This window comes from Sinohyriopsis cumingii, chromosome 3, assembly GCF_028554795.1.
Source record: "Sinohyriopsis cumingii isolate HCF-2022 chromosome 3, ASM2855479v2, whole genome shotgun sequence".
In the NCBI taxonomy this organism is placed as follows: Eukaryota; Metazoa; Mollusca; class Bivalvia; order Unionida; family Unionidae; genus Sinohyriopsis; species Sinohyriopsis cumingii.
In genome coordinates, this window is record NC_142963.1 from 134,787,536 (window position 1) to 134,931,714 (window position 144,179).

The window sequence follows — 144,179 nt, forward strand, 5'->3', positions numbered from 1 at the left end:
CGAGGATCTGGACTACAAGGTGGTCTATGATGGCCACAGCTGCTACAGGTTGATCTTGAAGGAATTTCTTGGTGCAGTATCATTGCTGATGAAGCAACATAACATCAAAATATGACGAGGACATACCGCAATTCATTGTGATCGAGCAATTGTTGAATGATTTAATCGAACACTTGCTGAGCGGTTAATTTTATATCAATATACAAAGGAAATAATTCAGAAAGTTATGAGATCTCGCGAATGGGTTGCAAGATTACCAAGTGTGATATCTGCATTAAATAATGAAATTACTCGAACAATCGTTTTAAAACCTGTTGATGCAATCACAAAACAACACATGCCAAGACAATGACGTAATTTTTCAAAGCAACCAGTGCTGGGTGATGTAACTGTAATTTATATGAACCCAGTGAACTTGAAGGCGGTCAAAAAAGAGCAACAGATCCTACTTGGAGTATCATAATGCATACAATTTCTAGTGTGGTTACATCCATAGGTAGACAAGTAGTCTATAGATTAGATTTAACTGCTTCTCAACGTGGATTTACACATAAACAATTGCAAGTTATTCCAAGGATACACAATTCCTGCCGTGATCACTTTTGTAATGTGCTATCACCCCTATGTTGATTACACTCCAGACGGATCAGCATTGTATTCTATCATGTATGACCAAGACTACTGTCAATTCTATCCATGGTAAATTGTCTTGGATTATTAAGAATATTGCTCCACAACATTACTGTGTTACAGCTTGCGCAGTTATTATTCTGTCATTGTCGCAATGTCATGATAAATTCAGCATCAAGATCAAAGTAGCGTTTATTCTTTTTGTCGAGTTTTTTTTATAACTGATCATTTTCTTTTGTCTACTGTGTCATCGTCAATAACTTTATTGTTGATTTCATCCTTGTCATTGTTTATGATTCGTTTTAACTGAGATATTCTTCTGACTTGGGGAAACTGCGAGATAAAATAAATTTGACCACTTGATAAAATTATCAACTATACCAACTCGAGTATCAGAAATAGTCAGTCCCTGGGATGAGTGTATTGTCCTCGTCTATCAACTGCTACTGAAGGTCTTCTTTCATCAGTAGGACAAACTGCCATGCAAACTGAAAAAATTAATGGGGAAATCGCTGACATAAAAGAAACAATTAAACCTAAACATAAACTAAGAAAAGAAAATGTTGAATTGAGTGCAAAATGAAATGAGGGGGTTGTTGAGGATATTAAAAACTTAAAGAGATAAAATAGCCTAAAAAATATATGATAGTTTAGATAATAAAAGAAATAGTAATAAACTTATTGGACGATGTATCATGTATATATGGCAATAAAAATCAAGCTAGAGATATTGTTCTAGAATTTAGAAGTATTCTTAATGAAGTACAAGAACTTGATAATGCAGCAGCGGCACAAATTCTTCTACCACCACCGCCTCCTTATTCACCACCACAGCCACCACCACAGTCATCACTGTCACTAAAACCATCAAAACCGCCTGAGCGAGTAATAGATGAAAAACGAGAGCAACTGAAAAAAAAAATGAGGAGCTGGAGAGAACAAAGAGAACCTACGGAATGGGAAAAATAAATAAATATAAATAAAGAATTGGAAAATGGAAGAAATGAAGCGAAGAGAAGAAGAAATGGAAAAAGAACGGAGAAAAAGGAGAGAAGAAAAGTTGCATTGATGAGATCCTCCTGGTGCTACTGGAAGTGGTTTGTCTGTAGCACCATGTCCTAACAATGTTCTTGCGAACATTACGCGACTAGAAGTCGCGTAATGTCCGCAAGTAGTTGGAGGAAAATGTGCTGGAAATAATTCTCCAGAGATCATTAATGAAGCCGCTGATATTTGTCGAAGATTGTTTACAGGTGGTTTTACGGAAATCGGTGTTTATCGAAGGCTCATCGATGAGATCGTCAATGGGTACTATAGTGATTAGATAAATTAAAAGTAATTAAGATGATCGTACATGGTGCTCAGCATGGACCGATCACGGTCAGGGTGGTAAATTCACGATTACCTCTTTATAAAGCGCATTATGGAGATGGACTTGGTGATGATGTTCAATGATTATTTAGAAGGTTAGCACCGAAGGCAGCACAGAATGCAAAACAATTATCAATGAAAGCTATTGACGTCGTTCACGATAAAGGTATTAGTGCGATCGGCGATGTTGCCGATAAAGCATTTTCGGCAATCAAAGAAAGACGAGCACGATTGATATGCAAACCATAACCAGTTGTCCCAGTAAAATTACCCAGCACTGAAGTTATGCCTGCAGATGTCAGTAAAATAATAAATCAAGTCGCAAATCAGAAATTAGCAGAGTTTACCGCAGTGTCTACACCAACACCACTGGAAGCAGAAAAAATATAGCCGCAAGTATGATAGCAAGAAATGGAATCTCCCGAAGTGGTCATCGTGTTAGACAAACGCGGTTATAATAAAAATGTTTAAGCGTATATCCGATCCAGCGTTCGATATGGCTGCCCCAGTCCTTAAAAATGAATCTGTACACAATTATCAATTTTATTCTTATGACGCATGGTTACCAAATCAGCGTAATAGAACTGAACTGCAGGTTCAGGATACAAGTAGATATTTCCTGCCCGCAGAAGTTTTTATTGAAGTAGAAGGTGAAATTATAAAAACAGACAATACTGCATTCGCGGATGATGTTAAAATTGGGTTTGTCAATAACGGTATAATGGCGTTGTTTGACAGCGTCACATACATGATTGATGGAAAAATCATTGAATCAATTAAGAAAGACGTCAATGTTGCCACAACAGTAATATGCTTAACAAGATACTCTGATGATTATGCAAGATCAGCTGGTCCCACAATGACGTTTGCGAAGGACGCTAACGACCATCCTGATGACAACCAGTATGATATAAAACGACCAAAAGAAGTCGCCGACGCTGATGTGAATCATGTGGTTCATGGTGCTAATAAAAAAATACAATTTAGGATTTTTGACGTGTCGGGCAGTGTTGGGACTAGGTTGTAGAAATTTTTCATGCATGATTCCACTGTCCTACATCTTTGGATTTTGTAGAAATGTCAGAAAAGTCATCCTTGGAGCTAAACATACAGTTGCATTAGTAAGAAAGGCTACTGACAACGATGCAATTTGGCGAGATGATGGTGATGCTGGTAAATTTACGCTGACAAAACTTCGTTGTGGATGCCGGTATTGACTCCAACGATCGCCGAAGATCAACGATTGCTGTCTTTTATGGACCAAGGCGGTAAATCATTGCTGAGTTGACTAACGGTAACCATGGACAGTATTCAGAGAGCTGTTAATGGGTTATTTTCATGGCATATAGCATCACAGTAAGGTGTTTCTTCACCACGACATATATTTGTTGCGTTTCAAAATGTGAATCTACTAAACTCACAGATTAGCAGCCATATAATATTTGACCAATTTGAAGTTAACAGTGTTTCGCTACGGATAAAAGGACAACAAGAACCAATTGAAGACATACGACTGAATTTTGAACAGAATCATATAGCGCGTGTGTCTCATCAGTTAATGACATTTATGGGCGCGATCAAAACGTAGACTTTGGTTTGAAAATATCACAACTGGATTTTTGCAAAGTTATATCCAATCTATTACTTTTCACTAGAGTATCTTGATTTAACCAGACAATCTGTTGTTGTATTCATTTTCGAGCCAGCATGGATACAGGTGGTAGCGTTGATTACAGAGCAATTGTGATCATACTCAGCGACAGATCAATGTTACTTGAAGGCACTGGTGGAAGAATGAGAGTTATTGAGGCACCAGTGGAAAATATGTAAAATTAATTGAATCACCGTTGTTATTTATAATGTCGTATCATCATGGTGATGTCAATCTAACTCCCGGCCTGATTAAAAAGCTACAATCTGCGTTGGTGAAAAAATCTGGGGCCACAATAACGCTAAAACATAACCAGATCACGCGTGGTCAAAATGAATTATCGTTGACTAAACGTCAACTCAAGCACTTCAATGACGCCAAAAAAATCAAAAACCGGTGTTTTCATAGGTGCTATTAAAGACTCAGTCAAAACAGGTGCGATATTTCCACTTCTCGCGGCAGTACCAGCATTGATAGCTGCTGAAGCCTCAGCTGTTGCAAAGGCAGCTGCATTAGCATTAGGTGCTGTTGGAACCACTGCGGGAATGGCATTAAAGAAAGCAACTGGACAAGGAATTTTTGCATGCAGAACGCCTTAAAAAAATGATCACGCCAACAAAACCCACGAAGACGTCCAAAAAAGTCAAGTATGCCTCAGCCGGGTCGACTAGGATTGCCGGCCTCATGGTATGGACAAGGGCTCAGACTTCCCAGGACAATACCTCGCTAGACACAAAAAATATTCTTCCAGTGTCAAACTTTGATTTACTTACCGGTAACACAGCTGAAAATCTAAATATTAAAAATTTCAGAGGTGTTTTTATGCGTTATCAGTGACCGGCGCGGTTGAAACAGGTTTTATTAATCTTGATAACGCCACAGGTGCGAAGACTCATTGGACTGCTTACGCGATTGACCCAAATGGTATTATCTATTTTGACTCGTACGGGTTAGCGCCGCCGCAGGAATTTATTTAATACGTAGATCGTTTACAATCTAGCACACCAGTCTGGTATTCAACACTACCGACGCAGACGCTGACAGATCCACGAATATGTGGTACTCGATGCGATACCAACATCAACATTACCGCCTCATAAAGCCATACACGAGTACACAAGTGCTCGCGCAATTTAAATAAATGTTATTATTAACATGGTTTATATTTACGGGCGATCCTTATCAGTCAAAAAGAAGACCACTAACGTAGATTTATCAATATACGCTACCAAGGTCGAGCTTGCTGATATCATGAATTTATCCGGTGTTGACGTCAACAAAGTTGTTTTTTTTTCAGGATAAATTTAGAGTGATAAAAACGGGTAATATTAAAACGAGGACATAGACGAGTTCTTGGTGCAGTTGCGGATAATATTCCAGTGTTTACTAACGACACTAAAATCAAAGATTCAAGTGTATCAATCGCTCGTATTAGAAATGAGATTACAAAACGTGTCACGGGTCGTTTGCGAAACACCGGTTGTACAATGACGGGTGAACTCAGTATGAATGGTAACAACATAGTTGGTTTGAGATATCCATCGTCAGTTGAAGACGCCACAACAAAGCGATACGTAGATGCAGAATTTACTAGCATCGATGGTAGATTATCCACGTTGCGGACCGAGTATGATGTACATGTTGGTTTGTTTAATAATAGTCGCCGTAATTTTCAACGGCTTAATAAGGCCGCCGATGATTTCTTTGATACACCATTTACCGTGCCTGTAAAACTCAGCGGGATCATCAACGACGTTGACACAAACAAGAAAAATATCAGCAACATCATAAGTGAAATTCCCACTATTGCCGAGCGACTTCACAAAATTAAGATACCTCTCAAACAGAATATTAATACTGTATACTCGGTACAATGTTTCTTTTAAAAATAATTATTATCTGGACGCCTCAAAGTAACACCATCAGATAAACTGCAACGGTTAAAGGTATATACAGATTGACACTGATTTCAACTGTGAGATTTAATGTATCTTCAAGTATATCTACTGGCGTTGATGGCGTCAGTATACTAATAGAGAACGGTGCTAGCGTAGTATTTACAATAACACCACAGGGCGAACGTTTGACAGCAGCGATACTTACATGGTATGTAGAATTTGTAGTTGATTTAACTTCACCGAATAAATAATAATGGATGTGCAGACGTTTAGATGCAATCAAGTGCGTGAATGGCAGACAGTGCTAAAAAAAATATCGTTGACGAGTACACAATTAAGGTAAAAAATATCGAAGACGCGCAGTTGTTATCGACGTTGGGGTTTATTTAGCATTTGCGTTTTATCGCGCCACAGGGGTATCTTCGTTAGCAGCAACAATAGTGGCGCCACTTGTGCTCACGATATGTGCTGGCGCATCTACGACTATTGCAGTTATTCTTAACATCATTGCAAACAAGATATCTGCATCCACAAATACAAAATTATGTAAATATGTGGTAAAATTACAGCATAGCTGGCATATTCTAAATTATCGACGCTGATATCATCAAGCCTCAACGATGGCGCAATATCATATTCTGAATTTGACGCGATGGTTAAAATCTACAACGAAGGAATTGATTTAGATAATCATGATTCAAATAATGACAGAAATGTTACAGCAGATCGCCACGAAAACAACACCGATAAAAACCACGATGATAACAGTAAGTTCAACCGGTCCAGAATTTAATGCTGTTTTTCCAATAGCAATTCCAGTGAAAGAGAACGCGTCGGCATGATTACACTTGTGTTATAGTTGACCTAATACCATGGCTGGATCGTTTCTTCAAATAATTATCTGGTGTGTGCTAATAAAAATAAAGCTGATGAAACTTTTGACTGGGAGGTTGTAGGCATTCCAACGGGTTATGATCAAATCGAACAGATCAACGACGAATTTCAGCGCAGAATAAATTCGATAATGGAACGGGAATCCAAAATAGCTATAACGATTCATGAACCAACTCTGAAGTAACTCCACCTGTGGCTGCACCGATACCTGAACCGACGCGGGTTGATTTTACATCGACGAATCGTTCGTACCACGGAATTGATCCAGGATATAAAAATGTTAGGGTGATGTTTGAATTTACATGTCTTTTCGATCACACATGGTATGATAATATCACAAACATCAAATATATTTTTTAACTCATTAATCGCGAACATGAACAACAGCGAAAAATACCATGTCAGAGTTTTACAGAGTATCTTTTTGACACCACTGGTGTCCGCAGTGAAATTATCAAGCAGGTAGAAATATTAAACCAAATTGTATTTGATCTTGAATCTTATCATCGGAATTTTATATGGATGGTAAATGATTTGGATGATGTAAAAAAGGGAATCCTCAAAGTGTCTTCAATAACAGAAGCAGATCTTCCGGCTTTTAATTTTCCTGGATATAACGTTTCCGAGTTTTAAAAAAGTTAACCAACGATATGATTGATGAGTATTTCCCCAAAATTGTGTCGGCATGGAGAAAACTAAATCCGCAACAAGACAATATTCTCCGATACAACAATAATTAGCACGGTGAGGATAGTCATATTTCACCGGGAATAGTAAATATAACTTCAATGATCACAGTCAATCTTTTATGTGATGCAATCGATGGTAGTTATCAGGCAAATCTGACAGAGTCAAATCATGCTCAGCAGGATATATTCTTTATATTTTTGCACCACAAGCACCACCTGGATATTTAATAGTACAAGAACCAATCAATCCGGTTTATCTACGATGTAAAAATCCGCTGTTATCAAGAACAAATTTCAGACTTGTTGACCAGCATTGTAACTTACTTGATTTGGGAGGTGAACTCTAAGTATAAATTTGTATGTGAACTATTAACGATTTTAAGATTATAGTATACCAGATCATGATATCGAATCGGTTTAAAATAGGATATTTTGAAGTGTAGCGGAGAGTGGGACAGATCAGGTTGTGGTACCCTGTAGCGTGCACGCGTGTGTGTTTGCGCGACACCTCAGATGCGAGGTGGCGAACCAAAAATTGTTTGTTTGTTTTTTTTGCTATTTTTTAGGCATTTTTGGGGGTTTGGAATGATTATTTAAACGAAAAAGGTTCTAAAAAGTAGTCTTTTCGCGCCCCGCCCCCACCCCCCTCCGTCCGATGCACAACAAGAGGTAGAGAGGGATATATACAGAGAGAGCGAACATGGTTAAATCATTTCTGAACCAGCAGTCGAGATGAAACAATCGTACGATTTTAGTGAGAGAGAGGAAAAAGGTAAGAGTCAGCGACGTGACATATCGCCTCACACACGAAAAGAGGTGTTCGCTCAAATCGAAGACATGAGCGAACCTGAACCAACACCTTCCACGCCTTCGACCGGACTGAGAAAGCCTATTCCAAACCAAAGTCAACCACCACTAAACCTGAAAAGTACTACCACATTCGAGAGACGGAAAAGCGCTCCTATAAAAAAAAATTAGAACCACGGCCTACACGTACACGATGAAGTTTAACGATTTCAAGTCCGACGTACCTGTGGAGAAAGCAGTGGACTTCATCACCGATGTGTGGGATTCTTTGTTAACCACACTGAAACAGCAATGTGAAGCCAAAGAAGACGATCGCTTGAGACTTTCCATTCATCACGACAGTTTGAAGTTTGGATCGAGTTTAACAGCCCAGCAGAATTGACACCTTCCAAAGTCATTGACAAGATTCAAAACGTGCAGCAATCCAACAAGTTTCACATCACCGATGGAAAAGCGACACTGTTCATGACCCACGTTCTATTACCCAAGGGACAGGACGCAAAAAAAGTGTCATTGGTGGGCGAACTTAGCAGCATCAAAAGGAGCCTCGTTCAAATTAACAACACTCAAGATTAGATGTGTTTAGCCCGTGCCTACGTGGTCGGACGAACGTGTATGCCGACACGAACGACACGGCATAATGGAAAAGAGCCTGGGAGAACATTCGACAATCGGACCGAGCCAAACAACGAAGTGAAGCAGAACTCCTGTTACAGCAAGCAGGGTTATCCAAAGACATACCCTGCTGCATTCGTGAAATGCAAAAATTGCAAGACCTCTTGATTCCATGCTACACCTTGAAAGTGCGCTCTCAAGAAGTGTGCGGACCTCTGTTGCTTCTAGGCAAACATTTCAAAGACGGAGAATACATTCACCTCTATCGTCACTATGAACATTTCAATGCCATTACCAGCATCACTGCATTTCTAGGATACGGCTATTATTACGAGAAATGTGAATGGCTATAACAATCGAGAACAACACAATCATTGTGGACAAGGAAGACAAATGGATCCAACACGTCCGCATCGGAGGAGGCGAAAAGACCATCGGAACATATTCGGTGGATGGATGGGACTAAGAAAACCCCAAGATCGTGTACGAGTTTAACGAAAGTTTATTTCACGGATGTTCCGTCTGCTACCCTCAACGTGACACTAAAAATCAGTTTTTACAACGGACCATGGAAAGACTTGTACGAGGCCACTTGTCAACGGCGCTTGAAGTTAGAACAGCAAGGATACCAAATGCTGAAAATGAGGGAACACGAGTACGATCACCGTTTGAAAACCGATCCCGAGTTTAAATGCATCGTGGGAAGTTACAAGCTGGTAGACCCACTGAACTCACGGGATAGTTTTTACGGAGGACGGATGCAAGCCACCTGTTTGCTGTACCAAGCAGACGAAGAGAAAGGAGAATAAATCAAGTACTTCAACGTGTGTTCGCTTTATCCTTACGTGTGCAAATATTGTCACTTTTTCGCAGGGCACCCGTAATTACTGATGGAGCACATCGACCTGGACAACATTCGACAATACGAAGGATTGATCAAGTGCAAAGTCTTGTCTCCCCTCGGACTTGTACCATCCCGTTTTACCTCACCATTGCCAAGGAAAATCGATGCTTCCCTCCCTTGTGCCGTACTTGTGCCGAAACGTGTAACCAAGACCATCCCTGTCAGCACACCCAGGAAGAACGCGCCTTGACAGGAAAGTGGGTCAGCGTGGAATTGTTCAAAGCTCTGGATCTGGGATACCAACTGTATGAAGTGTACGAAATTTACCATTTTCGCAAGACAGAAAAATACCACAAGGGCGACGAGACTCAGAAAGTCATTTTCGCAGACTACGTGGATGCCTTTTTGAAACTGAAACAATAAGCCAGTGGCTATCCTTCCTGGTGCCACACTCCCGAATACCAAAATAAATTCAAAATTTGACAGAACCTTTCCGCTACTTCCAGATGAGTCACGACAAAACCAAATACATGAAACAAGTGGACCTCATTCGTGAGGACTTGATCTTAGTCAATTACGAAGAAGAACTGGACTTTGTAGACGTCGACGAATTTGAAAATGTCATCATTGCGGCTTACGTGACAGCCCATGTCCGCTTAAAATTGTACGAAGCTTTAGAACTGTTAGGAGATCGCGTCCTGTACTTTGACACGGACACTTGCATCTGCATCGATCGCCTGGGTCAACGTCACCTTGACATCGAAGGAGACCGTTTAGGAGCCTGGACGGATGAGCATCCCGACGACAAAATTCTAAGGTTTACTATTGGAGGTCCTAAACATTACGGCTAGGAATACCGGGACCAACAAGGAAAAGTATACACGGAGTGTAAAGACAAAAAGTGAAAGGACTGACTCTCAATTATCCCAACAGTCGACTGGTGGACTTTGGCGTATTGAAAGTAGCCTAGTAGTCTGGATAGGATGAAAACTTTAAAGTGACCACCCGTGAACAGAACAAGATTGCACGTTTATGCACACACTAAGTCGTCTGTCAACCCTTGGAAAAAGTCTATGAAATCGTGTACCAGAAGAGAGTTCGTCTTCCCAACCACTTCACTTTGCCGTAGGGTCTCGTCGATATTGGTCAGCATATAAAAAGAGACAACGTCCAAGATCGATAGTTCATTGCAACTATCAACGTCAATCGAGAAAGATGAGTATCGAACGTAAGACTCAAGTCTAACGAGAAACTCCGGTGTGATGCTATGCCTCACGATCACATCACCAATGCAGTACCACATCTTACTTGTTTATGTACTAACGCCATGACAAACTTTTCTGCGTGTTTAAGTCTATTTTGTTTGAATGTGTATTTGTTTGTTTCTGTATGTCTATGTTTGTCCCTATCAAACTTTGTCCCTATAAATTCATTTAACCTTTAAATAGTGTTCACCCTATAAACACCATGACATCACACATATTCAGTTCCCCAGGTGCCATTCCCATGTTAAATTTCCACTGTCCCAATACATGCCCACCCACGTTAATTCCCATAGACCCCATAGTCCTGGGACACATTTTTGACTGTGACTTCCATTGACCCTATACAACTCCAAGGTTTTAACCCATGTTAAATTTCCCATAGACCCTAAACAGCTTCACGATATGTTTGACTGGGATTTCCATAGACACTAAATAGTCCCAATCCCTTGTCGCTATGTTAAATTCCCCTTGTCCCTATACAGTCCCAATACATTGTCGCTATACATTCCCCATGTTAAATTCCTGTTGATCCTAGAGTATTCCACCAATATTAAAATCCCATAGACCCCAGGGTACAACCCCCCTGCATTTAACATAGAAGTCCATAGACCCCAGGGTATCCCCATATACTACTAATTTTACTTAACGTTACCAAGTGACAGTTCCATGGAGGTGTTTCCCAATAACACTTTGTGTTGTTACACGGCCAAATTACAAACAAATTACAGGCCATTCAATTGGATCACGAAGCCCATTGGGATGTGGCTATGGTAGAAATCATTCATCCTACCAAATCCAAAACATCACTAAAAAGCAAAACACTTTTGAAGTCGAAATCATGAACGAACGATTGAAACAAGTCATGAACAAAATCGGGTTTTCAGGTATCATAAATCCAGCAAGCAATCCATCATTCACGATCTACATGTTGAAAATTCCGACAGGCTATTATTTTAGCGGTAAACATTTAGTGGACACGATTGCTTCCAGGTGCCAGGACGCGTTTGGCAAAACCCTGTTCAGAGCCAAAAAAGTGTCACCCTTGAGTACCATGAAGTGGCTCGGCGTCTACTGATGAAATTTTCGGATACCCAAACGTTGTCCATCAGTTTTAATCGTGACTTATTTGAAATGTAGGTGGAGACACAAAAATGGCTCCGAATTTCAAGCCGAAAATGAACAGCACTACGGAATTTTACAAGTTTTTTCCTTTCCCTGTAGAACTGAACCAAGGACTCAGTTTGATCTTTGTGTACTCCGATGTGGTGGATGTTATGATGAAGATGGGGTATGTTGTTTACACCATCCACACGACTAAGATGGAGACTAACACTGTAAAGAAGAAGAAAGAAAAACTGAGAGAGCTGATGAAAAAAGTAAAGGAGGACAAGGAGGATGAAGAAGACTAAAAACAAATGAAAGCCTGGAATGAGAACATTTAGGAAGAAAACGAAAAAAAAAGAAATAAAAGGAGGAGAAACAAGAAAAGGAGAAAGAGGAGAAGAAAAAGAAGAAGAATAAAGAACACACATCATGGTTAAGTGCTGTCTTTATAATGAAGAGAGTTCATTGTACATATTCATCAGAATTAAATTAGGCTTTTAGCTTACAAAACCCATCTGACGCATTGTTTTAAAACAGACGTTAAACTATAATGTTTGTCTGTTGGTAAGAATATTTCAAATCGCCGGCAGAAGACGGAGCTCAAGTTGTGTTTTAGCTGCATGGTTTTGCAGGCTATTGCATGACCAAAGTCCACTTCCTTTTCTAATTGTGCAGTATATTAAAATATGCAAGCTTTTTCAGAATGAACTCAAACTCTGTACTTTAAGGTATTGAATGTTTGGACACGTCTTAGGAAAATTGTGCCTTCTATGTTACAGGAGATAACTGATTTAAGATACTGAATTCTTGAACACGTCTAAAAAAATTTTTGCCGTTCAAGTTGCAGGAGATACTGAAATAAAATGCTGAATGTTTTGACACGTCTAAGGAAAATTGTACCGTTCATGTTACAGGAGATAGCGAATGCTTGGAACACACCTAAAGAAATTTTACGCTACAAGAAGTATTGATACTCCGAAATATTGTATAGGACAAAAAATAGAACTGTCAAGGTTAGGTTTTTAGGTCACTTCCCCATAAACTCTATACATGGCCTGTTTTAATGACAAAAGATCTCACTGGGCGTAAACAAGTATATACAAAAGTCATTGATGTAAATGTAGAAGTTATTAACGATCATCTGCATTCCAATGAGGTTTCTGAGTCATGTAAAACTTTCATTTATAGAATTAGTTCTAAGTGCCAATGGTTAGTAAAATTTGTGTTAATTTTTTAATGAGTTAGCAATCTAGGCATGACGGGAACAAAACCCTGGTACCTGATAAAATTATTTCTGCTAGACTGCGAATTCTAGATTTGCATTGTATGTATATAGATTTTCGGACGCGTATGAAACTTTGGTACAATAAGTACATATTAGAGATGTAAATACGATAATGAAATAAAATGGGGAACCTTATTTATATTGCCATGAATTAATTCCAGATTTAAATTATTTGGAAAAATGACAATAAATATGTTTCCATAAAACTGCTATGCACAGTAATTGCACTTTTGTTTAAACATTATAAATCAGCTTATTTTGTTGCTCAATGCCATTCCAAACCACCGAATCTGACCATTTGATGCCTGATGAGCATGCCAAGCAAATTATTTATCAAACAATAACTATATAAAAAAGAAAGGACAACCCTTGTGGGGAAAAATAAGCATCATGCTTGGACAGGCTTCATGCTTTTATTTTCGATTGTTCACTTGGGTACAATAACATCTGATCAGCCGTGCATAACCTAACAGACATAATTAAAGATAATGATTACTCTTAAACATTTCATCAGATTAGGATCGGTTGCGTCTGAACGTTACTTACCCTTAACCTTATACATGCTTATTGGAGTGTACACGGTATATAGTTGGTCATGGCATCGTAAATTTTTATAAATATATATTTTTTAAAAAATAGTCAAATTCTAATATTAAGTAACTGGAATAAAGGTTGCTAGCAACGAAGCTCTTCGTGAAATACACCCAGGAAAGGGATGTCATGCGAACGACCGCTTTCCTAAGATACAGTTCTGAAATTGGATCCTGTTTATTATAATCGCTAGCTGTTTGAGAAATGTATATGATGATTATTTAGGTTGAATATCCATCCAAGTTTATATTACAGGTAAATGCTAATCTCGTTTCTTGTTACCCATACAATGACTAGCTTGTTTATTTCTTCTAGTCGTTTCCCCTGGCAACCTGATACGCACCAACATTTACTAGGGTACACGAGCTGGCTAAAACTGTCATATCATCTAAGCTCCAGAACTTTGCAAAAGTGTACTTTATAAGCGTATAATTAACACAAAGCTCGTTTCATTGTATGACTTAGGTAGAAATTTGTCTCTTTGTATCAAAGGGAATGTAAAAAGTGTACGGTATATAAACAATTTTAATGAAATAAATTCAGTATTACAATTTCAAGTATCTATTAGAACTTAAAAATAAATAAATAAATAAATAAATAAATAAATAAATAAATAAACGAATAAAGTGATTAATGAATATTATTATCCACGGTACGAAGGCGCCAAGACCGCTCCGGTGGCGTAAGTGGTTAGAGCGTCCGCCTCGGATGCGGGGGTGGAGGGTTCGATCCCAGGCCGAGTCATACCAAAGACTTATACAAAATGGTACAAAGAGCTGCCTCGCTTGGCGCTCAGCATTAAGAGGTTATTGTTAGGACTGGCCGGCCTGGTGTCAGGATAATGTGAATGAGCGAGACATCATGCTGCATGTCTGCGGCGTGATGCCCCCCGTGCTAGACATCACTATAAACTGCCACACTGCAGACATCATAGTGATATGACTGAAAAATTGTTATAGCAACAATCCAAATCACACACAAACGAGAGCGCCAGGGTTAATAAGAATTATAATATTATTATCAGGGCCAGATTAAGGTGGTTGATGCCTTGGGGTAATTTCAGAAACCGACCCCTCCCCCACTAGCTCATTTGATTATTAAATATTTATTATTATTATTATTATTATTATTATTATTAGCTGTTGTTGTTGTAGCAAAATCACATTTACAAATTTTCTTTATATCAATATCAACATCATTACCACCGATACAAAAATCCTATACCATCACCACCAATAACAACAGCACGTTCAACACTTAATATATCTATAATCACACTCCTCCTAAAATATAGATACATGGTGTGCAAAAATTCAATTTCGTTATCTAGCACAAACAACCTCATGTGAATTGTCTTTCCTAGATTTTACTGGTTAAAAAGAATGTAAATTTTACAAAACCTTTGGCACTTAAAACTAATCCTTTGTATGAAATTGTAATATATCAACAAAAAAAAATTAAAAAAAACAAAACAATATATATATATATATATATATATATATATATATATATATATATATATATATATATATATATATATATATATATATATATATATATATATATATATATATATATTCATAGGAATGCAGATAAATGTAATAAATTTACATCCGTCACATGTAAGATATATACGCTCGTTTACGTCGAGTGAGACACGGTCGCTCGCAGGCTTATTTTATTTGGGGTGGGTGGGTGCGAACAAACATGTAGTGGTCAGTTATTACGTTTTACGGATGTAGGACAAAAAACATGTTTAGAGGTGAAATCAAGTGTGGGACAAGTGCCCCCACCCTTTCTTTTTGTGCTGAGCGAGATGCTTTGTTATTAAAACGGGTCCTTTCCTGTCTCGAATTATTTTGCTGCGTGCAAGCAATGACCTGGATAAATGGCCATGACCTTTCTCTTTTTTAAGGTATCAAATATTAGCAGTTCATCAGTACCTTGCGTATATGAGATGGTATTTGTTAGATATTGAGTTTCTATCTTGGAATGAAAAATGCGGTTAACAAAAACTGAGCAACTCATATCAACACCACTTCTTATTTGTAGAATAAGGGCTTTGATAGTCCTGATCTATTTATTTCAAGTAAACAAGTCGTTCTAGCAAAGAAGCAGGTTAGCATCCAACCAACCAGAAAAAAATAATGTCTTTCTAATCAATCAGACAGCGAACCAACAAACAAAAGTATTTCGGAGTGACAAATACATGTATCGGGAAGCAAGTACTTGGTAATAACTAAATTTTTTATATTATTATTACTAAAAGATGAAACTAACATGAAAAACTTATGAAAATTACCATGGTTATTTCTATACTTAATGCAAGAAAGTTACACTTTACTATAAACCAAGATATTGTTAGTTGGGTTATCTTTAAATGGTTACATATATGGAAACTCAGTAGAGATAAAAGTATTTATATGGGGAAAATATGATCATCCTTTGCGTGACTAAAACTTGCATCTTTTGCAACTTAAAATGTTCATTAATGTAATGGATTTGCGTACATTCTTGTAGGGAAACGTTTAATATTATGGCATCGATTTATCAGAACTGGACTTGACACTGTGTTTATTACAAAACCTTTAAGAGCAAACCCCCCCCCCCAAAAAAAAAAAAAATGTCTGACCACAATACAGAACATTGGCCAAATTTATCAAGGAAGTAAGACCATCAGACATAGCAAACTTGATACGTTTTACTGTGTATTTAGAAACCTGCAAATATAGCAAAAAAGATAAATTATTGCCACCATCGAGGATTTAATCTGGTACGTATGTCTGATCATCAAGGGTACATACCATTAGGCTAACTGGCCCGCATCAAATAGGATGGTTAGAATATTTGTATAAAATCTTATACCCTCGATCACTAAATATACGTGCAGACAGACATAAAAAATCGGGGTATTGACAGACAGAAAAAATATATAAAATAGGTATTGACAGACAGGCAGTCAGGCAAATTGATGGTACTGACAGACAGGCAGACACAAATTCGGGTACTGACAGACAGGCAGACGTAAAATTAGGTTATTGACATATATACATTGACATATATACATAGAAGCTAGGGTACTGACAGACAAACAGACACACAATTAGGGTAATGACAGACAGGCAGACATACAAATAAGGGTAATGACAGACAGGCAGACATACAAATTAGGGTACTGACATACGGACAGACATACAAATTAGGGTAGTGACAGACAGACAGACATGCAAATTAGGAAACTTACCGACAAACAGGTAAACAGTAGAGTTATAAACATAATATTCGTGAATTCTATATAAAATATGAACCCGGAATTTTAATCTATTGATAATAGAAAATTACGTTTAATTTTCGGGGGAGGGTAGGATTTTCTTTTGAGCTTGTATATTTTTCTTATTTTTAACTTAAGAATTTCTTAAACTAATACAACGGATATAAAATGTTCTTTTTATACTTCTATATACAAGAGGAAGAACCTTTGCTATTGGAACGCAAACTACATGTATCAGCTGCAACACCAATCTTACGAAATATTAATGCTATGTTGATTACAAAAACAGCAGAAGACAGTATGTTTCTTCCTGCCTCTCTGCAGTTTTAGGCCTGGTCTTACGTGTTTGGGCTCTTACAAAACGTAACAAGAAAAAAGTGAAGACACCAAGGTTTGTAAAATTTAAGAAATTATTGATTTCCCTAGAAAAACAAGGTAAAAATGAGAAAAAGAACTTACGGTCCTACGAATCAAATAAAAAATAATCCAAGAATTAAAAAAATAGAAGTCCTAGTAATAAGAAGTTCTGATGAAACTGAGTTCGAATCCCGATGAAATCCAAAATGGAAGACGATGACATATGATGTGGTCAGCGTCGTACTGATGTGTCAACAGTTCTTTGTTGAATCACAAACAATAATATCCCAGTTTTTTAATTCTATGTAAATTTCGATAAATGTCTTTGTTCAAGAATTAATTTAGAGCACTAGTATTTCCAGGGAAAAGAATCACTCTTCTTAAAAATAATCTGAAGAAATTTAAAATAATTAGCCCAAAACTGGTCACAACATAAAACACCTGGACTTCTCCAGTGTTAAGGCAAGAATAATTTTTACTTCTCAAAACATCAACAATAAATCTAGCTACAACGCAAAACAGATGCCCGGATGTGGGCCAGTCCTCTGGAAAAACCTAATTAATACATGTTATTTGTCACGTACTCCAAGTATGACCTCGATTCCACTTTACGTATCTTACTCTGAGAAAGAATTTTAAAAAAAGTTGTTTACTACAACTCTTACTGGTTCTGAATCAAGGCCATGAACTAGGTCAGCATTAGATACAATGTCTCTATAAAGTTGTTTACGTCAAAAATAAAAATCAGAATTCAACTCTATCAAATCCAGTAAATAAGTTTACATTACAATAGCATTCAATGGATTAACAAAAATTAAAACAAACAAACAAACAAACAATTAAATTAAATCAAATATAAATTAAATCAAATATGCATAACACTGGAATGTGAAATGTAATTGGTTGCCAGCGGGAAGGGGATACATGGGTCGGTAATAGCGCATGCACCAAATTGAAATTTATGCATGAGAGCACCCCCACCCCCTTCTTACCCCGGCCAAAGAAAAGGAGTTGTTTAACAATTTTGAAACTGTTGCGCACTTTTGCAGATAAGTCATATTCCAAGATTTAAAGTTACATTAATCTGGCAAAGTTATGAGAAGACTGTTTTTGTTTGCACCAAGGATCTCAAGGTCTGGAAATTTCGATCAGAATTCTGTAAGAACGGAATTGAAAGATCAAATTGCAGCTGACCTTTTGCAAGATTTATTCTGTTAAGCCCGTCCAGTGAATGAACTCTGCATTTTGAACCTCAATGTTAAGCCCGTCCAGTGAATGAACTCTGTCCAGTGAATGAACTCCGTCCAGTGAATGAACTCTGTCCAATGAATGAACTCCGTCCAGTGAATGAACTCTGCATTTTGAACCTCAATTATTTATATTTCTCCATGTGTCTCAGGTTTAGAAGAGTCTTAACATGGGACTTTTAACAAAATAGAAAGTATCTCAGGAGCAGAATACGCTTTATGGCATTCGCTAGCAAGATAATCTTAAGATCACTCTATTATGTGATTATATGGCAATGAATTTCCCTGGCATATCTGTGAACAAAAAGGAAGTTCTAATAACATTTTTCGAATTTGAAGGTATGGAAACTGTCCGATGCAACTGAACGCTGTTCTGTGTTACTGCTGTTGGATGGATTACACACTTGTTCATCGTGAAATAGCATTTTAAATTTTAACAAAAGTTTTAATTACTGAAAGTAAACGTGAAACCTATATGCTATTTTTGGCTGTCTCTGATATACATTTAACTGATAACTGCTAATAAGATATTCCGCTTCCTGACTCTGCAATACATAATGTCAAGTTTAACTGACTTTTTTACGAATATTTCATATTAGACTGTGCAATATATCTGATCACTGTATCATAAACTGAGTAACCTGAAAAGGAGACAATTTGATGTGTTAAACAGAGTAACCAGACTAAAAATCAATTTAATACGTTAAATTCAGTTGGTGAACAAAGGTAAGATGTACTGCTCGATACTTTTTATAATCTTAAGTCCATTATTTGCTTACCTCATGTTTTAATTTTTGTTTTCTTAATGTTATAAATTTTAAGGAACAAAATAATGGGTGTTAGGAATTCACAGTTAAATACATCAGTATTGTTATAGCTTATGGTTTAACAGCATAATTGAAAAGTCCACTTTGTGGGGTTGAAAGTGCTTAATAATTTACAATTTGTAAAAAATAAGTTATCACCCCAGAGCTGGTGACAAATAATGTTACTTATTTTTTCTGGTTTATGGATTAAAACCTAAGGAATATTTGAGTTAAGTAGCGACGAACAGTTTGTATTTTTCACAGCGAAGCAGTAAGTCTTAAGAATTTATGTAGCAAAGTTTATAATCATTGTTATAATTGCTTTTTCAAATTTATTTATTTATCTATTTATCAAAGGTCAAAGTTGGGATATTTATTGAGGTCTTACGAGTCATAAAGGTATCGAAGATGCAGAGGCGTGGCTATGATATTTTGCGCCCGGGGACAAACTATAAAATTGGCGCCCCAGCCCCCTCCCCGTTTAATCACATTTTTGAATATTACCCTTGTTTACTTATTATAATGTAACGTTGTAAGCCTCATTTTGGCGCCCCTGTACCTTGGCGCCCGGGGACATATGTACCCCCCTGCCCCCACCCCAGCTACGCCTCTGCGAAGATGAACCACAATGGCTTGTGAGTCTGATTAAAAATCGAAAAAGTATTAAAAAGGAGGGTGTGAAATAAAACGGAAAGGTTTGACCAAAAATGATTTTGGTAGAAACGCTCGCATAAGCATTTTGTTCTTTTTCTTGTTTAATTCTTATTGTGTCTTTCAATATACTTTGCGACAACTATTTAAGGAAAACTCTTATATTTTGTAAGGACAATTCATGTTAAAATGCTGAAATGAAACGTGCGCTTTCTTCCAATGGACCCCTTCCCAGCAAAACAAGTCCACCAGTGCTTAGAAGTCAGAGTTTAAATGGTGCAAGCTAGCAGCAAAGGTTCTGAGTCTGCATTTGTATTTCATGCAAAAATGTTTTTAGGATGGTATAAGGGGAAATAAATGATATCACTAGATATACGCAGACGCCATGACATAGAGAACATCTGGACCAAAAGACTATTAGCAGCCTGTTAAGTGTGCAAATTAATAATCATAATGAATAACATCAGTGGACACTAGAAAGGAAACTTGTAAAGAATACAAAAAAATGCTTGTGAATTTTATTTTTGTTAAAAATCTTTGCAGTGAACAATATGATATACAACTGTTCTCTTTTGATTTAACTGAACATTTCCTGACTCGTATCAATTATTTATTAACATTGCCATCAGAATCTGACGGATGTTCAAAACTTGTCTTATTAGTAGAGAATACTTATTCAGGCTTAAATGCACTTGATTTATTTTCATTCGCTTTTAACGTTTAAAAATTAGGTACAGATTAAGATATATTGTTAAATGATGTATCTGTCTGGCTAAGCTTGTTGATTGTATATGTCTTGGCTTATCTTGTTGGTCCTTTGTATCTGACTTGGCTTAACTTATTAGTATTTGTATCTGTCTTGGCTTAACTTGTTAAACCTTTGTATCTGACCTGGCTTAACTTGTTAAACCTTTGTAAAAAAATGTATAATGTAACTTGTGCAGAACTGTATTCACAAGTACTTTGGCAAGTCTTATTATGAGAGTTATATCTGCACAGTAATGAATGTTATTGAGCTTTGAGTTACAAATGAGGATGAAATTGAATTGTATTAAAACCTAGTCATCTTATGTCAGTAAGATGGGTGAGTGATATAAGATCCATATGGGAATCTAATTACGCGGCCGCTCCGGTGGCCTAAGCAGTTAGAGCGTCCGCCTAGGATACGGGAGGTCGCGGGTTCAATCCCCGGCAGGGTCATACCAAAGACTTATATAAAAGGTACCTACAGCTGCCTCACTTGGAGCTCAACATTAAGAGGTTAGTGTTAGGACTGGTCTGTCTGGTGTCAGGATAATATTACTGTGTTTTGTTTTGGTAGAAGTGCAAACAGTGTCTTAAAGGAACTAGTGATATTCCATATGATGCAGAGTCGAAAGGAATTTATGATGGTCCCAATGATGCAGAGCCGAAAAGGACTGATGATGGTCCCAAATATGCAGAGCTAAAATGGACTTGCGATGTTCCAAGTGATGCAGAACTGAAGGGGACTTATGATGTTCCAAATGATGCAGAGCTGAAAGGGACATATGATGTTCACAATGATGTAGAGCTTGAAGGGACTTCTGATGTTTCCACTGATGTAGAGCTTAAAAGGACCGATAATACTCCCAACGATGTAGAGCTGAAAGGGACTTATGATGTTCCCAGTGATGTAGAGCTGAAATAGACTTGCGTTGTTCCAGATGATGCAGAGCTGAAAGGGACTTATGATGCACCAAATGATACTGAGTACACCGTTGGAAAAAAAAAACTTATGTCAATCAGATTTTCCTCTAAAGGTTTACATTTAACAAGCAATATAAGTTAATGAAATATGTAGGTCCTTCACGATGTAAATGAAAAATTTAGGTCTTCTGTGATGCATGAAAGTCTACGAAAAATTTAGGTCCTCTGTGATGTATGAAAGTCTATGAATATTTTAGGTCCTCTGTGATGTATGGCAATCTCTGCAGGCTTAGGCCCTCTGTGATACATGACAGTCTAAGCAGGCTTAGGCCCTCTGTGATGTATGGCAATCTCTGCAGGTTTAGTTCGTCTGTGATCTATGGCAATCTCTGCAGGCTTAGGCCCTCTGTGATGTAAGTAGTGAATAGGGATAATATAGGGTCTATGGGACTTATCATTAAAAACACCCCTGGGACAATATAGGGTCTATGTAAATTTAACATGGACAAAAATCGTGGGACAATATAGGGTCTATGGGAATTAACATGGCCAAAAACCCCTGGGACTGTATAGGGTCTATGTAAATTTAACATGGCCAAAAACCCCTGGGACTGTATAGGGTCTATGTAAAATTGAAACAGGGAGGGTCTCTATTTTTTAAAAAAAAATAAAAAAACAAAATAAAAAAGGGGTAGGCAATGGAAAGGCTATCTCTTTTCGAGAAATATGGCTGGCCCTGAAAAGGACCTTTGGGTTTATGTTAATGTATTCATTAACATAAAGGGCACCGCATTGGTCTTCTTCTTGTCCTTAGGCTGCGTCTCACTGTTGGCCCGTAAATTAGCACTCTTTTCAGGCATCCTTGTCTTTCGACGTAGATCCTACATATCCACAGGCTGGTGTTTGTCCTGTGGACAACGGTCCACTTGGATCGGACATACATGAGCATGTCTGTCCTAAACATCATGGAAGACACAAGGGTGGATGACTCAACTGTGGTCCACATCTTGGAGCGACGAGAACAGGTGAATCAATGCACTGAACTGCGCTTATTTATAGGCAGAGGTAGGATTGAAACGGATTGAGTTCATTCACCAATCCGAACACGCGTTACAGAATTCAGTCAGCCCGCATCCAATCCGAAGAGAGCAGTCTGTGACGTCACGTAGTCTATATAGATTCGCTAGCGCTTGTGTGCAGTCAATCTATGCGACAGTGATTCCACATGACGGAAACTCAGAAAACGATCCAATGGGGTGCACCAGCAGTGGAGACCGCCCAAGGGAACCCGGACTTACTTTCAGAAGAGGTGAATTGGGATTTTGTGGATTTTCTCTCCTCGCAAGAATTTGTTCCGGAACCTTCGTTACCTTCTTCATTACCGCAAGTGGAGAATTTTAGACAGAGACAGAAAGAAGAATTGGAGAAATTTATACAACGACAAAAGGAAGCGGAACAGGCTTTTCTCCTACAGCAACAGCAACAAGAAGAAGAGGTAAGAAAAAAACAACAGCAACAACAGCAAGAAGAAGTAGCAGCACAGAAACAAGAGGGTGAAAATCAAACGGTCACGGTACTGTTGGACATTTTAGCGGAGTTAAGAAGTCTGAAACAAATGTATCAGACTTCTTTATCACGACCGAAGAGAATACGACCTTCCCGAGCTAAACACGTCAACCCTGTGACTAAGCCTACCGTACCACCCTTAGTGATTTCAACCCAATTATTATCATCATCATCAACATTATGCAGTCCAGAAGTAGGCCTTGGCCGTGGCAAAGGCATAAGGCAGTTAAAGTTGATTGCTTAAACTCACCCCTACATCATAAAGAGAAAAAGGCCCTTTTCAGGGCCACCCACATTTCTCGAAAAGAAATACAATTTCAATTTGCCAATAACTCAAAAAAAACCCCACCCATTTTACCCTTATAGTACGTGTCTGTGTATGAGTGCGTGAGTGTACGTTCTTATTTTAAAATCAGAACTAAAAGACTCTTACCTTATATCATTAATTTATTCTTTTATCCATTTTTTACAATCCAATTCACAATTCACAACACAACACTTTAATAAAAAGTTCATTGACTTCTTCTTTCTCCTTGTTTAGTCTCTGTTTTTTGAATTTCTTCACCGTCTTTTCCTCATTTTCTTCCCTTCTTCTTTTCTTCTTCTCCTGTTTCTTTGCCTCTTGTAAATAGAATTGTCTTTTTTCTTCCTCTTCTTCCTCTGAAGAATCCCTCTCTTCTTCCGAAGAATCCCTCTCTTCTTCTGAAGAATCCTTCTTTTCTTCTGACTCCTCTTGTTTCTTTTTTGGGCAATCTGGAGACCAATGTCCTTTTTCTTTACAATAATAACAGGTATCTTGACTTTTGTCTTTTTTAGTCCCTGTTTTTGTTCTTTTTTGACGGTCTGGACACTCTGAAGACCAATGCCCTTTCTTCTGACAGATATAGCAAGTATCTTGACTTTTATCTCGAAAGGAAGGAGAGTAGTCCGTAGGCTGGTCTGAAGAGAATTTTCTAATGACCCCTCGCAAAGCTCTGACGAAACGTTCCATCTGGTTAGTCTCTTCCATCGTTGTGCTCGGCTTGAGAGTGAAATGAATAGTGAAAGGATAAGACACACATCCTTTTATATACGCTGGTCTGCTATGACTATAAAGTAGCTCATGGTGTTTGAACTTGAGTCATTTGACTTTTTGCTTTCAAGATGAAACGATCCCATTCATTCGAGAAGAAAGAAGAAGAAGAAAGTAAGAGGCAGAAACGTGATCTATCGCCTCGAACCAGGGCTGAAATCTTGGCACAAATTCATGCCAGTGATTTTGAAGAGGACATGAGTGAACCAGAATTTGAAACCTCTAAACCAAGTTCACCACCCTTAGTCAACCCTGAAAAATACTATTCCATTCGAGAGACGGAAAAGCGCTCCTCTAGAAAATTTAGAACCACGGCTTACAAATACACGGTGAAGTTTAAAGATTTCAAGTCCGAAGTACCGTTAGAGAAAGCAGAAGGGTTCATCACCGGAGTGTGGGATTCTCTGCTCACTGCACTCAAGCGACAATGTCAACCCAAAGAAGACGACCGCTTGAGACTTTCCATACAACACGACGGTTTGAAATCCCCTGTTTGGATCGAGTTTAGCACCCCTGCAGAATTGACCGCTTCCAAAGTCATGGACAAGATTCAACACGTGCAACAATCTAATGACCAGTTTGACATCACCGATGGAAAAGCCACATTGGACATGACCCACGTCTCTCCTCCTCAAGGGACCGGACGCAAAAAGATGTTATTGGTGAACGACCTTCTCAGCATTAAGCGTAGCCTTGTCCAAATTCACAATCCTCATGACCAGATGTGTTTAGCCCGTGCCATCGTGGTGGGACGAACCTATGCCAACAAGAACGACACGGTAGAATGGAAAAGAGACTGGGAGAACATTCGACAATCGGACCGAGCCAAACAACGAAGTGAAGCAGAACTCCTGTTACGACAAGCTGGCATGTCCAAAGACACACCCTGTGGCATTCCTGAGATGCAAAAATTGCAAGATGCCCTAGCTCCACGATACACCTTGAAAGTGCACCCTCAAGAAGTGCGCGGGTCTTTGTTGTTTCGAGGGAAAGATTTTAAGGACGGAAAATACATTCATGTTTATCATCACGATGAACATTTCGATACCATTACCAGTATCACCGGATTCCTGGGATACGGTTATTACTGTGAGAAATGTGACCATGGTTATAATAATCGAGAGCAACACAAGCATTGTGGATTGAAATGCTCAGGATGTTTGGCCTCTTCACCCTGTCTGAGCGAAGAACCAGTGCCTTGTTCAACTTGTCTGCGCACGTTTGTCAGCCCTACCTGTTACCAACAACATCTGAAAACGCAAGGTTCACAGAAGAAATGTGCTTGTCAACTCCTGAGATTGTGCCCTACGTGTGAACAAGTCATATGTACCAATGCTGCCAAGGCACACGTATGTCGAGGAAAGAAAAAATGTCACATTTGTCACCACATCGTGGACTTGGAACACCAATGTTACGTGCAAAAATACCAACCCCCACCAGAGAAAGAGGACGGTCACAAGAAGAAAGGCAATTTCATCTTTTTCGATTTCGAATGCATGCAAGAAACCGGCATTCACATTCCTAATTTCTGCGTGGCTCATCGAGCGTGCGAGAAGTGCATTCAAGAACCTATCTTCAGTCATTGCCCTCACTGCAGCAAGATTCCTGGAGGGCGTGAAAAAATCTTTCGGGGACCGAACACGTTAGCCGATTTTGCCCAATGGGTCTTAGACCCCGTCGACAAGACGTGGAGCCAAGAGGACATCGAACGTTACGGAGATTGTCATCGTCATGCCACGGTGATGGCTCACAATTTCTCCGGATACGATGGACAGTTTCTTTTGAGGTACTATACGGAACAAGGCACCGAGCGTCCTAAAGTGACTTTGAACGGAGCCAAAATCATTTTCATGCAAGTGGGACAAGTACAGTTTAAAGATTCGATGAGCTATTTGGCCATGCCTTTGAGTCGAATGCCTAAAACGTTTGGAATGACAGAAATGGCTAAAGGGTACTTTCCACACTTTTTCAATACGGAAGCCAATCAACACGCCGTTCTACCCCATTTACCTGAGGCTCACTATTACGACCCCGACAACATGCGTACCGAACAACGAGAAGCTTTCTACGCTTGGTACCAGGCTCACGCCTCGGACCCTTTCGACTTTCAGGAAGAAATGCTAAAGTATTGTCGTTCCGACGTGGACATTTTACGACGTTGCTGTGGAAAATTTCGAGAACTGTTCATGGAACACGGAGGGGTCGATTCTTTGAAAGAAGCTTGCACCATTATCAAAGCGTGTTCCTTAGTGTATCGACAACGATTCATGCCTGAAAACACCGTGGCTGTCATCAGTCCTCAAACGACCCACTATGTCAAACGTCAATACTCGGTCAAAGCCCTACGCTGGTTACATTACTTGTGCGACAAGGAAGACAAGTGGATTCAGCATGCCCGCAACGGAGGGGGTGAAAAGACCATCGGAACGTATTCGGTCGATGGCTGGGACTTAGAAAACCCCAAGATCGTGTACGAGTTTAACGGCTGCTTATTTCACGGATGTCCCGTCTGTTACCCTGACCGTGGCACTAAAAATCAGTATCTGCAACGAACCATAGAAGACTTGTACCAGGACACTTGTCAGCGACGCCTAAAGTTGGAACACGAAGGATACCAAGTGGTGGAAATGTGGGAACACGAGTACGATCACCGTATGAAAACCGATCCCGAGTTTAAACGCCTCGTGGAAGGTTACCAGTTCATGGACCCGTTGAACCCGAGGGATAGTTTGTACGGAGGAAGGACCAATGCCACCTGTTTGCTGTACCAAGCCGACGAAGAGAAAGGAGAAGAAATCAAATACTTGGACGTGTGTTCGCTGTATCCCTACGTGTGCAAATATTGTCGCTTTCCTGTAGGGCACCCGCAATTGTTAACGGAACACATCGACCTGAAAAACATTCGACAATACGAAGGCTTGATCAAGTGTAAAGTTTTGCCTCCCACGAATCTATACCATCCCGTCTTACCTCACCATTGTCAAGGCAAATTGATGTTTCCCTTGTGCCGTACTTGTGCCGAAACGTGCAACCAAGATCAGCCTTGTCAGCACAGCCAGGAAGAACGGGCCTTGACGGGAACCTGGGTCAGCGTAGAATTGTTCAAAGCTCTGGACATGGGATACCAACTGTTAGAAGTGTACGAAATTTGCCACTTTCCCAAGACACAACAATACCGCAAGGGTGACCCTACTCAGAAAGGCATTTTCGCAGACTACGTGGATGCCTTTTTGAAACTGAAACAAGAAGCCAGCGGCTATCCTTCCTGGTGTCACACTCCCGAAGACCAAATACAATTCAAAGAGAAATACTACGAACAAGAAGGCATCACTTTAGACCACATCGAGAAAAACGAAGGCAGGCGATCGTTTGCCAAAGTGATGTTAAATTGCTTGTGGGGTAAAATGGCACAACGACCGTGTTTACCCAAGACGGAATATTTGACAGAACCTTCCCGCTACTTACAGATGATTCACGACAAAACCAAATACATGAAACACGTGGACGTCGTTCGAGAGAATTTGATCTTGGTCAATTACGAAGAAGATCTGGACTTTGTACAAGACGACCCTTTTGGAAATGTCATCATTGCGGCTTACGTGACAGCCCATGCTCGCTTAAAATTGTACGAAGCTTTAGAACTGTTAGAAGAACGCGTCCTGTACTTTGACACGGACAGTTGCATTTACATCCATCACCCGATTCAACATCACCCTGACATCGAAGGAGACCGTTTAGGAGCCTGGACAGACGAGCATCCCGACGACAAGATTCTAAGTTTCGTCAGTGGCGGTCCCAAAAATTACGGCTACGAATACCGGGACAAACAAGGAGAAGTGCACACGACGTGCAAAGTGAAAGGACTGACTCTGAATTATCGTACCAGTCGAGTGGTCAACTTTGGGGTATTGAAAGAAGCCTTGCAATCGGGAGAGGATGGAAACTTTAAAGTGACCACCTACCAACCGAACAAAATTGTACGTTTACCCACTCACCACATCGTCAGTCGACCCTTGGAAAAAGTCTATCAAATTGTATACCAGAAGCGAGTTCGACTTCCCAATCATTTCACCTTACCCTACGGTCACGTCGGTATTGGTCTGTATATAAAAAAGGAACCCTAGGCAAGATCGATAGTTCATTGGGACTACCAAGACCGAGCGAACAAGATGAATACTTTGAAAGAGACATCGTTCCAGTTTGGGGATTGTAAAAAAGTTGTATCTTCCTCTAGTGTGACTAATATTGGATGGATAAGACCCAGACATTGCGACGGAAAATGTCCGGAAGGAAACTGCGATTGTCCATGTGGTTACCATTGTAATTGCGTAACGGAGTTTGCAGACGAGTGCGATTGTGAGCCTTGCGATGGATACGATGCTGTACCTTGTGACCTGAGCGATGCCGTAAAGCATCATGGGAACTTTAGTGCCCCTACCCCTATCATGGAAAGTGATGCTGTGCGTGTCAAACCTGTGGGATGCGAAAGCGATGCTGCTCGTCCTCTTGGACATTTTACTGGGTTTCGTTTTAAAGGGGAATGTTCACCTTCACGTCTACCCCCTTACGGATGTCATCCAGCCCTGAGCAAACTCCTACCCATGTCACTCAACCCTCATCGAAACGAACCTGTGAAAGACGAATATTCGTTTCCTGTGCGTTTGTCGGAATACTGCGACTTTGAAAATCGTCTTCAATCGTTCAAAGGAAAATGGCCAAAGTATCTGGGAGGACCGACCCCTGAAGAATTAGCCAGAGCCGGATTTTTCTACTTGGGCGAAGGAGATACAGTCAAGTGCTTCAGTTGCGGTGTGTCACTTCACCACTGGGAAGCGCAAGATTCGGCCAACGTTGAACATGCTCGATGGTCACCGAATTGTCATTACTTACCCTTAGTGGGACCGAGACATTGAAGTAACTTCTTACCATAATAATCTGTTCATGGATACTTTACAAGAGAACATTCGTGCTTTGCCTGTGGAGTTGAGAGAACGCATTTATCGAGAGCTGGTCAAAATACAAGTGAAACGTAAAGAACAATTGCATCCGTTACGTCACCGGTGTTTGAACCACTGGTACCTGAAGGCTATACAAGGAATGTTTCAATTGAAAGTGTTCCATCGGACAGACATTGATCAACGATCCTCTAGTTTTAAAAAGGATTGGTTTGGTATGGACGATTCTGCCTACATCATTGTAAACGTACTGCATCGAATTCCAGAGGAAGAGTTAACGAATTACCAACATCTTGAACACAATGTCAACTTGGTGAAAGAGGAAACTTCTGAACGAATTGTAATGTGTAGATTAGTGACTCAACGATTTAAATTCGACACTGAAGTAAAACCATGTTTGTGCAAACAGTACATTTCTTGTGTCAGACCAAAGAGGATTTAGTATGACCTATTCATGGATACTTTGCTAGAGAACATTCGTGCTTTGCCTGTGGAGTTGAGAGAACGCATTTACCGAGAACTGATCAAAATACAAGTGAAACGCAAACTCAAAGTGATTCGTCCGTTTTTAAATTATGCTCTGTTCCAAAGTACAAGAAGACTGATTATGAGTGGATATTACATTAGGCACAAAGGTAAACGAGGCTATTGGACACCACCCAACGATTCCAAAAACAGTGTATATACTTATGGATACTTTACAAGAGAACATTCGTGCTTTGCCTGTGGAGTTGAGAGAAAGGATTTACCGAGAGCTGGTCAAAATACAAGTGAAACGTAAAGAACAATTGCATCCGTTACGTCACCAGATCTTTAACCACTGGTACCTGAATGGTATAAGAGAACTGATTCGTCAGAAATTCTTTCAATGGTCAGACATTGTTCAACACTTTGAGGTCGCTAATGATCGACATGTTCATAATTCTGGTTACTTCGAGATTCACCTACAGCAATACATTGAGGAAGACAAGGTAAAGGATTACCAACATTTGTTACGTGGAATCTACTTAGCGGAAGAGGAAACTTCTAAACGAACTCTGACGTTTCGGTTACAGTATGCAAGATTTAGATTCCCTACTGGAGAACGAAGATCTCTGGCTAGAAAGTACGTGTATTGCATCCAAAAAAAAGAGAATATAAAAACAGGCTGCCATGCCACGGTTTATGTCACATGTCATCCAACAGATTCCGTGGAAGGAACTCAATGACCATATTCAAACCGTGGATCATTACCATCAATTATTACAAGAACTGTATCCATTCAATTTGGGACGACAAGTGGTGTGTGTCTTAGTGACTTGTTTTCTGGGATTTCGTTTACCAGCCGATTCTTTGTGGACTCTTTACGATCAGTACTTACCATACCCCCATGGCCTTAAATGGTCACGAAAAACTCCTTTTGCTCAAAGCCTTGCGTTTTCATCTGGATACTTCTCGACCTCAACAGGAAAAAAAGATTCGTCAACTTTTAGCTACCCAAGACGTGTATGACGATGTGTGTGTAGCTTGTGACTTACATCCCCATTGGACAGATGTCCGTGCCTGGAAAGAATGGGGTTTTGAGGCTTGGACACAAGAAGTGGCCCAGTATGCACGAGAGTTGTTCAAGGAAAAAAGTTACTTTTCAACCTGTGTTAGTGACGGTGCCAGAAGAACCCGTCACCCAGGACAGGACTGTCGTGGACAGACCTGAAAGACCCTTTCGGGAGGACACTTGTGTGACCTTACCCCCTACTATAGAACTGGTTAGAACATTACCCAAAACATGTTGTACAGACACTTGTGTTTATTCCACGTTCATCGTTATCATGTGCCTTTTATCCTTGTACTTAAGCCTTTGGCTTTTATGTATTTTTGTCTTTCGTATTCATGTTTGAAAAAAAAACATTCAATAAACGTGTTCTGAAAAAGTATATAAACTCTTGTCTTGTTTGTTTTTCGTGTCACAAGTGACATTTCTCACACCATGGCTACCTCTACTGTCTCTGCTCCCTCTTCCTCTACTGTCAAAGTCATCGACGAACACTTAGATCGTGCCAGTTGGGAGGCTTTGTATCTTCGCCATCCCTTTAACATGCTCATTGCTGGACCTAGCGGTTCTGGCAAAACCGAATTCGTCAAACGTTTGATCGAACATAAACATCATTTGATCGATCGGCCCCCTCAACGGATCGTGTGGTGTTACAAAGAGTGGCAATCGGCGTACAGCCTCTTGCGAGAAAGTCAAGGCGATTCCATCGTGTTTGTGAAAGGCATTCCTAAAGAAGACGACGGCATCGTCTCTGACTCCCGTCAAACCCATTTGGTCATTTTCGAAGACATGTTAGGAGAAGACGAAGAAGAAATTAAATTGTGGTTTACGCGCAAAGGGCATCACCGTAATGCCAGTGTCGTTTACATCACCCAAAATTTGTTTCAACAAAGTAAAGCCCATCGCACCATCAGTCTCAATGCGCATTACGTGGTCTTGTTTAAAAGCCCTCGAGATAAATCGCAAGTGCAAGTCTTAGCCAAACAGTTAGGAACGCCTTGGCTGACTCAGGCGTACGACGATGCCACTCAAATGCCACACGCCTATTTACTCGTCGATTTGAAACCTACGACTCCCGAGGATTTGCGATTTCGTACCCACTTGTTTCACCACTGGTGCCAAGACGGAGGGCCTGTCCTGTACACGTCTCCGTCCTCGACTTCATTTCACTCCCCATGAAAAAATCTATAAAAACCTCAGACCCTTTTTCGTCTGTCTCACACAGTGTGAACATGACGTCCCTTCAGTCGCATCTTCCCGTCAAATTGATTCGTGCCTTGTATGGCATCAGTCAAGAAAAAGATCCACAAACACGAGCTCGTGTCTTAGAAGCTAGTCTCAAAGAAGTCTTACGATGGTTCACGGTGACGGCACGTCAACTACTCCAAGGAATCATTCAGATTCCTCATCAAACCCAACGCTTTTTCGATCGAAACAAAGTCGCTTTGGTCCAACCGGCCGATCCCCGCATCCACACTCAAACCAAAAAACAAATCATTTTGAAACCTGGAGGGAGCGGTACTCTAGGAGGGGTCATCATTCGCTCTCTCTTAAGATGGGATCCTAATGCCCCCAAAGTTATCCCCAAGACAAAAGTCCAACGAAGCCCCAAGAAGAAAAAGAAAAAGACCAGGTCCCCAAGAAGAATAACTTCTCCAGTGGTGGGACCCTCCTCTTACCAGACACCACCCTAGAAAAAGAAAAGAAGCCCCCAGAAAAAGAAACAGAAAAAAAGTCCCCAGAAAAAGAAAAGTCCACAGAAGAAAACTAGTCGCAAGAGAGGCACCTCGGCCAGGACGCAACCTTACACTCGCAAACCACGACCAGCCACAGCGGTGACTGCGTCTCCGGCAGCCTCACGTTTGTCCACTTCTCCGTTGATGTCACCAGGAACTGAAGAGTACTTGGAGACGTTGATCACACCAAGAACTTCTCCGTTGATGACCCCCAAAAGAACTTCCCCAGTGGCAGGACCCTCCAATTTAGTGGCAGTGGCTGCTGTTCACAAAGTACCTGCTCCCAAAATCAAAGTCCATGAAAGATCGGGTATGTTACAAAGTTTACTGGATTTGTCCAAGCAAGAACTGGCTCGATTTAGTCCGTTGCGTACCCCTGCACGACGTGTCATGCCTGTCCTCAAACTGATACGACGTAAAGACAATCAGTGGCGACGCGTTCCAGTATAAACAGACCTGTGACCAAGTCGGGGTATCAGTGAACTTGTAAAAGATGTCACCTCCAAGAAGCAACAAAAGAAAGAGACAAAGGCAGACGCGTCATCCGACAAAGCGCTTAGCCAAGCATCGACGTTACCCTAAGAAAAGACACAGTCGTTCCAAGAAAAAGAGGCGTCAACAAAGGGGAGGATTCCTTGGCGATTTTGGGAAAAACATTGTCACCTTTATGACAAAGCGATAGTCCCAAAAAAAGATAAAAGGGTGTGTGTTAAGTCATCGACGTTAGTGTCTGTTTGGTGAATGTCCCGGAACCCACAAGCAAAGATGTCACCCTCCAGAAAACTCCAAGGAAAGAAAAGGAAAGGACTACCCCCACGTTTAGCCAAACATGGGGACATGTTATCTGTCCTGTCCAAAGCTTCTCCACCCCTACGAAAAAAACTCATTCAAACGGCCTCCAAAGAGGTCATCGATACCGTGTGCGAATGTTGTTTGAACGTTTTGAAAGGCACGATCCCTTTGTCCAAACACCAGAAACAATGCTTAGGCAAACATCGTCACGTTCTTCGGAAAATGGTTCAAAAGAAAATTCCCATTCGTCAAAAAAAGAAGATGTTGGTCCAACGTGGAGGCATTTTACCTCTCTTGTTAGGCCCCATACTGAAAGGAGTCTTGGGAACCATGTTGGGAGGACTGGTGGGAGCAAGATAAAAAGGCCCTCGGAAGTCCCAAGATCTCAGAATTCACCCCTGACAACCCCATGGAAGGACGAAAACTAGCTTTAGTGCCTTACAAACGATGGATGGAATACCATCGGTGGCAAGAACAACGCACCCCGCATTTACCTCCCAATCCCAATTTGAGCGAGATGTCCCAGTTACAACACGAATTGCAATCCTTGATGGATCGCCAAGATTAGTCCGAAACAGAAAAATCGCAAAAGTACGGTCAACTCTTGCAAAGACTGCAGCTCTTTCACCAGAAAGCTTTAGACGAAACAGCTTTACCCACTCTGAAAAGTCCAGCACCATCATCATCATTACCACCACCACCACCACCACTACCATCCCCAAGGGTCACCAGAGATGCTACCCCACAAAGACCTGAGGAAGAAGAGATGCGCGAAGTGTTTCAAACACCGTCAGCAGCTCCCATTTCGAGTAAGATTGCAGCATCCTTGTTGACCCCGTCCCCCACACCCCAACGAGAACAAATGAAAGCTTGGGTTAAAAAGATGATGTCCACGCCTCCTTCGACAGAAGTGAAAAAGAAAGAAGGGAAACCAGAAGCGAAAAAAGAAAAGAAAACCAAAGCCATTCCATTGCCACCTCCACCACCACCACCACTACCTTCGACTTCTACTCCCGTAGCCCATCGGACACGTAAATCCGTTTCCAAACCACCCTTTCGACCCACCCAAAGTAGCATCACCGAAGAGTGGGTGACTTATTAACACAAAAAAATGGAAAAAGTCTTAGCCAGCATTTACTACGATCCCTCGCATCCTGCAGGTTACGCAGGAGTTCAAAAATTGTATCGTGCTGCCAAAAGTCGACTGAAAAGTCTCCGTTTACCTCAAGTGCAACGATGGTTACAAGAACAAGCTACCTACACTTTACACAAACCCATTCGACGCAAGTTTGCCAGAAGTCGCACCCGAGTGGAAGGCATCGATCATCAATGGCAAGCCGATTTAGCCGATGTCTCTCATTTGGCCAGCTACAATCGTGGCTACAAATATTTGTTTTGTGTCATCGACGTCTTTTCCAAATTTGCCTGGGTCGTGCCCTTGACTTCCAAATCGAGCAGCGAGTTAGTGCGAGCCCTGCAACGAGTGCTGAAACAAAGCGGTCGTCACCCTCTTCGATGGCAAACGGACAAAGGCACCGAATTTCTGAACCAAGCTTTCCAAAAAGAATCAAAGAAACGTGACATTCATTTTTTTACCACCGAGAATCCCGAAACCAAAGCCAGCATCGTGGAACGTTTTCAACGCACTTTGAAAGAACGCATGTGGAAATATTTTACGCATCACCACACTCTGAAGTACATCGACATCTTACCGCACTTGGTGCAAGCGTACAACCAATCTTACCATCGAAGCATCGGACGTGCCCCGCAAGACGTGACTCCCGACAACGAAGTGCTGGTGTTTGAGCGTCTGTTTGATACGTCCCCGACGAGGGCTGTCCCCAAGAAAAGTGGAGTGTTGGCCGTAGGAGATTGGGTGCGCATTGGCAAAACCAAACGCACTTTTGACAAAGGTTACTTACCTAACTGGACGACCGAATTGTTTCGCGTCACTGGACGAGTGCATGGCCGTCATCCTGCCGTCTATAAATTGGAAGACATGAACGGAGAAGTGCTCAAAGGAACGTTTTATTTGCCCGAGTTACAACGTGTCACCAAAAAAGAAGACGACGTGTACGACATCGAAAGTATTCTCGAACGCAGAACCCGTAAAGTGGGCAAACGACGTGTCAAAGAAGTTAAAGTACGTTGGAAAGGATATCCACCCAGTTTTGATTCTTGGATCGACTATAAAAAGAAGTGACCATCATGCCCTTTCACACAGCAGACGCAGCTACGTCGACCACTCCTCCTTCACCTAGTTCTTCTGTGCAAGATTTACAAAAACAACCCTTGTGGGTGTGGTGTGGAGAACGTGTGCCTAAAACGCAAATCGTCTTTTTCTGCCAAATCTTCGTGGTGTATTGTGTCATCGGGGCAGCCATTGCCAATTTGAGTTTGCAACAAGGAGACAAACAATTGTGGACCATTTTATTGAGCAGTTGCATCGGTTACCTGCTTACTAGTCCCTCCCTGAAATTCTCCTCGAACGGGAACCTTGTGTCCAGTGCCAGTGTCAGTCACCACTCCAACAACAACCACAACCCCATTTTGAGCGGAGACACGCCTCTGACGTCCACTAACCCCTCGGACAGCCACAGAACTCTGGAATTATGAGTCACGAAAACCAATTTTACTTAACCTTACCCAGTGACAGTTCCATGGAGGTGTTTCCCCACAACAAGTTGTGCTGTTACACAGCCAAATTACCTCAAGCCATCCCGTTAGATCACGAAGCCCATTGGGAAGTGGCTTTGGTAGAAATGATTCACCCTACACAAATCCAAAACATCACTGAAACGCAAAACACTTTTGAGGTGGAAATCATGAGCGAACAATTACAAAACTACATGAATGACATCGGTGGGTTTTCAGGGATCACAAGACCAGCCAACAATCCAGCCTTCAAAATCTACACCTTGAAAATTCCGGCAGGGTTTTATTTTAGTGGCCAACATTTGGTGGACACTATTGCGGACAGGTTCGAGTTAGCCTTTGGCAAAGCCCTGAACAAACTAACTAAACGTGTCACCCTGGAGTACCATAAAGTGGCTCGTCGCTTACTGATGAAATTTCCGGATACCCAAACGTTGTCCATCAGTTTTAATCGTGACTTGTTTGATATTTTAGGTGGAGACACAAAAATGGCTCCAAATTTTAATCCGAAGATCAACAGCAATATGGAATTTTACAAGTATTTTCGATTCCCTGTAGAACTGAACCAAGGACTGAATTTGATGTTCGTTTACTCCGATGTGGTGGAGTATAACGTGGTGGGACACACCTCCGTACCGTTACTGCGTGTCATTCCTTTCAAAGTGGATAGTACCGCGACCAGTGACCAGGAAGGTGGAAACACTTACCACGTTCACCGCGAATTTGTCCATCCTCACTATTTGCCGGTCAGCAAGTTGTATTTGGACACGGTCAACATTGCTATAAAAGGAGATTTGGGACAAAATATTCCATTCACCAAAGGAAAAGTCACGGTGAAACTCCATTTTCGAAAACGGTTCTCTCACGATTCGTAAGTCATGTATCCAGTGTACCGAGGGGTTGCACGACAGCGAGGACACGGTTTAGGAGATATGATAAAATCGGCCTTTCGTTCGGTGGCCCCTGTGTTGAAACCGATGGTGACACGCGGATTGCACGCCTTGAAAGATGCGGCACTGACACAAGGCAAAGAATTTCTCCAAAATGTCATCATCGACAAACAAAACCCTAAAGAAGCCTTCATGAGTGCAGGCAAAAATGTCTTGCTGCAAACGGGCAAAGACATTTTGGGTCGCCGAGACACACCTATAAATGCCCTGCACGCTACCGAGTCAGGCATTCAGCAAGGACAAGGCAGAAAGAGACGACGAAGAAAACACCCTTTCACCAGACTTCAAGCTAGAAAGGCCAAGAAAAGAAGAACCGTTCGAGACTTAGACGTTTTCGATTATTGAGAAAGAGAAAAAAATGATGCACCGAGAGTCATGTGCTTGTTCCAAGTCGGAACTGGATCTGTTTGCCATGCCCCCCACCATGATGACCATGCAAGAATCCCAGTGGGTGGAATTTCATCCCGTTTCCTCATTGACAGATTCAGCTCCCATCGAGTTTGAAATCAAGGGACAGCCCGAAGATTACATCGATCTGAATAGCAGTTGCTTGTACTTGAAAGTCAAAGTAACCGAAGTGGACAATGACCCTCTCATTGATACGTCCAGAGTAGCTCCCGTCAACAATTTCATGCATTCCTTGTTCAGTGGAGTGGACTTGTATTTGAATAACAAACTGGTCAGCAGCAGCATGGATACTTACCCTTACCGAGCGTACCTGGAAAATCTCTTGACGTACGGAAAAGAAGCCAAGAATACTCATCTGGATGCTTGCGTGGTATGGAAGCCTGACGCATTAGGTGCAAAGTTCGACAGCACTACAATTGCTGGGGATGAACAAAATTTATCGGGATTTATAGAACGAAGAAAGAAAATTGCACTAAGTCGTAGTTTAGAACTGATGGATCGTTTACATTTGGACATGTGGTTGCAAGAAAAGTATTTGCTGAAGGAAGTGGATGTCCGCCTGAGACTGAATCGCAGCAGTGCCGCTTTCCATCTGTTGTCTAATGCTAACGATTACAAAACTGTCATCCAAGAAGCCAGACTCTACGTGCGACGTGTGGAAGTGTTACCTAAAGTAGGTAACGACATCAGTCAGACGTTGAGCAGAACGACCGCCAAGTATCCGATCCGACGAGTGGAAGTGAAAACCTTCACCATTCCCGCTGGACAGCGATCCATGATCGAAGATCATCTGTTCCAAGGACAGCTACCCAAACGTTTGATCCTTGGTATCGTCGAGAATACAGCCTTCAACGGAGCTGTCGATAAAAATCCTTTCAACTTTCGACACTTTGGCGTGTCCAAGATCGAAGTCAGTCGCGATGGCAAGACCTTGTGTACCCGACCTTTCGAACCTAACTTTGGTGTCGCGAAGAATTACTTGAGATCGTACTTGTCCCTGTACGAAGCCACCGGACAGTTAGGAACCAACACCAGTCACGGTATTACGTACGAGGATTATGCAGGAGGCTATGCTTTGTGGGCTTTCGATTTCACTCCAGACCAAGGCAGCGACGAGGGACATTTCCACCCTATAAAATCTGGCCAGATTCGTGTGGAAATTCAGTTTGCAAACCGAGACCCTGATGTAACGGTGAACGTCATCCTGTATGCAGAATTCGATAATACCATAGAAATCAACAGTTTGAGAGAAGTCATTCTAGATTACTAGAAGCCATGGAAGACTGTTATCCCTCTTTACCTAGTGGAGAAACTTTGGAGATGAAATGTGAGGAGACCGTGGAAGAAGAAGTGATCATGATGAAGTCGAGATGGCCAGAACAAGAAGCCCATTTAGTCTCCTGTTTTGCCAAACACTTAGTCGACAAAATGACGAAATTGATCAAGAAAAATTGCTATGGATGTCAAAACGATCATCCCAGTCAAATTCAACACGATAAATGCCTGATGCTGAGTCAAGAAGAAAAATTGGACGAGTATCTGGACGAAGCTTGGAGTCTCATCTCGAACAAAGACGTGTTGCATCAGTGGTATAAAGACTTGCGTGAACATTCTTGTCCACCATTAACCACTCAAGAGATCCATCGTATCGAAGCTCTCCTGAATCAGAGTGAGGAAACAGAACGAATAACCGTTTATTCGTCAGACATTTTCAAGCAAAAAGTCAGGATCGAATTGACGACTTATTATTACCTGTGAAGAAGAAGAAAAAACACAAAACAATGGATACCTGGGAACTTTATTACCTTTTGAACCACAGTTCGTATACGGCTTCTTGGAATCCTGTCGTCTGTGCTAAAGATGAACTCCCTCATCGCAAACCTAAAGACCATCAAGCTTACGTGATCAACACGGACGACAGTCATCTCCCAGGAACCCACTGGGTAGCCGTCTACTTTCCTCAAGAAGGCTGTGTGGAATATTTCGATTCGTACGGATTGCCCCCTTTGGAAGACGATATCATCGACTTTATGAGAAGAAATGCTCAAACCACCCGATTCAATAATGTGAAATTACAAGGCACAGATTCCTTGGTGTGTGGACAGTACTGTGTGTATTTTCTGCATCATCGCAGCCTGAGCTATTCCTTAGAACATTTAGTGACTCATTTTGATCCTCGTTCTTCTGCTAGAAACGATGTGAAAGTAGATCGATGGTTTTGTGACCATTATGCTTATCTTTTGTCTCAAGCTAGGAAACGTAGTGTCCATCAATGGCCTAATGATTTCCAACAGTGGAAATCACAATTTCATTCACAACGTTGTCAGCCCTATTTAAAGTAGTTTGTATTTGAAGAAAAAAATGTTTGATGTTATAGTATTGGATTATTGTTAAAAATGTTAGAGTTGTTGTTTAGTGTTAAGTGATTTTTGAATAAAAAATGTTGTGTTTTGAAGAAAATGACTTTGTCTTTTGTTTAGCTATAAGAATGTTGGATTGATGCTCTTTCATTTCTTACTATCCCTCTCATGACACTCACTAAACGTTGCGACTCAAAAACCGTGTGGGGATGTTTTCCTTCACGTCCGCGCTTTGACTTTAAGAACCGGTTTGTTCCCAGTCTAACCATCCATTGTCGACTCATCCTCCTAAGAAGATGTGTTCCAAACTAGCTAAGCTCAACGAAGCCTACGTGAATTTGCATAGGGTCAGACACAGTCTGATACCGAAGCCAGAAGAAATAGAGAATGTGAGAATGTTAAAAATCACTGAATACCTGATAGAAGAGCTATTTAGAGAAGAAATGAACAGGGAAAAAGAAGAATGGACAGAGAAGTACAGACTTCAGAGACAGCAGCAACAGCAGCAACAACAGCAACAGCAGCAACAACCTGAAGCTGACAGAGGCTTTGTCGATTGTCGTATCGACACCAAAGAGTTCTTCTTCTCTTTCCGAAGAAGCAGACCTATCGCCAGAAAGTCTATCCTCAGAGGACATCGCATTCTTAGAAACTAAAAAAAGAATGCCATAGCAAAACAAAAAAAAAAAAAAAAAACAGCCCTTTTCAGGGCTACCCAATACTCTAGAAAAGAAATAACTATTAATTTGCCAATGTGTGTAGGTAGAGTAGTGTGAAAATAAACACTAACTGTTTTATAAAAAATGTGAGGGTATGTGTTTGTGTGTTTGTGTTTGTAAGTGCTGACGTAAGTTGGTATGGATAGTAGATTAAAATGATGTTTGTTTTTTTGGCTGTTAGAGGTGTATATTTGGGGTTAGATTGGATTGCTTTGCGTATGTGGATAGTCTATTGAAGTGATTTATAAAAAATTTTAAAATAGTGATGGGTAGCATAAAAAGTGAGTGAGTGTTTCTTTTAGGTCCTCGCGTTGCTGTTTTTTTGGTTATGATCTAGGTAAGATCAATTTTATGTTTTTAGGGGATGTTTTCCTTCACGTCCGCGCTTTCACTATAAATTGAAACTCGCTGGGCAGTCTAGCTACCCTTGTTGATTGATCAACACAAGAATGAATAGCAGAATAGTGAAACTGTTAGAACTCCAGATGCACCTGAAATATGCCAGGCGCATAGTAAATGAACTATCAGCGGAGGCTATCGTAGAAGAAGCAAGAATAAAGAAGGAAGAAGAGGAGAGAAGACAGAGGGAAGAGGAGGAGGAAAAGAAAAGAGAAGAGATGATGTCGTTCAATATTCCCGAGACAGAGGATTGGGGTGCTGAAGCGAATCATCCTCCCTCTGCACTCCCCAGAAGAAGGGTGAAAGAAGACTGGGGAAGAAGATGCGTGTGTGGCGCAAGGCCAGGAAGGTGCAACCATTAGATAGGTGCATCTGGAGTTCAAAAAAAACCAACAGCCCTTTTCAGGGCTACCCAATACTCTAGAAAAGAAATAACGATCGATTTGCCAATGTGTGTAGGTAGAGTAGTGTGAATATAAACACTAACTCTTTATTAATAGTGGAAGTGTATGTGTTTGTGTGTTTGTGTTTGTAAATGTTGAAGTAAGTTTGTGTCTTTGTGTTTGTAAATGCTGAAGTAAGTTTGTGTGAATAGTAGATTATGGGTTTATTTATTGATTCTTAGCGTATGTAGAGAGTATAGTTGTGGTTATATTATATGAAATGAGAAAGTAGGGGGATGTTTTCCTTCACGTACGCGCGATGTTCGGTCATGATCTAGGTAAGATCAATTTTATGTTATTAGGGGGATGTTTTCCTTCACGTCCGCACTTTCACTATAAGAACCCACAGTGTTCGTTGTTCAAACCATTCTGCAAAGAATAAAAAGAAGATGGCGTCAAACCAAATGGACAAAATACAAACCTTGCAAGACGTTTTAGACAACTTAGGAATAATGGAACAGATGCTAATAAGACTCGTTGAAGACCATTATTCCTATAGTCCCCATCGTGTAAAGATGGAAATTAATAACTTAAGAAAAGCAAAGGACAAGATTAGTGGTGTCATGAAAGAGATAAAGGAGGAGAAGGAGGATGAAGAGGAAAGAATAAGAATACGCAAATGGAACGAAAAAATTGAAAAAGAAGAAGAAAATGAAAAGAGGAAGAAAGAAGAGGAGGAAGAGAAGAAGAAAGAAGAGGAGGAGAAGAAAAAAAAGAAAGGGAAGAAGAGTGTAGGAGATAAAATAAGAACTTGGTGGAGAAAAAGAAGAAATTAGAAGAAGAAGAAAACCCAAAGGCCCTTTTCAGGGCCCCCATATTTCTCGAAAAGAGATAGCCTTTCCATTGCCTACCCCTTTTTTTTAAATTTAAATTTTTTTAAAAAAAATAGAAACCCTCCCTGTTTCAATTTTACATAGACCCTATACAGTCCCAGGGGTTTTTGACCATGTTAAATTTACATAGACCCTATACAGTCCCATGGGTTTTTGGCCATGTTAATTCCCATAGACCCTATATTGTCCCACGATTTTTGTCCATGTTAAATTTACATAGACCCTATATTGTCCCAGGGGTGTTTTTAATGATAAGTCCCATAGACCCTATACTATCCCTATTCACTACTGATGTATGGCAATCTCTACAGGATGAGGTCCTCTGTGATGTATGAAAATCTATAAAAATTGTAGGTCCTCTGTGATGTATGGCAATCTCTGCAAGCTTAGGCCTTCTATGATGCATGACAGTTTAAGCAGGCTTAGGTCCTCTGTGATGTATGGCAATCTCTTCAGACTTAGGCCTTCTGTGATGCATGGCAGTTTAAACAGGCTTAAGCCCTCTGTGATGTATGGCAAACTCTGCAAGCTTAGGTCCTCTTTTGATGTATGGCAATCTCTGCAGGCTTAGGCCTTCTGTGATGCATGACAGCTTAAGCAGGCTTAGGCCCTCTGTGATGCATGACAAACTCTGCAAGCTTAGGTCCTCTTTGATGTATGGCAATCTCTGCAGGCTTAGGCCCTCTGTGATGCATGACAGTCTAAGCAGATCTTAAACCCTTAAGATACACAACAGTCTATGCAAACTCATAGTCATCTATGACCTAATCCCGTCTCCGGAATCAAACTTTTGTAATAATGTTTTTAAATAAATGCTAACAGGTATTTGTGATACCAACGCTTGACTTGATCCAGACTTATTTTTTCCGCTCCTTTCCCTCCCTCGGTAATTTAGACAAATGATTCGCAATATGAACAAAGCCATTTCAACCCATGAATACCCAGTTATCTACAATCCAATGCATCTATCAAAAATGTGGTAATAGACACCCAATAATACAAGAACATATCGCATTATTTGTATGAATACTAGGAATAACACCTGAACGACCCGTAGTCCAAAATGCTTTATTCGTGATTATTGTTTTTACAACAAAAATGTTTTATTTCTCTTTATTTCACACTTAAGCATAAACCATTACCAGCATATATCTATCAACGGATTATGTATAATGAACATCAACCAAGAAATCAAGAATATGTGATACAAACTATTGGAAACCTAATTTAGAATATTGTTTTTATTTTAAAAATCCGTTCTTATTATATACATTACATAATTGTTCCATGATTTGCCATAAATGCTCCACAAATAAGTACGAATTTAATTAGCAAATATCTGGGGGCCCATAAAGCTCAGTTCTACATGTGCCAGTCACAACAGAACAATAACCATACAAAAAGAATAATAATACCAGTACAGTCTGTCTATGACCATAACATTTTGACCTGTTTGCAGGAAATTGTTTACTTATGATAAAGAATGATTTCAAATTTTACATTTAAATAGCAAAATTTATTACAGTTTCTTGTGAATCCGTTTTCTTTTGATCGGAGGTTCACTGACTGCATCTATTCCTGATTTCTGAATGGCTGTAGGGGACATCACAGGTGTTTCTATGATCTGCTTGGAATGGTATTTGTCAATGTATGGCTTAACAACTTTCCAAACCTGAAAAACAAAATGGTACGTTCGTATATGTTGTTCTGAGAATTATACTAAAATTATTTTTACTTTCAATACTTATGACTGAGAGGCAAATTGATGATGTAAGATGTACAGTTATCAATATATGACATCACTGGATTAGTTCCATTTGACCTTGACATTTGCATGATGTATCTTCAGATTATTAGACAGAATATACCATTTTGCAAAAAAGCCATTTTTGTTCCAAATAAACATCTCAGAGGTAATCACAGAGACATTTTTCTACTTGTGTTAATTTAAACCTTAAAGCAAAATACCGGATGTTTTGTTAATGGTATAAATGGATTTAATAGATCCCACAGACGATACTACATTTTATTTTACAAAAGACCTGGCCAAACATTACATAAACATATGTTAATGCTTAATAAAAAAAAACAATCCCCCACCCCAAAACAAGAATAAAATCTGCCAAAACGTAAAATTCGGTGGTCAGGAAGAATGTTTGCCATGCTTCATTTAGTAGTAAAGCCATTAAAAAAACATTCAAATATATATCGAATAAAATGTTACTCGCAACATACAAACCCCACCCCACCCCAAAGAAAACAAAGGTTTTCTCAGAAGCATATCAATTTAAAGAAATTGTTCATGAAACTCTAAAATTCTCAGAAGCATTTAAATTTAAAGAAATTGTTCATGAAACTCTAAAATTTGCATACAATTTACACAAGCTCTAAATTATTTGGATAAAATATATTCCAATATTAGGAAATGTTTTGTAATAACGAATTACAAAATATACAGAATGTTCAGAGCCACAATATAGTCTCGCATTTTAACTGCCACTTATTTCAATATAGCTAAGTAATGCAATATATATCCATATATACTTAAACTGAATTACTGCTTTTACGTGTCATACTACACTTTTATCTTAGCAAAAAGGCTGAGAATGTGAATGTATCTATCATACCTCTTCCTGTTGAAGCAACTTTGTGGCGGCCTCTATATCTGGAGCCATGAATCTATCTTTATTCCATGGTCTATAAAAGAAAATCAGATTTTATTCTCTAATCATGAAATTATTATCTGTTGCGTATATCATAACTTGCGGGCCTAAATAATAATTCTTCTGGGCAAGGACAAATATTTTCTGTATAAAATTTCCAATCAACCAAAGCTGAACTTAAGCTTTCATTCTTTTTTTGTCATTTCAATCCAAAATGTAGATAATGTCTTTTTAGCTCTGTAGAATTGAATGCTGATAATACGACACAGATAGATCTAGTTGCATATCATTTAATCTGTTAGTGAGGAACCAACCCCAACCCCTCTCTAATCGCAAGGTACTTAACCCATTTTACAAAATGTTGGTGAGGATTCTCACTCTCAATGCTTATACTCAGTCCTTCGTGATATTAATTTGATTTAAAATTCTACATTATTTTTCTTTTGGGTTTTGGGGGATGGATTGCTGATAGCATTTATCAGGTATTTTAGTCATTTAATATTTTATAAAAAGAAACAACCAATCAATAGATTGAACTGTATAAATCGCTGACTTCACTTACCCGTCATAGACGATACAAATAAAAATGGCATTATTTTGTATTCTCATTTACTTTTTCGATGATGCCTTGGCAATTTCCGAGACGGTCCATTTACGACTTTATGGGTACTTAAGTTTTCTTAGATGTGTCTAAATATGTATGTTTTCCTTGAATGCGGAACAGTGCTTGCTAGGTCGTAAACTTTGTGATTTGACAGAACCACGAAATACACGAAAATTGGTACCACAACTAATAGTGATTTCATGATTCTGTACGTAGGCAAGGACTTAAATAATTTGTTGAAAACACTTTACTGTTAAGTCTAGGCTCCCTGTAAAAGTACGTACGCAACAACTTTACGGACTACTGTGTAGACAGCCTCTAAGGGTGCCGTGGTCTTCAGGGGTCTCAAAAACTCAATTGCTTGACAAGCTGCCAGCAATTCTATCGCCAACACTGAGAAAAGATAGAAATGAATTTTTTTAAAGCATAATACCTTATTGCAGTTGAAAATATAAGCATCGTCAAAGTGGAAAGGATGTGCAGCTAACGCAAGTTTCAGATAGTAAACTTAGTCAAACTCCACCAAAAACACAAGTTTTTTAAAAAAAGTCTTTCACTTGTAATGAAAAAGTGACTTTGTGTGTCATATCTCAAACATACTAACTTCATAAATCATTTTGTATAAACACAGATTTAAATGAGGACTCGTTTGTTTTGTACCTTGTTCCACGTGTTCCACAACTCTCAGACACTTCCTGGCTGAAAACCCTCCCATGGACACGTGATCCTCGGTTCCAGCACTGGTGCTCATGGAGTCAACGGAGGAAGGATGACACAGAACCTTGTTTTCCGATACTTGATATAAAGAGAATATTTTTTAATGAAATATCTACGCGAATGATGACTTTTAAGGGTAAATAAATTCAATAATTGTAATGTAGACTGTCTAAGTTAAGCTTTACCATGATTTTGAAAAATAATGTGACCTGATAATCTGGCAAAACTTCGTTCCATTTTGTCTTCCGGAATATTAACTTTCAGTGCTTCGGTGAAATGACACGGATGATTTCCCGTATGCTTGAATAAGATTTCCTTTAACTGAATTCATTATAGAAAATTGTAAAAGTATTAGTGGGACATTAAGATTGTCTGAGCACGAATTTAATTCAATTATACCAGGACTCAAGCAAAACTGGTCAACAAATGCAATCATCGTCGATGAGCCAATAGTTTATCATACATCGTAAATTGAATCTGTGTTCTTTGGTCAATACTTATCCACGCAGGCATGCGTATATATATATATATATATATATATATATATATATATATATATATATATATATATATATATATATATATATATATATACCTAATGCAGCTGCTGTGCAATGTGCAATCATAAATCCAGAGTTCAGACCGCCATCTGGTGTCAAGAATGCAGGCAGCTCGCTTAAGGCTGGAGAAATAAAATTAAAACATATAAGAGTATCCGTATAGTGCTATAAATTTAAATTGAATCACAACAAATACGCCGAATGTGAAAAAAATCACAATATTTATCAGTGCATTGGTTTATCTGCACGGTGCTGTATTACGTACTTATTAAACATAATTAATCATTATTTGATTCGCACGGTGCTGTATAACGTACTTATTAAACAAAACAATTAGTTTATTCGAGCAGCGATAAGTATAGCATGCTTATCAAATATAACTAAACACTGGTTTATTAGCACTGTGCCATGTACAAACTTATTAAAGACAACTAACTGTTGATTCATTTATAAATAGAAGATCTCAAATGGTTCACAGCTTGATATTGTATTTATTCAGTTGTGCAGTGCTAAATAGACAAGTGAGGGAACGCATGTTACTCAGATGCAGGGGAAGGGGAATGACAAGAACAAAAAAGTAAGGGAACACCGTTCCCATATCGCTACACCAGAGCGACGAGTTTCATAAATTTAAATTAAATCATTATCCATTTAAGATTATGTCTACCACACAGTTTTCCCTTCATACTGACTCAGCTACTGCACATTTCAGTTATTAGGCGTAAAAAAAGTCCCAGATGCTAGTTGAATGGGCAGTTTTATAACAGTAACATGCACAAGTTGATATGGTTTTCAAATTATAATTCAAAGAGCAACTGTCCTTCAAAATGAATAGAACATTCGACATAGACAGCGTCAATTTTAAACGGTGGATCTCAAATGGAAATTCATGCGATGTCACAGAGTCGACTCGGGGTTGATTAGTCGATATATATAAATTGATTTCGATGAGAATGTTTACAATGTTTCTACCAAAACGTAAATTCCACTACTAAGCATGACAGTTGTTGAATATTCACGTTAAGGGATGATTACTGGATGAGGAAATTCCAGATTCACTGTAATGTATTTGTGATCCGATATATTGCATTATTTGACTTGGAACAGCAGACACAAATACATTTATTTAGAGTCAGAGTTGCATAACATCATAAAAAACATTACCTGCTTGGAGCTATTTTACCACTTAAAAACTGTAGTGTTTGGATAACATTCTGTCAGTTCGGAGACCAATATATGTCCACATTCTTTGATAAACGGAGGTGAGATTTTTTACTTCTAAGTTAACATTTAAACCACGCTTGTCATAGGATGGGGTCCATGTTACATGCGTCCTTCTTTCACAGCACTCTATCCATTTACCAATACCGACTTTTTCATTGTACGAGTCCATGTCGAGGAAATTGGCAATATTCCAACAGATTTAACCTTTTTGTAATGCCCCTAAGGCAATAGATGCTAAAAATAGCCGCCAAAATGTTGATAGTAAGAGTAAAAACAAAACAAGTTAATGAAGACAGTCAAGAGAATTCTGCTCATTAATTGTGTACGCTTATTTGGCACAATCAGACTTACGTAAGGTGGCGCTCTACAATTTCGTATTATGAATATGGTTAGATTTTTAAAGGAAAAGAATTTCCCTGCTTTTCCTTAATGGTTATAATGACTATTTAAAAAGACCTTGTATATCTTATGACTTGTTAAAAGAAATTTTAATTCCCTTTATTGTGGTTTATGATCAATGGGTGTAATGTGGGTTACATAGTAAACATCTTGGCTTTACTTCAGCTGTGTACTTTTAAAAAAAAACCGCTAGCTCTGCTTGGCTATTTTCACTTCTTGAACATAAGAGGTAAATGGTCCAAAAAAGATAACTGTTCGTACATTTTATAACATTTTTACATTTCATATATTTGGTAATTCATTATTTGGACTTTCAGAAGCAGGTATGGTCTAATCTGTCAAAATTCGATTTCCCTACGTTAATAACTTTAACGATAGTGCATTTTAGAGTACTTCCGGTTAACTTTTTGAGCACATGGGGGCAGTCATTTTGGTTAGCTGTGTGCTTAGATCTTGTACAATTTCCACAAGTACAATATGGAAGCAAATTTCCACCACAGTACATGAAAGTAACATAGAGGTGTGCCAACATTCTCTCCACTATGCATGTTGCAAATGCAAACAACTTCACTTTACACCTATCACTCTCTCAGACGTTCGTAATAATGCAGAGAGCCTTCTAAAGTGATATGTCAACATGTTGACATATCAAAAGTGTTAAACTGCACACGCTGTATGTAAAGAGTACCAACTATGTAATAAAGTACAATTTTACATGCCATTTACACGACTGATTATTGGAGCCCATATTGCCTGCTGCTTTTTTTACACACAACTAACTATCGGGGTACATATTATATGCTTATTAGCCACAACTAACTATTGGGAGCCATATTCTGTTAGAATTGTATGTCAGATAACATGATCTTCACACAACATGTCAGAGGAAGAAGAGGATACCAAAAATTTAACTGACCCAGAGATTATATAATGCTGAGGGAAAAAAAAACCTTTCATAGGTGTCATCCACACTATCGTTATACTTTTAATCGGTATCTGGAGTATTCATTAAATTTGTCAAGATACTAAGCAACAAGAAAAAGTCATTTGATATATCATTCTCAGTGAAAAGAGTGGCATTTTCTTTGATCTAAAGACAGTGTCTTTATTTAAGTCAATTGTTGCTGATGTGAATCACAACAGTATTCCCTTTCATCTAAACACTGTTTTTAAAATTGGCAATCTGAAGAAATTACATTATTATGTTTTGTCAACCAATATCTGCATGGGACTCTCTTAAAGCTTCAAAGTATTTTAAATAAAAATTGAATTTTCCAACTATAAAAATAATATAATAATTTTAAACCTGGATTAACTAGTCGTTCTATTCTCCGCTCACTGATGTTTGACAGCTCATGGACAGCGATTGCAAGGTAATCCAGGACCTTTGAAGATAGAGAATATTACGCGTCTTCATCAGATAATTTTGAAGAAAGTCGGATATTTTCGGTATGTGACATGTATTATTATTCAAATAGTTTTTTTATGTTTAAAAAAACGTTTTGTTTAATGAACATTTGTTTATGAATGTGATCATTACATAACTATAATTGACGGCTTACATGAATGTAATCGCTACGTTACAGTGTTATTATTACGTAACAATGTGTTATCACACATATTTAAAACGAAGTTCAAATATGGAATATGTTCGACAAAAAATGCACCAACTATCCATATATGAAATTTTTCAACTGGGTCGAGATTTACAAGATTTTAACAATTAAGTGGACAAATGTTTTTCATCTTTATTCTTAATTACAATGTGATGAAATTATATTGCTCAGCAGTTCTGAGAAAGACAATTTGCAACCATGGTGCAGTTACCAACTGACGCATTGCTGGGTAGGTGGTAGAAGATTATCTGTCACGTACCTTTGCCGGATATTCTCCATGGAAGTTTCCTCCTGATATTATCTCTCCCAAATCCGCAAATACCATCTGAATACAGACTAAGGAAGAATTTCTTGCATTCTAATATTATTTCATGAGAATCCACAAACACCATCTGAACTCAAACTAAAGAAGAGTTCACTGCAGGGACGTCAGTTGCTGTGCTGTAAAATGTAAAATTGCTGTTGCCTATATACGAAAATTAACAAGCCCGTCAAATTTTGTTTGCCCCCTGCCCCACCCCCCACCCCCGCCGAATTAAGTTTTGCCCCTCCCCGCCCCCCCCCCCCCGGAAAACAGTTGAAATGGTGTCCCTGGTTCACTGTATTCCAATATTGATAAAATGTAACTAACAATTTCAATTTACTGTGTTCAACATGTATTGTTTATCACACAAGAAGCAACTCAATAGTTTCGTTCATAATTCCAATAAATTTAGTTTAAGAATCTGTAAAGATTTATTATTTTATTTGTCATTGAGAATTGTTCACTGAAATAAAGTCTGTATAGCACAACCCTAAATCGTCTACTCGTCATCTTTGCGGTCAAGTCTTCAATTTCAATTTTACAAACACATTTGATCACTCCTTCAAGATCAGTGGAATCTGCAGGGTTCTCGGTTTCCTCCACTTTAAAGAACCAAAGCAAACATCGTAGTGAAAGAGAGAAAGTTTCTCGTGCTGCTGTAACCGTACCATCGACATCAAAAAGATGTAGGTTTAAAATGTAAACTGCCCAGGAATGGTGTTATAAAGGATACCGGATTGTCCGTAGCACTGTTGATTTCTGTGGTTAAAACACCTCTGACGAAGTCCACTGTATCGTTTACTATACCGTGTACCTGTTGCCATAAGAAAAACAGACGTCCTGAAGGAATCACTATACTTGATAATTTTATACTGATATTTCCTTTATTTTCCCCTTGCTTAAGTGGAAACGACTTCTTAAGTTCTGTTTTTAATTCAGCAAATATTATACTTTTGTTAGAATACAAAATACAAAATATCAAAATTTCAGCATCTGTAACTTGAAATATAGTTCTGAGGGTCACTTCTGAATAAATACAAAATATACAACCACGACATAATTTACAAAGTGATTAAGTTAAGTGGTCACAAATGTTTGTAATATTGGATCACATCTAGGTACTAACTCTATAAAATGATTATAACGATGAAAAAACTAAGAAACTTAATCGCGAGAGCTACACAGTTTATTCGAGAATCTTTTTTCTTTAAATAATAAAAACAACAAAATATATTTTCTAGGACATGTTATTATAGATTTAAGTGTATGTGTGTGATTTGGATTTTTAACGTAGCTTAAACAGTTTTTCGGTCATATCGCTATGATGTCTGCAATGTGGCAGTCTTTGTGATGTCTAGCACTGGGACATCATGCTGCAGACCTGTAGCATCATGTCCCACCTAGTCACATTATCCTGACACTTGGCCAACCAGTCCTAACAATAACCTCTTAATGCTGAGCACCTAGCAAGGCAGCTGTTAGTGCCATTTTTTGTAAGACTTCGTTCGAACCCGCGACCTCATGCATCTGAGGCGGACGATCTAACCACTAGGCAACCGGAGCGGTCAATAAAATTTAAGATTGCACTAAAATATAGTATTCATAGATGACTCATAAAAGCATTTTATGACATCATTCAATTGGTTTTTTTTAATGTCAAAAGATGCTTAAAAGTATTCTTTTTTTATTATGTTACGACTATATGGTCTTAAACGAAGTCAAGGAAAAGGTTGACAACCAAAAAGTTTTATGAAATTTGTGAATTTCAACAAATAATTTATTTTTCTTGAATACAAAGTGAAATTTGAAAAAGAATTTCTATTATTGTGAATTAAATCCCAGACAGTCCAAAAATTATGTCACAAGTATAAATATGTGAAGTTCCAATTGCATTCCAGCAGTATTCCAAATAAATTCCTATACTGAATGTGTTGAGATGCCTGTAGTCTCGAATGTACTAATATACCAATGGCCTGTAGTATGGCGATGTGCTAGCAGACTTTGATGTTTCACAATAATATATTCCAAAATGTCCTTGTCTGAATTCACTATAATTACAAATGAATGCTCTAGTCCAAGAATATTACTGAGCACTTTGTAATTCCAGTGAATAATAATTTGAATAAAATAAATCGACCCAAATAAAAAAAACTGAACACAAGAATAAGAACAATCCTGCTTCAGGTTTTAAGGCAAGAGCAAGTAATTCTTAGGTAAACAAGATTATATACCTCTCCACTTGACTAAGGTTGCACTTACCATTTTCTGAAAATGCTCTGTCAAATTATTGGAAACTTCTATTCTAGAAGTTTCTAAAGTCAGAATCAAGAGTATAAACATGATAACCATTAATAGTGACCTGTACATGAAATCCACAATCATCAAGAAAATATTTTTAACTATGTATTCTGTTATTTACAAAATAAATGTTACTGGTTATGTACACCATGAGCATGGTTTTGGACAACGTTAAGGACAAAATACAAATGTACATAAGATACAATCAATAAGAGAAATTAGTAAATATAACAAATTAAATATATATAATAATTACACTAAGTTTCATTAAAAAAGGTAAACATGAGTACCATATCCGCTCCGTCTGTAACAGTCCTCTAAAAAGTAGGGTACGGCTGACTTTGGAAATTATTGACTAATAGGACTCAGTGGCCTTGACCTTGTCATTTGGTCAGAGTATAAGGTTTAAAACTAAACTCACATTGCAAAAATCAATAATTTCTTATATACTTTCCTTGACCTTCACCTTTAAGCTTTATACTCGCACATTAAAGGTTTCTTTTTTGACCTGAGTGCAAGCTATCCAAAACGTTTGGTCAAGGAAAGTCTAACAAAAATTTATTGTACAAAACCCATTATTATTGAACTCGCAATAACTGTGAGATTTGACCTTTTTAATTCAAAATCAATGTCTCTTTCTTAACCAAATGCAAGCTCACGATTATCTTATTATCGTCAATATGTACTGTCTAGACCTAAAGTTAGTTTGCGAAAACGACGTCCTATCTTCAATTTACAGTGACCTTTACCTTTGGTCTTTTGACCTCCATCTTAAAATGTTTCTTTCTTGCCCAAAGAGGAGGCTATTCACAAACTTTGATAAAGGTATATGGTCAAAAACTGCATTTTTGTGCAAAAATATTCTGAGGTTTTCGTGTGCAGTTACCTTGACCTTAAATAGTTAAACTCCATAATCGATGTTTCAAGCTTAAGCGACTCACAAAGTTTTAGTTTATGTATGTGGTATACAGCTAAATTGATTGTGTATAAATCAATTTTCTTATTCCAGTTATAGGAAACCTGATCTTGGATCTTTTGACCTCTAAATCAATAGGCTATTTTCTTACTTGATGTTCAAGTTATCCGCAAGATTTCATTTCAGATTTTTGATGTAGAACAAATGTAACTGTGTAGAACTAACAGTGTTTCATTCTTGAAATCACAGAGTGTAACTTTGGCTTCTTCCTTACCTCATGCGAATAGCATTCACAAAGTTTGGTACACATAGATTGTGTTAAACTAAAGTCATTGCAAGGAGAAAAAAAAAACAAGGTTACAGGTGGACATACGGAGAGACAATACCAAAACATTATTTACTCCGACAAATGCCGGTGGTATATAAACTTACCTGTGGCGAGCATCTCAATGTGTAAGCATCTTGGACTCGACCACAAAATCTGTGGCTCTCTAAATGAATAAGTAAAACAAATATAACATTTGTCAATGTATGGTGGATGCTTTTACACTAATGAAGCGTTGTCGTATTCCAGACTGGTTAAAATATTACTTTCTTTTCTCAGGAATTGCATGTACGAGTCTGTCAACTGAGACCATAACTACAATTATCCTTTTGGTCCATGCGTAGTATACGGCATGTCTTGAATACTAATGATATGAAGTAAGACTGTCTGACTTGTAATCCGATCGTCATGGGTTCAGAAACATACCAGACCAGTCCAGGTCGCCTTTTTATACGTCCATAGAAAAAGTTTTAAGCTGCCATATTCTCGGCATGATCTAACCAATATGGTGTTAAACGTTGCCATCAGAAGCAACCAGCAATACAAGACAGATTATCCCTGTGACATTATAAGCAACCACCAATACAAGACGTATTATCCCTGTGCCAGTAAAAGCAACCACCAATATAAAACGTATTATCCCTGTGCCAGTAAAAGCAACCAACAATACAAGACATATTATTTCTGTACCATTAAAAGCAAATAACACTATAAGTTAGATACGTTTTGTGAAAAGTACAAAAGAGATCAATATGAAGTAAAATAATTCAGGTGGGTCCACAGTGTTGGACAGACCATCAAAATTACAGAGCACGTTTCTTTTAGATAAAATCGCATGAACTTGGCCTCATACAGTCATAATAAAAATTCCATTAAAGTATTTACATATATATTTTACTCCAGGAAATATTTTCAAATGGTATGGGGACATAAATGACGGATAATCGCCATCTTTGTTCCGCTGTCAGAACTGAACAAAATTCTGAACAGTCGTACTTAAATTTTTATGACATGGATACAACTAGTACACCGCTTTGTAGTAATGTGCATAAAGGCGTTAGTCAGATTTACTTTAAGATTCCATCGTGAACAGTATGTCTTCTTTGAAGACGTAGCAGACCGGAAATTTATATCAAGTAAATGTCAGGCCTGAATATACCAAACCATAATTTACAATTTGCACGTACTTACAATTGCTTCATGCCGTTGCTTTTTCATCCTTATGACCCGATAGCGAATACAATATATCTTGTTTTTAAAAAATTCGAATTTCGTTGTTGGGATTAAGCAACTGCAGTACTATATTCAATCTAACAGTGTCAATGTAATGGGGATAAAAGTGTCTCATTAAAACACATTTCTCTCTCTCTCTCTCTCTCTCTCTCTCTCTCTCTCTCTATATATATATATATATATATATATATATATATATATATATATATATATATATATATATATATATATATATATATATTACATCACTTGTTGCTGATTTATTGACAGATGTGTTGTTGCTGGTTTACCAAGTGTATGAGAAACAAAGACTAAGGTTGGTATCTACTTATCTTCGAATAGTTGTATCTACGGATCTACGGAGAGCAAGCCCGATACATTTGAACTTTTTCATTCAAGAGCTTACTTGTTCAAATTCTGAATTTAAACCCCCCTCTTAAACTGGTCTAGCAGGTTAAAATATATCAAAACGTATTCTGATAGAAAAATATGAACGAGCTTCATCCACATGTGACACTTAATGGAGTGTACATTTTACGTAATATTTCTTAGAGTGGCATAGCCTAGTGTCCAGTTTACATTATTTTTCCAAATAACTCAATGCTTATTTTCTTTGTCATTTTGCATTTGTATCCTATCCTTTTAAAACTCTCGTCGTACTTAAACACATTTGTAATTGCTCTTATCTATCTGCACACACTATAATTCTTTTTACATGGCGTGAAGACAGTTTAGTAGCATGCAAATAAATCAGTTCATGCTTGGTGTTGGTTTAATGATGACTATTACTTCTACGCCATATTGTTTGCTGGCAGATACAAATATTGCTGTGCAAGAGTATCTAAAAGTTGGATACAATGCATATCGCATGCTCAGAATATTCAGAGTTAATTACAACAAGCAACGCATTGAGTATCACTCTTCCTATTTACTGTCATTCATCATATACAAAGTAAAGGAACTTCTATCTCATCTGTGAAAAGACTGGCATGATAACAGTGGACGGTAAACTTTTTATCAAATTTTATTTCTCTGGCAATACTTACTGAATCACATCAGCGTTAGAAAAAAAAAATTAGCAATCAGTCGAATCCAGCATTATTGGAAAGTTATATATTTGATCTTTCCCGTCCATATAACATGTAGACAATGGAACAAGTCTTCAACCTATGACCCCTTTTCGCCGCTAGGTGGCTACCAGAATCACAGACGTTTACAGGTTTAAAGATTGGAAAACACAAATGAAGATGCTTGCGTTGCTGAGAGGTATAAGAGAAATGTGATAAGATAAATATTCTCACAGAAATGTTATTTACTAAAACAAAAACTACGTTCGCCGTCAAAAACTTTCTCCGATCACATTAACATTAGGAGAATACAAATGTAGTCCGTACATGATGGATGTACCACTTCATTAACATGAAGGCTACATAACTTATGGTCACGTAACACATTCCATCGTTACACAGATTAATAAAAACGAATGATGTTTCTTACCAACAAAAATATCCAGATGGATCATACGAAAGTGCTAAACCCATGCCCATCAAAAACTGTGCTGATAATAATCGGGACTGGTAGTCCTATGATCACAGCCACTGGACCTTCTATATTCATTTTTCATCTCTTGTAATATTGAAGATAAAAGGTCAAGAAGATTGACTGTGCATTCCAGTCAACAGCTTCAATAATGTCTCAGATTTTAAAAATTGCATTCAAACACCAGACACGAGGCTTGGCGAATATAGCTAGGATCTCATGAGCTGAAAATTTAATGCATTATTTTTGCTATTGTGGCCCCAGAGTTCATCGAGTGTAGTAATGATGTCAGTCAAGATGCTTGAGATGTTATAGCTGTATTTGATTGCAATTAACCGCGATCTCGGAGCCCTTGAAGTTTCTATGTGGATTTCAAATAGATAAAGAACATTGGGTTTTGCATCTCTTCCTCTCTTGACGTATCAGAGAGACATAGCTATAAAACCCGGATGTGTCAATATGACCACTGGATCGACTGAACCGAACTGGAGAGTATAGAACCTGCTCACCATGCATGACGAAGCTAGGGCTCTCAAAAACATGTTTTGTAAGATATTAGCTGCAGCAAAGTTCCAGCATAAGGCTAAAATTATCGGAGCTGAACACTCTTAAAAGAAGCTTTAAGAAGATTTTGGCAGTCATACTGAATGTTGTATCAACACGATTTAATTTAGTACCGACAAGACATCATGAGAAGTCTTTTTCTTGTGAAAACCCACGTAAGGGAGGAGTAGGGAAGCGGTTTTCAAGATGGCCACCATGACAGCCATATGAAATTCAGATCAGCATCATTTGCATTTAGGACAAATTAAACTTCACAAGCAGTGCTCGTGAAAACCCAATGTTGATATGATCAACAGTTTAGGAGTAGTAGCAATAACAAGATTTTCAAAATGGCCGTCGTGATGGCCGTATAGGATAACCAAGGGGTGTCATTTTCATTTCTGACCAACTAGACGTCATAAGAAGTCTCTTCGCAAAAAGTCCATGCTGACAGAAACATCCGTTCAGGACAAGATTTTGGCAGTCATATTGGGTGTCGAATTAGCACAATTTTAATTTAGGACAAACTAGACATCGTAGAAGAGGTAGTACAGTTCATTTCCTACCGTTAATGTGATCGGAAATATATCCGACGGATAAATGTTTGCCCAATTTGCTGTTGAAATTAAATACGTTATCTGAGGCTGAAATATAGTGAACAAAAAACAATGCTTCCAATTCATGCTCTTTAAATTCAACATAAAGACTAACCTGCAATTTCGGAAGGATGCATCTCAGAGTGCAGAAGCGATCGTAATCTTGAAGCCACCAGTATCTGGCCCTTGTGAGGTCGCAATCTATGAATATCTACGAATAACAATTTCAGCTAATGTTTAACTTCAGGATTTCATACTTTTGAAACTTCTTAATAAATGCATTGTCCGATTTTATACAAGAATATTTTCAGATTGGTATTGATGCTGCAACATAAATTAAATATATTGACATATTTGATAATATGCGCTTATGTGATATTTGACCAATTCATGGTTACTTGTAATTAACTTTGGACAGTATCATTTTTCATGTCATGTATATTAGCAAAATTTCAAACTATGCAGACACACATACACACAGCCTCTCTGTCTGTCTGTCTGTCTGTCTGTCTGTCTGTCTCTCTCTCTCTCTCTCTCTCTCTCTCTCTCTCTCTCTCTCTATATATATATATATATATATATATATATATATATATATATATATATATATATATATATATATATATATATATATATATATACTGAAAGAGTAGGCAATCATGAACACTCACTGCTATCAAAGGCACGAGTAGTCCCCTTCAAGACATCAAGAGTGAGAGCGGCAATAACATCTGCTTGTCTACATATAGATTCTGCTCTTTCAATACCTGTTTGGTGAAATAAATGCTTTCAGATACTTTGTTTTTCGGAAATCATTGGTATATAGTATATATTATCAACAGACATATTACGAAGAAAAGAACAACAGAAATCAAGATAAATTGGCAAATATGCAAGTCACGCTTACACAATGTAAAACTGTAACAACTAGAGCTGAAACTACAATTTAGACACTGATAACATCAAAAAATAAAAAAATAAATAAAAAAAATAAAAAGCAATAACAATTTGCAGCAATAGTAAGATTGCAGTCACCTTCCCACGCACACCCCCCCCCCCCCCAGTTGGATTTAAATCTACAAACCACTGCCATTAAGAAATGTGTAACCGTGTTTTCAACTTGATGATAGATGTTTCACAGTGAAATTATAAACGTACTCATAAGAAACTTAGTTAAAAGTACTCCTATGAAATTATTTAAAAGTACTCATAATAATTAATCTAAAAGTACTCAAAATAATTAATCTAACAGTACTTATAATAATTAATCTAAAAGTACTCATAATAATTAATCTAAAAGTACTCATTAAAACTCCTATAGAGATAAATATAAGAAATAATCTAAAATTACTCATAAGAACTCATTTAAAAGCACTCATAAGAACTTATTCCGTTCTTATAACTCATACGTATTCATTCAGTTTTTATCGCTGAATATTTTATCAGTCTCCACAAGTACTGATGGAATAGTTATTGACTACTTTCTATATCCCATATTTCCCTATTATCCCCATTTTTGCAGGGATCATATCTTAACAAATCAAAACGCATACAAGAATTCAATAATTTGTATACAATCCAATGCATGTCTTTATTGTGTGCGTGTGTGTGTGTGTGTATGAGTGGTGGTGGGGTATGCTAGCATTAAATACATCATTTATACCAAATTTTGCGTGTGAGCGAATGTGTGTATATGTTTGGGGGTAAGTTAGTGTTAAATAGATAATTTTGTATTAAATAGTGATAGTACTTACATTCTGCACCCAAGGAAGTAATTAACTGTGTTCCATTGACCAATGCTAAGCCCTTTAGAATTAAAGAAATCATAATTAGGTTCACTTCTTTGTCCAGAATTCATCCATCCTGTGCTATCAACTTTGAAATGGATATATTTATTTCTTTTCAAAATTAACTGACCATCGACATGATTTATTATGCAACTCAAATTGAAAAAAAAATATAAATCAACTTCAATGTGAGCCTTTAGCTGTTTCTTTTTTGTAGTTCTGCTTGAAAAATGCAATTTTATAAATGCTGCACAATCTATTAGTTTCTGCTGAAGATTTCCTACAAATTACTAATAGGAACTAATTTTACACAAGTCTTACCTCCTTTGGCCCGAGCTTGATGGGTTCTAGATTGTTAAACTCAAGGACCTTGAAATGTAATTAAAAAATAATTTAGAGAATTAATTCAAATATATTTATGACCTGTACTTTTTTTTTTATCTCAGTAACGTTTTATTAATGACTTTATGAATAATTGTCTTTTGACAAGAGACTTAACATTAAAATTGGATTCAACGTTTCTTAAAAAATGTTTCTAAACATTGACAACAAACATATATGCTACTAATATCAGTAACTGAAATTGCCATTACTGTAGCTTGTGTTTTACACAATGCTACCATTACCAATGCTGTATTTGGATTTCAAAAATTATCTTCCTTTGACTTTCTGATAGGTGACGCTCGAGTGAGGTAGGGCACTAGTTGATTGTTATTATTGACTCTCGCCAATATTAATCAGTTTGCTCGGATTATAATTCTCCTCAACGACGAAGGCCACAACACAGTGTTTCCACTGAGATTTTGGCATCGATATCGATGGTGAAGAACGATTTTGCTCGATATCATGATGCTAATCTTGTAGATCTACAATTCATTAAGTAAAAGCAAATATAGATAATTGACAGATGAATTCCACTATGATGTCCCCTTGTAAATTGATTTGTGACCTCAATTGTTCTCATAAAGTAAAACTACCACCAAACATACATATTTTGCAGTGGCCCACCCACTCTTCGGACTCCACATTTTCCCTTCTCCCATCATTCCAAGTGCAAGATGAGCTAGTGGGGCCAGATCCCCACTAGCCCCTACAGTGCCCTTCTCTGGGATCCAAGGTAGGCAGGAGGCTACATAACGTGGAGTGAAAACAAAATGACATTAAATAAAAATGAGAACACATCTGTTTTCCATCGAGAACCCAGCCACTCCTATCTTTGTCATTTTCTTAATGTTGATTATAAATAAAGAATATATATATATATATATATATATATATATATATATATATATATATATATATATATATATATATATATATATATATATAAAATCATGTTTTGCAAACTGAAAAACTGATGAGTGGACCTCATGTTTGTTTGAAACGTGGCATTCATTTCAATACGTGTGAATAAAGTTTTACTGAAGTGCTTTGATGTAAGATGTAAAACTAGAAATAAAAGTGCTTTACATAGATAACATAGTCTTTATTGACTTAGTTTTATGTATGCGCGATACATGACAAAATATTTTTAATGATACACATTTTTGAAAATAAGTTTTGAATGTATATTCAAAACAGCTGCTAAACAAGTATCTTCACTTAATTATTTTCTTATCACTTTTAAAAAAAAACGTTCATTTTAATACCATTAAACGCATCAATGAACTTCTTGAGAGTGGTTAGCGATATTCCACTATAGCCCTTTGCCAAGATGTTAATTCTCGCAGCCATCAACATACGGGTCCTTTCCGGAGATAAAGGTGGACCCACACCTACAAATATTACGTGCTGTTAGAAAAAGAAGCAAACAGTTTATTCTTTTAAGACACGAAACAAGCTTTCGATAATACAGCAGAAGCTAAACCAGTCTAAATACCTAAGTTTATTTAAAAACTCATTATTTTTTTAAATAGGCTAAAGAATTACAAGCCAAACATGTCATGAAAAAAACCAAGAATAACATGAACGGTGCATTATATGTCTGTCCCGTCTTTAACAGTCCTTTATGAAACTATGTGAAATTTTCGTGCAGAAACCATTTTATTCCTTCCGTCACAATGACTATGACCTCGGCTCAAACTCAGCAGGCTCCTTCCTTACCGTAAACCTAAGCCATCCACTTAATTTGATCCAGATGCATCATGTTTAACTGATATTATTGTGCGGGAACCATTTTTCTTTTTTAAGTCATAGTGACTTTGATGTTTTATCGTTTGACCCCCAAATCAATAAGGCTTCATCCTTACATCAAGTGCAAGTCATCCGCAAAGTTTATTCAGATATGTTATATAAAACAAATGTTATTGTTCTGAAGCCATTTTTATTCCTCGTCCACAGTAACCTTGACCTATGACGTTTTCATTCCAATAATCAACAGGAATCTTGCCCCCCAGTGCAAGCAATCTACGCAGGTTGGCAACTGTAGATGGTTGCTAGCTAGAAGTATTGTACAGAAACGATTTTCTTTCAGTCACCAGAAAAGACCTTTCATTCTTTTACTCTCAAATCGACAGGATCCTTCCCTAACCCATGTACAAATCCTCATCAAAGTCCATAACTTCTGATGGTGGACAGCTTGTGCCAAAACGAATTTCATAACAAACAGATGGATGGACGGGCATCATAAAATAGTACGCTCTGCCTTGGCGTGGGCGTTAAAACTAAGGTTTTCTTAATGTAGCAGTGGTATCCCTTCTAATTTTATGGGAGGAGTTAGGGTGCTTGGAGAATAAATATCCCAAACTCAACAAAGCTTCATTTTGAGCATTTATTTATAGTTTGTTTTCATTTTCTTTTTAACTATATGACTGTCTCCTATTAATCTATTAAATTAGTGTCAACAATTGTTCCTAGGTAAATATCAATTTTACCTGCAGCATGAGATCGAACTAGATTTTCCTGCAGCTCTCTGAAATATGAATGTGAATTGTAATCAGCTGTCGTCCATACCTTCTTAAACATATTAAATATTTAACTATGATTCTGAAGAAAAAAATTCTCGAAATCTCCTATGCTCATAAAAGTGAACCATATTGTAAAATCCTTCATTATAATTTAAATTTTTAAGATATATATATTTTTCAATAACTTGCACTTTTTAAATATATTGAAAAACGAAGATACATTTAATTGTCTCATACCCCCTTTACAGTTAATAAAATATATTGTTTGTTTATACATACTTTACCGCCATAGTAAGTGAGCAAATGAGATTGTACAAGTTTGCAAACCCAGGTACAGAAATTTACCCTACAGCAGGAACACTTAGAGAATTTACACAGCTAAAATCCCTCTGTTGTTGATAGTAGTACTGTATGAAACACATAAAAGATCTTTAACGTAAAAAGTTCAAAAACCTCAGATAACAAGATAAAATATATAAATTTCCTTGACATTCTTAGAACCTTCATGCTTTTATTCTGAAGAATATGTGACTCAAAACTTACACCAATTTATCCTTGCTGATGAGAGTGTGGGCAAACTTTCCAAATCCGGTAGTAATGCCATAGACATCTGATAAATAAATATTAAAACTGCAATGATTTAAAGATTTAGGAATATATCATATATGGCTTTTATGCTTTTTAACTTATACAGCTTTGTGATGAAGGGGACAGGACGCGTCCAGAAGCGTATAACGTTCCGGTATAACATCACGATCCATGACAACTGAATATTTCGATTATGATAGAAAACTGATGATAACAACGGTGATCAATATTGAATATGATGTTTTTTAACGGGGATATATAGCTTTCAGTTCAGATAGCTATTCTCTTGTAACAAACATGTACATCTATTTTTTATCTTACTCTTTACAATATTGTCATTTCTCGGGAGTTAGCTTTTATCCGGAATATGTCATGTTATGTAAAAAAATTATTTATAGAAAACTGTGCCTTAAATATATAGGAAAATGTTTAGGTGAGCTCTCATGTTGAGTTAACTTTATACTATTGTTGGTTGGAAATTCTTGGTGAGCACTGTTAATTATTGGTTTGGCACACATGTGCTCTAGTTGATCTGGGACGATGATTTTAATTTTAAAAACCAGCTAATGTCTCAGTGACTTACAAAGAAATGGTAAAATAATGTAAATACTCATTCTCGATTAAAAATAAGTTAGTTGTTGCCTAAGCTAATGAACGAAGTTCTATACTTTTATTGTTTTCGACTATATCATCCACCAAATGTCTAGCTTTCAGGACCATCTGTACTGCTTCAGTCGTCAGCTGAAACATGAAAATTAAACGCTTGATAAAGATAGATGCATGCAATTTTTATTAACTTAAATATATATAATATATCCTGTTGTTGCATGTCATCCATGGACTCTCCTGATTTGCTGTACATAAATAAATAAACGCTGAAACGACTGTTTTTTTAAAAAAAATTGATATAACTTAAGTTACATTTAAATTCTTTCTACTTTAAATGTAATTGACTCTACCGCATAATACACACTATTAATATTAATTAATGAAGTTTTAATGAAGTTTTAAAATATGATATTACTCATGACTTTGAATCTCGCCTATACCTTTCATAATTTTCAGTTCTTAATGTATAAGATAATGATGTTTCAAGTTACTGTATAATTCAACTGTAGCACGGTCAGTTGTTTAAATGACTAAGGAATGTGCAGTTAATTTTGTCAATTATTGCTGGCATGTGATTTGTTAGTTTTCAGCTGTCGTGGATGGAGTGGCAGTATGGCTAATGACGTATCGCTTGCTCATTAGCATATCAACTTTTTTAACATTAAACAATTTTGTTGTGAACATTTACATGGAAGCTTTAACAATACTGCTAAGTTATTGGAGAAATATTCGTGATAACTGTTAAAGAAACAAAGGAACTGCAAGATTAATTTTTAGAGATTATATAGCAAACATGTCCAGACATCATCACCGACTTAAATCAGAAGTACAAAGCTAATCGCATGAACACTAACTAGTATGAGAGCCACATTTAGCTGGATTAATCATATTGGTCAGAGGTAGGCACAGATGACCGATGTATGATTGACAGTTATCGATACGTCACTTTAAAGCGTTTTTCAGCCATAAATGGGCCAGTATTAATAGCCCAGTCCCGACTGACAAAAAAACGGTAATCCTGGAGTTTATTCTTATATTATAGAATCAGAAAATATTAAGTTTGTTCCAATAGAGTTTTAAATGTCTGCGATAAAATAAAATTTGTATCAGTGTGGATTCTTTATGGACATAGTCGAAAATGCAAATCACCGTGAAACCATGTTGCCTCGTCATGTAGCAATAGCATTAGCATTCACCCTGTCACAATAGCATTAGCACTCGTCACGTCACAATAGCATTAGCACTGGTCATGTCGCAATAGCATTAGCACTCATCATGTCACAATAGCATTAGCACTCCTCGTGTCACAATATGATTAGCATTTCTGATAATAATACTGTGAATTGCAACAAAGTTTGTGTTGTCTCATAAACTTCATAGCTGATAATTCTGACGTTTGAGATGCCAGAGGACACCTTACATTTGAAGATTTTCAGAATGTAGTTTGAGAAACTTTTTCTGTTACAACGCATGTCAATAAATATGACGCTCTTACCGCGATCTTGTACATTCCCTTGCCGAGTCTGACCAAGTCATTAGTGTTCAAAGAGTTGCCATCAACATATATGATCTATAAAAATGGAAAACAAAACATCAAAAGGGAAATGGACTAAACATTAGTGTGGAACTGTTAAGATGTAGACGAGGAATGCTTTCAGCATGGTGAAAAATTAAGAATTTTAACAACAAGATTATTGCATCCAATTTGCAAGGTTATGATCACGTAAAGCATATAGAGTCGAGGTTTATTTCAGCGTTTAACAATTACTGATAATTCTGAACTATTATGAATTATTTTACCATTAATATGCGTATTTATTTCTTTAATACATATTTTGGAATATTGTTGGAATTGAAAAGCAGGCAGTGCGTGAAAAGTCATCATCATGTTACATGCATTATTTTTTATGCACATGTTTTTTTTATTGATCTTCAAAATGCTTATACTATACTGAAATAGATCCATGCATTAGCTTTACCTCAGTTGGTATCCTCATGCTGTCTATGGGTCTGACATATTAAGGAAAATGAATGAAAGTTGTCTGTCCTAAAGAAGATATTCTGAAAGTCATCAGGGGTTAGGCACTTTAAATTTCACGTCCATGTTTTGTACCATGGTATGCTGGTATCTGATTCATTTCCTATTTTCAATCTTAAATTCGAAACAATTGAATGTCAAACAGTTCATTAAATCTTGCCACTTTTATTCAGTCGATCAATCATTTATGCATCAAATATAATTTATTTTGGGTGCCTCTGTATTTCAACCATAAATATCAACTGCATATTCAAATGGCACATGAAAATAAAATCCGTTTTGAATTTCTGAATATTTATGTTTTTAGTTATGGCTATTAATATATTTTTGAAATAAACGTTTTCAAAAGTATCAATTTAGTCAATGATACAATGCAGATCGTCTCAACTTTCAGTGCAGAATTAGCCGGAATGAAATTAATAGAGTGATATCAGAAAATCTCTAATTTCTTATTGAATCTTTATGTTTCATTTTGGGAAACATAAACTGAAAAGACCAGCGCTGAGTCCTTTCAACTCTAAAAGTGGCACATCAACTAGCCAAACCGTCTATGACTAAAGTATTGCTGTTGACAATTAAATTCTAAGTAAACGCAACATTTGTTTGAATATAGGTGTGAATTTTTTCCCTTCCAGTCTGAGTTGACTTCATATAATGTAATGTCTTTATATCAGAAATACATTTTGTGTACAAACAAAGGCAAGATATAGTCAAGACAGGACTGCCATGTACGGAGCAATTGAACATCCATTATGTCTGTAATAGTTCTGATTTCTGTGTAAAAATATTTCTGCAGAAGAATTTGTTAAAAATTATTTCAGTCGTAATGACCTTGACGTTTGACATTTTTACTCCAAAATGTATAGGCTTCTTACTTACCCAATGGGCAAGCCATCTAGAATGTTTTCTTCAGGTATGTGATGTAGAACGAATACTATTGTGTGGAATCCATTTTCTTCTTTCAGTCAAAAGTGACCTAAATGTTTTATCTTTTGATCTCAAAATAAATAGGATCCTTTCTTACCTCAAATATAAGTTGTCCACAAAGTTCGACTGATGTATGTTGGTATTTTGCAGAAACGCTTTTATTATTTCAGCTATAGTAACCTTGACCTTGACATTTGACCTTTGAATATTTGACTCCAAAACCAATAGGCTTCTTTCTTATCCCAGGGGCTAACTATCAACAAAATTTCGTAACTGTCGATGGTAGAGAACTTGAGTTATTTCAAGGGTAAACATTGACAGTCTTTTATTCATAGTGACCTTGACCTTTGATCACTTAAGCCATAAATGAATATGATTCTCCCATATTACAAGTGCATCCTATCCACGTCATTTGGTAGTTTTGGATATGGAGAACTTTAGGTCTTGTGCCAAAAACCATTTTCTTTACTTTTGAACCCAAATGGATCAGTTTGTTTCCTAACAAACCAATCACAAAATATGGTAACTGTAGATAATGGACGACTCTAGTTATTGCGTTGAAACAAAATTGACGACAGACACTAGGGTGGATTAGAAACATCATATATAATACTCTCCCCTGATTGGCGTGTAATAAAACACTAACAGCTACTTTAGTGATAACATATTTACCATATATCAACATGCATGCACAACACATGACAAACAAACTTTGGGTGAAGAAAGTTCCTGCAACTTATTGGATGAAGTTCCAATCCATTATTGATCATTTTACATATATGCAGAAAGACGTATAAAAATCTTCATCAAAATATTCCTTATATATGATTCTGACAATGAATCTAATTACGTTTGGTTTCGGATGAAAAGGCAAGCTTTTATTGTCTTCTTTTGATGAGAGTTGACAATTAATGATTTTCTTAAGCTGTGACATCAAGATTCAAAATTGCAAATACGTTGCTACGTTAAAAAGGATACATTTTTTCCTCCAGGTAGACTGGTTCTGCGGGGCCTGTATACGGACTTGATTCATCGCTGTCCAAAACTGAAATATAGAATCAGGAGCACAAAAACTATACAATCTGTATAATGTACAGTTGTTTTTTTTTTCTCATTTGGTGGAGCTTATTTTGTCACATTCTTGATCAACTAGTCGTCTGAGAAAATAAAACACCCATAAAAATGTTTTTAATGTGATTTATTGCGAAATTAAAACTCCGCAATATTAAAACGTGGACCCGTCTATATGTAGATACATATTCACTGAAAGACGGATTAATAACAGCTTGTATAATGCAAACATAAAGGGAAAATGCAGTTCAGGTGCGTCGAACACTACTTCCCTCCTGAGGGATAGTAAGGCGAGAATGATTTAGAGTTCACTTTTAACTGTTTGAATAACAAAGGAAAGAGTAACAATTAAGCAGTATTTGACTAAACTGGAAAACTTGAAAAAATATTCTATGAAAAGTGTGGCACATTTGAACATAATTCTTTTTCTTTTAGTGATGGGGTATCAGATTAATAATTCCATTTCTTCTTCTTATCTGAATAATTGAGAAGTCGAGAAGCATCAATTACGTCTAGAAAAGAATTTTACAACGAACATAAAACCAACACAGAATTTAAGACAATGCAATCTATTCATAAAACCAGAAAGTGGTTTTAAATTTTAAAAAAATTAATATAATCCAATTTTCTTGCATACAACTGTCGTGCCAACTGGATTTGAATCGAGTCTTACCAACAGAGACAAAGTCATTGTCATCTAAAAGATCCTTAATCAAATCATCAGGGTCTAGTATAGCTCTTCCTTTGGCTTTCCTCACTTCAAATACCTTCGCATCCAGACCTTTGTCAAAATGCTTTGCTTTGGAGTAGCGGCGCAAAGCTTCCTCCCCCAACCAGTAGATATTTTCATTGCCCTTACAGGGTATGGCGACCCAATCTCCCCTTATTTGTACGGAAAGTTTCATGGCTCCAGCTTCTAAAAGAACGTAACGTTGTTTGTCGCTGTTCAAGATCTACAAGGACATATGTCGTACGGGTCTCAATGAGAGTTTGTAATGCTTTGTCTCAATTTCTTGGAAAACTGTACGTGGAAAGCTTCTGATGTCCCCTGTTGTGAATCCTATCTGAAATAGTGCAAAGCATACTAAGAATAAAAGATGAGGCAAAAGCATGTCAAGGACAATGCACAAGTACCTACTTTTCGGCTTATCAAATGCCTGAATTTATCTTCAAACCATCATTAGCATTCAACCTGTCAAGAGGCCATTGTTTAATATATTGCTACGGAAACTGAATTCCGTATAATAAGTATGTCATAAGGAATATTAGGTTATGCGGTATTTTGTCTAAATAGTTACAGTTCAACAAATTATCAAAATTTTAATGTAAGTGACCTTTCTAGGATTATTTGAATTAAATATGTTAGCTTTGTTGTACTTTTTAAAGCCAGTTAACGACTTATTTTATATTTAAGATTTGATTCTGATTTCTTTTCGATGCTAGAAAATTCAGGTTTATGTAGCCATTGTGGTCATTTCGACATGCATTTGGATTATATGACTTCAAATAATTGCATCTAAAGCTAATTAAGTTTACTTAATTGGAATGCCTAGATTACACTGTTACAGTTACCAATGGTAAAATAACTGAATCAACTGCCACTAGAACAATCAGTTTTATGTCTAAACTATTCCCAATCACTTTTGAATTGCCCTTTAAGGTTCATCACTGCATTATGTATTGTAGCCATATGCCTTCAAATGACTACAGCAAATATTATACAGTGCAATTAATTAAAACTCCTGGCAGTACCTGTATTACATTACGGTAATTATAAACAGGTACAAGTGTTTACTAAACTTCCACGACAAAAGCTGATTTTGTTTGTTTTAGTTAACATTAGAGAACGAAATCAGAACATTTTATTGTTGTTTTGTAACAAAACCTAAAATGTGGAATAGAGTTCATGCAGGAACATATTTTAATCATTCTGGTTGGAGTGATAATAAGCTTTATAAGATTGCCTGATACTAGCTTGTATCATTTCTTGAATGACTGTAACAAAAGGTGACCAAAGAGTTTAAAGGTCACTGGCCACCCATATTGTACAAACGTGTGATATTACTATAGTCATAAACAAAACGCATTTGTTATGTATGCACACCATAAAAATGTTTAATTAGACTTAAAACTCCGCTTTTTTAAATAAAAAAATTATTTGGCAATCTCAGTAAACAATCGGTAGTTTCCGCGTGCAAAAACCAGATATGACGTGCATTTATCCCTTCTGTTCAAGCTAGCCATTCAAGTGTTTAATTTCCCCATGTAAATGTCTATGTGATATAGCGTACGATCGTGCTTTTGTGCAGCAAATATGGTACACTGTGTTGGAAACAAGTGTGAAATGACATTTAAAACGTATATATAGAAGAAACTGATACCATTTTAATCGAATTAATTGCAATGTCATCCAGAGGTTTAACGCAAGGGAGATCAATTCGTTTATGCATATTAAATATCCATGATATAACGTTTGGTCAATTTTCCTAATTACAATATTCTCACTGCGGGATCGAGGATGGAGAACAGGCTTGGTGTGCTGTCCCATATGATGTATGTTGTACGAGGTAACTATATCAGCAAAAGTGCCACTGATCTACTACTCCAACTGGAAACATATCACTTGCTGATCTTCCGGAGTTAACTGTAAATGTAATAGCAATCCACATGATGTCAAATTACAACACATCTGGAGCAGATGCTATACCAGAAGAAGTCTACATAGCCAGAGGCTCTCACATGGCACAGAAACTAAATGAACTCTTCCAATCAATGTGGACAATACATCAAGAGTACAAATATGCATCCATCGTCCATTTGTACGAGCATAAAGACAACATAAATCGTGTGACAGCTATTGGGGAATCTCCTTGATGTCAATAGCTGACACTGTCAGTTCCAGAATCATGCTGAATCGCTTTTTGCGTTACATCGATCAATGGTTATTGCCATAAAGTCAGTGTGGCTTCAGGGAATGACGAGGGACCACAGACAATGAGTTTCCAGCTCGTCAACACCAGGAAAATTGCCAGGGATAGAACTCCAACCTGTACACAATATTCATTGACCTGACAAAAGCCTTTTACTCGGTCAGTCGTGGAGGCCTTTAGAAAATCATGGCGAAAGTTGGATGCAGGAGAAAGTCATAGCAATAGCTCAGCAATTTCATGATGTCATGGTCGATCGTGTTGTAGATGACGGTGAGTCATCAGAACCATTGCCAGTTACCAGTGAGTCAAGCGAGGCTGTCTGTTCGTCCCGACTCTCTCCAGTATGATGTTCTCCACCATACTCACTGATGCCTTACGTGATTATGACACTGTGATCGACATAAAATACTGGACTGATGGTAAGCTGTTCGATCTTAAAAGACTATAGACAAAGATGAAATCACAGGAAGTGACTGTTCGTGATCTCCTATTTTCTGACGACAGTTCCTTGAATGCCAAATCTGAGTCTGACATGCAACACAGTATGGACCATTTCTCTTCAGCTTGTCACAGTTGTAAAATCACAATTAGTATCAAGAAGACAGGTGATGCACCAGAACTGCATCAGTAAAGCCTTATGTGCATCCTACTGTCACAGTAAATGACAAAACCATAAAGGAAGCAGACAATTTCATCTATCTCGGCAGCACACTGACACGTGCAGTCTATTTCGACGATGAAACGAATTTCAGAATTGCTTGGCTAAACGTGTCCTTTGGCAGACTATATGAAAATGTGTGGGAGCGCAGATGCACGAGTCTACTAAGGTCAACAAAGACACTGTGTTGCCGACCCTGCTGAAGTGCTTGAGAAATCTAGACAGTGTACAGGCACCTTGCCAAGAAGCAGAACCATTTTTGCTTGGGCTGCCTGAGGAAACTGATGAGGATAAGATGACAGGACAGGGTTCCAAACAATGAGTCTCTGAGGTTCTTATATATCTTAAGAAGAAAATCAGTGGAAAAAAAAACGAGCGTAGCTGATTTATGCCTGTGTCTAGTGACGATGTCTCTGGAGTTATGAATGATGGTCAAATTTAGTCAAACAGAATAAAGGAAAGGGGAAAGATCGAAACACATTCATGTCGGTATCAATGTTCATTAAAGCATAATAATGACTTAAATCAACGTTCAATATATTTAAATGTTTGAATGACGCTGGTTCGTTCTTTCGCTTAGTTTATATTTCCTACTAGTTTCAATATACTCACCATTAATTGAATGGCAGCTTGTTTAGTGTTCAAAAGCTAACCATATTGTATTGGTAATGGTCTTCTTTCTTCATTTAAACTATATTTAAGGTTTAAATAATATGTTTGTCTGATATTTATTTAATCAATATGAATGAAAATATAAGCTAAACAAAGAAAAGAACCAACTTATCAATTCCCAAAGAGTTTTAAGATTAGCTGCAAAAGGTAAAGAACTACGTTTTGTAGCGGACACACCAGGCAGGGATGATAAGAGTTAATTCACTCCATCAATATGCTGTTGCTTTTAATCAATCTTAAATCAGTTCGAAATGCACGTAACATATATTGGGATGTGGATCGTATATAAATACAATATTTGCATAATATGCACGCGGCATCTTTGATATACCACTCGTTGAATAAACTTTTATCTAAATGGAAACTCGGCAAACCTCATCTGCCTTTAATGAAGAAATTTTATATCTCCTGGTATGGCCTATATCAATGATACAGCGTACAAACCACACACACACACACACATATATATATTTAAAAAAATCAATAAACGCAAACGAGGCTTGCCGAGCTTCTTATTAATTAAACGTTTCTACAGTATCTGGTATATCAAAAATATATCGTACATACTATACATATATCTTATTTATATGACATACAAATACACATACTTGCATTTCCAGCGTAGTTAAGACAGACTACAAGCAAATGTGTAATGACGGAATAAATAAACTCTGCAGAGCCCTGTTAGGTGTCTCCGATATAAATTGTAGTTTTTAACCTTTTGCCAGTAAATGCGATCTCATTTGCAAATTGATAAGTTGATTCATTTAGCTTCGTTTAGCTGCTGAACCTCTATTTCCATTCATACTGATTAAGACATGCTATGATTTAAACTAGAAATATGGTTTAAATGTAGAAAATAGAATACTACAAACACAGCATGGTTAACTCTTTTAACACATTGAACGCGCTAGCTTGCTCAAACCGGCTAGCATGCTGAAACGAGTTGGAAATATCAACTAAGCCAAACGAGGAACCATCAAGAGAAAATTCAAATATTTCAATGTATTTGCATTCGTCTATGTCATTATTACGATTTAATTAACATTTTCACAAACCCTACAGTAGTTTCTATCCTACACTTCTAACTTAAGTTTCCCTTCCCATTGCTTCGTGTGACTAGATTTTGTCATCATTAATAGGTCCAGAGACATTGTCGTATGACACAGACGTAAATCCGCTAAATTCGTTTTTGAAAGTATTTTCGCTGGTATTACGAAGAGAGAGAGAGAGAGAGAGAGAGAGAGAGAGAGAGAGAGAGAGAGAGAGAGAGAGATGTGGTGTTTGGTTTGGGAAGACTTATCATGAAGACATTTATTCATTGCCCATCCCTATGTTTCTTTATTGACCGATTAGTCTAATGCCTTACCAGCTCGACAGCGTGAGAGGTTGAGGGAGGATAGAGCGGCCTTGTGACATTTTAATATTAAAAACTCTGTTTTTCTACCCTTATTAATAGGTTATATAAAAGATGAAGAAAGAAAGAAATAAAAACAAACGAAGGATTAAATAGATTAGAGTATCTTTGTTCCTTCGAACCAGTAAATTTACTGAGTATCGTACAAATCTTGACAGACTGTTGCAACTTTGTATCACTGGTGGTTTGAACACTGTATTAAAATCCCATGGAATGTTATACAAACTTTACGAAAGTCCAAGTTCTTGTAGGTTACTTGGTGCAAGTTCAGTTTTCTTTTTCTCTCTCACTCTACATACTTCCCCGTATTATCTCCCGTATGCACGAGAGCGAGAGAGAGAGAGGAGCCGATGATTTCGATGAAATCCTGCACAGTGTTTAATTCGTTTAGAAGACGGGGATTATTAATATTTTTTCGTTACTTTAGTAAAGCGCTAATTTTTAATAAGTGGGTATTCATCACATATTTATAGAATACAGAAGTGATAGCCTAATATGGAACCATAACCTAATGCTGAAACTATATTTATAAATGCATATTAATGCGCCATGGGCGGATCACAATTTGATATCAACAGCATTGGTATATCAAATGGATTTATACCAACACTTAAAAAGCCATGATATTTTTAATATATATCGTGATCTTGGTTGCTGGGTCACGCGACACGTAAAGTTGTTAGCATCAGAAAATCAAGATCATTCCGAGACCAAGAGACGTGATGTAGCCATCAGACTTAATTACATGTAATGTGAGAATTATAGCCTACTTTTGTTTTATACCTATTAATTTTTAGATAATTAATTGCAATATAAATAATTTAAAATTCATTATGAGAGAAACTTACCAACGTTACCAACCATGAACTTCTATAAATGGGTCGCAAGTTCCTGTACAGCAATGTTTTGGTGCGCGATTTCCGAATGTGATCTTGTTTCAAAAGAACCAACCATATTTTCGACTTAAAAAAAAGCCTCGAATAACTGTTGCCAAAATCATGGGTTGGGCCTTAAAGATATTTTATATATTTTGTAAGCTTTTTCTTCTTTTTTTTAACTAACGTCGCGGTGAGAGCTTGTTTACTGTTAGTTCTGGCATTCCATCGCTAGGGGCACTACTATTTTAACCAGGAAACCTCGAGGATAAGGTAGCTCCAGTCTCGTTTGAGAGTATGGTAATTCGGATTCAGAAATCAACAGTGTCATTCTCCTACTAGAAGGAAATGATGTCGATACATTTCTGACCCTTTCTGAGGTAGAAACTTAAAAGGTATATAATAAATAGCTATTATATTTTTTCTCACATGTTACATTATTTATAACAGGACTAATTCCAATTGTACAGCTTAAATGTGATTACAATTCCCCAATCAATGAATACTTGCACTTTTAATCCTGAGTGTCATTCAGGCAACTTAATACTTTTTTAAAAAAATAAATGAAGAAATCATTTGGTTTTAATACCAGTAATTGAATGCTTTCGTTGCTGTGTGTAATGACACGTCATGTAAACATTGTGACGTCAATTAAATTGTCATGATATAATAGCAGCTATGGTTTGAGGTCAGTTCAAAATGACAATTATTTACATCTAAGGTTTCTCCAAGCATGTCGGCAGAAGGCAGAGGGTGTTCCAATTGTAACTTATGCATGTGAATTCAGAACATCCCCAGGTCTTTACTATGCAAGTCAACTATCTTCGGCTCTCGGAAAGAGTCTCAAAGATAATCGTAGTGACCCATCCTAAATTGGTAAATTTTGGCGAACGAACAAGTCAATTAAGATGATAGGTCTTAAAAATAGCACTCAACGACGTTTGCAAAAATCAGTGAAATACCAGTACATTTAATTCAAATAGTATTCGTGAAACTGTGTAAGGATACGTCCAATAATTATGTCAACAATTTTTAGGCAATTTTTTACCCCCCTCCCCCCCTTGTCAACAACTGTAAAACTTTCAGTGACCCCCCTAATAAAATTTTACCCCCCCCCCAACTAACAATATTTTATACGGCTGGCTTTTATGCTAAAAATAGAATTATGGAAATTAAAAAGTCTACAAATAAATTTTAATACATTTTTTTATACTTGTTTAACAGATTTCAAATTGACTATAACACTTTGAATTCATAGTGGCTGATTCACTAATTTCTTGTGGAACCGATACACCCGACAAGTCAACATCATCTTCATCCAACCATTCTGCGCTTAACATCTCTCTATGAGCAATAATTGCCATCAGCTCTCTCTGTCTTTTGGCAGCCAATCGTATTGGCCGAATTCTTTGCGGTGGAGGAGTATGTGGTAATTGCGTAGGCCCAAGATCGCGTTGTCGGTGCTGTTGAACATGCTTCTTCAACATGACTTGTGAAGCAACATAGAGGTAACATTGTTGACGTCAATTTATCTTGAACTTCCCCCTCCCCCATGTCAACAATTGTCAAACTTCTTCAAACTCCTCCCCCCCCCATTTTGTTGACATAATTAATGGACGACCCCTAATGAAGATATTTTAAAAAAATTCAGTTACAATTATCTGTAACTATTGATTGCGTTGCTGTAATGATCATGCGTCATCAATTCCTAGTGACCTTATCAATTTAGTATGACGTAACACACCCACTGGCTCAAGAGTGATTTAAAGTGGCCCTTTTTTACGTAAGAGGTTTCTACCTATCATGCGATGGAAACGATCGAGGACGATCCGACTGAACTGTAGTGAGTCAGTGACGTTATTCGCACAAAAGTGACGTCCGAATATAGTTTGGAGGCCACTTCCGAAGAAATATAGTGATTGGTCGGCAGTTTCACATACGTTTGGCGCAGCAAATAATGGCAAAAACTACTAAATTTCTGTACCTTCATTATAGACTATATGATGGCGGAGGCTGGTATCAGTCTAAATTAGCGAGCATGCATCATAGAACGATAACAAGTAATATTTGTTTCGTATTCGAGATAAGCTCGGTCATAACACTAGATGCTTAATTTCCATGATCGTAAAAAAAAGAAGCGCTTTAGTAAACTGTGATAAGTCAGATATGTATGCAATTAGGTTAATATTGTACCTAAAGCCACGTCAGTAATAAGTGGAATTATATATGTACCATAATTGGAATTCAATACAATAAAGGCGGCGATCCAAATCTCGATATTTCTTGTTTTGCGGTCTATTCATGTGCCTGCTGAAAGAATGAGGCTGAACGTGACAAAGGATTTGGTCTTAATGAGTTGACTTTAAGACATCGCCTAATTATCTGGGTTTTGTTGGTGTTACATGACAATTATTATTATTCAGTGATAGAATTTAGATTAGGAACAAGTGTTTTTAAAAGGGTAGTATCACTGGTAACAGTTCAACACACGCACAAACACACACACACACACACACACACACACACACACAGAGTCATATGTTGTCCTTTAACTAAATCCATTGACGTTTCTAAACAAGATCAATTTAATCGTGTTTGCATTTTCCGAATATTCTCCGAATTGTCCACTATCTGCATTATCCGCTCTCCGAATTGTCCGGCTACTGTAAACAACATCAGAAACCAAACCAGGTGTCATCAAATCTCTGCTAGCTATATTTGTACGATTCAGAGGATAAATCCGTGCAGATAACCTGATATTCATACACATGCATATTATTAGCATGTCTTTGCCGTAGCTACTAAGATATTTGGTAGTTTCACGTCGTGGGTCAGTGGTTCTTACAAAGGTTTTCCCGCATTCTTCCTCTATCAGCCATGCGGGGTTCTTTATTTACCCTATCGTGAGCTGAAAAAGTCCGTTAAACCCCAAAACAACTATTAAAAATGATGTAAGTCGTAAGCACGAATCTCATACAGATGTTACGATTCATGCTGCCTCACGAAAACCACGAATTGCATGCAGCTGTTACAATTCATGCTGCCTCTTGGAAACCACGAATTTCATAAAGTTGAATTTATGCTGACTAATGGAAACCATGTATATTAAGCAGATGAATTTATGCTGACTTCGTAGAAAAGAAATATTGCTGCGAATTTATGACAAAATACTGGTAGGTTACTTGCATGTACACTAGGAACAAAATGTAGATTCGTGTTTAGTAAATTATTATAATAAACCTAAAGGTTCATCGATGTAGGTAGTCGTAAAAGAAACAAATAAATCTAGTTTAGCTTCTATTGTTCGTTAGGTATATAATCTACACTGTAATTTCAGTGAACCAAATTACCTAGCTTTGAAGAAGAGGTCATATAAGAAGTAAGGGTGGTTTCATATTAACTGTCACGGCCCGTAGGCTTGTGCAAAGGAAGATCACATGTTTAATTGATTCATTCAATTGAAAGTTACACGCTGTTGACCGAATTACCGAACTATAAAGTTAGGCCACATGGAGGTAAGAGCAGTCTCATTTTCTGACACGCTCTGTAGGCTCGCAAAAATATATAAAACACGTTAATTTATTAATTAATTACAAACTTCATTAGTTTTAATAGTTTCATATTTTTATGTATTATTATAGCGCAAATAAATTACTTCTCGTGTACGATAATACCTATTCTTGCATGTTTCAAGAGATAACCAGCACCAAGAACTAGTAATTCATATGCCCGTGTATCACTCCGGATGCTAATGAGAAAACTAAACCCAGACAACGTAAAGAAACAGTCCGAAGACGGCAAGAATTCCAGGCAGAGGCTTTAATAACTACGACCGGGGAGGGGGTGGGGTAGGCCAACCTTGTGATGAGAAAAGACCAACCAAAATATCAACACATTTGCTAGTAGTAGTAGTAGTAGTAGTAGTAGAAGTAGTATTAGTAGTAGTAATGACAGAAGAACTAGTATTAATATTGAATGGTAACAAGATCTATCTAGGTTTGATAGTCACTCACCAGTATTAAGTCTCGGCATCCATCTTAGCTGAATAAAATCCAACTAATGTAATAGTATTCGCATAAAACTGGGTTTTATAGACTGAAATGCGAACCTACATTGACGAAGAAGCTATATTTATCTGATATTGAGGGATGCCGGGCATACTCAGTGGGTGGAGCTAGTTTTACAGGTTGCACCACCCGATTTAGAAATTTCATTACATATCTTCCAATCACATTCATGCCTGAAAGGTAAGCATTTAAGAAAAGAACTGCTATTTCAGATTCCAGTATTCTTTGTTTTCTTTTTTTAGAATAATTTATTGTTGTCGTTGTAGGGTTTAACGCCATTTTTCAGCACACGATAGAATGTACATGGCTGCCAGTATTAATGGTAGAGGAAGAACCCGGGATTAAATGTAATTTGACATAATTGTACAAATTGTACCAAGGGGATTAATTACACTCCTATACCGTACCATAAGCTCAAGTAGTGAATTAACAGGGGTTTGATACTTTTATTACCGAGCTGGCTATAGGCCTTCTATCCCCATGAATTTGACCGCACAGATAAACGCAACTGCATTCCCAATGTGCACACGCGCGCGACACGTTTTTGAAAAATAAATCTGCAAGGTTTCGAAACGCAAACCCGTGTTAACCACACAACCGCGTCATACACAGGTCTAGCTCGCGGGGTAACTATGGGTTGTACGAAGCGCTATCCTTCGGTCACAAAGTGAATTACATGACATGTCCACAAACTTAAGTCAACTGTGTAAAGCGCATTTACGTTTACTTTATTTTTACCGCAGATAAATCGATTTCCTGTTTCGGTTTTGCCTCGAACGCTTGCGCCCTTGTTCCCTATCTGTGCACGAAGTCGTCGGAACTTTTCAGCTTCCACTAACACAATCTCGAACTCCTCCGTGGTAATGATTTTATGGTTGATGGCCACCGCATATAGCGAACTAATTGTATAATAACTGTTTTGAGAGGCCACGAATTTATTTCCGAATAAACACGTACCCATTGATGTCATCGTAATGAAATTAATTTGCCCGCACGCCCGCTCTAATCGTTAATATCGATATAACCCCAACAGCATATCCGTTTGGCATGCTTATGATAGTCGATGTGGCCGCAATTTCCGCTACGCAAAGGCCACATACTGTATCCGCCACAGCGTACACGCGTTTATATTTCGCTAGCAAACGGGTTTCATGGCGATTTCATCTCACAAGTTTGTGTTCTTTTTCAAATTATATTTTGCATCGGGTAGCGTTCATGGTCTATCACAATTGTTCTATTAATAACGTCACCGTGGAGTATAATTGCTTGACAAGCAAAACCTTGCGCAGACACATCGTGACCGGGTACAATAAGCATACGCACTTCCAGCCAATCATAATTTACTTTACTGGTACAACTGCCATACAGTCATTGAAAATATCTTCCCGGGGACTAATCAGAAGGCTGTCCTTAATTTACTTATTGAATATTAAGAACCCCCTTCCCCATTTGTCAGTAATGTACAAGATAAGGAAATTATATATGGACCTATCAGCAGCAAGTCAAACGTATCCCTAAGCATCAACCCATCGATATGTATAGGTTACTGCATTTGTATGAGAAAATATGAACGAGTTTTTTGGATGGAAATACTGCACGACCTAGGGAGTGAAGTATATCCATCCGACAAAACGAGTTCATATTTTCCCGTACAAATGCAGTAACCTTTTTATCATATGCTCATTTTCTTATTCTATCTAAGGCTTAATTATGTAAACAAAGATACACTATACGAAACAAAGTAAATGAATGTATGCCGTATTCTAAACTAAATACACGAGCGCAGATTCATCATTGCACAACAACATTATTAATGCGCACATAACTCCGCCCATATAAATTTGAACTTAGTCGCGCGCTTGACATAACTTTCGAAAGAAAATGGCGTTTTGGTCTACTTCAAATTGAAATTTGGAGTCACACTGTGAATGAATGCGCATTGCAACAACTTTTCCATTTGATCTGGAATTAAAAGGTTTTGGTAGTTTTGTCGTTTCTACAAAATTTCGTGATTATGGACTGGATTTATATGTGCCAATTCTACATGAAGTATATCGGATTTCAACGGCGACGGAGCACAGCGTGTTGACATCTGCATGTGTATTTCTGTTCTATCACTGAATGTTTGAAATCATAATGTGGGAAAAATTTGAAGTCTTTTAATTGCAATTATCAAAAAGACGCTATGGAATATAATGTTTTTTTCATTTTTTAGTGCAGTAAGGATGACGTAATTTTACTTGGAATATAGTCGAAATTACAGTACAATTCCGAAATGTGTAATCAAGCTTGAGAACCCATGACATGGCTCATGTAATTCGGATTTGCAGAAATAAGAAAGTACGTTTTGCGGAAATTCAGGATGTAAAACTGTAAGTATATTTTTTGCCATTCTTATTATCAGCTAAAGAAGACAGTTATACCTTGTCACTTGCATGCTATTTGTAGGTACCCAGCAATTTTATGAAATCTGGCGTCTGTCGCCAGCTTAAATCCGAAACATTATATCAAAAAAGTTAACGCGGAATGTACCAAAGCAGCTGGTATGTGCCAGTCCACGAAACATCTGCTTAAGCTCATTCAGAAACAAATTTAATCAACCAAAATGTAAACCGCCTACTACGTGAGTGTACATGATTTGTTTACAAAGTAGTTATCATACAGCCATCGCTGCACATTTCTAATATCACGTTCATAAGTCGCCTACTTCGTTGAAAGTTTCTTTTGTGACTCTATGAATTCATCCACATTGTCAGCTTTGGCATCTCTACTTTTAAATGGTTCAAACAACTGGCTTACTTCATCCACAGACAAACAAAATCACTCGAAAGTGCTGCTGTCTGCGTCCATTATTTGTTTACAGTAGAAAGTAGTTCCTTTATGAGTGCAATATGAATTGTGCGGGCGAATGCAACATCGTTTGAAATACTGAACTATTCTGACAATGTAAAGTTAACGGAGAAAATAATTAGCATTAATAACATGGAGATATTTCCGGTCAGGTTTGTCGGATAAAATTTAGATGTGACCCCATACTTATATTTATTTTCGCAAGCTGACTTTCGTTAAGACTAATCTTAAGTTCGAGATATATAGAATCTATGTTGGGGTTTGGGCCGAGACAAGGAAATCTCAGTCAAGGGTTTATATTATTTGTCTCCCCACGAGGCTTGCCCGAGTGGGTAGACATATAATATAAACCCGCGACTGAGATTTCCTTGTCTCGGTCCAAACCTCACAGTAGATTATTTTTCTCACCCAATATTTTCCTTTAAAGTAAAAAGAATTCTGCACTAGTGTTCACATCCAATGTTTACATGCGGCGCATTAATATAAATATGTTAATGAGGGCTGTGGTGTGACCGTTGCGTCCGAAGTACACAGTTTATACGCGTGAGCAAAGAAAAATGAAAACATAAAACGTCGCATAATAATGACGTATTATCACATTTAATATATGGATGTTATATGAAATTGGCAATAAATAATTAATATTTATTACAAGAAACTGTTTTATTTTCATCAGTTCCAATTTTGAAAAGTTATATTGTAAATAATAAAACGATACTGGCTACTCAGCTCTACTCTAGTTATACTTGGTACAAGCTGTAACGAAGAGTAACATCTTTCTTTAGATTATTCATGGGAAACTGTCGTATATAACTATTCTTTTCTTTGGAGTAGGTGAAACTGTGCGTGACATACTTGTGTTGTCCTAAATATTGATTGTAAAATTACCTCTGTATATAATAATAGACCCTCCAAAAACGGGCTCCAGCGGATAAACATGTGCTAAACTTTCAAGTTCACGGATTCTTTGAAGATTTATTTTTCTGTCCTGGAAATATGGCAAGTGCTACAGTGAAATTTGCTTATGGAATTATGTGCTGACGGATAAATGATTCCTTCTGGCTGGTAAGTGTATTATTTGTCATTAAGTATTGTAGGTATCTTTTTGATTCAACCGGGGTACAATGGAGATGCTTAATAAAACGAGAAAAAAAGCATGTTTTATATAAAACTTTTCTGGCTGTTACTAAGTTTTTCGTAGTTGTTAAGAGAGTTGGGAGGCTATGAAATGTATAGGTCTATAGTCTATATGCATGGAGCAGTGTTTCCTATTATATTGTTCATTTCACACAGCATTGAGAATTTTATCCTATCTGTAGCGCAGTCATTTTCAGGTCAGCGTCATTAAATGTAGCTAACAGTATATACTTTGTTTCACACGAAGTATTTAAAATTAGGTAGCTTTAGCTACATTTAATGACGCTGATTTAAAACTGTACTGAGCTAGGACTGCATATAGGATAGAACTGACCATGCTGTGTGGAACGAACAAGCATAATACCAAAAAGCTCGACATCATATGCGTTAGTCTTTGTCTCTCTCTAAATGTTTTTGTAAGGTGTGTTCTCAAACATGGATTTAACTTAAGTTACTATATTTTTGTTATATATTTGTTGCCGTTGTTGTAGTTTGGTTTTAGTACAACTACGTCAGGCACAGCAGAAGACAAGAATGGTTTCTTTTTTAAAAGTAGTTCTGAGCGCGTGGACACCTTGACTGAGACGATTGGTCTGAGATACTAGACTGAGACAGGAAAAGTAAGGTTAGCAAAACAAGCAGATTTCTCTGTCGCATGGGTGAGAAATGACAATATTTTAAATTAAGTTGTTCAATTACGAATTTGAGAAAACAACTACGTATTTTGCACTGGAGCGTCGATGGCCCTCATTCGGCCACCTGTGCCTTCCAAGAACAGTATTGTTAGAAAGAATCGCATCAAAACATATGTAACTGGGGACAGATCCAGGTGTGCCAAGGAAAATTAATACCTACGGTAGAAGGTATTGATCTCCTGCTTGACAATCTGCAGATCCGTATCAGTGTTTTGATCCCAGTACTTTTAACACTCCATACAAAAACAATCATTATAAGTTCAGTAAGAAGTCCAAGTGTTTTGACTTAATTGCTATGCTAGATTTAATATTCTCACTAAATTAAAAAAATAAAAAACTTCCAATGTTACTGAGAGCAGGTTTGCACAAATTTTCAATGTCAAGCAATCCAGATTGGATTTTTCAGTTCTGGTGACAATTGTTAAAAATGGGCCTACCCCAAGTTTTAGTACATGGACTGACTTTTGTTTACCTAATGTACATTGCTCGTCATGGATTCAGAACAATGAATGAAAATGCCGCTTTTTTGCCGTTTTCAGTCTCGAGCAGACAATGTCAGTTTCTCTCTGTGTCAATTTTTCATTGGCATCTAGAAAATTATATCCAAGGGAAGATGGCCTTATTAAAATTACAATGAAAATTAAGAATAAAGTTGGAGAAAAAAAATAAAAAATTAATAAAGTTGTTATTGAAAGATTGCAAAGGAAAATTGAAAATGGAAATTAAAAATTGAAAATCAGAATGAAGAAATGACATGAAAAGTACAAGTTAAAAAATGTAAAACCTAAATTCAAACTGAAATACTAAAATTAAAAATGAATCAGACCTTAAATGTTGAAATTGAAAATAAAATATCAAATATACAAAAATTAAACCAGAATAGAAAATTAAAAATTGATTAAACAAAACACTAACTTTAAAATAAATACTTAATGTCAACATTAAAAATTCAACTAAAAAAATTGAAAGTGAATTTAGAAAAAAAATTTGAAAGAAAGAATAGAAGAACCTGAATTTTAAAGGTAAAAGTTAAAACTTACAAATTGAAACATTTGGAATGATAAATTGAAAATGAAAATTACGTAATAAAATGTCCAAAAAAAGAGAGTTTGAAAATGAAAATTAACAACGAAAATTAAATAAGTCACATCTAAAATTGACATGGAAACTGTTTTTTTTTTTCTTCAAATATTAAGGGTTTTATGCACAAAACCATTTGCGTTAGTGCAAAGATATTTGCAATGAAGATTTAAAGGGCATAGTTCGTTATCGAAAAGAAAAAGAGACCGCTGTTTCATGTGGACCAACAAGCAAAACCCGCACTTTTGAGGTATGTGGCTTCTTCAGCCGGTGGGAGAACGCTGTTTGGTGCAAGAATAACTTAATTTTCACGCCATCATCTCTTTCACACACTTCTCACGGTACTAGCTCTACTTTTGGTATTCAAATATTTTTATTATTATTTCATATCAATCTTCTCTCTATTATTCTTCTGTTTCATCTCTTTTTACATCACTAACTATAATTGCTTCATTTCCCGCACTCTAACTAGGTGCAGCAAAGTCCACAGAAATATCTATAGAGAGAGAACATGTTATACATGTCATCAATTTTTCGAACTTTGATACAGTATAGTGCTATAACATCTCGTGACATTGCGAAAAATTTATCATATGTAGGCTTATACGATCAAAATCAACGATCAGTTCCATTTTGGAGTGACATCCAAGTTTGTTAACATGAACAACGTCCATCTGATTGGTTTGGGTTTCAGTCATGTTCGAATTTGTGTTTCCCAGATTTTTTGGTTTAGTAAGCTTGTAAGCTTGTTTCGTCCAGATTTTTGATAAGTTGGAATTATCAGGAACATTCTAGCAAGTTAATGCAGCAATCTTGCGTTTGATCGGCTGAGCTTGTTAACAATTTTAAAAAAATTCAATCGAATTTACGGTATATACATGTATTAGCAAGAATGTTGACATGCTTAATTGCGAGTGTTGTATGTGCATATTAATCAACGTTATAGCAGCTGCATGAGGGTTCTTACTATTACACTTAAAGATATAAGTAAAATGCAGTCAAGCCTAGCTGTCTTTTGTTAGTAAGGCCGCTGAGCGATATAAGGCATACTTTTTTTTTTTTTTTGGAGGGTTCTCTCTCCTTTTTGATCTTCACAGACCAGTTAGGGAGGCCCTCCTGCCCTACATGTTATGATTGCTATTCTGTATGTTTAGCTATTGTGTTATTGCTTTTTGTAAAGTGTAATTTTTAATTTAAAATTTTTTTTTTTTTTAAATTATTTAAATTCCATACTTTCTTTCAATGTATTCATCGTAGCTGAACATAGGTTTTTCTTCTGTCTCTTTTTGACTTTTTCTCCTTTCTTTTCTTTTCGTTTTTGTCTTATTTCGAAGTGCTTTCCTTAAATCTAGGCTTGTTTCCATTGGTTGTAGCAATTCTGGATCTTCATTTGAATTTTGCTGCGGTATCCTGTTTGTTTGGGGTGTTTCTAATAATCTAGGTGTTTGTGTTTTCTGGATCTGTTGTAATTTGAAAGCTGTAACTTCTGAGTCATTTTCTTGTAATGATGGCTGTATTGGTATCCCTTCTTTTCCTTGTAGACTTCGTTTTGTTTGTTTTGGATGTAGTTTGCTTTCTAGTTGTTGCTCATGTTCAATATCTTGTTGGATTAGCTTGGTATTTTCTTGTTGACTTTCTTGTATTTGCATTTGTATTTGATGTTGTTGTTGTTGTTGTTGTTTACATCCCTGTGATCCGTTTTCTGGAGGCTGATCTGTTGGTATTGTTGTCGTTGTTGTTGACCCTTGTAATTCTAGGTTTTCTGGTTGCTGTTGTGATTTTATTTTCTTTTGTTGTTCTTCTTGTCTATTTTCCCTCACCTGTTGTTGCTTTGTTTGTTGTTGTTGCTGTTGTTGTTGCCCTCCTGTCTGTTTGGGTTGCTGTAGTTGACTTTCTTGTATTTGCATTTGTATTTGATGTTGTTGTTGTTTACATCCCCGTGATTCTTTTTCTGAAGGCTGATCTGTTGGTGTTGTTGTCGTTGTTGTTGTTGTTGACCCTGGTTGCTGTTGTGATTTTATTTTCTTTTGTTGTTCTTCCTGTTGTTGCTTTGTTTGTTGTTGTTGCTGTTGTTGTTGCCCTTGTTGTTCATTTCTTGTCTGTTTGGGTTGCTGCGGTTGGATTTCTTTCTGTAGTATCGTTTCTCTCTCTTGTTGTTGTTGTTGTTGTATTTGTTCTATCCTTTGCTTTTCTCCTGCTTGTTTCTGTATTTCCTGTTCTTGTAAACGCTCTTGTTGTTGTTGCTGCTTCTGCTCATCTCTTTGTTGTTGTATTTGTTCTATCTTTTTTCCTGCTTGTTTCGGTATTTCCTGCTGCTGTTGTTGTTGCTGCTGCACATCTTGTGTTCTTTGTTGTTGTTGTTGTTGTGGCTGCATATTTCCTATTTGTCCGCTGCTTGTTTTCGTAGATGTCATTATTGGTCTTATATTTCCCGAGTTCTGGGTACATTTAAATGGTGTGTGACCTGTATTCCCACATCTATTGCATGTTCTGTCAAAAATGCATCCTTTGTACCATGTCTTTGCTAGGAATCCGAATATGTAAAAGGCTCTCTTTACTTTCTTCATGTTACTGAGTTCTATCTCTAATATCCGTGTTCCGTCTAAAATTGATGTTGTTTCGATCGTTCTGTTCCTTGCTGAGCTAACCGGGATATTGTATTTTTCCTCAAAACGCTTGACTATTGCTTCTATTGGTATTTCCAGCGGGATGTCTGTAACATGTAATTCTCCTGTTCGTTTTTTAATCTCCCTTAACAAAGGTTCTGGTTCCTTTATTGTCACTTTTCCTTTCCCAATCTGCATTTCTCCATATGGTAATATTGGTTTCTTCCCTTTCGGTCTTATTATATAGCCTTTGTATCCATTAGGGTTTATGGAGTATACTCTATCCATACATTCCGGGTGAGCTATTTTCATGGCTATCATTACTGTGGTTAGACAAGGTATGTTTTCCCTTTGTATATGCCTCATGTCTATTTCTTGCGTTCCTTCCCTGTATTTACATTTTAGGTAGCTTTTGTCATGTATCATTACTCGTTCCAGCTCGAAGAATTTCTCAAGGTAATTGACTTCTTTCCTCGTCGCCATATTGCCTCGTGTTGCACGAATTTTGTTTTCAATACCTCGATTTTCCATGTTGTTTTCCATTTCTTGGCAATTTTCGATTTGGTTTGGTTAATTTTTGTGTAAAGTGATGATTCTTCTCACCCTTTTTGAGTTTCGGAGTCTGTAGTGGGCAGTAAAGATAGTCCTGTAATCATTGCTTTGTACGCGCCATTGCTATAAGTGACTGTACTTCTCAACAAGGAGTGTTTGCTCCCAGGAATCATGGGTTATATTGAACGCTTTTAATGCAGCTTTCAGACTGTCTTTGAAGCGTTTCTTCTGACCTTCGTGGGATCACTGGCCTTTCTGTAGCTCGCCATTGAAGAGTCTCTTAGGCAGACGGTGGTCTGGCATGCGTACAACATGTCCCGCCCAGCGTAGCTGGGACTGCATCAGGATGTTATGGATGCTGGGTAGACCTGCTTAGGTGAGTACCTCGGTGTCTGGAACCTTGTCCTGTCACTTGATGTTGAAGAATTTCCTGAGACTTGTGGTGTGAAAGTGGTTCAGTTCCTAGCGTGGCGTTGGTACATCGTCCACATTTCGCATGCGTAAAGTAGTGTGGAGAGCACAACTGCCCTGTAGACCTTTAGTTTGGTCTTGATGCTGATGCCTCTTCTATTCCAGACGTTGGCATACAGTCTGCCGAAAGTTGAGCTGGCTCTGGCAATGCGGAGGTTCACTTGGTCGTCAATAGTGACGCTCTCTGACAGGGTGCTGTCAAGGTAAGTGAAGCGGTTCACTACGTTGAATTTTTGGTCGTTGACGGTGATGTTGTGCTCAACATAGGGCTGTCCATGGGCCGGCTGATGCAGAACTTCGGTCTTCTTGGTACTGATGGTGAGATCGAAGCTTGTGCAGGAGCTGGAGAACTTGTCAACGCTGCGTTGCAGGTCAGTTTCTGAGCCAGCGTTGAGGTCGCAGTCCTGGGGTTGAACAGTTTTCCATCTGTACGGTAACTAATGCCGACTCCAACATCTCCGTCTCGGAAAGCATTAGCCAACATGGCGGAGAACAATAGACTGAATAGTGTCGGTGCCAGAACACAACCCTGCTTGACGCCATTTGTTACTGGGAATGGCTCATGTGTCTATCCACTGTCCTGGACTCGTGCCTACATGACGTCGTGGAAATGCTGCACCATGGATATAAATTGTATCGGGCATCCGTACTTGGCCATTACCTTCCACAAGCCTTCTATGCTGACAGTATCAAAGGTCTTTGTCAAGTCGATGTAGATGGAGAAAAGGTTGGCCTTTTCCTCTTGACATTTCTCTTGTAGCTGCCTCGCAGCCAACACCATGTCGATGGTCCCGCATTCTTTCCGGAATCCACACTGGCTTTCTGGCAGGAGTCCCTGGTCAAGGTGCATACTGAGGCGGTTCAGTAGGATTCTGGCGAGTATCTTTCCTGCGATTGAGACCAAGGATATACCCCGGTGGTTGTCTCAGGCCTGGTGGTTACCTTTGCGCTTATGCAGGTGGATTATAGAAGCACCTTTGAATTCCTGGAGGATCGTCTCTTGCTGACACATCAGTAAAAACAGTTGGTGGAACCTTTCTATCAGGGCTGTTCCCCCTTCCTTGTAGACTTCAGCTGGGATGGAGTCTGAACCAGGGGCTTTGCCACTGGAGAGCAGACGTATCGCTTTCTGTGTCTCGGGCAAGGTTGGAGGGTCATCCAGTGCTTCGTTGATGGGTAATTGGGATAGACGACTGATGGCTTCATCGTTGATGGATAAAGGACGATTCAGGACGCTGTCAAAGTGTTCAGCGGATCGATGAAGAATCTTCTCTTTGTCAGTAATTAGTGTGTTTCCGTCTGCGCTGAGAAGGAAAGATAATCCAGAGGATGTAAGTCCATACACTTCTTTCAGGGCGTTGTAGAAGTTCTTCATGTCATGCCTGTCTGCGTAGCACTGGATCTCATCAGCTCAGCCATTTGTCTCACATCTGACGGACATTCTGCTGTACAGATCTGCGTATATTGTTGTACGCATCTTTGCTGGGAGTGGGATGTTGAGGTAGGTTTGGTGGAGGCGGTGTTTCTCATCCAGGAACTGCTTGATCTTGTCGCAGTTCTCATCAAACCAGTCTTGGTGCTTTCTGGTTGAAGGTCCTAGGGTTTCTGAAGCTGTGCTGTAGACCAGCTCTCTGAATGCCGCCCAGTCGGTTTCCTTGTTCTGATTGTCTAGAGGGGTGGATTTCAGGCGTTCTTCCAGGGCATCCACGAGAGACTATACGGTACTGATACGTGACAGCTTGGTGATGTTTAGTCGTTTAGGAGCCTTCGTTACCTGTGGGAGTCTTTTGGGCTGAATACGGATGTTGAGCTTGGTGATGATGAGACGGTGGTCTGTCCAGCAGTCGATGCCGCACAAGGACTTGGTCACACGCACATCATGCCTACCCCTCTTCCTGACAATGACGTAGTCGATGAGATGCCAGTGCTTAGGGCGAGGGTGCATCCATGACGTCCGGTTTAGGGTAGGGAGGCGGAAGACTGTATTGGTGATCAGCAGTTCATGCACAGCGCAAGTCTAGAGCAAAAAGAGACCTTTGCTGTTACAATGACCCAATCCGTACTTTCACAGCACTCCATCCCATGCAGCGTGATCACAGCCTACTCTTGCATTGACGACGCCAAGGATGACGAATTTATCTGCCATTGGAACGTCAGAAATAACGGAGTGAAGATCCTCATAGAACTTGACATTCAGTTCATCCGGGTTGGTCAAGGTTGGAGCGTAGCAACTGATGATGGTTAGGTCTTTCTTCCAGGAGGGGAGTTTCATGGTCATGAGTCTGTTGTTTGCTCCCTTGGGTGTAGTGGATGACCAGGACGTCCTACGTGTCTCGTCGAGCTGTTAGCGTTCCGCGGCGCTTTGCTGGGAATCTCCTTTCTGCCCGTTGTCCATCTGGTGGTTTCTCCGCGCAGGCTGCCGAATCCAGTCTTCACATGCTAGGTAGACAAAGCTTAACTCACCGAGGGTTTAAGATCCGTCGGCTACTATCAGCCTGGTTTAGCCGGCCAGTCGAGGCCGTTTTCCGGGACGTGGCCGCTGAGCATGCCACAGCTTATTGTAGCCACAGGTGAGAGCTGAGTCCCATACAGCTGTTAAAATTTGATCGGCTAAATATAAATCATTAATCCGATACAGCTGTTACAATTCACGCTGCTTGACAAGAAAGAAAGATTGCTGATGCTGCATGACAGATCACTGACTGGTTTGTTACATTCACGCTGGGGAAAAAGTCGTAGGTTTGTGTTAGTAAATCTGTGTAAAAAAAACAAAACAACATACACAAGGATTTCTCCTATGTCGATAGACGGTAAAATATTTTCATGTATAACGTTTGACTTCTCATGGTCTTTAGGTATATACTCTACACTGCAATAAACAGCTAATCGAGTTACATATCTTTGAACGTAAAGTCATATAAAGGAGAGGGTGGATTCATATAGACTGTCATGGTTTGTAGGCTTGTGTACAGTAACGTAACAATTGATTTATTAATTTAAAACTTATACACTATTAACCGAATTACCTAACGCTAAAGGAGAGGCCATATAAAAAGGTGAGAGAGGTTTCATTTAATCTTTCATGAGCTGTAAGCTTGCACAAAAATGTACTTTGTTAATCAATTAATTAATTATAAACTTAATAGGTATTTTCATCGCTGTCCAAGAAGCGGATCCCGTGGGACTTGGGTATGGTATTATATCTTTATTTTCTTATTATATCGCACATGAGATGTTCCTCGTGTAAAATAGCCATACTTGTCTGTTCCAAGAGATATATCAGCGCCAGAAACCATATAATCGTATACCTGTGTATGACTGTAGATGTTACCGACTAAACTAATTTGTTAGCTTTATGATTTTGAATTTAGGAGCTCAATAGGTGAAGTGAAGTTCTTAACTTTAGACAAACGTCTCCATAGGAAACTATATATGAAGGATAAATATAAGAACATAAATTCACAAGTAAAGGGGAAACAATCAAAGATATTTACATTTCATGCATAGACGAAGAACATTTTAAGAAACAAAATAGAACTCAGTAACTTTCGTTTGATACATCATTTGACAGCGCAGAAAGAGTGGCTTTCAGAGAAACGAAAGGCAGTCTCTGCAAGGACGAGTAACTGCAGTAAGTGCACACGCAATCTGCAGAGGCGTAAGAAGAAACAAATAGCATTTTGGAGTCTACTCAAAGTCGGGGAGTTTTGTTAACAAATATGCCACTGAAGTGCTGTTTTGTAACTTTTAAATGTCTTTTAGTCAAATATTAGCAACATTATTAAACTGACGTAACTGATAAAAATTACATGCTAGATATAGAGGGTCTCAAAAGGGTAATGATTTAGTATTGAATATATGAAACTCGCAAAAGCTGTACGAGTTTCATAAATTTAACAATAAATCATTACCCATTTGAGACCCTCTATATCTAGCACAGGGGGCCCCGAGTGGCCGAGTGGTCTAAAGCGCTCTCCGTTACGGATCACTGCCTTCTCACCTCTGTCTGTGCAAGTTCGAGTCTCGGATTCAGCCAATGTGGGTATGTGAGAAAGCTTGCCAATAGCTTCTCGTGGGTCGGTGGTTCTTTCCGGGGTTTTCCCGGGTTTATCCTCCACCATTAATACTGGCCGCCATATGTGGTGCTGAAAAATGGCGTTAAACCCGACAACAACAACAACAATATCTAGCACAAGGGTCTCAAACACGCGGCCTGCCAAGCCGTATCCGTGGCCCACAAAACGATTGGCGTCACAAGGTGTCATGAGAGATAACAAAGGTGGTGCGGCCCTTGGGCCATCGAAAATGCCCTCATGCGGCCCTCAGGGTGATTTGAGTTTGAGACTCCTGATGTAGCGTGTCCTTTTTATCAGTTACGTCACAGTATAATGATGTTGCTATTGTAGCTAATATATAGTTTTTATTTAATAGAAATATTTAAGAGAGTAAAAGAAGAAATAATTTCTTTCATTCCGACTCAAACGATTGACCTTTCATTTATTACGAGTAAAAAAATTTCTCTGGCTCTAGTGGAATATTTTTCTCAGATCTATAACCAGTAACATTGATTTTTTTTTACGAAGCATAATTCAAAGAGCAATTGTCCTTCCTAATAAATATAATATTTGACTCAGACATCATGACCTTTTAATTACAGAATGTCCATGAAAGTCCAGTATCATGTCACATAGTTTGACCCGAGTTCGGTCAGAGTAATGTGTTTCGGTTTCGGTACTAAGCATTCTAGTTGTTGGTTATTCGTGTGAAAGGATTATCATAGATGCAAATATTCCATATTTACAGTAATGTATATATGATTGGATACTTGCATTATTCGATTCGGAACTGTCGACTACAGGAGACATATACAAGTTTAATTTAGAATCAAAACTGCATTACCTAATAAAAAAACATTAGCTCGTTTGAGCTGTTATACCGCTCGAACATGCTGTGGTTTGGTAAGGTTCTCTCGGTTTAGAGACCATTTTATGTCCACATTGCTCTGTGAACAGTGATGAATTTATTTACTCCTATAAGCTAATATTAAAACCACTCTTGCATATAGGGTGGATTCCATGTTACAGATTTATCGCCCACCCTCTACCCACGCATGCTCTCATTCGACCAAATCCCTTAGTTTTATTTGTTGTTGTTGTTTGTTGGTTAACGCCATTTTCAGCGCATGATAATCTATGCATGGTGTGGGGTAAATTTTCCATGTTCAGACAGACACAACTTTTTTACCCACATTCCTTTTGGGCAATCGATTAAAAAAATGTCAGCCAAAATGTTGATAGTAAAAGTAAAATTAAAAGGTGTGGTAAGGAAAATTTAGCCATGATAGCAGCCAATAAATAAAGAGAATATTCCGTAAAAATGTCATGGAGTTATTTGGACCAATCAGAATCGCATAAAATTATATTTTAGCATGTTGTCATATCCAAAAATATGAAACTGCACATACTATATGTAAAGTGTAGTGCCTATGTGATAAAGAATCGCTATAATTAACATAGGAAAAAGAAGTAGGCGTCGATGGTATTATGGGGACTAATAGAATGGAACATTATGGGTCAGTATGGGGATCTACCACACTTAAAGACCATCCAACACGCATACAATAGACACTGTATTACTAAAGCTAATACTCCGCACAATGGGTAATCTCCTTTTGCAAGGATTACATCACTACCAGGATGTAAATTTCTGGCGGTTGATCAATGTAGCAAAATCAATGCATACTGCATTATTTTCTGCGCTCTTTTCTCAATAATGGCTTTGGTGCAGAATGTCAAGATTTTTATCTAATACGCAAGAGGACACTTTCAGGAATTCTTTACTTACAGAGACAAAGCGCAGAGTTGACAATGTTACAGGGTAGCATGTTGCAGACGCCACAGGATACCAATTCGATTGGATTTGAATATGTGAAGATAGATAAAATATAGGATCCAGTCAACGTACTCGTTTGTTAAAGCGCAAAGATGAAGTAATGAGATTCAGATGAGGAGCGTGGTTACAGCTGTGGAGTTACTTTTATAGTTTAACATCGTGGCGTTAAGAATTATATCCCGGGTGCCCCAGCTGAATGTGGAGTCAACAGAGGTATTTCATCACATCACGCCAGGTGTGGAAGTGCACAAAAATGTTTTAAAAGATAGTGCAAGTGCACTAAATTGGTTTAAAAGTTTGCACATGCTCGGAAAATTGGCTTAAAAAACAAAACAAAACATTGTTCATGCAAACATAAAAACGTAAAAAGGTATATAAGAAAATGAACTGATAAAAAACAGCCTCCAAAAATTAATAAAACATTTGTTTAAGAAAGGCAACTTTATCTAAAATTTAAACGAAGAGATTATATTTTTTTTTAAAATTTAGAATCATCATGTATAAAACAACTTTTGACACTATTGAATAGCATTTTTATTTCTATAGACCAGTGTAACTCAGAAAAGACTATTTTTACCCTTGAGAAGTTCATTTTTATTTTTATCTCAAAGAGGGTTAGTGCCGGCACCTCCAAGGTAGGGCTCCACACCAAAGACATCTATTTTTCCAACTTCCTATCGCCATGGGTTTATAGAGACGGATGAATAAAGTGAGGCTGATTATCGTCACTCTCCCAATCCTCCATCTTCAGGTTTAACTCGACTGGTAGTGAATGTTGATGCTGCTGTTTCTATTATTGCGGCAGGTTTCACTGTTGCAATGGCTGCCAGTGCTCGTCCAGGAAATGTTGCTGCTGTTATAGTTGTTCTTTTTATTGCCTTTTTGTTCTTGTATCACCTCTCATGTTATACCACTTCCTTTTTCTAGTTTTGTTCTTGTATCACCTCTTGTGGTTTACCACTTCCTTTTTCCCCTTTCTTCTTACTTTTCTTTATTTGTGACATCCTTACTAGTTGTTTTTACATTCTAGAACGGCGACGGTGGTCTTCACTATTCTGTTTTTCTTTGAAGTGGTTCAGTTCTTCTTCCCTGCGCCGGTTCGAGTCTCGGATTCAGCCAATGTGGGTATGTGAGAAAGCTTGCCAGTAGCTTATCGTGGGTTGGTGGTTCTTTTCGGGTCTTCCCGGGTTCTTCCTCCACCAGTAATACTGGCTGCCATGTATAGCCTATCGTGTGCTGAAAAATGGCGTTAAACCCCACAACAACAACAACAGTTCCTCTTCCTGTATAGTAGGTGCTTGGTATGTGCTAAACAGACCAATGCTAAAAGTCTGGCATTTACTAAGCGGACCGATACAAAAACTTATCGGCTCCCAATAAGGAGAGCTCGAAGTCCGTTATTTTTCCAATAGGTGGAGCCACAGAAAAACAAGACCCCGATATTTGGTTACCCTCTGAGTTTATCGTTAGCCAGAACAATATATTTGTTTACCAGTCCAGTGATAAACAAATACCAAAACTACAAATATACATACATCACTGAAAACAAATCTTCGTCTTATTTCACTTTTTGGTGAATCAAAATATATACTACATTAGCACTACATGACATATAAACTTACCATTAGTCTTCTTTTCCAGTTTATTAAAATAGTATATTTTACTACTTTTGGAATCCTTCTGTTCCAAACGTTAGAACTGACCTATTATATATCAAATCGTAATGATATTAACTTTATTTTCTTATCCGCTGATTAGTATGGCTTGTTGAAAATCTCATGTTTAGTATGGCTTAGTGAAAATCTCTTCATTAGTCTGACTTAGCGAAAATCTGATTAGCGTGACTTAGTCAAATTCGGATTAGTATGGCTTAGTGAAAATCTGATTAGTGTGGCTTAGTGAAAATCTGATTATGTGACTCAATGAAAATGCGATTAGTGTGGCTTAATGAAAATCTTCTAAACAAAAGCTGCAAATGACATGCTCCAATTTACAGTTAAGTACATAAACGAAAGAACGTTATAAATAAATACAAAAGAACAAGTTATTGTTTTATTATTTGTATTTACTCATTACAAGACAAGTAAATATATGCACAGCAACTGTGCGAGCAGTTTTGTATTTAAACTTTAAACAATTTTTTTTTAAACTATTGCATTTATTTGGTGAAGAAATTTGAATTAAATAGTCACGTGGAGGCAGATAGACTTAAATTTATAATAATTGCCTTAAAGGACAGAATCAGGCATCTTATAAAGGATTAATACATCAGTGTGTGTGTGTGTGTGTGTGTGTGTGTGCGTGTGTTAATCAGAAACAATTCCCTTTTAAAATATTACATTATATGATCTATTGCGAGAAAATACAATGCAATTTTCTAAATCGTTAAATTTTAAAAAACCGTCATTTCAAAACTTAAATCAGACTACGAAATCTTTTATTCAGACTATGATAACATGAAATTTTTTCTACTTTTATCTCTCCTAAGTAATATTTTGGGTATTTTTGTCTGAATAAAATAAAAATGAAATATTTCACCTGTAGCAAACCTGAACTATATCATCCCACACACGCATACACATTTACATCTCTCTCTCTCTCTCTCTCTCTCTCTCTCTCTCTCTCTCAGCCATGTATGGGCTTAATATCGGATTAAACCCGTCTTAAACAGGAAACAAAGTCGTCATGATAAAGATAACAATAATGCTCTGTTTAACCGAAAATTATTTTCTGGAGGAGAACAGCAGTAACATAACAAACTTTTATAATTTATAGGACTTGTAAAAATGCTTCTCGAGTACGAAAGCTTTGAAAAAATCTATTCTTATTTGCCTCCAACCTGAGTATAAGAACATGTATAGTTGACTGCAATGCGGATATAATATTACCTTAATATGGCAGGATAATATTACCTTAACATTGGCAGGATAATATTACCTTTATAACGAGAATCTGGTATATTTCTAAACTTAATAGCTTCGCTTCAAAGGAAGACTAGAATTTACACTAAATTATCCTGCCTTCTAACTATCTAAAGAATTTTTCACAACAAATCACTAACTGGTCCGTGACTTATATAATTTTAGGGATTTTAGGGATTTTATGAATCTGTTGAAAAATAATTACAGAAAAAGAATCACAAGGTTAGTTATGTGAAAATGACGCATATTCCATTTTTATGCAGACATGAAAAAATGTGAATGTTCATTTTCGACAACAATATCACATATTATGCCTAATATTTGTTTTCCTATCAATTAAATCCTTCTTTCGCCGAGATAACTTAGCTTCTGTTTTCTCCCACCGACAATAAAATCCACAATCTGTACGACTGAGACATTTTGTAAAGCAAGATGCTATCAATTTTTCTGGTGTTTGTTTGTTAAGCAGGAAGTAAACCGGAAGTAATTTTGGACAGCTTTGTTCCATGCTGCCACCTACCTATTTAAAGGGAAGAGAACTCACGGTTTATGTCTGGCAAAACGGTGGCAGTAGTAGCTTGAATTTAAATCGTTCAGCCGTTCTCCTATGTACGACTTCTTAAAATCTGCGCACAACACGCTATTAAATGATGGAGCGTATTAAGCAAGGTTTAGAAAGGACACATCGAAGGGGCACTGACATCGTGAATTACTTGTTGTCAAATTCTGTCCAACTATCTAAACCTGGCTTTCCCGAACGTGCCAGTTATGTGTTAGCACCATACTTTCGAATGTAGACATTATGCATTAATGAGTATAAGCTATGCTCTGAATATTTTATGTATTGTAATCATGTTCGCGCGAGTTATCGATATGTTTCAGGCGATGGGCCAAATGGATCAAATTTGCAGTGAAACTAAATTTTAAAATGAATCGTGTTTTCGGGACCATACTGGAAACCCTCAATACAGTTTTCTTTATTGTTTTGTCAAGACGGTCGAATGCGTCGTTATATATGCCGGAGGCACAGAAAACACCCCTATGAAGTTTTTTCTTTCAAATAGTTTGTGTGTGTATGTGAAATTCTACTTTTTACTTATTTATTTATAATTTTTTTAAAGTATGAAGAATGGTCCCGTTAACTACTCTAATTTGTTTAATGCAATATTTGACGCTTTCTTTCTCCAAAAGAGTGGTCAGCGGTTATTAACATTAATTACATAAAAATAGCTGAATTAAGCAAAGGATAATGGAATAGTCTCAAGAAAGCAGTTAATAAGCGACGAGTAAACTGCTTAGAAGAGGCTTATTCTGATATCTATACGTTTGGAAATATATCATCAAATGTGTGTGTGTGTGTGTGTGTGTGATTTTGGATTTTTAACGTAACTTTAACAATTGTTCAGTCATATCGCTACGATGTCTGCAGTGTGGCAGTTTATAGTGATGTCTAGCACTGGGACACCATGCCGCAGACATGTAGCATGATGTTCCACCCAGTCACATTATCCTGACACCAGGCCGACCAGTCATAACACTAACCTCTTAATGCTGAGCGCCAAACGAGGCAGCTGTTAGTCCCATTTTTATTAGTCTTTGGTATGATTTGGCCGGGGATCGAACCCACGCCAACACGCATCAGAGGCGGACGCCCTAACCACTAGGCCACCGGAGCGGTCTCATCAATTGTAATAGTAGACTTTATTGGACATTTGTAGATTTTGAAATATTTTCCCCAGATAATGAATAAGGCATTCTTAAGGTTTAAATTTAATTTAAAAAAAACAAACAATTAAACAGCAAAATGTTCAAATTGCTTGAAGCTATGCATTAAGTTATGAAACTAGATGTTAGGACTAAAAATGGAATGACATACCTTTTACTGTCCTTTAGGTGTACGTTAATATATTTTTCGCCATTCATTTCGTTTACTATTTGTATGACTAACAAAATGTCCAACCAGACAATAATGTTTAATGACATAGATATATACTCCCATGCACAATCAGCGACAATCACTTGAAACAAACACTGCGAATGACGGCAAGAGTTCGACGCAAAGTCTCTAATGTCCGCGGCCATGGGAAGAAGCTAACCTCTAGATGAGAAGAGACCCACCAAAATATCATCATACGTGTTATCAGTAGTATTAATAGCAGAAGTAATACTAGTAGTAATAGTAGTAATCCTGAACGGTAGCGATATCTATAAAAGTTTGATAGTCACTCACCAGTATTAAGTCTAGGCATCCATCTTGGCTGAATCAAATGCACCCACTGTAATACTATTTGCATAGACCTGTCGGTGCAATAGAATGAAAAGCACTTCTGCACTAACAACAATCATATGATCCAATGGGCGGAGCTAGTAGTGCAGGTTGTGCCATCCGATTTCAAAATTTCGTTACATGTCTTCCAATAATAATCATCCTAAAGGTAAGAATGGTTTGAAATTAAATACCATTGCATGTTCCGGTATTTTCTTTTTTTAAAGCAATTTTGTGCACCTGTAATAAATAATGCACCAAAGGAATTAATTGCACACCTAGGCCATGCTATCAGCTCGGATATCTCTGATATCCCTATACCTGGTCAAATCTTTTACTTTAACTTAGGTACTTAACAGAATCCGCTTAGGAGACATCAATTATTGAGGAAAGCCGGTATACAATAGCACCGGATGCAGCTAACTGCTAGATACGTATGTACACCGTGAAAGTGTTGTCGCGGTTAATAGAAGGTACGTTGCAAGAGGACTGACTCCAAACGGGTGGGGGTCCTAATATAGTAGAAGTTATTTCAAAGAGTTACACGGTAAACCCATAAAACGATTCTTATTAAAGAAGCATTAGTTAATATTCTTGATTATTTTCTTTTTCATTTATGTGTGTACTTTTCAAAGAAACATCAGTAGTGAAGTGGGCACCCTAGCGTCAATGGGACTTACCATTAAAAACAGGGTCCCGGCACTCTGGCGTCTACGTAAATTTAACATGGGGAAAACTGTCCCGGCACTCTGGCGTCAAGGGGAATTTAACATGGGAATATATTTTGGGCCTGTCTAGCGTCAAGGGGAATTTAACATGGGAATATATTTTGGGCCTGTCTGGCGTCAAGGGGAATTGAACATGGGAATAGATTGTGGGCCTGTCTAGCGTCAAGGGGAATTGAACATGGGAAAAGATTGTGGGTCTGGCTAGCGTCAAGGGAAATTGAACATGGTGGGTCTGTATAGAGTCAAGGGAAATTGAACATGGTGGGACTGTCTAGGGACAATGGGAAATTGAACATGTACACAGACAAGATCCATTTAAAAAAAAAAAAAAAAAAAAACCAAAATGGAGGCAATGAAAGTCAAGGTCTTTTGGAGATATAGGAGTGGCCCTGAAAGGGGCCTTTGGGTTTCTTCTTCTTCTGCTTCTATTTCCTCCATTTTTTCCACCATCCCCTTATCTTTCCCAAAATTCCTTTCTTCTTCCTCTTTTCAGTCTCTGTCATCCAGTCAGGATGACCCATCGCTCTGAATTTCTGTTGGATCTTCATCCAGTTATTCAATCTTTCAAATTCTAATTTCTTCTTCTTATTCCCTTTTTCCTTTCTCTCTTTACTCCATTTTTCTTTTATCTTCATCACTTCTACTTTCATTACCTCTCTAATTAGTTCTTCTGCTTTTATCAACTGGTTAAAACCCCACTTTACGTACCACCAGTTAGTCCAATAAAAGCTATTTTCTAGGAAGCTCCTGACTTCTATGACATGATCCAGGGCTTCCTTTAAACTACCTACTCTCACGTAAGGTGGGTCAATGAATCCTCTGATTCTTTCTACTTCTTCCTTAATCATTCCGCCTATTAGGTCTTTTGCTACTCCAAGACTCTTCACATTGTTCAGGCTACCTTCAAATCTTCCTTCCTTATTCAATCTTTCTACTACATAGGTCCCATCCATGATCCAAAAATAGCTATGTCTCAAATCGTTAAATAAACTTGTCACTGTTGCCATGTTCTTCTTTCCGTTATTCCGTGGAATGGTGCGAACGACGAACGCTATGACTTCTTATAGGAAAAGCGCGGACGTGAAGGAAAACATCCCTACTTTTCTCATCTCATATTATCTACTATCCACACATGATTAGCAGCATAATCTAACCCAAATATACTATCCACACATGCACCCTAAGCAGCAAAAAAAAAAAAAAAACACGAATCAAAATTTACTATCCACACACGTTAAGCAGCAAAATCAAACCCTAATATACTATTCACACAAACTTACGTCAGCCATTACAAAACCCAATAATCTACTATCCACACAAACGTACGTGTGCGCTTACAAACACAAACACATACACTCACACTAGGAAAGGAGTGAGTGTTTATATTCACACTACTCCACATACACACATTGGCAAATCGATTACTATTTCTTTTCTAGAGTATGGGTAGCCCTGAAAAGGGCTGTTTTTTTAAACTCCAGGGCACCTGGTTAATGGTTACACCTCCCCGGCCTGGCACCGCAGACACATCTAAACCTCCAGTCTTTCTCCCAGTTTACTCTTTTGACTGGGAGCGCAGAGGGAGGATGATTGGCTTCAGCACCCCAATCCTCTGTCTCTGGAATATTGTAGGACATCCTCTCTCCTATTTCTATTCCTCCTCTTCTTTTTTCCTTTTTTGCTCCTCTTCCTCTTTTATTCTCCCTTCTTCAGCAATGGCCTCCGCAGCCAGATCATTCATTATACGCCTGGCATATTCCAGGTGCATCTGGAGTTCTACAAGTTTTACAATCCTTGTATTCATTGTCTTGTTGTTAACGAGTCATCGATGGGTAGCCGGACTGACGACTAGTTTGTTTTCTATAGGAAAAGCGCGGACGTGAAGGAAAACATCCCCTAAAACCCAAAACTTATATTACCTACATTATGGTCTAAAACGCGCGGACCTAAAAGAAACACTCACTCACTTTTTTACTACCCATTACTAATTTAAAAATTTTCATTAATCACTTAAAAAAATAATATGCTATCCACATACATAAATCAGTCAAATCAAACCCAAATCTACTATCCCCACACTTCAAACAACAAAAAAACATTATCATAATCTACTGTCCACACAAACGTACGTGAGCGCTTGCAATCACACACACACACACACACACACACACACACACACACACACACACACACACACACACACACACACACACACACACTTATACAATCACACCAGAAAAGAGTGATTGTTTATATTTACACTACTCTACATTTACACATTGGCAAATTCATAATTATTTCTTTTCTAGAGATTGGGTTAGCCCTGAAAAGGGGTGTTTTTTATGTGAACTTGAAGCTATGGCAATCTTTAAGGTTCTAAGATTTCGGCCTCCTCTGACGATAGGCTTTCTCCCAGGATAAGGTCTGCTTCTTCGGAAAGAGAAGAAGAACTCTTTGGTATCGATACGACAGTCGACAAAGCCTCTGTCAGGTTCAGGTTGCTGCTGCTGCTGCTTTTGTTGCTGCTGCTCTCTCTGCTGTTTCTGAAGTCTGTACTTCTCTGTTCATTCTTCTTTCTCCCTGTTAATTTCTTCTCTGAAGAGCTCTTCTATCAGGTCTTCAGTGACTTTTAACATTCTCACATTCTCTATCTCTTCCGGCTTTGGTATCAGACTGTGTTTGACCCTATGCAAATTCACGTAGGCTTCGTTTAGCTTAGCTAGTCTGGAGCACATCTTCGTAGGAGGATGAGTCGATAATGGATGGTTAGACTGGAGATTACCCCGGGTTTATGGTCAAAGCGCGGACGTGAAGGAAAACATCCCTACACGGTTATCGAGTCGGAACGTTCAATGAGTGTCATGGGAGGGATAGAGAGAAGTGAAAGAGCATGAATTAGGATATCTATATCAAAACAAACCACAAAGACATTTTTTTCAAAACACAACATTTTTATTCAAAATCACTTGACACTAACAAATAACAAATTTTTTCAACAATAACTATTCAATTTAACATGAAACATTTCTTTTTTCAATAAAAAACATTTTTTCTCCAATGACTCTCTATTTTGGACAGGGCTGACAACGTTGTGAATGAAATTGTGATTTCCACTGTTGGAAGTCATTAGGCCATTGATGGACACTACGTTTTCTAGCTTGAGACAAAAGATAAGCATAATGGTCACAATACCATCAATCTACTTTCACATCGTTTCTAGAAGAAGAACGAGGATCAAAATGAGTCACTAAATATTCTAAAGAATAGTTCAGACTGCGATGATGCAGAAAATACACACAGTACTGTCCACACACCAAGGAATCTGTGCCTTGTAATTTCACATTATTGAATCGTGTGGTCTGAGCATTTCTTCTCATAAAGTCAATGATATCGTCTTCCAAAGGAGGCAATCCATACGAATCAAAATATTCCATACATCCTTCTTGAGGAAAGTAGACGGCTACCCAGTGGGTTCCTGGGAGATGACTCTCGTCCGTGTTGATCACATAAGCTTGATGGTCTTGAGGCTTGCGATGAGGGAGTTCATCTTTAGCACATACGACAGGATTCCAAGAGGCAGTGTACGAACTGTGGTTCAAAAGATAATAAAGTTCCCAGGTATCCATTTTTTTGTTTTCTTGTTTTTTTCTTCTTCACAGGTAATGCTAAGTAATCAATTCTATCCTGACTTTTTGCTTGAAAATGTCTGACAAGTAAAAGGCGTTTAGCTCCGACTTCTTACTCTGATCAAAGACAGATTCGATGCGACGGCACTCCAGAGACGTTAATGGAGGAGAAGAATGTTTATCCAAGCCTTTATACCACTCATTCAACACGAACTCTATCTCGATGAGACCCCAAGCTTTGTCCAGATACTCGTTCAATTTTTCTTCTTGACTCAACATCAGACATTTATCGTGTTGAATTTGACTGGGATGATCGTTGTGACATTCATAGCAATCTTCCTTGGTCAATTCCTTCATTTTTTCTGCCAGGACTGTAGCAAAACTGGAGACTAAATGGGATTCTTGTTCTGGCCATCTAGGCTTCATCATGACTTCGTCTTTGTCTTGGGATTCTGCTTCCATGGTCTCCTCACATTCCATGTCCAAAGTTTCTCCACTAGGTAAAGAGGGATAACAGTCTTTCATAGCTTCTAATAATGTAGAATGACTTCTCTCAAACTGTTGATTTATATGGTGTTATCGAATTCTGCATACAGAATGACGTTTACTGTCTTTGACAGCTCTTCTGCAAACTGAAGTTCCACACGAATCTGGCCGGATTTTATAGGGTGGAAATGTCCCTCGTCGCTGCCTTGTCTGGAGTGAAATCGAAAGCCCACAAAGCATAGCCTCCTGTGTAATCTTCGTACGTAATGCCGTGACTGGAGTTGGTTCCTAACGGGCCGGTGGCTTCGTACAGGGACAAGTACGATCTCAAGTAATTCATCTTCTCAAAGTCAGGTTCGAAAGGTCTGGTACACAAGGTCTTGCCATCGCGACTGACTTCGATTTTCTTCACCTTGAAGTGTTGAAAGTTGAAAGGCTCCGTTGAAGGCTGAATTCTCGACCATACCAAGGATTAAACGCTTGGGTAACTGTCCTTGGAACAGATGCTCTTTGATCATGGAATGATGGTTAGCGGGAATGGTGAACGTTTTCACTTCCACACGTCGTATCGGATACTTGGCGGTCGTTCTGCTCAAAGTGTGACTGATGTCATTTCCCACTTTAGGTATCACTTCCACGCGTCGTACGTAGAGTTTGACGTCCTCGATTTTGCTTTTGGGATTGCCACCAGTAGTAGCATCAGTATCAGCCAACAAATGGAAAGCGGTACTGCTGAGATTCAGTCTCAAGCGAACATTTACATCGTTCAGCAAATATTTCTCTTGCAACCACATGTCCAAATGCCTACGATCCATCAGTTCTAAACTCTTCTCACTTAAGATTTTGCTTCGTCTTTCCTCAAAGCCGTCATTGCTTTTATCTACTGTGTCAAACTTGTTCGCTTCGTCAGGTTCCCATAGCACACAGGCTTTGAGATGAGTATTCTTGGCATCTATTCCGTACGTCAAGAGATTTTCCAGGAGGCACCGTAAGGATAAGTATCCATGCTGCTGCTGGCCAGTTTGTTATTCAAGTACAAGTCCATTGAGCTGAATAAGGAATGCATGAAATTGTTGACTGGGGCTATATTCCCAGTGTCTTCTATTCCACCATCAGTCGTCTTATCTAGAACTTTGACTTTCAAGAACAAGTAGTTGCTATTCAGATCGATGTAATCTTCGGGCTGTCCTTTGATTTTAAACTCGATGGGAGCAGAATCTGTCAATGAGAGACAGGGTGAAATTCCACCCATTGGGATTCTTGCATGGTCATCATGGTAGACGGCATGGCAAACAGATCCAGTTCCGACTTGGAACAGGCGCAAGACTCTCGGTGCATCATTTTTCTGTTTCTCAATAATTTAATAATCAAAAACGTCTAAGTCTCGAACAGTTCTTCTTTTCTTTGTCTTTCTAGCTTTAGAGGTGTGAAGTCTGGTAAAAGGGTGTTTTCTTCTTCGTCTCTTTCTGCCTTGTCCTTGCTGTGGCTTCAGGGAAGAGGGAATGCTTGACTCGGTAGCGTTCAGGGCATTTATAGGTGTTTCTCGTCGACCCAAAATGTCTTTGCCTGTTTGCAGCAAGACATTTTTGCCTGCTCTCAAGAAGGCTTCTTTGGGGTTTTGTTTGTCGATGAAGACATTTTGGAGAAATTCTTTGCCGTGCGTCAACGCGGCATCTTTCAAGGCGTGCAATCCGCGTGTCACCATCGGTTTCAACACCGGAGCCACCGAACGAAAGGCTGATTTCAACATATCTCTTAAACCGTGTCCTCGCTGTCGAGCAACACCTCGGTACACTGGATACATGACTTACGAGTCGTTAGAGAACCGCTTTCGAAAATGGAGTTTCACCGTGACTTTTTCTTTGGTGAATGGAATATTTTGTCCCAGATCTCCTTTTATAGCAATGTTGACAGTGTCCAAATAAGACTTGCTGACAGGCAAATAATGAGGATGTACAAATTCGCGGTGAACGTGATAAGTGTTTCCACTTTCCTGGTCATTGGTCGTGGCAGAATTCACTTTGAAAGGAATGACACGCAGTAACGGTACGGAGGTGTGTCCCACCACGTTATACTCTACCACATCGAAGTACACGAAGATCAAATTCAGTCCTTGGTTCAGTTCTACCGGGAAACGAAAATACATCGCAAAATGCCCGTTTTTGTCAATGTCTGCTATGTTAATCCTTTTGGTGTGCTTATCCGTGACCATATTGAGGTCTCCACCCAAAATGTCATACAATTCAGGGCAAAATTTAATACGTATACTTTTTTCCTCACTTTCAAATTTGATTAGTAGACGATGAGACACTTTATGGTACTCAATGGTGACACGTTTTTTTTAGTGTGGTCAGAACTTTGTCAAATGCTGCATGGAATTTGTCAGCGATTGCCTCCACCAGATGTTGACCGATAAAATAATAGCCTGAGTTAATTTTAAAGTAATAAATGTAAAAAGGAGAAGTGACACTGCTGCGGGGTACTGTGTCCTTCGGAAGTGATTTATGTTGATTAGTGGTAATCATGGTTTGCTGCACTGTTTGGTCTAGAATTTCGACGTCAAAAGTGTTTTGAGTTTGAGTGATGTTTTTGATTTGTGTTGGGTAAATCATTTCTACCAAAGCCACTTCCCAATGGGCTTCGTGATCTAATTGGATGGCCTGAGGTAATTTGGCCGTGTAACAGCACAAAGTGTTGTTGGGAAACACCTCCATGGAACTGTCACTGGGTAAGGTTAAGTAAAATTGGTTGTTATTGTTCATAATTCCAGAGTTCTGTGGCTGTCCCAAGGGTGACTGGAAGCCAGAGGTGTGTCTCCACCCAAAATGGGGTTGTTGTTGTTGGAGTGGTGACTGAAACTGGCACTGGACGCAAGGTTTCCGTTGTTTCCGTTCGAAGTGAATTTTAGGGAGGGATTGGGAAGCAGGTAACCGATGCAACTGCTCAATAAAATGGTCCACAATTGTTTGTCTCCTTGTTGCAAACTCAAATTGGCAATGGCTGCACCGATGACACAATACACCACAAAGATTTGGCAGAAAAAGACGATTTGAGTTTTAGGCACACGTTCTCCACACCACACCCACAAGGGTTGTTTTTGTAAATCTTGCACAGAAGAACTGGGTGAAGGAGTGGTCGACGTAGCTGCGTCTGTGTGAAAGGGCATGATGGTCACTTCTTTTTATAGTCGATGACTTGCGAAGCGTCGATCCAAGAATCAAAACTGGGTGGATATCCTTTCCAACGTACTTTGACTTCTTTGACACGTCGTTTGCCCACTTTACGGGTTCTGCGTTCGAGAATGCTTTCGATGTCGTACACGTCGTCTTCTTTTTTGGTGACACGTTGTAACTCGGGCAAATAAAACGTTCCTTTGAGCACTTCTCCGTTCATGTCTTCCAATTTATAGACGGCAGGATGACGGCAATACACTCGTCCAGTGACACGAAACAATTCGGTCGTCCAGTTAGGTAAGTAACCTTTGTCGAAAGTGCGTTTGGTTTTGCCAATGCGCACCCAATCTCCTACGTCCAACACTTCACTTTTCTTGGGGACAATCCTCGTCGGGGACGTACCAAATAGGCGATCAGACATCAGCACTTCGTTGTCGGGAGTCACCTCTTGCGGAGCACGTCCAATGCTTCGATGGTAAGATTGGTTGTACGCTTGCACCAGGTGCTGTAAGATGTCGATGTACTTCAGAGTGTGGTGATGCGTAAAATATTTCCACATGTGTTCTTTCAAGATACGTTGAAAACGTTCCACGTTGCTTGCTTTGGTTTCAGGATTCTCGGTGGTAAAAAAAATGAATGTCACGTTTCTTTAATTCTTCTTGGAACGCTTGGTTCAGAAATTCGGTGCGTTTGTCCGTTTGCCATCGAAAAGGGTGACGACCACTTTGTTTCAACACCTGTTGCAGGGCTCGCACTAACTCGCTGCTCGATTTGGAAGTCAAGGGTACGACCCAGGCAAATTTGGAAAAGACGTCGATGACACAAAACAAATATTTGTAGCCACGATTGTAGGTGGCCAAATGAGAGACATCAGCTAAATCGGCTTGCCATTGATGATCGATGCCTTCCACTCTTGTACGACTTCTGGAAAGCTTGCGTCGAATGGGTTTGTGTAAGGTGTAAGTAGCTTGTTCTTGTAACCATCGTTGCACTTGAGGTAAACGGAGACTTTTCAGTCGCGTTTTGGGAGCACGATACAATTTTTTAACTCCTGCGTCACCTGCAGGATGGGAGGGATCGTAGTAAATGCTGGCTAACACCTTCTCCATTTTTATTGTTTGTTTGTTAATAAGGCACCCACTCTTCGAGGATGCTACTTTGGGTGGGACGAAAGGGTGGTTTGGCAACGGATTTACGTGTCCGTTGGGCTACGGGAGTAGAAGTCGAAGGTAGTGGTGGAGGTGGCAATGGAATGCCTTTGGTCTTCTTTTCTTTGTTGACTTCTGGTTTCCCTTCTTTCTTCTTCACTTCTGTCGAAGGAGGAGTGGACATCATCTTTTTAACCCAAGCTTTCATTTCTTCTCGTTGGGGTGTGGGAGAAGGGGTCAACAAAGATATTGCAATCTTGCTAGACATGGGAGCCGCTGACGGTGTTTGAAACACTTCTCGTATCTCTTCTTCCTTAGACCTTCGTGGGATAGCGTCTCTGGTGACCCTGGGGATAGTAGTAGTGGTAGTGATGGTGGTAGTGATCATGGTGCTGGACTTTTCATCAAGGTCTTAAAATCTTTCAGAGTGGGTAGAGCTATTTCGTCTAAAGCTTTTTGGTGAAAGAGTTGCAGTCGTTGCAAGAGTTGAGCGTACTTTTGCGATTTTTCTGTTTCGGACAAATCTTGGCGATCCAGCAAGGACTGCAATTCGTGTTGTATCTGGGACATCTCGCGCTGTTCTTGCCAACGATGGTATTCCATCCATCGTTTGTAAGGCATTAAAGCTAGTTTTCGTCCTTCCATGGGATGTCAGGGGTCAATTATGAGATCTTGGGACTCCAGAGGGCCTTTTTATCTTGCTCCCACCAGTCCTCCCAACACGGTTCCCAAGACTCCTTTCAGTAATGGGCCTAGCAAGAGGGGTAAAATTCCTCCACGTTGGACCAACATCTTCTTCTTTTGTCCGATGGGAATTTTCTTTTGAACCATTTGGCGAAGAACGTGACGATGTTTGCCTAAGCATTGTTTCTGGTGTTTGGACAAAGGGATCGTGCCTTTCAAAACGTTCAAGCAACATTCGCACACGGTATCGGTGACCTCTTTGGAGGCCGTCTGAATGAGTTTTTATCGCAGGGGTGGAGAAGCTTTGTACAGGACAGATAACATGTCCCCATGTTTGACTAAACGTGGAGGCAGTCCTTTCCTTTTCTTTCCTTGGGGTTTAGAAGAGGAATGTTTTCTGGAGGGTGACATCTTTGCTTGTGGGTTCCGGGACATTCACCAAACATACACTAACGTCGATGACTTAACACATGCCCTTTTATCTTTTTTTGGGACTATCGCTTTGTCATAAAGGTGACAATGTTTTTTCAAAAATCGCCAAGCAATCCTCCCCTTTGTTGACGCCTCTTTTTCTTTGAACGACTGTATCTTTTCTTAGGGTAACGTCGATGCTTGGCTAAGCGCTTTGTCGGATGACGAGTCTGCCTTTGTGTCTTTCTTTTTTGACGATAGTGACGGAGTAGACTTCTTTGAGGTGACATCTTTTGGAAGTTCACTGAAAACCCTACTTTGTCGCAGGCCTTTTTTATACTGGAACGCGTCGCCACTGATTGTCTTTACGTCGTATAAACCTGAGGACAGGCATGACACGTCGTGCAGGGGTACGCAACGGACTAAATCGAGCCAGTTATTGCTTGGACAAATCCAGTAAACTCTGTAACATGCCCGATCTCTCTTGGACTTTGATTTTGGGAGCAGGTACTTTGTGAACAGCGGCCACTGCCGCTAAATTGGAGGGTCCCGCCACTGGAGAGGTTCCTGGGGTCATCAACGGAGAAGTTCTTGGTGTGATCAACGTCTCCAAGTACTTCTCAGTTCTTGGTGTCATCAACGGAGAAGTGGATGAACCTGAGGCTACCGGAGACGCGGTCACCGCCGTTGTAGGTCGTAGTTTGCCAGTGTAAGGTTGTGTCCTGGCTGAAGTGCCTCTCTTGCGACTAGTTTTCTGTGGGCTTTTCTTTTTCTGGGGACTTTTTCTCTGCTTCTTTTTCTGTGTTTTTATTCCGGGGTGGTGACCGGTAAGAGGAGGGTCCCGCCACTGGAGAAGTTCTTGGAGACACGGGTCTTCTTGGGGCCCTGGTCTTGACACCGTGGCTCATTTTCTTCTTGGAGATTCGTTTCGCTGTTTTCTTGGGGAGAACTTTGGGAGCATTAGGATCCCATCTTAAGAGAGAGCGAATGATGACACCTCCTAGAGTACCGCTCCCTCCAGGTTTCAAAATGATTTGTTTTTTGGTTTGAGTGTCGATGCGGGGATCAGCCAGTTGGGTCAAAGCAACTTTGTTTCGATCAAAAAAGCGTTTGGTTTGATGAGGAATCTGAATGATCTCTTGTAGTAATTGACGTGCTGTCACCGAGAACCATCGTAAGACTTCTTTGAGACTGGCTTCTAAGAAACGAGCCCGTATTTGTGGATTTTTTTCGCGACTGATGCCATACAAGGCACGAATCAATTTGACGGGAAGATTCGACTGAAGGGACGTCATGTTGTGGGGTTAAGTCGAGGACGGAGACGTGTGCAGGACAAGCCCTCCGTCTTGACACCAGTGGTGAAACAATTGGGTACGAAATCGCAAATCATCGGGGGTAGTAGGTTTCAAATCGACGAGTAAATAGGCGTGTGGAGTTTGAGTGGCATCGTCGTACGCCTGAGTGAGCCAAGGCGTTCCTAACTGTTTGGCTAAGACTTGCATTTGCGATTTATCTCGAGGGCTTTTAAATAAGACCACGTAATGAGCATTGAGACTGATGGTGCGATGGGCTTTACTTTGTTGAAACAAATTTTGAGTGATGTAAACGACTCTGGCATTACGATGATGCCCTTGCGTGTAAACCAAAGTTTAATTTCTTCTTCGTCTTCTCCTAACATGTCGTCGAAAATGACCAAATGTGTTTGACAGGAGTCAGACACGATTCCATCGTCTTCTTTAGGAATGCCTTCCACAAACACGATGGAATCACCTTGACTTTCTCGCAAGAGGCTGTACGCCGATTGCCACTCTTTGTAACACCACACGATGCGTTGAGGTGGCCGATCGATCAAATGATGTTTATGTTCGATAAAACGTTTGACACATTCGGTTTTGCCTGAACCGCTAGGTCCAGCAATGAGCATGTTAAAGGGATGGCGAAGATACAAAGCCTCCCAACTGGCACGATCTAAGTGTTCGTCGATGAATTTGACAGTAGAGGAAGCAGAGACAGCAGAGGTCGCCATAGTGTTAGGAATGTCACTTGTGACACGAAAACAGACAAGACAAGAGTTTTTATACTTTTTTCAGGACACGTTTATTGAATGTTTTAAACATGAACACGAATGACTAAAATACATAAAAGCCAAGGGCTTCAGTACAACGATAAAAGGCACATGAAAACGATCAACGTGGAATAGAAACAAGTTTCTGTACAACATGTTTTAGGTAATGTTCTGACCAGTTCAACAGGGGGTAAGGTCACACAAGTGTCCTCCCGAAAGGGTCTTTCAGGCATGTCCACGACAGTCCTGTCGTGAGTGACGAGTTCTTCTGGTACTGTCACTAACACAGGTTGAAAAGTGACTTTTTTCTTTGGATGTTGAAAGGAAGGATCACAACTCTCGAGCATACTGGGCCACTTCTTGGGTCCAAGCCTAAAAACCCCATTTTTTCCAGGCACGTACATCTGTCCAATGGGGGTGTAAGCCACAAGCTACACACACATCGTCATACAAGTCTTCGATAGCTAAAAGTTGACGAATCTTTTTTTCCCGTAGAGGTCGAGAAGTATCCAGATGAAAACGCAAGGCTTTGAGCAAAAGGAGTCTTTCGTGAACATTTAAGGCCATTTGGGCGGTAAGTATTGTTCGTAAAGAATCCACAAGAAATAGGTTGGTAAACGAAATCCCAGAAAACAAGTCACTAAGACACAAACCACTTGTCTACCCAAATTGAACGGAAACAGTTCTTGTAATAATTGATGGTAATGATCCACGGTTTGAATATGGTCAATGAGTTCCTTCCACGGAATCTGTTCAATCGCATGTGATAAAAGTCGTGGCATGGCAGCCTGTTTTTATAGTCTCTTTGTTTCGGAAGCAATACACGTACTTTCAAGCCAGAGATCTTCGTTCTCCAGTTGGAAATTTAAATGCTCGAAACTGTAACATACAGTTCAGAGTTCGATTAGAAGTTTCCTCTTCCACTAAGTAGATTCCACGTAAAATATGTTAGTAATCCTTTAACTCGTCTTGCTCAATTCGTTGCACTAGGTGAATCTCGAAGTAACCAAAATCACAAACATGTCGATCATTGGCGACCTGGAAGTATTGAACAAGGTCTGACCACTGAAACAATTTGTGACGAATCAGTTTTCTTATAGCATTCAGGTACTAGTGGTTCAAACACCGGTGACGTAACGGATGCAATTGTTCATTACGTTTGACTTGTATCTTGACCAGTTCTCGGTAAATGCGTCCTCTCAACTCCACAGGCAAGCCACGAATGTTCTCTAGCAAAGTATCCATGAATAGGTCATACTAAATCATCTTTTGTCTGACACAAGAAATGTACTGCTTGCACAGACATGGTTTTAATTCAGTGTCGAATCTAAATCGTTTAATCACTAATTTTCACATTACAGTTCGTTCAGAAGTTTCCATTTCACTAAGTTGACATTGTTACGTTTCACTTGTATTTTGACCAGTTCTCGATAAATGCGTTCTCTCAACTCCACAGGCAAAGCACGAATGTTCTCTTGTAAAGTATCCATGAATAGGTCAGTCAGTACAATTGAATTTACAATCTTCTCATAGAGCAAAAGTAATCCACATAGTAAGTAATTTCTGACCATTGCCACTGAGGGTAACGTCCAAGAATCTCATTGAAATCTTTTGATGTAAACGGTGTGAAGCGATATAATAGGATGAATGCACACTTGGCCCAGAGAAATCTAACACACTGGTTGAGTTTTTTCACTTTCCTCTTGTGAATGTCTCGACACAAAAGTTCTACAGTTACCCATTGAGATTTCACTCTGGCAAGTCCCTGCCAAACTTCCTTGTAAATCTTTTCTTGCAGTTCTTTAGGTAATGATTGAATATCATTTTTGAAATGAAGTTTAAATACTGGTCTCGGTGATGTCCAACATTTGACTCCTAGCCAATCTGGTTTCTTCTTCTTCAATGACATGGTAGGTTACTTCAAAGTCTCGGTCCCACTAAGGGTAAGTAATGACAATTCGGTGACCATCGAGCATGTTCTAGGTAGGCCGAATCTTGTGGTTCCCAGTGGTGAAGTGACACACCGCAACTGAAGCACTTGATTTTATCCCCTTCACCCGAGTAGAAAAATCCGGCTCTAGCTAATTCTTCGGGGGTTGATCCTCCCAGATACTTAAGCCATTTTTCTTTGAACGATTGAAGACGGTTTTCAAAGTCGCAATATTCAGACAAACTCACAGGGAACGAATATTCGTCTTTCACAGGTTCGTTTCGATGAGGGAAGGGTGACATGGACAGGAGTTTGCTCAGGGCTGGATGACATCCGTAGGGTGGTAGACGTAAAGGTTGACATCCACATTTAAAATGAAACCCAATAAAGTGTCCACGATGACCAGGGACATCGATTTTGCATCCATCAGGTTTGACACGCACAGCATCACTTTCCATGATAGGGGTAGTGAGAACAAAGTTCCCATGATGCTTTATGGCATCGCTAAGGTCACAGCGTACAGCATCGCTCCCATCGCAAGGCTTACAATCGCAAAACTCCCTTACGGAATCACAATGGTAACCGCATGGACACTTGCAGTTTCCTTCCGGACATTTTCCGTCGCAATGCGTGGGTCTTATCTATCCAATATTAGTCACACTAGGGGAAGGTAAAACTTTTTTACAATCCCCAAACTGGAAGGTTGTCTCTTTCAAAGGATTCATCTTGTTCGCTTGGTCTTGGTAGTGACAATGAACTATCGATCTTGGACATTGTCCCTTTTTATATACAGACCAATACCAACATGTCCATACGGCAATGTAAAGTGATTGGGAAGTCGCACTCGCTTCTGGTACACGATTTGATAGACTTTTTCCAAGGGTCGACTGACGATGTGGTGAGTGGGTAAACGTACAATCTTTTTGGGCTGATATGTGGTCACTTTAAAGTGTTAATCTTTTCCAGACTGCAAGGCTTCTTTCAATACGCCAAAGTTCACCACTCGACTGGTACGATAATTCAGAGTCAATCCTTTCACTTTACACTTCGTGTGCACTTCTCCTTGTTTGTCCCGGTATTCGTAGCCGTAATTTTTAGGACCGCCACTAGTGAAACTTAACATTTTCTCGTCGGGGTGCTCATCTGTCCAGGCTCCTAAACGGTCTCCTTCGATGTCAGGGTGCTGTTGACTCGGGTGATCGATGTAAATGCAACTGTCCGTGTCAAAGTACAGGACGCGTTCCCCTAACAGTTCTAAAGCTTCGTACAGTTTTAAGCGAGCATGAGCTGTCACGTAAGCCGCAATGATGACATTTCCAAATGGGTCGGCTTCTACAAAGTCCAGATCTTCTTCGTAATTGACTAAGACCAAATCCTCGCGAACGACGTCCACGTGTTTCATGTATTTGGTTTTGTCGTGAATCATCTGAAAGTAGGGGGAAGGTTCTGTTAAATACTCCGTCTTGGGTAAACACGGTCGTTGTGCCATTTTACCCCACAAGCAATTTAACATCACTTTGGCAAAGGATCGCCTGACTTCGTTTTTCTCGATGTGGTCTAAAGGGATGCCTTCTTGTGCCCGGTATTTCTCTTTGAATGTCTTTTGGTCTTCGGGTGTGTGACACCAGGAAGAATAGCCACTGGCTTCTTGCTTCAGTTTCAAAAAGGCATCCACGTAGTCGGCGAAAATGCCTTTCTGAGTGGGGTCACCCTTGTGGTATTGTTGTGTCTTGGGAAAGTGACAAATTTCGTACACTTCTAACAGTTGGTATCCCATATCCAGAGCTTTGAACAATTCCACGCTAACCCACGTCCCCGTCAAGGCACGTTCTTCCTGGGTGTGCTGACAAGGCTGGTCTTGGTTGTAGGTTTTGGCACAAGTACGGCACAAAGGAAACATCAGTTTGTCTTGACAATGGTGAGGTAGCACGGGATGGTACAAGTCCGTGGGAGGCAAAACTTTACAGTTGATCAAGCCTTCGTATTGTCGAACGTTTTTCAGGTCGATGTGTTCCGTTAACAATTTCGGGTAGCCTGCAGGAAAGCGACAATATTTGCACACGTTGGGATACAGCGAACACACGTCCAAGTATTTGATTTCTTCTTCTTTCTCTTCGTCGGCTTGGTACAGCAAACAGGTGGCATTAGTCCTTCCTCCGTACAAACTATCCCTCGGATTCAGGGGGTCCATGAACTGGTAGCTTTCCACGGTGCGCTTAAACTCGGGATCGGTTTTCAAGCGGTGATAGTATTCGTGTTCCCACATTTCCACCACTTGGTATCCTTGCTGTTCTAAATTTAGGCGTCGCTGACAAGTGGCCTGGTACAAGTCTTCCATGGTTCGATGTAAAAACTGATTTTAGTGTTACGATCAGGGTAACAGACGGGACATCCGTGAAATAAGCAACCGTTAAACTCGTACACGATCTTGGGGTTTTCTAAGTCTCAGCCATCTACCGAATGCGTTCCGATGGTCTTTTCGCCCCCTCCGTTGCGAGCATGCTGAATCGAGTTGTGTTCTTTGTCGCACAAGTAATGTAACCAGCGTAGGGCTTTGACCGAGTATTGACGTTTGACAAAGTTGGTCGTTTGAGGACTGATGATAGCCATAGTGTTTTCAGGCATGAATCGTTGTCGGTACACTAAGGAACACGCTTTGGCAATGGTGCAAGCTTCTTTCAAAGCATCGACCCCTCCGTGTTCCATGAACAGTTCTCGAAATTTTCCACAGCAACGCCGTAAAATGTCCACGTCGAAACGACAATACTTTAGCATTTCTTCCTGAAAGTCAAAAGGGTCGGAGGCATGAGTCTGGTACCAAGCGTAGTAAGCTTTTCGTTGTTCGGTAGGCATGTTGTCGGGGTCGTAGTCTTTAGCCTCAGGCAAATGGGGCAGAACGGTATGTTGATTGGCTTCGGTATTGAAAAAGTGTGGAAAATACCCTTTAGCCATTTCTGTCATTCCAAATGTTTTAGGCATTCGACTCAAAGGCATGGCCAAGTAACTCATCGAATCTTTAAACTGTACTTGTTCCACTTGCATGAAAATGATTTTGACTCCGTTTAGGACGTTCGGTGCCTTGTTCTGTATAGTACCTCAAAAGAAACTGTTCATCGTATCCAGAGAAATTGTGAGCCATCACTGTGGCATGACGATGACAATCTCCGTAACGATCGGTGTCCTCTTGGCTCCACGTCTTGTCGATGGGGTCTAAGACCCATCAGGCGAAATCGGCTAGCGTGTTCGATCCTCGAAAGATTTTTTCACGTCCTCCAGGAATCTTGCTGCAGTGAAGGCTATAACTCAAGAGAGGTTCTTGAATGCACTTTTCACACGCTCGATGAGTCACGCAGAAATTAGGAATGTGGATACATTCTCTTGCATGCATTCGAAATCGAAAAAGATGAAATTGCCTTTCTTCTTGTGACCATCCTCTTTCTCTTCTTGGGGTTGGTATTTTTGCATGTAGCATTGATGTTCCAAGTCTACGATTCGGTGACAAATGTGACATTTTTTCTTTCCTCGACATACGTGTGCCTTGGCATTATTGGTAAGTATGCCTTGTCCACAGGTAGGGCACAATCTCAGGTGTTGACAAGCGCATTTCTTCTGTGAACCTTGCGTCTTCAAATGTTGTTGGTAACAGGTAGGACTGACAAACGTGCGCAGACAAGCAGGACAATGCACTCGTTCTTGTCCTTGGTCCAGACAGGGTTGAGAAGCCAAACATCCTGAACATTTCGATCCACAGTGTTTGTGTTGCTCTCGATTGTTATAGCCATAGTCACATTTCTCACAGTAATAACTGTATCCCAGGAATGCGGTGATACTGGTAATGGTATCGAAATGTTCATCGCGATGACAGAGATGAATGTATTTTCCATCTTTAAAGTCTTAACCTCGAAACAACAGAGGCCCGCGCACTTCTTGAGGGTACACTTTCAAGATGGAGGTAGGACATCTTGCAATTTTTGCATTTCAGGAATGCCACAGGGTGTGTCTTTGGACAGGTTGGCCTGTTGTAACAGGAGTTCTGCTTTATTTCGTTGTTTGGCTCGGTCCGATTGTTGAATAGTTTTCCAGGCTCTTTTCCATTCTGCCGTGTCGTTCTTGTTGACATAGGTTCGTCCCACCACGATAGCCCTGGCTAAACACATCTGGTCTTGAGGGTTGTGAATTTGGACGAGGCTTGTTTTGGTGCTGCGAATACCATTCACCAATAAGACCGTTCTGCGTCCAGTCCCTTGAGGAGGAGAGACGTGGGTCATGTCCAGTGTGGCTTTTCCATCGGTGATGTCAAACTGGTCATTGAATTGTTGCACGTGTTGAATCTTGTCGATGACTTTGGAAGGGGTCAATTCTGCAGGGCTACTAAACTCGATCCAAACAAGGGATTTCAAGCCGTCGTGTTGTATGGAAAGTCTCAAGCGATCGTCTTCTTTGGGTTGACATTGTCGCTTGAGTGTGGTGAGCAAAGAATCCCACATCTCGGTGATGAACTCTTCTGCTTTCTCTAACGGTACTTCGGACTTGAAATCTTTAAACTTCACCGTGTATTTGTAAGCCGTGGTTCTAAATTTTCTAGAGGGACGCTTTTCCGTCTCTTGAATGAAATAGTACTTTGTTTAGAAGAAAACTCTCTGGGTTTGGATTCTGGTTCACTCATGTCCTCTTCAAAATCACTGGCATGAATTTGTGCCAAGACTTCAGCCATGGTGGTACGAGGCAATAGATCACGTTTCTGTCTCTTACTTTCTTCTTCTCCTTTTTTCTCGATCGGATTGGATCATTTCATCTTGACTGCAAAAAGTCAAATGACTAAAGTTTAAACACCATGGGTTACTTTATAGTCATGACAGACCAGCGTATATAAAGGGTGTGTGTCTTGTCCTTCCACTATTCATTTCACTCTCAAACTGAGCACAACGATGGACGAGACTACACAGATCGAACTATTCATCAGAGCTTTGCGAGGGGTCATCAGAAAATTTTCTTCAGACCAGCCGAGGGACTACTCACCCTCCTTTCAAGATGAAAGTAAAGATACTTGCCATATCTGTCAGAAGAATGGGCATTGGTCTTCAGAGTGTCCAGACCGTCAAACAAAACAACAAAACAGGGGTTAAAAGAGACAAAAGTCAAGATACCTGTTATCATATTTAAGAAAAAGGACACTGGTCTCCAGATTGCCCTAAGAAACAACTGGAACAAGAAGAAGAGGGGAGTGATGGAGAGGAAGAAGAAGAAGAAAGCAGACAGGTGAGGAAAAAGAAACAGGAGAAAAAAAGAAGGGAAGAAAGTGAGGAGGAAGAGGAGGAAAAAGCTGTGAAAGTGGAGACATTTAAAAATAAGAGAGTGAAAACAGAAAAAGAAGAAGAAGCCTATGAACTTTTTATAGTGCTATGTTGTGAATTGAATTGTAAAATTTGTACCAGAATAGAAAGTCTATGAAAAGTAAGTGTCTCTTGGTTTTGATTTTTAGAATAAGAATCTACACTCACAGACTCCATCATTCACACGTACACTAGGGGTAAATAAGGTTATTTTTGAGTTTTAATTGATGTTGGCAAATTGAAATATTATTTCTTTTCAAGAGACATGGGTGGCCCTTAAAAGGGCCTTTTGGTCTTGGTGGGTTTTAAACAACAAAACTTAGGAAGCAATCAACTTTAACTGCCTTAAGCCTTTGCCACGGCCAAGGCCTACTTCTGGACTGCGTACTGTCGATGATGATGATTTGGTAGAAATCAGTAAGGGTGGTACGGTAGGTGTTGTCACAGGGTTGGGCTGTTTAGCTCGGGAAGGCCTTTTTCTCTTCGGTCGTAATAAAGAAGTCTGATACATTTGTTTCAGACTTCTTAACTCCACTAAAATGCCCAACAGTATCGTGACCGTTTGACTTTCACCCTCTTGTTTCTTGGCTGCTTTTTCTTGTTGTTTTTTTCTTACCTCTTCTTCTTGTTGTTGTTGCTGTAGGAGAAAAGCTTGTTCCGCTTCCTTTTGCTGTTGTATAAATTTCTCCAATTCTTCTTTCTGTCTTTGTTTAAATTTCTCCACGTGCGGTAAAGAAGAAGAAGGTGGCGAAGGTTCCGGAAAAAATTCTTGCGAAAGAAAATCCACAAAATCCCAATTTACCTCTTCTGAAAGTAAGTCCGGGTTCCCTTGGGTAGTCTCCACGACTGGTGCACCCCAATTCACGGTCTTCTGAGTTTGCGCCATGTTTATGCTCACTGTGTCACACGGATTGACTGCGCACAAACGCTAGTGCCTCTATATAGGACATGTGACGTCACGGACTGCTTTCTTCCGATTGGACAAAGGGTGACTGAATTTTGTAACGCGTGTTTGGATTGGTCAATGAACTCAATCCGTTTCAATCCTTCCTCTCCCTATAAACAAGCGCAGTTCACTGCATTCCTTCACCTGTTCTCGGCACCCCAACATGTGGACCACAGCTGAATCGTCTACTTTAATCTCATCGATGATGTTCCGGACGGACATACCGATGTATGTCCGATCCAAGTGGACTATTGTCCATAGGACAGAAACAAGCCTGTGGATGAGAGGGATTTACGTGGAGAGGCAAGGATGCCTAAAGAGGGTGTTAGTGTATGGTCCTGAAGTCAGACGTAGTTTAAGGAAAAGAACATCTCAAAGATGCCCTCTATGTTAACAGTAGGGTATGTTAACATAAACCCAAAGGCCCTTTTCAGGGCCACTCCTATATCTCGAAAAGACCTTGACTTTCATTGCCTCCATTGTTTTAAAAATGTCTCTTGTCTGTGTACATGTTCAATTTCCCATTGTCCCTAGACCATGTTCAATTTTCCTTGACGCTAGACAAGCCCACAATCTATTCCCATGTTCAATTCCCCTTGACGCTAGACAGGCCCAAAATATATTCCCATGTTAAATTCCCCTTGACGCTAGACAGGCCCAAAATATATTCCCATGTTAAATTCCCCTTGCGCCAGAGTGCCGGGACAGTTTTCCCCATGTTAAATTTACATAGACGCCAGAGTGCCAGGACCCTGTTTTTAATGGTAAGTCCCATTGACGCTAGGGTGCCCCACTTCTCTACTAACATCTTAAAAGAGAGGTTGTATCGTCACAAAGAAAGGAAACTATTTTAACTCACCCAGAAGGTGTTCTTTATCCAGTTAGTGAAACTACTACCGCTGTTGCCGCTATCACTCAACCGATGGTATAATCTGTTCCCAAACAAAAGTATTGGACTGCTTTCGGTTACATTTTGCAAGCGCAGGAATGTGTGGCGACGTTCCTTTTATCACCACCATTCGAAGATTTTAAGCATGAAGCAGAAAGAAGAGGTAGAAAAAAGTATGCATTGACAGAAAGAGACTGCTTTGGTGCAGAACCAAGAAGCGAAAACGACGAAGCCAAAGATGAAAAACCACGAGACTCAACGGTGAACATAGCGAATCTAGTGCAACGAGGATTACTTTAGAAAAAACACGAGACTCAACGGTGAACATAGCGAATCTAGTGCAACGAGGATTACTTTAGAAAAACCGCGAGTCTGTTACATGAATTGATGACGACGTCGGTGACGTCGGCAAGAAAAGACGTGGCAATGTCGTAAACAGTGGCTGAAAATCCATAAATGGGTTGACCTTTTTTAACGAAATAAGTAATGATCATTTTCATGGCAGTCATTTTCCATGAAACAGAATCCTAATCACTATTGCCAAAAATTCACTATTTTATGTTTGTTGTTTGTATGTGTTTGTTGTCTTTATGTATGCTTGTCCTTAAGAATAAACATAACCCCCACCACCCTATCCATAGCTTGTTCTGTGTGATAATGATGATTATGATGTGTGAGTGTGATTATATCTATATATGAAATATATGAATGCATGAAAAGAAAATGATAGTCCCTTACACCATTTTTGTTGTTACACGTACCTATGGTGTTCGTGAATAAGGTATTTTCTATTGTCTAAATAGAAGTGTGATAGTCAATATCACTTGTACCTTTCCTTTGTTTGTATTGGTGAGTACGAGGGCGTATTGCATTGTATAAATAAGTGCGTGGTTGACACCATTATTCACCATTTTCCTCTTTGTATTTGTATACTGCTGTAGATTTGAAAAGGAGGTGTTGGATTGTATAAATAAGTGTTGGTCCGTAATTATGAATGATTTTGTATATGTTTCCATACTATTAGTCGACTCCTATCTTTGTTTTTATACATCAGTCTGTTCATATCCAATGTTAGAGTGATTGTATATATGCACGTTTGGATACGGGTGTATCTATACATGTGTTAGTGAGCGACATCCAAGCTTATTAACTTAGTAAACTTGGCTTGTTACACACCAGCGGGCATATGTTTACAAAATGACATTTCTTGGATTTTTTGAAGTTCATTTTGAAAAGTAGGATAATGAGAAACATTCTAGCTCAACTGATTGTTTGAGCGTGTTAACAGTTTGTAGGCTTCATTTGCAATATAACATTATCAAATGTATTGTACGGGCCTGCATTAGCAAGAACTCTGACATGCCTAATAAATAGTGTTATCTGTGCATATAAATGAACGTTATGACAGCTGAATGAGGATGCTTCCTGTTATACTAGAAGATGTATGTGAAACGCAATCAAGTAAAGCTACCTTGTGCCAGTAAGCAGGTGAGTGATAGGAGGTACACTTTGGCCTCTTGTTCTTTTTTTGTGTTGCTCGTTTTTTACTTTTTTTAACAGCTGTGAAAACAATTACCACAAACGAGTAATTAAATGAACACGGAAGCTTTGAATAATAACAAAACCGTGTGAACCAGATTTAAGCCTCAATTTTTTCCCAAAGTTCAATTTAAAAATCTATTATATTTAATGTTATGTGTATGTTTATTTTTTTGCAAATCCTAGTACATGACTTTGTATTATTTTGTAATTTTTATTAATGGCTGTAAATGTAGTGATTATCCAATGCTGGATTGATTTAAAATAATAATGAACACAGAAGAGCATAGGATCTATAAATAGATGCTTACGTACGTCTTGACAGTTACTACTATTAGAATTGTTAGTTAATATGTTTACGAGATTCAGCCTTTTCCCCATTAGACAGGTCGAACAGGTGGTATCTTAGAAGAATTAAGTTAATTCCTATTGTATGAGTTAGTCATACGAATAGGTATTTTGAAATATTAGATTCAGTAGTAAGATCTGTCACGTGGGGTATATACGACATATAGTCATAATAGACGTTTGAAGGTGTATATAACGAGAGAACTGAGCAATCAGATTCAATCCTATTCTGGATTAATTTTTATTTCTTTTTTTTTCTTGTAAGTCTGCAGACGTGTTTTGTGTTGTATTTAGACATTATTTGATAGGTAAAACATTTGTTAGGATTATTCATTGGAAATAGAAAGTGCTCATTGAACTATAATGTCATTTTAAAAATATTGTGAATTATTCAAAGGAGTTCTGGACAAGGCCATTTTGAAAACGTCACTTTTCTTGGTGAACCAGTATATTTCCTGTTCTGAAATTTGTAGGGAACTTTTGATTCTTGTTGACTTTAATAGAGCTTTTTCAGGATTAATTTGGATTCGATTCATAATATTTTCATTTATAATTTTAATACTGAAATTGTTTGTTAAGTTTTACAAAATTGTCGGTGTTGCTTCTTTCTGTTACTTAGTTTATGACCATAGATTCGTAACATTGCTAAATTTTCATCAGTTACTGTTAAACAGTATGATCTTGACAAATATTTCGAGCAATAGCGAGAATCGTCAAGAATATCTTGTTTCGAACTAAAGAGAGTTATACCACGAAAATTTGGGGGAGGGGAGTTGCAACGGAATCATGAATTGGGAGCTGTATATATTTAAGGAAATGATGTAATTTTATTCCCTGGAAAGAATGTGGTGTAATATTATGAAGAGGTTAAAAACAGATTTAACACAATGACATTGAAATGGATCCCATATCCACATATTTATTTCATCTGATGCATTAATGTAGTTGAAGGTCGCATCGTCGTTGTCGACAATTCTTTCGTTTATTTTTTTTTTCTTCTGCAAAATGACGATCTAATGGCATGACATTCTGATCAATGTCCGTAAATACATATGGTGCAGGTACTACGGCAAGAGACATTTCTTTCAGACGCAGTATGACAAGCTATACAAACGTTTCTTCCACTTTGACAGAGCCTATCCCCAGTATCTACCCTTACTTATGATACCACCGTCTGACATGATTCAGACTGTCAATTTCATCAATTAATTTTCGTCCACATTCCTTTGTATTTGGTACGAACCATCTTTGAGTATGCTGGGACTTTTTGATTCAAGAACCTTAAGCGGTCTGAGTTAGTCTACAATCCAATACATCTATTACAAAATGTGGATTAAATATAATACTATATTGAGCTCTAGGGTTAGTAACGCCTGAACATGTAGTCTGTTATGCTTTATTCAATATAATTCTCGCTAAAAAGGTATGCATTTATTTCACACCTAAAGCATAAACAGTTACCAGCATACAAGAACATAATACCTTCTTAACGTATAATGACAGTTGGCAGAGAATTCAAGAACATACAACATTAAAAAATATTTGATATCTAATTTTGAAAGCAATTCAGGATAAATACATCTGAATATATACATCAGGTCATCCAGTAATGATAAGACATTTCATAACAATTAAGTCTTGGATCCATATGATTTAGTTTCAAAATGTTTTCCTAACATTTAAGTCTTGGACCCAAACAGTTCAGTTCTAAATTTTTTCCTCACAGAGTAAAAATAACCATACGACAGGCGTTGTACGAAAAGTGCAAAATATGTCCATGAACAGAAACTTATCATCAACTTGAAAGAATTAGTTTACTTGTGATATAAAAAACGTTTTCTATAGTTCAGTTCAATTACAAAACTTACTCCGTTTTCTTCTGAGTTCGATTACTTTTTATCTGAGTTCTGTTGGCAGGCCTCGATTGCTTATTTCTAAATTGACGTATTATATAGATTGCTTGGAATGGTAAATAGCAATGTATGGTTTCACAATTTTCCAGATATGAAAAAGAAAATACGATGTTTGCATGTGTTATGAGCATCGCGTATTTCCTTAAAAGGTATAAATAATTTTAAGTCATTGTTTCCACTTTGAATTGATATGTTCTCTGTTGATAATGTAGGCTAATTTAATGAATGAAAATGTATTTGTTGATGAAGATAAAATATCGATGGCTTTCATGTTTAAATATGCAAGTTGTACCTTTCAGAGGAGTCACTGTAAGACATAATACACCGTTTTGTACAAAAAACTAGTTTTTCTTTTCCAAAGCAAAAAATGTCAGAGGTAAGGACACAGTTTGCAAGGAGCAAATCACGAAAATATGTTTTTGGTTGTCTTAAGAACTCTTTCTTGTTCTCTGAATAATCTTAAAAAGAAATTTTAGAATGTTTTGTTAATGTTATTATTGTTTTGCAGAGACAAGACTTCATGTTTTAAAAAATATAGATAACCTTACCACACATCACATTCACAGGTTGGAAATACTTTTCTAGATAGTCAAGCCATAACATTAGATGATGAAGGACAATATTTGCCTTGCTTTGTTTGGTATGAAGCCACAGTCTATGGGGTGCACCTGTTGCCTGTTTGAAACAAAAATACTTGCAAACAAAGTTATTAATCATCACAAACGAGCTGGCCACCTGTCTTGGGAGACCATGCTGTTTTGGCAGAATCATGTGTCTTTTAGATGGGTACTGCTCTATTTGGGTTTAAACGTGAGAACAGTCTATTGGATGCCTGTTTACCCCATATGCAATTAAGAATTTGGTGGTAGCACAGGTTTTATTGCTTTAAAGAAGTGGATTCCTTGCTTCTGAATGTATATATGTTGATGCAAGAAGCAAATTAGGATGTGTGCACGTTTATAGTTAGATAATTTGTCAAGTATTTCATTCATTTTATAAAATATAGTACCCAGTCGGCAAATTATTTCTTATGTTTTGTGTCGACCGTTTTTTAAACGTTCTCTCTTCTCTACATCCACCATATCAGTTATTTTCTTTGCTACTAGTTACTAACAAACAGGAATACCATAAAATTAGGCTTGGTATGAAACCAATCTAATATCTGGAATAAAATGTATATTTGCAAATTTGGGGAATCCTTTTTTATTAGGCAAATTAAATATGCAGCAGTTATTCACGAAGTCCGTATTTTTGCACACAGTTTCCACAAGATCTAAAGAAATTGACACAATGTATTCTGACTTTGGTACACCTTTGTAAGAACGAATTGCAAAATATGTAGAATATTTCACAGCCTCCCAAAAAGTATCATTTTATATCTGCATCTATTTGATCTTAACCAAATTAATGTTCTATACATCTGTAATTAAACCGAATTACTGCTTGATATGTAACACAAGACCTTCATCTTAGCCAAAAGGCAGAGAATGTGAATATATCTGTCATACCGCTTCTTGTTGTAGTAACTTTGTTACATCCTCTGTATCTGGAGCCTGCATCAATCTTTATTCCATGGACTGTAAAATAACCTCAGATTTCACATTCTTTAATCACGAAAGGAGTCGCTGTTGCATAAGCCATAACTTGTAGATGCAATTAATACTTATTTTGGGCAAGAAAACTGTATTTTCTATATAAAGCTGTCAATAATCTCACGTTGATTTATTATTTTGACATTTGAACCCAAAATATAAACGAAGCATCGCCAGATATCGCTAGTCGAATGCCGTTGTCGCGACTCCATGTAGACCAAGTCTAAATTATTGGTGTGTAATCTCCCCCCTCCCCCTGTTGTCTGTCTGTCTCTCCGACTACATCTGCCCGTTATAGTCGATACAAACTTTATGGCTTTCTTTGTTCTTTTTTACGAGGGTCTTTGCGAATTTCGTTCATATAACCCTTTACTAAAGCGATTTTATTTTTTAACTATGCATGTTCTCCTTGAATGCCTAAAACACTTCACTAGGTCTTAAAACTCGTAACATGACAAAACCACGAAATCCACTAAAATTCGTACAACGATTAACAGTGAATTCACAATATTGCAGTAGGCAAGGACTTTAAATAACGCGATTAAAACATTTAACTGTTAAATCTAAGTTCCCTATAGAAAGTACATACGCAGCAACTTTACAGACGAGTCTGTAGATATCCTCTAAGGGTGCAGTGGTCATCAGAGGTCTAACAAATTTAAGTTCTCAACAAGCTGCCAGCAACTCTATCGCCAATACTGCAGATAAATACAAATCAATAAATTATTTAGCATGTGTCTGATTGCAGTAGAAACAAACAGGCAACCTCAATGTGAAGCGGATGTGCGAAAATCTAGGACTTTTAAATGTGATAAGCATGATGATAACCATGGTTACATCGCCAAATATTTGCACAAAATATTTATTTCTTTATTTATTAGAAAACAGATAAATTAACACAGGTTTCCACTGGTTAGTAAACTTGGCCAAATTCCACCGACAACATAAGTTATCAAAAATCATTCGCTTGCATTGTAGATATGACAAAGCCTGGAAGATTTGATGTAGACTACTGTCACATTGTATGCCATTCCAAACATTAGTTCAAAGTACTGTTAAACGAGTTTACCCTTTACCTTGTACCACGTGTTCCACAACTCTCAGACACTTCCTGACTGTAAACCCTCCCATGGACACGTGATTCTCGGTTCCCACACTGGTGTTCAGGGAGTCAACGGAAGCACAGAACCTTGTTTTCTGATACTTGATATATAGAAGATTTTTGAATGAAATATCTGCGCATATGACAACATGTTAAGTGTCATAACACTCCAAAATCGTATTATGGACTCCCTCGGTGTACCCACGCCATGATTGTGAAAGGCTTCATGACCTAATACAGTAGATGATCATCAAATTTTGCCTATATGCCAATTCGTTTTCCCAGTGGTACCTTTAAGAGCTTCAGCGAAATGGATAGAACGCTCTTTTCTTCGAAGATAATTTTCTGCTATAATTTTCTGCTATGCTCCAGAGAGATTTCCTTTCAGCTTAACTAATTATAGAAATTTACAATCTGCTAATGGGATAATGAGGGATTGTCTGAGAACAGATCTGGACAATTAAATTACATAACACCAGAACTATAATATGACGATTTAAACTTCAACTCTCTCCCTCTCTCCGCTCCTCACTGTCCCCACCCTATCTCTCTCTCCCTCTCTCTCTCCCCCTCTCCCTCTCCCCCCTCTCTCTTTATATATATATATATATATATATATATATATATATATATATATATATATATATATATATATATATATATATATATATATATATATAATGCAGCTGCTGTGCAATGTGCAACCATAAATCCTGTGTTCAGACCGCCATTTGGTGTCAAGAGTGCAGTTCGCTATTGGCTGGAAAAAAAGTATAACTTATATTCTTATATTGGGTTATTCATATACTGCAATTTAACATCATTGACTGAATCAACAGGAAATTGGTGATGTACGTCAGTATATTGGTTTGTTCACAAAGTGCCATATTGCATGTCTGTTAAAATAACAAACAAGATGCAATAAATGATCTCATCATTGGTATATCAGAACATATGAATCCTTAATTCGTTATTGGCGTTTTAATTTACATATCCAACTGTGTTACACACACACACACACACACACACACAGAGTTGTAAACAGGAAACCGCGAGGAAAATAGCTCCAGCCTCTTCTAAGTGTATTGTAATATGGGATCAGAAAACGTCAGTATTGTTTTCCTCCTTTTCAAATTTGACAGTAAACTTCAGGCTCATTCTTGTGTAGGACTTTGATAGGTATACAAATAATACCATTATCTACCGACATATGTATGTCCGCCCAAAGTAGACTGCTCCGGTGGCTAAATGGTTAGAGCGTCCGTCTCGGATGCGAGAGGTCGCGGGTTCGATCCCCGACTGAGTCATACCAAAGACTTATAAAAATGGTACTAGCAGCTGCCTTGCTTGGCGTTCAGCATTCAGAGGTTAGTGTCATGACTGGTCGGCTTGGTGTCAAGATGATGTGACTGGGTGGGATATGATGCTAGATGTCTCGGCGTGATGCTCCAGTGCATCACTATTAAACTGCCACATTGCAGATATCGTAGCGATATGACTGAAAATTGTTAAAAGCGAATCACACACACACTGTAAAACACGACACACAGTTAAGTGCGAATGACATAATGCATATTATGCTTGCGCGCACATAAATTAGCTTAAATAATTTAATCAAAACTATTGTACGAGATTATTATTAGAATAATCACGTTTGCACATGATCGTGTGTCTGACAAGAATAATCCTACTGGATAATAATAACACGAACATTACTAATCGTGTAATGCATGCAACGTACAACTGAATTAAAGTTGTCTGTTCAGCTATAAATAAACTTGAAATAGACTCTAGTCTGTCTGATAGAACTACGTTATATGACATAGTTCTGACTATCTGTAAAAGTTAGAATAAATTCATGAAAGTAGTGAAGTGGGGCGATAGGGCGACAAGGGGACTTTAATGTTGAAATAGGGGGTTTGCCTTATAGCGACAATGGAAATTTAACATGGGAAAATTTTGAATGCCTTATAGCGACAATGGGAATTTAACATGGGAATATATTTTGGGCCTATATAGCGACAAGGGGAATTGAACATGGGAATATATGGTGGGCCTATATAGCGACAAAGGGAACTGAACATGGGAATATATGGTGAGCCTATATAGCGACAAGGGGTATTGAACATGGGAATATATGGTGGGTCTATATAGCCACATGGGAAATTTGACATGGCGGGTCTGTATAGTGTTATGGAACATGGGAAATTTATAGAACACAGATAATAGACAACAGACATTTTTAAAAAAAAAAGAAATGTAGGCATGAAAGTTAATGTCTTTTCGAGGCATTGGAATGGCCCTGAAAAGGGCCTTTGGTTTTATGTTAACATACCATACTGTTAACATAGAGGGCACCGTTGAGGTCTCCTTCTTTTCCTTAAACTCTGTCTTACTTCGGGACCGTAGATCATCACTCTCTTTAAACAACCTTGTCTTTCTACGTAGATTCTTCTTTTCCACACACAGGTATCCGTCATCTTGACAATAGTCCACGTAGATCGGACGTACATGGGTAAGTCCGTTCTAAACATCATTAAAGACACAAGAGTAGAGGATTCCACGTCGGTCCACATCTTGGTGACGAGAACAGGTGAAGGAATGCAGCGAACTGCGAGTATTTATAGGGAGAAGGAGGATCGAAACGAATTGAGTCGATTGACCAATCCAAACACGCGTTACAAAATTCAGTCACCATTTGTCCAATCGGAAAAGAGCAGTCCGTGACGTCACATTCCCTATATAGAGACACTAGCGTTTGTGCGCAGTCAATCCATGCGACACAGTGATCATAAACATGACGGAAACTCAGAAGACAATGAATTGGGGTGCACCGACCGTGGAGACTACACAAGGGAACCCGGACTTACTTCCAGAAGAGGTGAATTGGGATTTTGTGGATTTTCTTTCGCAAGAATTTGTTCCTGAACCAGTACCTTCCTCACCTTCTCCTTCTTTACCACACGTGGAGAATTTTAAACAGAGACAGAAAGAAGAATTGGAGAAATTTATACAGCAGCAAAAGGAAGCGGAACAAGCTTTTCTCCTACAACAGCAAGAAGAAGAGGTAAGAAAGAAACAACAAGAAGAAGCAGCCAAGAAACAAGAGGGTGAAAGTCAAACCGTTACGGTACTGTTAGACATTTTAGCGGAGTTAAGAAGTCTGAAACAAATGTATCAGACTTCTTTATTACGACCGAAGAGAAAAAGACCTTCCCGAGCTAAACAATCCAACCCTGTGACAATACCTACCATACCACTCTTAATAATTCTACCAAATCATCATCGTCATCGACAGTACGCAGTCCAGAAGTAGGCCTTGGCCGTGGCAAAGAATTAAGACAGTTAAAGTTGATTGCTTCCTAAGTTTGTTGTTTAAAACCCACCAAGACCCAAAGGCCCTTTTCAGGGCCACCCATGTCTATCGAAAAGAGATAGTATTTCACTGGCCAACATCAATTAAAACTCAAAAATCCCTTTCTTTACCCCTGTAGTACATGTGAATGATTGAGTGCGTGAGTGTAGATTCTTATTATAAAAATCAAAACCAAGAGACACTTACGTTTTATAGACTGTTTATTCTAGTACAAATTTTACAATCTAATTCACAACACCACATAGCACTTTGAAAAGTTCATAGGCTTCTTCTTTTTCTGTCTTCACTCTCTCTTTTTTTAAAATGTCTTCACTTTCACAGCTTTTTCCTCCTCTTCATTCTCACTTTCTTCCCTTCTTCTTTTTTTCTCCTGTTTCTGTTTCTTCACCTGTCTGCTTTCTTCCTCTTCTTCCTCTCCATTACTCCCCTATTCTTCTTGCTCCTGTTGTTTCTTAGGGCAATCTGGAGACCAATGTCCTTTTTCTTGACAATGATAACAGGTATCTTGACTTTTGTCTCTTTTAGCCCCTGTTTTGTTTTTCTGACGGTCTGGACACTCTGAAGACCAATGCCCTTTCTTCTGACAGATATAGCAAGTATCTTGACTTTTATCTCGAAAGGAGGGTGAGTAGTCCGTCGGCTGGTCTGAAGAAAATTTTCTGATGACCCCTCGCAAAGTTCTGATGAAAAGTTCGATTTGTGTAGTCTCGTCCATGTTCTGCTCGGTTTCAGAGTGAAATTAATAGTGGAAGGACAAGACACACACCCTTTATATACGCTGGTCTGTCATGGATATAAAGTAACCCATGGTGTTTAAACTTTAGTCGTCTGACTTTTTGCAGTCAAGATGAAACGATCCATTTCAATCGAGAAGAAAGGAGAAGAAGAACGTAAGAGACAGAAACATCATCTATCGCCTCGTACCATTGCTGAAGTCTTGACACAAATTCATGCCAGTGACTTTGAAGAGGACATGAGTGAACCAGAATCCAAACCCAGAGAGTCTGCACCTAGCCCAAGTTCACCACCCTTAGTCAACCCTGAAAAGTACTATCACATTCGAGAGACGGAAAAGCGCACCTCTAGAAAATTTAGAACCATGGCTTACAAATACACGGTGAAGTTTAAAGATTTCAAGTCCGACGTACTGGAGAAAGCAGAAGAGTTCATCACCGAGATGTGGGATTCTTTGCTCACCACACTCAAGCGACAATGTCAACCAAAGAAGACGATCGCATAAGACTTTCCATACAACACGACGGCTTGAAATCCCTTCTTTGGATCGAGTTTAGTAGCCCTGCAGAATTGACCCCTTCCAAAGTCATGGACAAGATTCAACACGTGGAACAGTCCAATGACAAGTTTGACATCACCGATGGAAAAGCCACACTGGACATGACCCACGTCTCTCCTCCTCAAGGGACTGGACAACGCCAAAAGGTGTTATTGGTGAACGACCTTCGCAGCATTAACCGTAGCCTCGTTCAAATTCACAACTCTCAAGACCAGATGTGTTTAGCCAGGGCTATCGTGGTGGGACGAACCTATGCCAACAAGAACGACACGGCAGAATGGAAAAGAGCCTGGAAAACTATTCAAAAATCGAACCGAGCCAAAGAACGAAATGAAGCAGAACTCCTGTTACAACAAGCAGGCCTGTCCAAAGACATACCCTGTGGCATTCCTGAAATGCAAAAATTGCACGATGTCCTAGCTCCACGCTACACTTTGAAAGTGAACCCTCAAGAAGTGCGCGGATCTCTGTTGTTTCGAGGCCAAGACTTTAAAGATGGAAAATACATTCATGTTTATCATCACGATGACCATTTCGATACCATTACCAGTATCACCGCATTCCTGGGATACAGTTATTACTGTGAGAAATGTGACTATGGCTATAACAATCGAGAGCAACACAAACATTGCGGATCGAAATGCTCAGGATGTTTGGCCTCTCAACCCTGTCTGAACGAAGGACAAGAACGAGTGCATTGTCCAGCTTGTCTGCGTACGTTTGTCAGCCCTGCCTGTTACCAACAACATCTCAAGACACACGGGTCACAGCGGAAATGTGCTTGTCAACTCTTGAGATTGTGCCCCACGTGTGGACAAGGCATACTTACCAATAATGCCAAGGCACACGTATGTCCAGGAAAGAAAAAATGTCACATTTGTCACCGAATCGTGGACTTGGAACATCAATGCTACATGCAAAAATACCAGCCCCTAACAAGAGAAAGAGGATGGTCACAAGAAGAGAGGCAATTTCATCTTTTTCGATTTCGAATGCATGCAAGAGACCGGCATTCACATTCCTAATTTCTGCGTGGCTCATCGAACGTGCGAGAAGTGCATTCAAGAACCTATCTTCAGTCATTGCCCTCACTGCAGCAAGATTCCTGGAGGGCGTGAAAAAATCTTTCGGGGACCGAACACGCTAACCGATTTTGCCCGATGGGTCTTAGACCCCATTGACAAGACATGGAGCCAAGAGGACATCGAACGTTACCGAGATTGTCATCGTCATGCCACGGTGATGGCTCACAATTTCTCCGGATACGATGGACAGTTTCTTCTCAGATACTATACGGAACAAGGCACCGAGCGTCCTAAAGTCACTTTGAACGGAGCCAAACTCATTTTCATGCAAGTGGGACAAGTACAGTTTAAAGATTCGATGAGCTATTTGGCCATGCCTTTGAGTCGAATGCCTAAAACATTTGGAATGACAGAAATGGCTAAAGGGTATTTTCCACACTTTTTCAATACCGAAGTCAATCAACATGCCGTTCAACCCCCTTTGCCTGAGGCTCACTATTACGACCCCGACAACATGCGTACCGAAAAACGAGAAGCTTTCTACGCTTGGTACCAGGCCCATGCCTCCGACCCTTTTGACTTTGTGGAAGAAATGTTAAAGTATTGTCGTTCCGACGTGGACATTTTACGACGTTGCTGTGGAAAATTTCGAGAACTGTTCATGGAACATGGAGGGGTCGATCCTTTGAAAGAAGCTTGCACCATTGCCAAAGCATGTTCCTTAGTCTACCGACAACAATTCATGCCTGAAAACACCGTGGCTGTCATCAGTCCTCAAACGACCAACTATATTCAAACGTCAATACTCGGTCAAAGCCCTGCGCTGGTTACATTACTTGTGCGACAAGGAAGACAAATGGATTCAGCATGCCCGCAACGGAGGGGGCGAAAAGACCATCGGAACGCATTCGGTAGATGGCTGAGACTTAGAAAACCCCAAGATCGTGTACGAGTTTAACGGTTGCTTATTTCACGGATGTCCCGTCTGTTACCCTGATCGTAACACTAAAAATCAGTTTTTACATCGAACCATGGAAGGCTTGTACCAGGCCACTTGTCAGCGACGCCTAAAGTTAGAACAGCAAGGATACCAAGTGGTGGAAATGTGGGAACACGAATACGATCACCGTTTGAAAATCGATTCCGAGTTTAAAGGCATCGTAGAAAGTTACCAGTTCATGGACCCCCTGAACCCGAGGGATGGTTTGTACGGAGGAAGAACCAATGCCACCTGTTTGCTGTACCAAGCCGACGAAGAGAAAGGAAAAGAAATCAAATACTTGGACGTGTGTTCGCTGTATCCCTACGTGTGCAAATATTGTCGCTTTCCTGCAGGTCACCGGCAATTGTTAACGGAACACATTGACCTGGCCAACATTCAACAATACGAAGGTTTAATCAAGTGCAAAGTTTTGCCTCCCACGGACTTGTACCATCCCGTGTTACCTCACCATTGTCAAGACAAACTGATGTTTCCTTTGTGCCGTACTTCTGCCGAAACGTGCAACTAAGACCAACCTTGTCTGCACTCCCAGGAAGAACGGGTCTTGACGGGGACCTGGGTGAGCGTAGAATTGTTCAAAGCTCTGGACATGGGATACCAACTGTTAGAAGTGTAAGAAATTTACCATTTTCGCAAGACACAACAATACTACAAGGGTGACCCCACTCAGAAAGGCATTTTCGCAGACTACGTGGATGCTTTTTTGAAACTGAAACAAGAAGCCAGTGGCTATTCTTCCTGGTGTTACTCTCCCGAAGACCAAAAGACATTCAAAGAGAAATACTGGGCACAAGAAGGCATCCTTTTAGATCACATCGAGAAAAACGAAGGCAGGCGATCGTTTGCCAAAGTGATGTTAAATTGCTTGTGGGGTAAAATGGCACAACGACCGTGTTTACCCAAGACGGAGTATTTGACAGAACCTTCCCGCTACTTTCAGATGATTCACGACAAAACCAAATACATGAAACACGTAGACGTCGTTCGCGAGGATCTGATCTTAGTGAATCACGAAGAAGATCTGGACTTTGTAGAAGCCGACCCATTTGGAAATGTCATCATTGCGGCTTACATGACAGCTCATGCTCGCTTAAAATTGTACGAAGCTTTAGAACTGTTAGGGGAACGTGTCCTGTACTTTGACACGGACAGTTGCATTTACATCGATCACCCGAGTCAACAGCACCCTAGTATCGAAGGAGACCGTTTAGGTGCCTGGACAGATGAGCACCCCGACGAGAAAAGTTTAAGTTTCGCAAGTTGCGGTCCTAACAATTACGGCTACGAATACCGGGACAAACAAGGAGAAGTGCACACGAAGTGTAAAGTGAAAGGATTGACTCTGAATTATCGTACCAGTCGAGTGGTGAACTTTGGCGTATTGAAAGAAGCCTTGCAGTCTGGAAAAGATGAACACTTTAAAGTGACCACCTATCAGCCAAACAAGATTGTACGTTTACCCATTCACCACATCGTCAGTCGACCCTTGGAAAAAGTCTATCAAATCGTGTACCAGAAGCGAGTACGTCTTCCCAATCACTTTACTTTGCCTTATGGACATGTTGGTATAAAACATTGGTTGTAAGAAGATAACCACTCACCAGAAGGGTGACTTCGCCACAGCAAGAATTGAGTGAGAAACCCGATGAGAATTCCAAGTTCAAACCGCACCATTTTCCGATCTTCTTGCCTGACTATTGTGATTGTGCCCGTCGATTGGAAACGTTTCAAAAATGGCCCACGGATAGGGAAGAATTACCTACTTCAAATGTTTTAGCTAGAACAGGATTTGTCTGCTTGGGACCTAAGACTGGATTGGGATTCGAAGTACAGTGTTTCAGTTGTGGCCTGAAGTTACGAATGGATCTTTGCATCTATAAAGATTCAGCTATTCTGGTACATACTCGATGGTCTCCGCACTGTCCTTATCTTTATATGGACTTTCCACCCATTACACTACGGTACAATTATGACGGCACCTTAGAGACGGTACCTTCCAAAAAAGACATAAAACGGAACGATGTACAAGCTTGAGACTTCATTGCGACTAGTATAAAAAGAAACCATAGGCAAGATCGATATCTCATTGTAACTACCAAGACCAAGCGAACAAGATGAATCCTTTGAAAGAGACATCGTTCCAGTTTGGGGATTTTAAAAAAGTTTTACCTTCCCCTAGTGTGACTAATAATGAATGGATAAGACCCATGCATTGCGACGGAAAATGTCCGGAAGGAAACTGCAAGTGTCCATGCGGTTACCATTGTAATTGCGTAACGGAGTTTGCAGACGAGTGCGATTGTGAGCCTTGCGATGTGAGCGATGCTGCACGTTGTGACCTTAGCGATGCCGTAAAGCATCATGGGAACTTCGTTCTCACAACCCCTATCATGGAAAGTGATGCTGTGCGCGTCAAACCTGATGGATGCAAAATCGATGCTCCTGGTCATCGTGGACACTTTATTGGGTTTCATGGTCAATGTGGATGTCAACCTTCACGTCTACCACCCTACGGATGTCATCCAGCCCTGAGCAAACTCCTGTCCATGTCACCCTTCCCTCACCGAAACGAACCTGTGAAAGACGAATATTCGTTCCCTGTGCGTTTGTCTGAATACTGTGACTTTGAAAATCGTCTTCAATCGTTCAAAGAAAAATGGCCTAAGTATCTGGGAGGATCGACCCCCGAAGAATTAGCCAGAGCCGGATTTTTCTACTTGGGTGAAGGGGATAAAGTCAAGTCCTTCAGTTGCGGTGTGTCACTTCACCACTGGGAACCGCAAGATTCGGCCTACCTGGAACATGCTCGATGGTCACCGAATTGTCATTACTTACCCTTAGTGGGACCGAGACATTGAAGTAACTTACCATGTCGTTGAAGAAGAAGAAGAAACCAGATTGGCTAGGAGTCAAATGTTGGACATCACCGAGACCAGTATTTAAACTTCATTTCAAAAATGATATTGAATCATTACCTAAAGAACTGCAAGAGAAGATCTACAAGGAAGTTTGGCAGGGATTTGCCTGAGTGAAATCTCAAAGGGTAACTGTTGAAATTTTGTGCCGAGAAATTCATAAGAGGAAAGTGAAAAAAGTCAACCAATGTGTTAGATTTCTCTGAATCAAGGGTGCGTTCATCCTATTATACCGCTTTAGACCGTTTACATCACAAGATTTCAGTGACATTCTTGGACGTTACCCTGAGTGGCAGTGGTCAGAAATTACTTACTATGTGGATTACTTTTGCTCTAGGAGAAGAGTGTAAATTCAATTGTACTGACTGACCTATTCATGGATACTTTACAAGAGAACATTCGTGCTTTACCTGTAGAATTGAGAGAACGCATTTACCGAGAACTGGTCAAAATACAAGAGAAACGTAAAGAACAATTGCATCCGTTACGTCACCGGTGTTTGAACCACTGGTACCTGAATGCTATAAGAGAACTGATTCGTCACAAATTGTTTCAGTGGTCAGACCTTGTTCAACACTTCCAGGTCGCCATTGATCGACATGTTTGTGATTTTGGTTACTTCGAGATTCACCTAGAGCAACGAATTGAGGAAGAAGAGTTAAAGGATTACCAACATATTTTACGTGGAATCTACTTAGTGGAAGAGGAAACTTCTAATCGAACTCTGAACTGTATGTTACAGTTTGGAGCATTTAAATTTCCAACTGGAGAACGAAGATCTCTGGCTTGAAAGTACGTGTATTGCTTCCGAAAAAAAGAGAGTATAAAAACAGGCTGCCATGCCAAGGCTTTTATCACATGTGATTGAACAGATTCCTTGGAAGGAACTTAATGACCATATTCAAACCGTGGATCATTACCATCAATTATTACAAGAACTGTATCCGTTCAATATGGGTCGACAAGTGGTGTGTGTCTTAGTAACTTGTTTTTTGGGATTTCGTTTACCAACCTATTCCTTGTGGACTCTTTACGAACAGTACTTACCACCCAGATGGCCTTAAATGGTCACGAAAGACTCATTTTGCTCAAAGCCTTGCGTTTTCATCTGGATACTTCTCGACCTCTACAGGAAAAAATGATTCGTCAACTTTTAGCTATCGAAGACGTGTATGACGATGTGTGTGTAGCTTGTGACTTACAACCCTATTGGACAGATGTACGTGCCTGGAAAAATGGGGTTTTGAGGCTTGGACCCAAGAAGTGGCCCAGTATGCTCGAGAGTTGTGATCCTTCCTTTCAACGTCCAAAGAAAAAAGTCACTTTTCAACCTGTGTTAGTGACAGTACCAGATGAAGAACTCGTCACTCAGGACAGGACTGTCGTGGACATTTCTGAAAGACCGTTTCGCGAGGACACTTGTGTGACCTTAACCCATGTTGAACTGGTCAGAACATTACCCAAAACATGTTGTACAGAAACTTGTTTCTATTCCACGTTGATCGTTTTCATGTGCCTTTTATCGTTGTACTGAAGCCCTTGGCTTTTATGTATTTTAGTCTTTCGTGTTCATTTTTAAAACATTCAATAAACGTCTCCTGAAAAAAGGTATAAAAACTCTTGTCTTGTCTGTTTTCGTGTCACAAGTGACATTCCTAACACTATGGCTACCTCTGCTGTCTCTGCTCCCTCTTTCTCCACTGTCAAAGTCATCGACGAACACTTAGATCGTGCCAGTTGGGAGGCTTTGTATCTTCGCCATCCCTTTAACATGCTCATTGCTGGACCTAGCGGTTCAGACAAAACCGAATTTGTAAAACGTTTGATCGAACATAAACATCATTTGATCGATCGGCCACCTCAACGCATCGTGTGGTGTTACAAAGAGTGGTAATCGGCGTACAGCCTCTTGCGAGAAAGTCAAGGCGATTCCATCGTGTTTGTGGAAGGCATTCCTAAAGAAGACGATGGAATCGTGTCTGACTCCCGTCAAACCCATTTGGTCATTTTCGACAACAGGTTAGGAGAAGACGAAGAAGAAATTAAACTTTGGTTTACGCGCAAAGGGCATCATCGTAATGCCAGAGTCGTTCACATCACTCAAAATTTGTTTCAACAAAGTAAAGCCCATCGCACCATCAGTCTCAATGCTCATTACGTGGTCTTGTTTAAATGCCGTCGTGATAAATCGCAAGTGCAAGTCTTAGCCAAACAGTTAGGAACGCCTTGGCTCACCCAGGTGTACGACGATGCCACTCAAACTCCACACGCCTATTTACTCGTCGATTTGAAAACCACTACCCTTGATGATTTGCGATTTCGTACCCAATTGTTTCACCACTGATGCCAAGACGGACGGCCTGTCCTGTACACGTCTCCGTCCTCGCCTTAACACCAAAAAATCTATAAAAACCTTAGACACTTTTCGTATGTCTCACACAGTCTCAACATGACGTCCCTTCAGTCTCATCTTCCCTTCAAATTGATTCGTGCCTTGTATGGCATCAATCGCGAAAAAAATCCACAAATACGGGCTCGTATCTTAGAAGTCAGTCTCAAAGAAGTCTTACGATGGTTCACGGTGACAACACGTCAATTACTGCAAGGCATCATTCAGATTCCTCATCAAACCAAACGCTTTTTTGATCGAAACAAAGTCGCTTTGACCCAACTGGCCAATCCCCGCATCGACACTCAAACCAAAAAACAAATCATTTTGAAACCTGGAGGGAGCGGTACTCTAGGAGGTGTCATCATTCGCTCTCTCTTAAGATGGGATCCTAATGCTCCCAAACATCTCCCCAAGAAAAATGCCAAACGAAGCTCCAAGAAGAAAAAGAGCCACGGTGTCAAGACCAGGTCGCCAAGGAGACCCGTGTCTTCAAGAACTTCTCCAGTGGCGGGACCCTCCTCTTTCCGATCACCACCCCGGAAAAAGAAAAGCCCCCAGAAAAAGAAACAGAGAAAAAGTCCCCAGTAAAAGAAAAGCCCACAGAAAACTAGTCACAAGAGATGCACTTCGGCCAGGACACAACTTTACACTCTCAAACCACGAACTGCAAGGACGGTGACCGCGTCTCCGGTAGCCTCAGGTTGATTCACTTCTCCGTTGATGACACCAAGAACTGAGAAGTACTTGGAGACGTTGATGACACCAAGACCTTCTCCAGTGGCAGGACCCTCCTTTTTAGCGGCAGTGGCCGCTGCTCACAAAGTACCTTCTTCTAAAATCAAAAGTCCAAGAGAGATTGGGCATGTTACAGAGTTCACTGGATTTGTCCAAGCAAGAACTGGCTCGATTTAGTCCGTTGCGTACCCCTGTACGACGTGTCATGCCTGTCCTCAAGTTAATACGACGTAAAGACAATCAGTGGCGACGCGTTCCAGTATAAAAAAGGTCTGTGACAAAGTAGGGTATCAGTGTTTTGGTGCACTTGAAGACTCAAAGATGTCACCCTCCAGAAAACATCCCTCTTATAAAACCCAAGGAAAGAAAAGGAAAGGACTGCCTCCTCGTTTAGTCAAACATGGGGACATGTTATCTGTCCTGTCCAAAACTTCTCCACCCCTACGAAACAAACTCATTCAAACAGCCTCCAAAGAGGTCATCGATACCGTGTGCGAATGTTGTTTGAAAGTTTTGAAAGGCACGATTCCTTTGTCCAAACACCAGAAACAATGCTTAGGCAAACATCGTCACGTTCTTCGTCAAATGGTTCAAAAGAAAATCCCCCTTCGCCAAAAGAAGATGTTGGTCCAATGTGGAGGAATTTTACCCCTCTTGTTAGGTCCATTGCTGAAAGGAGTCTTGGGAACCATGTTGAGAGGACTGGTGGAAGCAAGATAAAAAGGACCTCTGAGGTCCCAAGATCTCAGACGTAACCCTTGACATTCAATGGAAGGACGAAAACTAGCTTTAGTGCCTTACAAACGATGGATGGAATACCGTCGTTGGCAAGAACAACGCACCCCGCATTTACCTCCCAATCCCAATTTGAACGAGATGTCCCAGTTACAACACGAATTGCAGTCCTTGATGGATCGCCAAAAGTACGGTCAACTCTTGCAACGACTGCAACTCTTTCACCAAAAAACTTTAGACGAAACAGCTCTTCCAGCTCTGAAAGATTTTAAGATCTTGATCAAACGTCCAGCACCATCACCACTACCACCACCACTACCAGTGCCCAAGACAGAAAAAGGAGAAGAAGAAGAAGGGTTTCAAACTCCACCAGAAAAAGTACGCAAGTTAACAACACCACCTACCTCCAGAATTGGATGGATTAAAAAGATGATGACCACCCCTTCTTCATCAGAAGAGAAAAAGAAGGTGAAGACAGAAGTGAAACAAGAACCGATATCCCCTGTTCAGACATCCTCCTCTTCGACTTGTACCGCTGGTCGCACACGTAAAGGATTACATACCAAGAAAATACCCCACGAGAAAAAGAGTAGCATCCTCCAAGAGTGGGTGCCTTATTAACGAACAAAATGGAAAAGGTGTTAGCCAGCATTTAATACGATCTATCCCATCCTGCAGGTTACGGAGGAGTTCAAAAATTGTATCGTGCTGCCAAAACTCGACTGAAAAGTCTCCGTTTACCTCAAGTACAACGATGGTTACAAGAACAAGCTTCCTACACTTTACACAAACCCATTCGACGCAAGTTTTCCAGAAGTCGCACCCAAGTGGAAGGCATTGATCATCAATGGCAAGCCGATTTAGCTGATGTCTCTCATTTGACCAGCTACAATCACGGCTACAAATATTTGTTTTGTCTCAACGACGTCTTCTCCAAATTTGCCTGCGTCGTACCATTGACTTCCAAATCGAGCAGTTAGTTAGTGCGAGCCCTGCAACAGGTGTTGAAACAAAGTGGTCGTCACCCTCTTCGATGGCAAACGGACAAAGGTACAGAATTTCTGAACCAAGCGTTCCAAAAAGAATTAAAGAAACGTGACATTCATTTTTTTTACCACCGAGAATCCTGAAACCAAGGCCAGCATCGTGGAACGTTTTCAACGCACTTTGAAAGAACGCATGTGGAAATATTTTACGCATCACCACACTCTGAAGTACATAGACATCTTACTGCACCTAGTGCAAGCGTACAATCAATCTTACCATCGAAGCATTGGACGTGCCCTTCAAGAAGTGACTTTCGACAACGAAGTGCTGGTGTCTGATCGCCTGTTTTGTAGGTCCCCGACAAGGGCTGTCCCCAAGAAAAGTGGAATGTTGGCCGTAGGAGATTGGGTACGCATTGGCAAAACCAAACGCACTTTCGACAAAGGCTACTTACCTAACTGGACTACCGAATTGTTTCGTGTCACTGAACGAGTGCATGGTCGTCATCCTGCCGTCTATAAATTGGAAGACATAAATGGAGAAGTGTTAAAAGGAACGTTTTACTTACCCGAGTTACAACGTGTCACCAAAAAAGAAGACGACGTGTACGACATCGAAAGCATTCTCGAACGCAGAACCCGTAAAGTAGGCAAACGACGTGTCAAAGAAGTCAAAGTACGTTGGAAAGAATATCCACCCAGTTTTGATTTTTGGATCGACACTTCGCAAGTCATCGACTATAAAAAGAAGTGGCCATCATGCCCCTTCAAAAAGACTCAGCTACTGCGACCACTCCTTCACCAAGTTCTTCTCTGCAAGATTTACAAAAACAACCCTTGTGGGTGTGGTGTGGAGATAGTGTGCCTAAAACACAAATCGTCTTTTTCTGCCGAATCTTCATGGTGCATTGTGTCATCGGTGCAGCCATTGCCAATCTGAGTTTGCAACAAGGAGACAAACAATTGTGGACCATTCTATTGAGCAGTTGCATCGGTTACCTGCTTCCCAATCCCTCCCTGAAATTCACCTCGAACGGAAAAACTGGAACCTTGTGTCCAGTGCCTGTGTCAGTCACCACTCCAACAACAACAACAACCCCATTTTGAGCGGAGACACTCCTCTGACTTCCAGTAACCCCTCGGACAGCCACAGAACTCTGGAATTATGAGTCACACTAACAACCAATTTTACTTAACCTTACCCAGTGACATTTCCATGGAGGTGTTTCCCAAGAACACTTTGTGCTGTTACACGGTCAAATTATCTCAGACCATCCAATTAGATCACGAAGCCCATTGGGAAGTGGCTTTGGTAGAAATCATTCACCCGACCCAAGTCCTCAATGTCCTTCTCAATCAAAATTGTTTTTCAGTGGAAGTTCATGACGAACATTTGCAAAAGTACTTGAATACTCATGTCAAATATGATAACAAAATATATAACTCAGAAACTCAAAAGTGGTCCTATCACTTGTTCGTTCCTTCGGGCTATTATTTTAGTGGTCAACATTTGGTCAGCACCATAGCCTCCAGATTTAATGTCGTGTTTCTTAAAGCTTGAGAAAGTGTCAGAAAAAGTGTCACCCTGGAATACAACAAAGCAGCTCTTCGCTTCCTGATGAAATTTGACGGTAGTAAAATCATGTCTATTTCATTTTGTCCTGAATTGTTTGACATGTTGGTCGGGGACATGGACATGAGAATGGCCATGATCAAGAAAAACGAATTACCAATCATTTCCGACAACGATTCTTTTACCAAGTTATTTCGTTCCCCGGTAGAACTGAAGCAAGGACTGAATTTGATCTTTGTGTACTCCGATGTGGTGGAGTATCACGTGGTAGGACACACCTCCGTACCGTTACTGCGTGTCATTCCTTTCAAAGTGGATTCTGCCACGGTCACTGACGAGGAAGGTGGAAACACTTATCACGTACACCGCGAATTTGTACATCCTCACTATTTGCCTGTCAGCAAGTCGTATTTGGACACGGTCAACATTGCTATAGAAAGAGATCTGGGACAAAATATTCCATCTACCAAAGGAAAAGTCACGGTGAAACTCCATTTTCGAAAACGGTTCTCTAACGAGTTGTAAGTCATGTATCCAGTGTACGAGGGGTTGCTCGACAGAGAGGACACGGTTTAGGAGATATGTTAAAATCGGCTTTCCGTTCGGTGGCTCCGGTGTTGAAACCGATGGTGACACGTGGATTGCACGCCTTGAAAGATGCGGCATTGACACACGGCAAAGAATTTCTCCAAAATGTCATCATCGACAAACAAAACCCAAAAGAAGCTTTCTTGAGAGCAGGCAAAGACCTTTTGGGTCGAGGAGAAACTCCTATAAATGCCCTGAACCGTACTGAGTCAGGCATTCCAACTTCCCTGACGAGACAGCTAGGACAAGGCAGAAAGAGACGAAGAAGAAAACACCCTTTTACCAGACTTCACACTTCTAAAGCTAGAAAGACAAAGAAAAGCAGAACTGTTCGAGACTTAGACGTTTTCGATTATTAAAGTATTGAGAAACAGACAAAATGATGCACCGAGAGTCTTGCGCCTGTTCCAAGTCGGAACTGGATCTGTTTGCCATGCCACCCACCATGATGACGATGCAAGAATCCCAATGGGTGGAATTTCATCCCGTCTCCTCTTTGACGGATTCAGCTCCCATCGAGTTTGATATCAAAGGTCAGCCCGAAGATTACATCGATCTGAATAGCAGTTACCTGTATTTGAAAGTCAAAGTGATCGAAACGGACAACACCAATCCAGGAGGCGATGTTAGAGTAGCTCCTGTCAACAATTTCATGCATTCCTTGTTCAGCGAAGTGGACTTGTACTTGAATAACAAACTGGTCAGCAGCAGCATGGATACTTAACCTTATCGTACCTACCTGGAAAATCTCTTGACGTACGGAAAAGAAGCCAAGATTACTCATCTGGATGTTTGCGTGGTATGGAAACCTGACACAGCGGGTGATAACACATTTAACGACACAGCCCTCACAGCAGATGACGATCCTCACAATGTGGGGTTTAACAGACGTAGAAATACGATTCTGCAAGGACGTAGTTTAGAACTAATGGATCGTTTGCATTTGGACATATGGTTACAAGAAAAGTATTTACTGAACGGGGTGGATATTCGCCTGAGACTGAATCGTAGCAGTACCGCTTTCCATTT

General features: G+C 39.1%; 3 protein-coding genes across 4 annotated transcripts; all 3 read right to left on the reverse strand.

Moving 5' to 3' along the window:
• Positions 1-43,117: 43,117 nt before the first annotated feature.
• Positions 43,118-98,714, reverse strand: LOC149803911 (histidine ammonia-lyase-like). 2 transcript variants are annotated; one of them, XM_089953727.1, is made up of 23 exons: positions 98,580-98,714; positions 68,200-68,590; positions 67,434-67,500; positions 65,470-65,500; positions 64,986-65,060; positions 63,550-63,622; positions 62,837-62,903; positions 62,261-62,298; positions 61,037-61,162; positions 60,377-60,516; positions 59,709-59,756; positions 59,355-59,406; positions 58,272-58,367; positions 57,716-57,811; positions 53,797-53,855; positions 50,884-50,964; positions 50,106-50,171; positions 49,537-49,615; positions 46,643-46,729; positions 45,991-46,125; positions 45,615-45,723; positions 44,691-44,760; positions 43,118-43,735 (listed from the first exon to the last, which is right to left on the reverse strand). In XM_089953727.1, the coding sequence occupies exons 2-23, from the start codon at positions 68,429-68,431 to the stop codon at positions 43,583-43,585; spliced, it is 1,980 nt and encodes a 659-aa protein (XP_089809853.1). In that variant the 5' UTR covers positions 68,432-68,590; positions 98,580-98,714; the 3' UTR covers positions 43,118-43,582. The 2 variants fall into 2 exon arrangements, with proteins under 2 accessions (XP_089809853.1, XP_089809852.1); XM_089953726.1 differs by lacking the exon at positions 98,580-98,714 and adding an exon at positions 78,092-78,212.
• Positions 87,521-88,386, reverse strand: LOC149803912 (uncharacterized). The gene is made up of 2 exons (XM_089954001.1): positions 88,198-88,386; positions 87,521-87,940 (listed from the first exon to the last, which is right to left on the reverse strand). Exons 1-2 carry the CDS (start codon positions 88,384-88,386, stop codon positions 87,521-87,523), a joined length of 609 nt encoding a protein of 202 aa, XP_089810127.1.
• LOC149803913 (uncharacterized) lies at positions 88,462-88,911 on the reverse strand. The gene has a single exon (XM_089954002.1). The coding sequence runs from the start codon at positions 88,909-88,911 to the stop codon at positions 88,462-88,464; it is 450 nt and encodes a 149-aa protein (XP_089810128.1).
• Positions 98,715-144,179: the final 45,465 nt, after the last annotated feature.

What these genes read in the sequence shown, in the direction of transcription:
- LOC149803911 (XM_089953727.1), bottom strand. Translation starts at nt 68,431, where the DNA reads ATGAAACTTTCCGTACAAATAAGGGGAGATTGGGTCGCCATACCCTGT. An exon ending in TATAGTCGAAAACAATAAAA is followed by an intron (nt 62,904 to 63,549) that starts GTATAGAACTTC and finishes TTTATTTATCAG; the next exon opens with ATGTCTATGGCATTACTACC. An exon ending in ATGGAGAATATCCGGCAAAG is followed by an intron (nt 49,616 to 50,105) that starts GTACGTGACAGA and finishes CTATCTTCAAAG; the next exon opens with GTCCTGGATTACCTTGCAAT.
- LOC149803912 (XM_089954001.1), bottom strand. Translation starts at nt 88,386, where the DNA reads ATGCACCTTGACCAGGGACTCCTGCCAGAAAGCCAGTGTGGATTCCGG. An exon ending in GCATAGAAGGCTTGTGGAAG is followed by an intron (nt 87,941 to 88,197) that starts GTAATGGCCAAG and finishes GTTCAACCCCAG; the next exon opens with GACTGCGACCTCAACGCTGG.
- LOC149803913 (XM_089954002.1), bottom strand. Translation starts at nt 88,911, where the DNA reads ATGAAGAACTTCTACAACGCCCTGAAAGAAGTGTATGGACTTACATCC.